The sequence below is a fragment of the Petromyzon marinus genome, chromosome 43, assembly GCF_048934315.1.
Source record: "Petromyzon marinus isolate PM22_M1 ecotype Great Lakes invasive population chromosome 43, UKy_Petmar_22M1.pri1.0, whole genome shotgun sequence".
NCBI lineage: Eukaryota > Metazoa > Chordata > Hyperoartia > Petromyzontiformes > Petromyzontidae > Petromyzon > Petromyzon marinus.
Window position 1 is genome coordinate 16368662 of NC_133709.1, and position 144179 is coordinate 16512840.

Genomic DNA, 144179 nt, shown 5'->3' on the forward strand with positions numbered 1-144179 from the left:
ACAGGGACTCCTCTACTTACGAGCGAGTTAGGTTCGAGAGGCCTGTCGATTCCCAACGCGTTGTACGGCGTGTACACTAAACACGGGGAATGGCTTTAAAAGTTGTAGAATCTCCTGCAGATGTAGATGCCACTACCGCCATCTATTGCGCAGCGGTTGAACTTACGACTCTCGGTCCAAACAGGCAACTGGACATGCGGACAGGTTTGTTCGTATCTCTAAAAGTTCGCAAGTCGAATGTTCGTAAGTAGAGGAGTCACCCGAATAGCTCAGTGCCGCCATACCTAGTAAAATAAAAAAATTGTAAAAACATTTTTTTTGTCGTGATTTACTTCCCCCTTTTCTATACTTTGTGTTTTTAGTCTATCGAGTGCTGTCGTAACATTCTGATCCCGTGCAACCCTACCTGGATATCTGTGGGGGCGAGGGGGAAAAGAGCTTCATAGCTCATCGGATTTCCATCAAACAAAGATTCTATTTCAATTCACGAGCAGCCCCCCTCGCCCCCCCCCTCCAGTGGGAGCCCCCATTCGCTTGGCCACCGTCTCACTTCGACGGTGGGGGGAGGGGGGCGAGGGGGGGGCGAGGGAGGAGGGAACGGAACTGCGTCCCCCGAGCGCGGGGTCACGCCGTTGGGGCGAGTTTTTGTGAAGAGAGAGAGAAAAAGAGAGAGAAAGAGAGAGCGAGAGAGAGAGCGACATGGAGTAGGAAGAGAGGGGGTAGAGAGAGAGGGGGCAGAGAGGGGGGTAGAGAGAGAGAGAAGGGGTAAGGAGAGCAGAGCGAGAAATATTTTGTTAAATCGTTCATTTAAAAAGGGGGGGGGGAGGGGGGGTTACATAAAGCAAAGCATAAAAAAATATTTTTTAAAACGAAATGATGACCGAAGAAAAGTGCCGACTACACCGAGCATCTTCTTGTTTCCTATGATCGTAAAAAAAGAGGAAGAGAGAGAGAGAGGAAGAGAGAGTGGCTGTCAATAATTTAGAATGTATACTTGTCTGGTTTTATGCATACTTGTCACATTTGATCTGTAAGGGTCAAACATTGAATAAGTGATGTTAGGACAAAGTGTGTGTGTTTGAAAGTAACCTGTACAGAGAACTCAGGTGAGACCCGTTGTTCTTGTGATACAGGTCAAACGGTATTTTTTGTGTTCCATGAAGCATCTGGAGCAACTCATTGTCTTTGAAATAGGTGGCACACTCGGATCATTCATCAGTTACAAGGTATACCACTTAAAAGTTACACGTATAGGAGGGGGTACATTCTCTACAACACGAATTATAGTTTTGTCTTACGTGTTGAGGCCACGTGATGTGTCGAAGGCTCTCTGCCAGCTCACAGGACAGACCCAAGTTGCCATGTGCTCAATAAGATGACTGACAGAGGCACCACTGCACCGACTTGGTGTGGCTGACGCTCCGCTCGTTGTCGTGAGCGTCGCTCATCCGCCCACCGTTGTTACTGGAGGGCGACTGCCTCCAACTGCCCAGCAGCAGCGTGCTTCACGAGCCTCCTCCACAGAGGCCGATCTTGACACCGCTGGTACCAGTCATCGACAAGTCCACTCAGCTCCACAACAGCATCAGTCCATACATCTTTAAGAGGGTTATCGAAATGCCATGCTACAGACAGATGGGCAGATATGAACGAACAGAGCTAATGCATTAACATCTCAACCTTGGTTGGAAAGCGTTAAAAAGGAATGTCTTCTTTGACCTGAACTGCATATTGTTTGATTTGAGTTAAGGACAATAAAAAAAACTAATACAAAAAAAGAGAGTGGAAGAGAGAGAGAGAGGAAGAGAGGGAGAGAGATGGTGAGAGGGAGAACGCGCTTCGTTTGAGCTCCCCGTTGTAACTTTATAAATCTAACATACCCTCTTCTAATTAATTTCTTTTCTTCTAATTTTTATTCATCAGGAGTAAGTATTCTGCCTTTTGCACACACAAGTAGTATTTTTTTCATTTTTCTTTACTGTTTTTTTAAGCTAAACAGTTTCAGGGTGAGGCCAAAGCCTGTTGAAACACGGTGGTGTTTCTTAGGCGATGGGCTCAATCCCAGAGTGAATTAAAGCATCGTTTTCATACTTTACAGGTATTTTTTATACTCTACTTATTTCGATTTAAAGCTTTCGTGACTGCAATGATTCATCTTCTTTGGTTCTTTCGGTAAAGTCACGTAGAATGAGAACGTGGCTCTTTCACTCCAGCGCTGTCCTACCAGACAGTCTCGCCCCTTCACCTGATGAAGGCCGCTTGTGTTGTGGCCGAAACGTCGTGAGAATATTATTGTGTTATTTTATTTTATCAATTTATTATTTTATTCTCATTCTACGTGACTTTACCGAAAGAACCAAAGAAGACTCTACTTATTGTTCCTTTATTCTTCTGCTTATGTTTTTAATCTCAGTTTACGAATCTCAAACTATTTGAGATTTGTTAAAACTTACATTTTGTGTGAGCCACGTGGAGGCATCCACACTGTAGCGCACAAATTTAAGGCCACAAAAGCAATTGTTTACTTTGAGGCTAAATCAATCTATTAGTTAATGATTCCCTAACACACTGCTTTTTTTGTTTGCCTCCACGAGTGTGCAAGGACTGTAAGTAATATTTATTTAACGATGAGTGAATGTATTTAATAAACACATTTATCCAAAAAATAGATGTTTGCAAAATACATTCATTTATTTAACACGCAAATGTATTATTAGATATCACTATCAATTTTTTTTCATTTACCGCTTCATAATTTATTCAATAAAAATAGTTTATTGAATAAATAAATATATCTCTTTCCTTTCTTTTTTCCTTTCATTATTTTCTTAAACGAGGATTCTTTATTCATCCTCAGTTTACATTCTCTCAAGGGGAGCTCTGTACAGAAGCGCAGCACCACAGTCAGGCAGAAATTGAAGGCAGCAGGAACAAAATGGCCACCTACGCAAAGGTCGCAGCTGCCAATCTGCCTGGAGTCACGAGGCCCCCCACTAGGGCCTCTGCTCCAAGGCCAGCCCCCCCCGAGCGCGCAGCGACCACTGCCTCTGCGCGAGAACGGCATCCGCCGCTACGCCTCGAGCTCCGTCACGATCGAGGCGTACGTCGAGGCCCTGGCCGCCATCGTCCCGCCAGCCACCATCACCCACGCCTCGAAGGTCAGCGGGAAAGCCGTCTTCTACCTGACGACGGAGAAGGTGGCCGATGCGGCCGTCGAGAAGGGGATGACCGTGGGGGGACTCCACGTCCAGCTGGAACCCGTCGCTTCGGTGGCGGCGCGAATAGTCGTTTCGAACGTGCCGCCCTACATCCCCGACAAGGCCATGTTGGAGCACGTGTCCAAGCTGGGCACCGTCGTGGTGCCAGCACGTGCCCTGGCACTGGGGTGCAGAAACCCTGCTCTGAATCACATTTTATCTTTCAAGAGGCAGGTGCACGTCCTGCTGACTCCCGGACAGCAGGAAGAGGGCTCGTTTGTCATTGTCAATGCAGGCATTGCCCATAGACTGTTTTATGCCAAAGATTCCATCAGATGCAATCTCCGAAGGGATTGCCCTAAACCGACGACGGCGAGGGTCGGAGAAAAGAGCGGGGGAGGAGGGAGGCAGAGCAAGGGGGGCAAAGCAGCAAGAGCCCCCATTGCAACAAGCCCCCCAACAGCCCACACCGGACCCACCAGCCACGCAGCCTCCTACACTTGAAGTCGTGGCCCCAACTTCGCCGCCTCAAGCGACAAATCGCAAGAGGAAGAATAGAGAAGGACCCGGATCTCAAGGGTCAGATTCAGAGGAGGAACCCCTCCCAGACCTCGAACAGGAAGAAGCGGTGAAACCCCCCACACCAGGGGAGGAAGCAGAACAGCTGCCAGACGCCGAAGACGCGGTTTTTGCCTTCCCGGACGCCACGCCGAGTGACGCGCGGGCGGCGAGGAAGAAACCCGCCAAGAGGAAGAAGCAGCGTGCGTCTGGGGAAGGGTTTCCGCAGCAGGAGACCGTGGACGATGTAGGCGACATCACCACGGAAATCGACCCGCCTACTGTTGTCATAGAGACTCACCCCCCACCAGCTATACAGGAAGCCCTTGACCAAGAGGAAGAAGTTGGCGGAGAGACACTCACCAAGGGCAAGGACGAAATGGATGGGATTGAGGAGGAAGGTCCCCGTCCCACTGCTGATCCAAAACCAGCGGAAGAGACACCGGGCCATCCACCCGAAGAGCCTGAGCAGGAGCCATCCCAGGCCATCCCTGACACTGGGGGAGAGGACGCCGCTGGGCCATGCGCCAGCCCAGCCGCTGCAGCTCTTCCAGCGGAGCCGGACGCCGAGGAAATCGATTAAGATCGGGACGACTGCTTCAGCATGGGGAGCGAGAGCAGCCAAGGGCCTACACTCCTTGACCCTCAGACTCCCCTGATCTCCTCGGAAAATCTCTGGAAATTCCTCGACGAGATCAACATGAGGAAGGACAGAGCGGACATTGCCTTGGCTCGATGGAAGGACAGCAAGGCAATAAAGGCCTCTGTGACTCAAGCAGAGAGACTCCTTGCCAAGCAGAGACTCGAGTCCCGGGGCAAGGAGAGGGCAAAGCTGAGATTTTTCCGCAAACAAATTACAAGGTGGGAGGCCACGGAGGAAAGGAACAAGCAATGCCTATGTACATCGGATCCCTGAATGTGAACGGGTGCAGGGAGGCAGTGCGGAGGTTTTCCGCAATGTCTCTTGCGAGGAAACACGCTGCCTCTGTCTTCTTCATTCAGGAGACGCATCTCACGGTCGAGGACGAGGATGACTGGAGGAAGGAGTGGGGACTCCTTCTACAGCCACCTTGACAACACCTCCTGTGGAGTCGCGACCCTGTTCGCTAAAGGGTTTCATCCCGAACTCATCACCCACACCGAAGTGGTGAAGGGAAGGCTGCTCGCGGTAACTGTCAGGGTGGGCGATGTCACCACACACCTGCTGAACGTGTACGCGCCGGTGACCGACAAGGAGAAGATCCCGTTTCTGCACCTCCTGGGGAGGCACCTGGCCGGGATCCCGGACGACGAGTGCGTGATTGTGGATGGCGACCACAACTGCACACTCGGCGCCCTGGATCGTTCGGGGGGGCAGCCGGGGGGAGTAGCGCCAAAGAAGGAAATGCAGGGACTCCTGGAGGACGCCGCCTTGGTGGATGTGTGGCGCATACATCACCCGGGCCAACGCCGGTTCACGTACACGAGGACGAGGCGCGATGGCTCAGTGACGCAGTCCAGGCTCGACAGATATTACATCTCTAAGAGCTTTGTGACGTGCGCCATAACGTCTGGCATCAGGGCGGCACCATTCACGGACCACAACCTCATCGTGCTCCGTGTCAGGCTGGAGAGGGCCCGTGAGGGCGCGTCCCACTGGCATTTTAACAACTCACTGCTGGAGGATGGCACCTTCTTAGAAATGTTCGAGGACTTCTGGGAAGAGTGGCGAAAAACCAAAACGCAGTTCGACTCTCTGGCCCATTGGTGGGATATGGGCAAAGTGCACACCAGGCTGTTGTGCCAACAATACACCTGGGGGAGCACCAGACTGAAGAACGCGGACATCACCGACATGGAAGCCCGAGTCCTCAATTTGGAGGGTCGCCTCGCCGAGGACAGCGACCCTGCTCTTCTCCAAGAATACGAGAATAGGGAGCATCTCAAAGGGCTACAGGAGGAGCAGACGAGGGGAGCGTTTGTGCGATCCCGGGTGAAGCTCATCACGGACCTCGACACGGGATCTCCGCTTTTCTACTCCCTCGGGAGGCAGAATGGGAGACGCAAATCCATGGAGTGCCCCTTTCATGGTGACGGTGTCCTGGTGCACGAACTCCAGCAGAAGTCGACCATCATCAGAGACTTCTACGGCAGCCTGTTCTCCCCTGAAGAAACATCGGAACTGGCCCAGGCGGAGGCATGGAGTGGTCTACCCACCCTGGGGGAAGACGGGAAAGAGCTGCTAGAGCAAAAGCTCACCAGGACTGACCTTGACGCAGCTGTAAGAGGACTGGCCCCAAATAAATCCCCAGGGTTAGACGGCCTAACAGGGGAGTTTTACGCCGCTTTTTGGCCATCCCTGTGGGAGGACTACAGAGAGGTGCTGGAGGAAGCCTCAGTCACTGGGGTGATGCCTCAGTCTTGGAGGAGGGCGGTGCTCACTCTGCTTCCCAAGAACGGAGACCTGAGGCACCTACAAAACTGGCGTCCGGTCTCCCTCCTGAACACAGACTACAAAATATTGACGAAGGCTCTCTCCCTGCGACTGAAAGGGGTGATTGCACAAGTCGTACACGGGGACCAGTCCTACACCATCCCCGGACGAACCATCCACGACGGCATCTTCCTGGTCAGGGACCTCATCGCGGTGTCCCAGAGGTTGGGCATCCCAATCGCGTTTCTGGCTCTTGACCAGGAAAAGGCTTTTGACAGAGTGGACCACAAGTACCTGCTGGGAACCCTCAAGACCTTGGGTTTTGGGGATGCCTTTGTCCGAACGATCCGCCTACTCTACACCAAGGCGGAGTGCATGATCAAGATCAACGGCGCCCTCACTGCCCCGGTCAAATTCAAGCGAGGAGTGAGACAGGGATGCCCATTGTCGGGCCAACTTTATGCCCTGGCATTAGAGCCTTTCCTGAATCTCATAAGGCGGAGACTCAGCGGCCTGGTGCTGAAGGAACCAAGCGTCAAGTTGGTCCTGACGGCATACGCCGACGACATCCTCCTCATCCTGCGCTCCCTGGCTGATGTCGCCCTGCTGCATGAGTGCCAGGAGGTATTTTCGAAAGCCTCCTCATCAAAAATGAACTGGCAAAAGTGCAGCGGCCTGCTGGTTGGAGCGTGGGACATGACCGAGTGTCCCGAGAAGGCAAAAGCCATCAAATGGAGCACAACATCGCTGCACCACCTGGGGGTGTTCCTCGGACCAGAGGAGGAACCACCGCAGAGGAACTGGGTCGAGCTGGAGGAGAAGGTGAAGGAGCGACTGGCCACCTGGAGTCGCCTGTGCAAGTTTCTCACCTTCAGGACAAAGACGTTGGTGGTGAACCAGCTGGTGACGTCCATGCTGTGGCACCGACTCTTCTCCCTGCACCCCCCCATGAGCCTCGTCAACGCACTTCAGAAGCGAGTCCTCGACTTCTTCTGGTCGGGTGGAGGACACCGGAGTCACGGCCGGGGGTCCTGGCCCTGCCACTGGACGAGGGCGGTCACGGGCTGGTGTGCGTGCGGAGTCAGCTGGCCACCTTCCGACTGCAGGCAGCGCAAAAGTTCCTGCACGCCGCCCCTGCACCGGCCTGGAGCGTCATGGCCTCCTTCCTCCTGAAACAGCTGGGGGGTCTGCAGTGCTCCAAGCAACTATTCTACATGGACCTGCAGGGCCTCCCACTGGGACAGCTGCCACCCTTCTACAGAAGCGTCCTGCAGACATGGAGCTCCCTCGCCGTCAGGAGGCTGAACCAACCGCGATCGGCCGAGGATCTGGTCTTCGAACCGATCCTCAGGAACCCACAGACAAAGCTGCCATCCACCACCACCACCCCTGGCATGGAGAGACGCCTCGCCAACGCGCGGCTCACCAGGATGGGAGATCTGGTGGAGCCTGAAACAGGGGGCCGGTGGCTCGGACCAGCAGATGTGGCCGCAAAGACAGGGCTACAGTCGCTCCGGGTGGCTGCCCGGATCCTGGCCGAAGCCAAGGGGGCCTTCTCAGCGGCAGCGGGGAGAACGCCCCCCATCGGCGTTGGGGATGTCGAGGCCCCTCTCGATCCCCCTCCACCGGAGCTCTCAGTCATGCCACTGCATCGCCAATGCCGACAAACGAAGGCAGATCACAACCTGTGCCGGCTAGAAGACCTACCGGAGGTGGCTTTCGCAAATGTAAAGAGGAAGGTGCTCTACTCCTACATGGTCCGGTTCCACCAACAGGACACCCTGAGGAGCCACAAGGACCATGCCTGGAGGAAAGCTCTGCCCTGCGTCTCTCCGGAGAGGCCTCGCTGGAGGCAACTCTACTCCAGCCCGACGTACAACCGCATCGGCGACCTCAGCTGGAGCATCGCCCACGGCACCGTCACCACCAACGTCTCCCCGGCGCGCTTCACCGACACGTCCCCGGAGTGCCGGTTCTGCGGTAAAGTGGAGACGGTGGCACACCAATACGTGGAGTGCAAGAGCCTGGACTCGCTGTTCAAGGTCCTGAGAAACATCCTCCTAAGGTTCAGCCTCCACTTCTCCCCGACGGTCCAAAATCTTCGAATACCCGGAGGGCGACGGACCCCAACATCTTCAGGGGCTGGTCAACGTGCTCTTCGGCTATGCCAAGCTCGCCATATACAGGCGAGGAAGGTGGCCCTGGAGGGAAAACGTCCGGCCAGCAGCCTGGGCATCTTCCGCGCTCTGGTCGGAGCCAGGGTGTGGCTGGAGTTCCGCCACGCGCGGCTGACCCACGCCGTGCCGGCCTTCAAGGAGCAGTGGGCGCTGGAGGAGGCCGTGTGCTCGGTGGCAGATGACGGAGAGCTCTGCATGCAGATCTAAGCTACCCGTCGGAGGCCGTTTAACTGTGGGAAGGGCTGCGTGCAGATGCAGCACTTGTCGTAGTTATAAAGAAAAAAGAGAGAGCGAGAGAGAGCCAAATGGAGTAGGAAGAGAGGGGGCAGAGAGAGGGGGGGGGCGGAGAGGGGGTAGAGAGAGAGGAGAGGCAGAGAGAGGGTAGAGAGAGAGGGGGGGCAGAGAGGGGGGTAGAGAGAGAGGGAAGGGGAAAGGGAATAAATAAATAAAACATTCAAGAAAGAAAGACAGAGGGGGAAGAGAGAGTGGGGGGAGGGGTAGAGAGAGAGAGGGAAGGGGTAAGAAGGAGGAGAGCAGAGCGTGATATCTTTTGTGAAATCCTTCATTTAAACAGGAGGGGGGGGGGTTTACATAAAGCAAAGCATTGAAAAAAACCGAAATGATGAACGAAGCAAAGTGCCGACTACGCCGAGCATCTTCTTGTTTCCTCTGATCGTAAAAAAAAAGAGAGGAAGAGAGAGAGTGGAAGAGAGAGAGGAAGAGAGCGAGGAAGAGAGAGAGGAAGAGAGAGTGGAAGAGAGAGAGTGGAAGAGAGAGAGTGGAAGAGAGAGAGGAAGAGAGAGAGAGATAGAGGAAGAGAGAGAGAGGAAGAGAGAGAGAGGAAGAGAGAGAGAGAGGAAGAGAGAGAGAGGAAGAGAGAGAGAGAGGAAGAGAGAGAGAGAGGAAGAGAGAGAGAGAGGAAGAGAGAGAGAGAGGAAGAGAGAGAGAGAGTGGAAGAGAGCGAGAGAGTGGAAGAGAGAGAGAGTGGAAGAGAGAGAGAGAGAGGAAGAGAGAGAGAGGAAGAGAGAGAGTGGAAGAGAGAGTGGAAGAGAGAGATAGAGGAAGAGAGAGAGTGTAAGAGAGAGAGAGAGTGGAAGAGAGAGTGAGGAAGAGAGAGAGACAGAGAAAGAGACAGAGAGGAAGAGAGAGACAGAGGAAAAGAGAGAGAGAGAAAGAGACAGAGAGGAAGAGAGAGAGAGAGAGGCCGTGTCAAGGAAGCTTCAGGAAGGTAAAAAATAAAACGACCAGTTCCGTCGGCTCCCGTCGGCACGGCGAGCCGGGCTTGTGCGACATCCACATGGGTTCGATCTCGACCCCTGACACATATTTGAAGTTTGCGGTGTCTGTCTCTCTCGCTCTCTCTCCCCGCGGTCGTGTGGATTTTTCTCCGGCAACTCCAGCTTTCCCCCCACCACATTTAGAATCAACGTGCATTCAGGGTATATGGCCGATATACATGTCCATGCGATGACAAGCCGCTTCGTCAAGCTCTCAGTTGTGGCCAGGGTCGCTTCTGAAAAAAGAGCCACACAGGCTCAGTGGGCCTTACCTGGTAAGATAAAAATAAGTTTAGTTTTTGCCGTTGTTTAGCACAGGCCGGCAGCTACCCACGGGTAAGCAAATAGCCGCTGCTTCCCGGCAGGAAAGCAACCATCGCCACTTACAACACTGAAGAATGCAGCAGCACCAGCAACCTCATCAGGTTGAGAGACACCAAGTGTTGTTTTTTTAGCGAAGGTTTAAAATAAGAAAAATACAAAAAACGTTAATCGTGGCCGGTCAAAGACTTTATCATCTGCAACGTACTGTGGAGAGCCGGTGGCTCAAGACCGAAGGAGCGCGAGGCCGTTAGAAACTCGCGGCAGCCCCCCAAGGCCGTTAGAAACTCGCGGCAGCCCCCCAAGGCCGTTAGAAACTCGCGGCAGCCCCCCCAGGCTGCGGGGATTTTGGCAGGAGGCCCCTTTGCGAGGTTCGATTTTTCCTTTCCCACGCGCACGATTAAAAACGCGCACGAGCGAACGGAATAAAAAGTAAAACGTCAACGGACAACGTAATAAAAAAAAAAACTTAATCTGAGAGCAAGAGAGAAACGAAGAAATACAAATCGTGAAGCGTGGTGCGGCGAGTAAGGGGCGGCGAAACGGGCGCCGACAAACGCGGGCAACAGCGGAGCCGCGGGTGGGTGACGTCGCCCTGGCCTGTGCGGCGGCCGCCGCTGCGGCACGAGAGTGCTTCCTGTGGCGCGACGATCAAGAGGTCACCTCCCCACGGCCCCGTGGCTCCCCTCCTGCCAGCCGCTGAGGACAACACGCACACGCACCACAGACGCACCACACACGCACCGCACACACACCACACACAGCGCCACACATGAACCACGCACGCACCACACACGCACGCACCACACACAGCGCCACACACACACAGCGCCACACACACACGCACCACGCACAGCGCCACGCACGCACCACACACAGCGCTACACACGCACCACACACACACGCACCACGCACAGCGCCACGCACGCACCACACACAGCGCTACACACAGCGCCACACACACACACGCACCACGCACACACCACACACACACCACACACACACCACACACACACACACCACACACACACCCCGCCGCCACCGCCAAACAGACATCACTAGTGAGCATCGGCAGCAGGTCGCCACACGCACGCACACGGCAGTCTGCCAGGTGCGTGTGTGTGGTGTACACGTGTTGTGTGGTGTACACGTGTTGTGTGTGGTGTACACGTGTTGTGTGTACACGTGTTGTGTGTGGTGTACACGTGTTGTGTACACGTGTTGTGTGTGGTGTACACGTGTTGTGTACACGTGTTGTGTGGTGTACACGTGTTGTGTGTGGTGTACACGTGTTGTGTGTGGTGTACACGTGTTGTGTGTGGTGTACACGTGTTGTGTTTGTGTACACGTGTTGTGTGTGGTGTACACGTGTCGTGTGTGGTGTACACGTGTCATGTGTGGTGTACACGTGTTGTGTGCGTGTACACGTGTTGTGTGTGGGTACACGTGTTGTGTGTGGTGTACACGTGTTGTGTCTGGTGTACACGTGTTGTGTCTGGTGTACACGTGTTGTGTGGTGTACACGTGTTGTGTGTGCGTGTACACATGTTGTGTGGTGTACACTTGTTGTGTGGTGTACACGTGTTGTGTGTGGTGTACACGTGTTGTGTGCGTGTACACGTGTTGTGTGTGGTGTACACGTGTTGTGTGTGTGGTGTACACGTGTTGTGTGGTGTACACGTGTTGTGTGTGGTGTACACGTTCTGTGTGTGGTGTACACATGTTGTGTGTGCGTGTACACGTGTTGTGTGCGTGTACACGTGTTGTGTGCGTGTACACGTGTTGTGTGCGTGTACACGTGTTGTGTGGTGTACACGTGTTGTGTGGTGTACACGTGTTGTGTGTGCGTGTACACGTGTTGTGTGCGTGTACACGTGTTGTGTGCGTGTACACGTGTGTGTGGTGTACACGTGTTGTGTGTGGTGTACACGTGTTGTGTGCGTGTACACGTGTTGTGTTTGTGTACACGTGTTGTGTGCGTGTACACGTGTTGTGGGCTGTACACGTGTCGTGTGCGTGTACACGTGTTGTGTGCGTGTACACGTGTGTGTGGTGTACACGTGTTGTGTGCGTGTACACGTGTTGTGTGCGTGTACACGTGTGTGTGGTGTACACGTGTTGTGTGCGTGTACACGTGTTGTGTGCGTGTACACGTGTTGTGTGCGTGGGGAGCGGTGGTGTAGCGGTTGGCGCGCTGCGCTATGAACCCGGCGACCCGAGTTGGATTCCCGCTCACGACCAACACACTCAGTGACGATTGCTGGGCCTCCCCTAGGTCGACTCAGCCTAAAATGAGTACCTGGTGCGGTGTGTAGTAAACATCGCCACTGGGGAGACAAAGGCGGCCGGGCGTGGTTCTGGCCACCCACCCCCTCGTGTGCCGTGCCAGCCTTCGTAGGGTGCTCGCTAACAGCACTTGCCCCAACAGTCTGTTCAGGCTATACTGGGGGATCTTTGTCTTTTCCTTTGTGCGTCCGTGCACTGTACCGCTCAAGCCCATAGCACCCAACATAATAAAACAAAGCAGACCCACAAACTTTAAATCGACGCGGTGGCTAGGAGATGTTAACGACCTCGCCTGGTATGCAGGTGGTCGTAGGCTCAATCCTGGCACCTGTATATTTGGAGTTTGCGTCTCTCTCTCTCTCTCCCCGTGGTCGGGTCCTCCCGATGTTTCCCTCCACATTGAGAATCAACGTCACGCGTTTAGAGAATTTGGCTGCCGCTATAAAATTCACCCGTGACAAGCCACTTCTCGCTGGGCAATCCTTCGTGATGGCCAAGTCGCTGACAAAAAATAAACTACACAGCTCAGTTGGGCCTCATCCCTCCCCCCACCCCCCCCGATAGGCTGACTTGGCAGGCACGGCTAAGATGCGCAGTGCACAACAAGAGGGCACCGTGAGGGTCGGGAGGCCGACGGACTGCGACGTCACCTGGGCAGGGAGGGGGGGGCACGGGGCAGCGGCCCTCAGGGGCGCTCCTCCTCCTCCTCCTCCTCGTCGTCGTCGTCGTCGTCGTCGTCCTCGATCGACACATCCGTCTCCTTGTGCACGACCACCTTGGTGACCGCCATGTCGGGGTGCTGCTCCTTGGCCTCGCGGATTGCCTGGGCGAGCGCCTGCTCAGAATAAACAACACACCACACACAGTCACACACACGCAGGTCGTCACACGCACACACGCAGGTCGTCACACGCAGGTCGTCACACACGCAGGTCGTCACACACACACGCAGGTCGTCACACGCACACACGCAGGTCGTCACACGCACACACGCAGGTCGTCACACACGCAGGTCGTCACACACACACGCAGGTCGTCACACACACACGCAGGTCGTCACACGCACAGACGCAGGTTGTCACACACACACATGCAGGTCGTCACACGCAGGTCGTCACACGCACACACGCAGGTCGTCACACGCACACACGCAGGTCGTCACACACGCAGGTCGTCACACGCACACACGCAGGTCGTCACACGCACACACGCAGGTCGTCACACACGCAGGTCATCACACACACACACACACAGGTCGTCACACGCAGGTCGTCACACGCAGGTCGTCACACATACACACGCAGGTCGTCACACGCAGGTCGTCACACGCAGGTCGTCACACGCAGGTCGTCACACGCAGGTCGTCACACATACACACGCAGGTCGTCACACACACACACGCAGGTCGTCACACACACGCAGGTCGTCACACGCAGGTCGTCACACGCAGGTCGTCACACACGCAGGTCGTCACACGCATACACAGGTTGTCACTCGCAGATTATCATACACTCAAAAAAATACAAAGATCCCCCGTATAGCCTTAACAGACTGTAGGGGCAAGTGCTGTTAGCGAGCATCTATGAAGGCCGGAACGGTACACGAGGGGGTGGGTGGCCAGCACCACGCCCGACCGCCTTTGTCTCCCCAGTGGCGATGTTTTCACACCGCACCAGGTACTCATTTGAGGCTGAGTCGACCTAGGGGAGGTGCAGGACCGGTGATGGCCAAGTCGCTGGTGTTGGCCATGAGTGGGAATCGAACCCGGGTCGCCGGCTTCATCGCTTAACCGCTACACCATCGCTCCCCACTGTCATACACACACAGGTCGTCACACGCACGCCATGGTAAAGAAACTACCTCGCCTGGAGGACGTGCGTTCGATCCCAACCCCTATTTGAAGTCTGCGTTGTCTCTCTCTCTCCCCCTGATCACGTAGATTTTTCTGCGGGTCCTCCAGTTTTTCCCTCCACATTCAGAATCAACATCGCACGTTTGGCCGCCGCTACAATTGCCCACACGACGATGATAAGCCACTTCACCGAGCTTTCATTTGTGATGGCGGCGTCGCTCAGTGGGGCCCTTACCTGGTAAAATAAAGAGTAATTCCTGCAGTCACAAAAGCTTCAAATCAAGCTAAAAAAATGTTGTTTAAACAAATAACTTTCCCGACTGTTAAATGGGCCGAGACACGGGGTGGGGTGGGGTGGTCAGCAAAGGGCTGGTCACAACAAGCCGACAGGGTGACGGATCGCTGCGGAGTAATGCAGGGTGTCTCAGGGATCAAGCCTCATCGCAGCTTCACTCACGAGGGGAGAAATCTTCCGCTCCAGAGCGCCACCGCCGCGAGATGAGAAAACCGAAGCCGCCAGTCGCAGTACCGATGCGTTCCTTTTGGTTCGTGCTTACTGTCACAGGCCCACCTTTATCGCCGCCGCTATTGTATTTGTGGTCAGCCAAGTCACGCCCGTGTATAGTGCGGGTCAAGTCTAGTGAGGCAGCAAACGATACCAAAACTTGAGGCGATTCAAAGAGGGTTGGCTTGTTTGACATTTTTTTTAAGACCGGCCACCCTGCTCGCTTTCACACCGCAGCGTACCTCCAGCACCACACGATGCGCTCACAATAGGCCGCAGGATGACCCCTTTATCCCGACACTCACACCTGAGCCTACGCGTTCCCGAACAACTCGCACACCCTCGAGGCACTTGTAAGCCTCGGATGGCGTTTTGCCACCCACTTGTGGGCGACATTCATAGGAAACCCGACTCCACATTCATAGGAAACCCGACTCCATCATGGACCGCCGCCGGCCTCACGACGTCGTCAGAGGTGGATGCGAGCCGGCGCCTGCGGCGGTGGCGTCGGAGGCAGCCGACCGTGGCTCCGCCGCCCGTTCCTGCTCCCCCCCCCGCCCCCCCCCCCCCCCACGGGTGTCCAAGCTGGAAGCTTGGAAATTTTCGAGAGCAGAGACGGCTGGGGTCTTCTTCCATTCACCCCCCGCTATTCTCCCTTGCCACTTATTTGAGCCACGCGACAACCGGTTGTCGTTGTTTTTGTAATCGCGATTGGGCTTGCGCACCCACGACAGCCTCGCCGGGTCTCGGAGACTCTTTTCTTCAGGAGGGTGGTCCCGCCAATTCTTCGCGGTAGAGGGGACGGGGGGGGGCGACGGTCGCCACGAGGAAATCCCGATTGGGCGATTTGCGAGGAAAATTCTTGAAACGTGGAGCAGCGTGACGCCGCCACCACCGCCACTCACTGCGATTTTTGTACTTCCGCAGTGTTCATGCGTACAGATGGGGACGGGTTAAAATCCGTCCCGTGTGTCCGCACAGAGGGCTTAACATTTCTAAATTTAGATGTCACGCAGTCTTCCATCACAGCACGACTTTCACGCATCCCCAGGCTCGGGGGACGAGGTCGCGAGCGGCCGACACGCAAGCCCAAATGTTGCAGCGCCGCCGGCTGCATCGGACGCGAACCCCTCCCTCGTCTGAAATTGGCGCCCGGCATTGGAACCGCGAACGAACGCCGCACGGCAGGCGCCGTGGTTACCACCCCCCGCCACCCCCGCTGCTGTTCAGGCACCGGGTACTCATTTGAGGCCGAGTCAACCCAGGGGAGGCCACGCGCGTGCACGCACCTGGTCATGGTCGATGTCGGTGTCGGCCATGATGACGATGCGCTTCTCGATGCGCGTCTCCGAGATGCCTCCCTTCACCGTCTACGAGGACGGTGAGAGACGCGGTCACACACAGAACCACCACACACACACAGAGCCACCACCACACACACACACACACGCCACCACCACACACACACACACACACGCCACCACCACACACACACACACAGAGCCACCACACACACACACACAGAGCCACCACACACACAGAGCCACCACACACACACACACAGAGCCACCACCACCACACACACACACAGAGCCACCACCACCACACACACACAGAACCACCACACACACGCACACAGAGCCACCACACACACACACACAGAGCCACCACACACACACGCCACCACCACACACACACACAGAGCCACCACCACCACCACACACACAGAGCCACCACCACACACACACACAGAGCCACCACCACCACACACACAGAGCCACCACACACACACAGAGCCACCACACACACAGAACCACCACACACACACACAGAGCCACCACCACACACACACACACAGAGCCACCACCACCACACACACAGAGCCACCACACACACACACAGAGCCACCACCACACACACACACAGAGCCACCACCACCACACACACAGAGCCACCACACACACACACAGCCACCACCACACACACACAGAGAGCCACCACACACACACACAGAGCCACCACCACACACACACACAGAGCCACCACACACACAGAACCACCACACACACACACACACGCCACCACCACACACACAAACACACACAGAGCCACCACACACACGCACACGCCACCACCACCACACAAACACACACAGAGCCACCACCACACACAGAACCACCACACACCCACACACAGACAGCCACCACACACACGCACACGCCACCACCACACACACACAGAGAGCCACCACATACATGCACAGAGAGCCACAACACACACACACACAGAGCCACCACACACACGCACACACCACCACCACCACACACACACAGAGAGCCACCACACACACACACAGAGAGCCACCACACACACACACAGAGAGCCACAACACACACACACACAGAGCCACCACACACACGCACACACCACCACCACCACACACACACAGAGAGCCACCACACACACACACAGAGAGCCACCACACACACACACAGAGAGCCACCACACACACACACAGAGAGCCACAACACACACACACACAGAGCCACCACACACACGCACACACCACCACCACCACACACACACAGAGAGCCACCACACACACACACAGAGAGCCACCACACACACACACAGAGAGCCACCACCACACACGCACAGAGAGCCACCACCACACACGCACACACCCACCACACACACGCACACACCACCACACACGCACAGAGAGCCACCACACACATGCACACACCACCACCACACACACACAGAGAGCCACCACACACATGCGCACGCAACCACCACACACACAGAGAGCCACCACCACACACACACAGAGCCACCACACACACGCACACGCCACCACCACCACACACACACGCACAGAGCCACCACACACACACAAGCCACCATGCACATGCGCGCCACCACATACACAGCACCACCACACACACGCACGCCACCGCACGTACGCGACCACACACACCCACCTCACCACACACACAGCACCACCACACACACGCACGCCACCACACACACACACAGTGCCACCACAACAACAGCCGCCATTCACCACGAAGTGTCGGTGATGTCACCACGGCGCTTGTGCTAGGCTTTGTGCACTGTAAGGCCAAGTGTCGAATGCCCGCTGGCAGCAGGTCAGGGGACAGACCCAGGTACCGTGGGTTGACTGAAGGAGATGCACCACCCCACAACCCCACCCGTTGTGGGGTCCGTGCGACGAGCAGGCCATTTGTGTGCCAGCGTCACGGTCCACAATTGGCAACTTTGAAAAAATATTACCCACAAATCACTTGCACACAGCACGAGCAATCATCGCCCCCCTACTGGCAGACTATCAGCCATTTGCAGGACAGGTGGCGAGCCGCGGGGGGGACAGCCATCACTGGGGGGGGGGGGGGTTGCCGCCCTACCTTGGTGATGTGCGTGGTGGTCGTGGTGGCAACGGACTCTGCCGAGAAGCCGGCCATCTCCGGCAAGACACTCGACTCGGACGCCTCGCCTCCGCGTCCCTCCTGGCGAGCAAACCGCAACGTCGGCGTCACCGTCACCGCCGCCGGTTGTCGGGCCGCGGCCGCGGCAGAGGCCGACGTTTCGCACGGCTCCGGCGGTTCGGAGCGACGCCGCCGTGACAACACGAGGCGGCGGCTAACGTCGTACAAGCCGCGGTCACGGGCCCCGCGGGCGCGGCAGGGTGGCGACGCTCAAGGCCGCGGGGACGACGGGTCAGGTGAGAAGCACTTTTAGATTTCACGCGGGGAGGCGGAGAGACGACGGAAACACGTGGGAGAGACCGCTGTCCCTTATCCGAGTGATATCCGCGCGTCTGATACCTGCGTGGCCGCGTAGGTGATGGTCTTGGTGTGCGTGTGCACGATGGGAACGTCCGTGGTGGAGAAGTCCGGCCTCCCCGTGTGCGACACCTCGCTGAAGCTCACGCTCTCCGTGGCGATCAGAGGCGGCTGTGTTCCACACACGCACACAGGTACACACGCACAGATACACACGCATGCACACACACATGCTCACGCACGCTCACACACACACGTGTGTGTGTGTGTGTGAGCGTGTGTTCGCGTGGCAGCATCACAGCGGTGATGCTCGCGCCTCCCAGCGGAAAGGGTTGGGGTTCGATTCCCGTCACAGGCGCCATTCTGTGTAGAGTCTGTACGTTCTCCTCCATGGCCTGTACGGGTTTACTCCGGGTTCTCCGGTTTCCTCCCAAACAAAGTAAAAAAAACTTAACATACAGGCATTCCTCCAATTACGAACTCCCAATTTCCGAATTTTCGCTTTTACGAAATTTGAGTTGCGCGCCAGAAACAAGAGACTTCTGGGTGGGTGTCCTGCATCGGCGTACTGTGACAACGTGTACTGTGACAGGGCATGCTGGGTCGGTGTACTGCTACAGGACATACTGTGACAGGGCGTGTTGCTACAGTACATACTGCTACAGGACATACTGTAATAGGGCGTGTTGCTACAGGACATACTGTGACAGGGCGTGTTGCTACAGGACATACTGTGACCGGACGTGTTGCTACAGGACATACTGTGACAGGGCGTACTGCTACAGGACATACTGTGACAGGATGTACTGCTACAGGACATACTGCTACAGGACATACTGTGACAGGGCGTGTTGCTACAGTACATACTGTAACAGGACATACTGTAACAGGACATACTGTAACAGGACATACTGTGACAGGGCGTACTGCTACAGGACATACCATGACAGGGTGTACTGCTACAGGACATACTGTGACAGGACGTACTGCTACAGGACATACTGTGACAGGGTGTACTGCTACAGGACATACTGCTACAGGACATACTGTAACAGGACATACTGCTACAGGACATACTGTAACAGGACGTACTGTGACAGGGTGTACTGTAACAGGACGCGTGCTCCATGGGTTCCAATCCATCGTGTTTTTGTTCGCCATCTCACTTCAAGCACCCTTCAATACGAGCAGCAAAGCGTGAATCAACATCGCCCGGCTATATTTACTCCAGAAAAGAAGTCTCGGCAAGCTATGGAGCCGGGGCGCCATGAAGAGGCATGAGAGAAATGAGCTCGCCTGGGCAGACGAGCGACATCAAGTGGGGGCACCGCGGTGGCTCAGAGATGTTGACGACTTCACTTGCTGTACAGAGAGTCGTGGCTTTGATCCCGAGCCAGATGCCTGCTGTATATTCGGAGTTTGCGTCTCTCTCTCTCTCTCCCTGTGGTCGTGTGGATTTTTCTCCGGTTCCTCCGATTGTTTCTCTCCACGTTTAGAATCAACATCACGCATACAGAGTATACATTCCCACATGATAAGCCACTTCTCCAATCGGGCTATCATTTGCGATAGCCAGGTCGCTCCTGAAAAAACAGCTATCTGTCGCTCAGTGAGGCCTTACCTGGTGTGTTAAAAAAAAACATCACATTGTTTAGTGTTTATCTTATTGCGCTACAGAAGAGTGGAGCGATAGCGCCCTGCAGCGGCCCGGTGTGGACACGGCTACACACCGCCATGCGTGCCTCTGCTGCCGCCTTGTGGCGCCGCGTGGTGACGCCGCGTGGTGACGCCGCGTGGTGACGTCGCGTGGTGACGCCGCGCGGTGACGTCGCGCGGTGACGTCGCGCGGTGACGTCGCGCGGTGACGTCCCATCAAACCTGTTGGTTTGCATTGGCCAAGCACCCACGTGCTGGGTAGATTGTTACGTCACAGACCCGAGGCAGCTTGAGGCTTTCATCCAGCAGTGGAATGACCATGGCCGTTTCATGATGACGGTGAAGATACAGGGCGACCTCGCAACTTTTTGACGTTCGTTTGGGGGACTTTCTGCTTCAAGGAGCCTGAACAGACCGTTGGGGCAAGTGCTGTTAGCGAGCAGCACCTATGAAGGCCGGCGCGGCACACGAGGGGGTGGGTGGCCAGCACCACGCCCACACCAGGTGCTCATTTGAGGCCGAGTCGACCTAGGGGAGGCCCAGGACCGGTTCAGATAATCGTCACCGGTGTTGGCCGTGAGCGGGAATCGAACCCGGGCCGCCGGGTTCGTGGTGCAGCGCAGCGCAGACCGCTGCGCCGCCGCTGACGCACACACGGACATACACGCGGCCCTCACCTCAAAACCGCGCTCCTCCTCCTCCTCCGACTCGCTCGTCTCCGACTCGGACGCGTCGGCCCCGTTGGATTTGGGCTTCCCCTCGTCGCCGTGAGCGCCGGCCTCCCCCTTCCTCAGCGCCACGGCCACCTTCATCATCTCCCTCTCCAGGAAGTCGACGTCCCCCGCGGCCCCCTTGGCCTCCTCCCCGGGTGCCCCGCCCGAAGCCTGGGCCTCGCCTGCGCCCGTCGCCTCGGCCCCGTCGCGGGGGACCGATTCGGGCGGGGCGGCCACGCGTCTGACGACCTCCTCCTCCGCCGCTGCTCTCTTCTCCGTCTTTGCTCTCTCCTCCTCCTCCTCCTCCTCGCCCCTCCTGCCGCCCGACGAGGGAGCCGTCTGGACGCCGGGCCCGGTGCGAGCGTCGCCGTCGCCGCCGGAGGAGTCGCCGTCCTTCTCGTCGGAGGAGCCCTTGAGCAGGTCGGGCTCGCCGGTGATCACCACCGTCTTGTAGACGACCCGCGACATCGACACCGAACTGCTGCTGCTCATCCGCTGCTGCTGCTGCGGCTGCTGCTGCGGCTGTGACTGTTGCTGCGGCTGCCGCTGAGGCAGCGCTGCCTCGGCCCTTGCCTCCGCCCGGGAGCCTTCCTCCTCCTTCTTCTCTATCCTCTGCGGGGGGACAAACGACCGAGGCGCAACGCGGGGAAAAAAGTGAGCGTCTGGGGGAAAAGTCCGAAGGCAGAGGTTGGTGGGCCGCAAAGAGAGATGGAGCCCGCCTGAAGCGCCAACGCACAAGGGTCCGACGAAACGCCCGCAAGCCGCAGCGTAACCAGCAGATGTTAACTACCTCGCCTGGTATACAGGTCGGGGGTTGAATCCCGACCCTGATGCCTGCTGTATATTTGGAGTTTGCGGTGTCTCTCTCTCTCCCCGTGGTCGCGTGGATTTTTCTTCGGTTTTCCCCCTCCACATTTAGAATCGACATCGCCACACATTTAGAGTAATTTGGCCGCTTATACATTTTCCGCGTGATGACGGTAATCCACTCCGTTGAGCTATCATTTGCAATGGCCAGGGTCGCTTCTGAAAAAGAGCGACGTAGCTCACGTGCGGCCTTACCTGGCTTAATTAGTTTCGGTGAGAGTGCCCTCCCCCCCTGTCACGCATGGGGGCTCAACGTGGGGCCTCCTGCGTTTCCATCCATTAGCCAAAAATACTCTGCAACTACTGCTGCTGCTTCTGCTGCGGCGGCTGCTGCAGCGGCTGCTGCTGCTGCGGCTGCTGCTGTGCCTGTCGAGCTGCGGCTGCTGCAGATACTGAGCCGCTGCTGCTGTGGTTGCCGCTGCTGCTGCTGCTGCTGCACAGGCGGCGTTCTGCTGCTCCGGTTGCCACGGGGAGCCACTCCGAGTGCCGCCGGCGCTGCGCCAAGTCGCCCCGATAGCTCCCAGAACGCGAGCCGTCTTGCAACCGTTTGTGTAAACGTTTTTTCAAGCACCTACGAACTACGTGGTGGAAGGAAGATGTTTTAAAAATGGTGCAGGGGCCAGATGGCATCCCCCATCGCCGGCAACGCAGCTTTACCTGGGGCCTGCCCACCATCAGATGGTCAGGGACTCCGAAAGTACAAAGACTGACCCGGAGTACTGGCCTATTTATGGTATCATGGCCTTCGACCAGGTCAATAAAGCTCCAAACACTCATGCAGACAAGACAAAGATGCCCCGTATAGCCTTAGCAAGTGCTTAGCAAGTGTGTTAGGCGAGCACCTATGAAGGCCGGCACGGCACACGAGGGGGTTGGTGGCCAGCACCATGCCTGGCCGCCAGATATTCGTTTGAGTCTGAGTCAACCTAGGGGAGGCCCAAGACCGGTTCAGACAATCGTCACTGGTGTCGACCGTGAGCGGGAATCAAACCCGGGCCGTCGGGTTCGTTAGCGCAGCGCGCTAACCGCTGCGCCACCGCTCCCCACTATCTCCACACAAGCCAAAGAGCCTTAACAGACCTTTGGGGCAAGTGCTGCACACAGACGCACAGACACAAAGACGCACAGCCGCATAGACACAGATGCACAAACACACACACAGGCACACACACAGGCATACACGTGACACACTCGTGCCGGATGACAGGTGACCGCTCAACGTCCCCCCCGCCCCCGTGGGTTTCGCGCGTTCGTATCGCCGGTCTCTCCGCTCGCTCGTCAGCCGGCGCGGTTATCGTCACGGCGCGGCTATCGTCACGGCGACGGCTATCGTCACGGCGACGCCATCGTCACGGCGACGCCATCGTCACGGCGACGCCATCGTCACGGAGACGCCATCGTCACGGCGACGCCATCGTCACGGCGACGGCATCGTCACGGCGACGGCTATCGTCACGGCGACGCCATCGTCACGGCGACGCCATCGTCACGGCGACGCCATCGTCACGGCGACGCTATCGTCACGGCGACGCCATCGTCACGGCGACGGCTATCGTCACGGCGACGCTATCGTCACGGCGACGGCTATCGTCACGGCGACGGCTATCGTCACGGCGACGGCTATCATCACGGCGACGCCATCGTCAGGGCGATGGCTATCGTCACGGCGAGGCCATCGTCACGGCGACGCTATCGTCACGGCGACGGCTATCGTCACGGCGACGCTATCGTCACGGCGACGGCTACCGTCACGGCGACGGCTACCGTCACGGCGACGGCTATCGTCACGGCGAGGCCATCGTCACGGCGACGGCTATCGTCACGGCGACGCTATCGTCACGGCCAGGCCATCGTCACGGCGAGGCCATCGTCACGGCGACGCTATCGTCACGGCGACGCCATCGTCACGGCGACGGCTATCGTCACGGCGAGGCCATCGTCACGGCGACGCTATCGTCACGGCCAGGCCATCGTCACGGCGACGGCTTTCGTCACGGCGACGGCTATCGTCACGGCGACGCCTATCGTCACGGCGACGGCCATCGTCACGGCGACGGCTTTCGTCACGGCGACGCCTATCGTCACGGCGACGCTATCGTCACGGCGACGCCTATCGTCACGGCGACGGCTATCGTCACGGCGACGCTATCGTCACGGCGACACTATTGTCACGGGGACGGCTATCGTCACGGCGACGCTATCGTCACGGCGACGCCTATCGTCACGGCGACGGCTATCGTCACGGCGACGGCTATCGTCACGGCGACGCTATCGTCATGGCGACGGCTATCGTCACGGCGACGCTATCGTCACGGCGACGCTATCGTCACGGCGACGGCTATCGTCACGGCGACGCTATCGTCATGGCGACGCCTATCGTCACGGCGACGGCTATCGTCACGGCGACGCTATCGTCACGACGACGCTATCGTCACGGCGACGGCTATCGTCACGGCGACGCTATCGTCACGGCGAGGCTATCGTCACGGCGACGGCTATCGTCACGGTGACGGCTATCGTCACGGCGACGGCTATCGTCACGGCGAGGCCATCGTCACGGCGACGGCTATCGTCACGGCGACGCTATCGTCACGGCGACGGCTATCGTCACGACGACGCTATCGTCACGGCGACGGCTACCGTCACGGCGACGGCTATCGTCACGGCGACGGCTATCGTCACGGCGAGGCCATCGTCACGGCGACGGCTATCGTCACGGCGACGCTATCGTCACGGCCAGGCCATCGTCACGGCGAGGCCATCGTCACGGCGACGCTATCGTCATGGCGACGCCATCGTCACGGCGACGGCTATCGTCACGGCGAGGCCATCGTCACGGCGACGCTATCGTCACGGCCAGGCCATCGTCACGGCGACGGCTTTCGTCACGGCGACGGCTATTGTCACGGCGACGCCTATCGTCACGGCGACAGCCATCGTCACGGCGACGGCTTTCGTCACGGCGACGCCTATCGTCACGGCGACGCTATCGTCACGGCGACGCCTATCGTCACGGCGACGCCTATCGTCACGGCGACGCTATCGTCACGGCGACGCGATCGTCACGGCGACGCTATCGTCACGGCGACGCCTATCGTCACGGCGACGGCTATCGTCACGGCGACGCTATCGTCACGGAGACGCTATCGTCACGGCGACGGCTATCGTCACGGCGAGGCTATCGTCACGGCGAGGCTATCGTCACGGCGACGGCTATCGTCACGGCGACGGCTATCGTCACGGCGAGGCTATCGTCACGGCGACGGCGGCACCTGCGAGATCTCTACGAGCAGCTCGTCCGCAAACTGGGCGGGGGGCTCCCGCGGGTGCGGGCCCACGGGCCGCGCCGCCCACGCCTCGTCGCCCGGCGCCACCGTGGCCACCTCGTGTGGATGGCGGCTGGGCGGACTCGAGGGCGCCGGCTCCTCGGGCAGCTGAGCCCAATCCTCCTCCTCCTCATCCTCATCATCCTCCTCATCATCATCCTTCAGGGTCACGGCAGCAACGGCGGTGGCGGCAGCCAGACAGGAGGTGGAGGAGGAGGGGCGCATGCGCCGGAGGTGATGGGACATCGTGATGGTACATCATTCATGATGGTACATCGTTCATAATGGTACATCATTCATGATGGTACATCGTGATGGTACATCATTCATAATGGTACATCGTGATGGTACATCATTCATGATGGTACATCATTCATGATGGTACATCGTGATGGTACATCATTCATGATGGTACATCATTCATGATGGTACATTATTCATGATGGTACATCGTTCATAATGGTACATCATTCGTGATGGTACATTGTGATGGTACATCGTGATGGTACATCATTCATGATGGGACACCGTGATGGTACATTGTGATGGTACATCATTCATGATGGTACATCATTCATGATGGTACATCATTCATAATGGTACATCATTCGTGATGGTACATCATTCATGATGGGACACCGTGATGGTACATTGTGATGGTACATCATTCATGATGGTACATCGTGATGGTACATCATTCATGATGGTACATCATGACGGTACATCATCCATGATGGTACATTGCGATGGTACACCAATGATAACGGTATACGCACGGCAAATAACACGGATGGTTCATCGTATCGTCACCATCGTTCGCAACGTACACCGGTTACGATGGTGGGTCGTGGTGGTACATCGGTGAGTCACGTAACGTCATTCAGGACGTAACACCGTTCAGATGTGACATCGTTCAGGAGGAGGGGGTGGTGTTGTGTTGTGTTGTCAAGGCAGAGGCAGGGTTAGGGTTGGCAGGGCAGAGGGTCGTGGGGGTTTTGGGGAGAGAGAGAGAGAAACACGGACGGGGGGTGGTGGGGATGGAGGCGGCGTTGGTTGGGTTTTGAGATGAATGAGCAAGCGGCTGTCACCAGGGGGCAATGGGGGTCAGTGGAGCCGAGCGACGATGCGAGGAACCGTGGACAGCGGCAGCGGGGGAGGAAGCGGGGGAGGCAGCGGCAGCGAGGAGAGAAGCAGACGTTAGAAGCAGGTTAGTAAGAAACAAACATTCAATGGGTTTGCAGTTAGGCGCAGGAGCAGAAGTGGCTTCATTAGCTCAAGCTCTTCCTATTCTCCACGAATCTGCAGTGCGTGGATGTGAACACATCTCGTGGTTATTGACAGGGATAGCCATCTTAGAGGAGGTGTCACTGTGTGGCGCGTGCGGTGCCTGCCCAAGCTGACGCTGGGGCTCACTGTTGTTGTTGCTGTGCTGTTGTTCCTGTTGTTGTTGTTGTTGCTGTTCGTGCTGGGCTCCGTTTTTATACGCTACCAGGTAAGGCCCCACTGAGCTACGTAGCGCTTTTTCAGAAGCCACCTGGCCCATCGCAAAGGAATAGCTCAGCGAAGTGGCTTATCGCGTGGAAATGTACAGCAGCGGCAAATACTCTTAAACGCGCGTTGATTCTAAATGTGGAGAGAAATCCACGCGACCGCGGGGAGAGACAACATGCAGACTCAGGATAAGGATCGAACCCACGACCTCCTGTATACCAGTGAAGTCGCAGCTAGATATGGAGGGCGTCGGCAGTCCTCGAAGATCGCACGCGTGCGGTGCGCGTGTAGCTAGCACGAAACGGAAGGCTGATTAATCCAGAAAAATCAGATCTTCTGCTCGTTGGCACTTAGGCTCGGGAGAAAAGTCCACGGGTCTCTATGTGAGGCTCTGTGCAAATCTACGGGTCTCTGTGTGAGTCTATAATGTCTCTGGGTGAGTCTGTGTGTGAATCTACGGGTCTCTGTGCAAGTCTATAATGTCTCTGGGTAAGTCTGTGTGCGAGTCTCCGGGTCTCTATGTGAGTCTGTGTGCAAATCTACGGGTCTCTGTGTGAGTCTATAATGTCTCTGGGTGAGTCTGTGTGTGAGTCTACGGGTCCCTGTGCGAGTCTCTGTGCGAGTCTATGGGTCTCTGTGTGATTCTATAATGTCTCTGTGCGAGCCTCTTTGTGAATCTACGGGTCTCTGTGCGAGTCTATAATGTCTCTGGGTTGAGTCTGTGTGCGAGTCTACGGGTCTCTATGTGAGTCTATAATGTCTCTGGGTTGAGTCTGTGTGCGAGTCTACGGGTCTCTGTGTGAGTCTATAATGTCTCTGTGCGAGCCTCTGTGTGAATCTACGGGTCTCTGTGCGAGGCACTGTGCAAATCTACGGGTCTCTGTGTGAGTCTATAATGTCTCTGGGTAAGTCTGTGTGTGAGTCTACGAGTCTCTATGCGAGCCTCTGTGTGTGAATCTACGGGTCTCTGTTCGAGGCACTGTGCAAGTCTACGGGTCTCTGTGTGAGTCTATAATGTATCTGGATGAGTCTGTGTGAGTCTACGGGTCTGTGTGAATCTACGGGTCTCTGTGTGAGTCTATAATGTCTCTGGGTAAGTCTGTGTGTGAATCTACAGGTCTCTGTGCGAGTCTACGGGTCTCTGTTTGAGTCTATAATGTCTCTGGGTTGAGTCTGTGTGTGAATCTACGGGTCTCTGTGCGAGCCTCTCTGTGTGAATCTACGGGTCTCTGTGCGAGCCTCTGTGTGTGAATCTACGGGTCTCTGTGCGAGGCACTGTGCAAGTCTACGGGTCTCTGTGTTTGTCTCTCTGCGTGCGAGGGAAGAGGATGCCTCTGCCAATCGGTGCTGGGGGCTGTGGTGGGGTGGGGGTGGGGGGTTCGGACCTCCGTGCCGGGCTGGCCGTGCCGGCGGACGGGCGACGGCTCCTGCAGGCGGATGTCCCAGCCGCCGGGCGGCGGCGCCGTCGCCGCGCCGGCCGCGCCGGCCGCGCCGGCCGCGCCGTCGGGCCGCGACTCCAGGAAGGAGCGCTTCAGTTCGCTGAGGCTCGCCTGGCGCTTGAGCAGCAGCTCGTCCGGCCGGCGCTCCAGCTCCTGCGGGAAGCGTCGCCCGACACCACCCCGACGGTCAGAGGGTGGCCGCGGTGACGCGCGCGCGTGTGGGTGTGTGTGTGCGTGTCGGCGTGTGTGTGCGTGTCGGTGTGTGTGTGTGTGTGTGTCGGTGTGTGTGTGTCGGTGTGTGTGCGTGTGTGTGTAAGTTTGTGTGTGTGTGTCGGTGTGTGTGTGTCGGTGTGTGTGTGTGTGTCGGTGTGTGTGTGTGTCGGTGTGTGTGTGTATGTGTGTGTGTCGGTGTGCGTGTCGGTGTGTGTGTGTGTCGGTGTGTGTGTGTATGTGTGTGTGTCGGTGTGTGTGTGTGTGTGTCGGTGTGTGTGTGTATGTGTGTGTGTCGGTGTGTGTGTGTGTGTGTGTCGGTGTGTGTGTATGTGTGTGTGTCGGTGTGTGTGTGTCGGTGTGTGCGGGTTAGTGTGTGCGCATGTCAGTGTGTCGGTGTGTGTGTGTGTGTCGGTGTGTGTGTGAATGTGTGTGTGTCGGTGTGTGTGTGTCGGTGTGTGTGTCGGTGTGTGTGTCGGTGTGTGTGTGTGTGCGTCGGTGTGTGTGTGTGTGTCGGTGTGTGTCGGTGTGTGTATGTCGGTGTGTGTGTGTGTCGGTGTGTGTATGTCGGTGTGTGTGTGTGTGTGTGCGCGTGCCAGTGCGTGCCAGTGTGTGCGTCAGTGTGCGTCTGTGTCAGTGTGCGTGTCGTTATTCACCAATAATGGCCAAGAGGAGTATTTGAGGCACTTTAAGTTTAAGCCTGGGAACCGCGTGAAGCCCAACACACAGCAACGCACAACAACAACAACCACCACCACCACAACAACTACAACAACCACAACAACCACAGCATCAACCATAACAACAACAACCACAGCATCAACCATAACAACCAAAACAACAACCATTACAACAACCACAGAAACAACCACAACAGCAACCACAACCACCACGCTGGGCCGCCCCGCGTCGCTCGGCAACCACGTGCTCCTTCAGGAACTGAAACAACCGGCGTAGACCGAGCGTTCCTGAAAGAGGCACGGGGAGCTAAAACGTCGGGGGGGTGGGGGGGGGGACCGTGCCCAAAACAATGCAGAGTGGTGTGCACGCACGCACGTGCCGGAGAAACCCCCCAAACGCGGGGGCCCGGGGCAATTCACAAAGTAGTTGGAGGGGTCGTGGAGTGGAGGGACGCGGCAGGCACCATACGAACCTCTAACATTAGCCTGCTATGCCTGATATAAATGTTTTCTCCGTCTGCTTTCTTAGGCCTTCTCTGTGAAAGGGGAGGGAACACACGGGGGAGGGAGGGAGGGGAGGAAGGGGAGGGAATGCAAATGATAAATACAAAAAAAAGCAAGGCAAAAATAACCGCGGCGCAAAACGGACACGGCACAGGGGGCGTCGACTGGAATGGGCAAACCAAGGCGATGGCGATGATGGCGATGATGGCGATGATGGCGATGATGGCGATGTGCTCTGTGTGCAGGGGCGGGGCGGGGGGGGGGCGGGCGCGTGGCGGTGAGCGTGGGGGGAGATGGCAGAGAGATCTAGAAGCACATTTTTTTTAGGCTCTAGAAACTATTTGAAACTACTTTTAATTAATATTGACGAGGTAAGGGCCCATTGAGCTGTGCAACTATTTTTCAGGAGCCTTGACCTGGCCGTCACAAATGATAGCCCAACGAAGTGGCTTATTATCATCATCATCATAATCGCGTGGAAATTTAGCAGCAGCAGCAGCCAAATATTCTGAACGTGTGACGTCGATTCGAAATGTGGAGGTGAAAAACCGGAGGACCCGTAGAAAAAATCCACGTGACCACGGGGAGAGAGAGAGAGAGACACCACAAACTCCAAATATACAGCAGCAGCAGGCGTCAGGGTCGGAATCAAACCCACGACCTCCTGTATAACAGGCGAGGCAGTCAACATCTCCTAGCCACCGTGGCATTCGAATGTGCAAGTGATGTTTTGTACAACGAAACACGGAGGCTTCGGACTCCCTCAAAATAAATAAATATCACCTCCCCACGATTGTCTCTCCAATTTTATGTTTTCATTGGCGCGATGACCCGTCAGCCACACGGCCTCCTGGGAGCTCGCCTCGTCAGCAGCGCTGGCTCAACGGCAAGCAGAACCCGGGGTTTCAACCTTCCGGGTCTCATCGGCGGGCTCGGTTTCTTCCTACAACGAATGCCGTGCGGTGATTTGTGGCGAGGGGGCGCTCCGCATTCAACGCTAAAAAATATATTTAGGTATTGCACGGAAGTGGGCGTGCGCTGCCCACCGCAGCGGCGTGGGTCAAGGCAAAGCATCGGCCAAACTCGGTTCTGCCTGCGGTCGGTGGCGGCGGCGGCGGCGTTGAAGGGGCTCCACCCTCACCTTCACCTCCTCCCCCTGTGCCTCCGAGCTCTGGCCGGAGGTTTCCTCTTTCTTGTCGTCGTCGCCGCCGGCACCGTCGCCGCCGTCGCCGCCGTCGCCGCCGCCGTCCGTCTTCTCGGCCGCGACGGCGGACGGGAAGGTGTCCCCGCCGGTCGCGGTTGTGGCGGTGACGGCGGTGACGGCGGTGACGGCGGCGACGGAGTTGACGGCGTGGCGCTCGCCCCCCACGGAGTTGCGGGGGTCAGCGGTGGGGGGCGGAGGCTCGTCGTCGAGACCCCACGAGGAGCCGTCCTGGCTGCCTCCGCCCGGCGCTGGCAACGACATCGGTGAGAGACAAAAACACAATCGCCGTTAAGGGATCGTGAAACACAATCAGTTTCTCCCACACGCCGGTTGTGTGTTGGAGCGGGCTTACTTCTCCAACAAGCATTGACATGTTTTGTTTAGGTGACAAACCTTCCTAGTTCGTGGGTGGTGGCGGGTTTCACGACACATTTACATATTTACACCGCCTAACCCAAAAACCTCGATTATGGATAACATTGGTCAAGAAAGCCTACTGCGTGTTCAGCAAACTACATTCTCACTTGCAAACTCTACTCGCGGAGCCTTCGACACTTCACGTGGCCTCACGGTGCACCTAGCCTGGCACGAGCGCTGTGGTGACGTCGCCGCCGCCGCCACTTCGCGGCGAATGGCGGCTGTAGTTCTTGTTGTTGTTGTTGTTGAGACGGCAAGCCGCTGGGAGCTATCGCGCACCTTTACATCATCACCGCGATTGACAAACTCATTTCTTGACAGCTGCGCTTGTTGTTGTTGTCGTGTTTAGTTTGTTGTCCCTTCCGCCGCACCTCCGGTTAGCCCGGTTAGCTACGTGCGGCGCGAAAGAAGTTCAACAAACATACACAGGCAAACATATACAAGGGGGGGGTCGAGGGTAGGAGAGCGGGGGGGAGGTGTCCGGCAAGGCCGCCTGCGATTGGCCAAAGTGTCCAGAGCGCCGGCCGGTGGACGCGGGGGTATCGCCCGCCCGCTCGTGCTGCATCACCTCCGTCGAGCGAGCTGGACACGGTGTAGCGCTTGCTGGCGGAGCGAGTGAAGTGGGGCGCGGGGCGGTCGATCTGCGAGCTGGCGGCGCGCGTCTGCGCCTGCGTGCGCCCCGAGTAGCGGAAGCGTGAGCCCAGCGTGAGGAAGCGGCCCTTGGGCGCCGGCTCCGGGGTCACCAGCCTGGCGGCGGCGGCGGCGACGGCGACGACGACACGCCAAACAATAACAACAACAACGATAAACAACAACAATAATAGCAACACACAGATCAATAATAGCAACACTGATCAAAAGCAACACTGATCAACATCAACACTGATCAACAACAACAACACACAGATCAATGACAACACCACACACACACACACACCGCTCACCAACAATACACCAATCATTAACGCCAACAACAACAACAACAGACCGATCAACAACAACAACAAGAAGCAGCTCCAGGATCAGCCAGGGCAGCAGCGACGAGGGCCCAGGTCACGGTGTCCCGGGGCCTGCCCTTCTCACTGCCCATCGGGAGGGAGAACGAGGAGGTGGAAGAGCAGGGAGGGCAGGGGACAGGAGGAGGGGGACGAGGGCGAGGAGGGGTGGTGGTGGTGGTGGTGGAGGAGGAGGAGCAGGGGAAGGAGGAGTTGCAGGAGGAGGAGGAGCATGGGGAGGAGGAGGGGCAGGAGGAGGTTATCTCCGTCTTGTCATCGTGCGGCTGCTGATGGAGACGTGGAGCAACAGCGGCGATGGTCTCACACTGAGGTGGTCGGGCCAGCAGACAACCGCGTCAAGGAGCAAGCGGAGTCGTGTGTCGTCGTCATCGTCGTCGTCGTCGTCACTGCGATGTCTCTCTCCTTCGTATTTGTGGCTCGGGGCGTAGGGCCTCCGTTCTGGATGGCCACAGTCGCACGCTACTACTGGAGGAGTTGAACATTTTCTATTTGTGCATCATCATCAACCGCTGCCACGGTTTGCGCGGTGGATGCGGTTTGGGTACGGATCGTGAGCAGCTTCGTGGAAGATCACACCCCCAAGGGGTCTTCTGCGCTGGGTCTTTGAGGAGGAGGTGGTGCCGCCGACGACGATGCCCCAGGTGAGTGGTGCAGGCCACCTCACAATCATTTCCGTTCGTTTATTACAGCCCCAGGTCAACCCGCTGCTGTGTGACGAAGGACTCCCCCCCCCCTTATGCCGTGGTCAGACATTGGCAGTTTTTTTTTAATCATAATTCACCACTCTGGTCAGTGTGGGGTGGGCAAAGAGGAGAGTCCGCCAGCTGTTCAGACGTCCAAGACCCCCCACCTCCCTCGCGTCTGGGTTCCGTGTCGGGGCGCCATCGTCTGTGTGTATATGCGAGTGTGTCTGTGTGCGCGCGTCTGTGTGTGCGCGTCTGCGTGTGTGCGAGTGTCTGTGTGCGTACGTCTGCATGCGTGTGCGTGCGTGCGTCTGTGTGTGCACGTCTGCGTGTTATCTGTGTGTGTGCGTGCATCTGCGTGCGTGAGTCTGCGTGTGTGCTTCTGCGTGCGTGCGTGCGTGCCTCACCGGAAGAAGGTGTGGTGCTCCACGCACACCTTCCAGAGGCGTTTGGCGGCGCGGTGGTTGGGCAGCTTGAAGCCGATGGTGCTCTCAAACTGGTCGAGCTGAACGAGCGTGAGCGGGAGAGAATCAGAATCTTTATTTAGACCGGAGGAATCCGATGAGCTATGAAGCTCTTTTTCAAAGATGTCTAGTAATCGTACAGAAAGAGAGAGGGAGGCAATCAGTCACACGTCTCCGTGCGTGTCTGTGCATCTCTGTGCGAGGATATGGGTCTCTATGTGAATCTGTGGGTCTCTGTGAGTCTATGGTCTTCATGTTTGTCTGTGGGTCTCTAGGCAAGTCTGTGGGTCTCGAGGTAAGTCTGTGGGTCTCTATGGATGTCTGTGGGTCTCTATGCGAGTCTATGGTTCTCTGAGTCTATGGGTCTCTAGGTAAGTCTGTGGGTCTCGAGGTAAGTCTGTGGGTCTCTATGGATGTCTGTGGGTCTCTATGCGAGTCTATGGCTCTCTATGTGAGTCTGCGGGTGCTCTATGAGTCTTTCCGTGAGTCTATGGGTCTCTATGTGAGTCTGTGGAAGAGAGGTAGGCAGTCGGTCATGGGCAGAGCAGAAAAAGGAGGTCTTCTACTCTATGCAATCCACCAACTCTGACTGCCTCCACGGTGCCGGGCTAAAGGCCGGGCTGGCCTACAGGCTGCAGGCCGGGCTACAGGCTAATTCATGGGAAACAGGTATGTCGAACTTCTTTCGCACACCGTACGTTGCCAACCGTGCTAATCGGAGGTGCGAATGAGTCGTTTGTACACGTGGACGGAAACCGGAGCGCCAAAGTGCGAGGTGGCAACGCTCTATCCCGCACGGCTGGAACAGATGGGGAGATCATACGTGTGTATGTATGTTGAACTTCTTTCGCACCGCGTAAGGAAGCCAACCGTGCGGTGGACAGAGACTGTGGCCGCCCGTGTGAAAGAGGGAGTTCCACGCTGTCCGTATAATACACACACCCTCACACCCCCACACACCCCCACACCGTCACACCGTCACACCGTCACACCCCCACACACCCCCACACCCCCACCGCTCCGCAGGGAACAAACATTTTTGATACAAGGGATGCCCAACCTCGGCGTCTGCTTTACGCAAAGAATTGAACAAGTGGCAAAGAAGACACACAACACGCATATCGGGACAAATAAGATTGTTCCAAAAAGTTATCTTTGTGTTTCAAGAAGGGTTGCCATTCCAAGGTGTTGCGTTAAATATCAGCTGATCGTGAAAAGCATTGCTGCCCGTCCAGTTACATGAATACAATTGTTTAGAAGTATTTTACTCATCCGTTTTCGTTAATTGCATAATCTTGCCAATTAATTAATTGATAACTACTCTTGCCTTCGGGACATGTTTCTTTATTGCCTTCGTATGAATATCGTTGCATGAATTTTTAAGGACTTTTTGTTCCTATCGCCGTGTATGCTCGCGTACTCTGAGGAATAATCGACTGTTACCCAGTTAACAAACGTGATCATTGAAGGTTAAATGTATGGATCAACGAGGGGAACATCTCCAGGAGTACTGTGTTGACAATTCCAAGCATAAGAATTCGCATATTAGAGTGTTAAGGTTTTGTTTAGAAATTAAAATTGCTTAACACAGAAGTGTTTGAGTGTTTCTTTCCTGAGTTCATGCGTAACTATCTTATTTATAAGAACTGTATCCTGCGTTGAGATTTGAATTTGGAGACCTGACATAAACCCACGAAGACATATTCAGTAAATGATAAACGAGAATTAATTGTATTAAACCGATCGATAATACGAACCTAGGAAACGAAGCCGAGCTTAATCTGGCGTACTTACAGCACACCTGCATAACTTCATACTATTAATTGCATGATCCCAATTGATAATACTACCCTCGTCAGCGAGGCAGGGCCTAATTATCATAACGGCACGCATTGGCATAATCAGATGCAATTACATAACTTAATACGATTACACCTCCATAACTAACATAATTTATGCGCATAATCACATAAATTAGCATAATTTTGGATAATTACGCATTTTTAAAATTTCATTTAATTTTTATTATTTTTATTTTAAAATTCAATACCCGGCATATACAACAGAGGTGCGGGGGAAGGATACTTATTTGGCTGTCCCACCTTCTCCTGGCAGAGCCAGGGAGCACGGCTCCTCCTGGACGCCCATGGCAAGGGGAGCATCACGACGTTCGTGCGGCGGTCCACCAACCCTCGCTGCCTACTGCTGCCGCTACTGCCGCTGCTACCGCCCGTTTCTGCTGCTGCCACTGCCGCCGCCGCCGCCGCCGCCGCGTCCACAGTACCGGAGCGGAGGCGCCGAGCGTGTGAGCGGCAGCGCAGCCACCGCCCGTCCCGCTCACCTCTCCCGGCCGGATCTTGATGTAGAAGTTGCTGCGCTTGTAGGAAATCTTGAGGATCTTGGGCCAGGGGAAGCGGTTGATGCGCAGTCGGTCCTTGTAGACGAGCAGGCCGCTCGAGCAGACGCCCAGCGTGATGTCCACCCCCTCCGAGTCCTGCGCGCGCGAGACAACCGCCCCCCCCACCGTCAACCCCCCCCCGTCCCAGTTACCCCAACGGCCACCCGCCCCCGCCCCACCGCGTGCGTTTCCACGCCGCGGTGCCACGGTTGTTGGGCTTCCTGAAAGCTTATGAACTCGAGCTTTCGTTTTGTGTTACCACAATAACCCCAACCGCTCCCTGGGGCCGGCGGCGTCAACGACCGCGCGGCGACTCGCAGGGCGGCTCCGTTGAGCTGGCGGTCTCGATGAGGCCGAGCAGCAGCTGAGAGACGTCGGGCACGCGACGGCGCGCCGCGTCGAGCGTCCGGGCGCTGCCCGTCCGCCGTTTACAGCCCAGCGGTGGCATTTCCACGTTCCTATGGCGCGGAGCGACGGCCCTGGCGGCGTTCGCTGCCGGTGCCGCGTGTTGCTCGGCGCAAGCCGAGTCTTAACTATTGACTCCTGGTAACGGTTTTTGGTTTTTACCTGGTAAGGCCCCACCGAGCTGCTATACAGCTCTTTTTCAGAAGCGCCCTGGCCAACACAAATTGATCGCTCAACAAAGACGCTCACCAAGTGTATCGCAGCAGCCAAAGACTCTAAACGGAAACCTCCACTACGCCCGGTAAACCTGGAGCTTAACTCGCAACATTTCCGATTGCGAGCCGCTCGCCCCGCCACCGAGTCCCCTGTCCGGATCGACGATCGTGACTCAAATTTCGATTTGAAGCTTTCGTGACTGCAAGGATTCATCTTCTTTGGCTCTTTCGGTAAAGTCATGTAAAATGAGAATAAATTAATAAATTAATAAAATAAGACAATTAAATTCTCATGACGTTTCGGCCACAACACAAGTGGCCTTCTTCAGGTGAAAGGAACAGACCTGTCGGGACGACAGAGCTTCAATGAACGCTGCTAAGATTCGTAGCGTCTTTTAAGCTGGGTGAGAGAAGTGAGGCACCTTGGCAAAGGAGTTTACATATCAAACAGGAGAATTTAGCATTGAAATAGCTGAGGGATTAGCTTGTGACTGGTCACAGAAATAGCCATGTTAAAGCCAAAGTTTACACATCAACAGAGGCACCTAGTACATGGACGCCAAAGGGGCTGCACTATCCAACTATCAAACAGTAAACCGATGTGAAAAAACTAAGTGTAAATTACATCAATATAATAAATGTCCTCAATATATTCTTCAATAAGCTGAGCTATTAACAGCAACTGGGGATCGTGACTCAATCTCACCTTACCGACAGTCGCGTAATCATCGCCTCCCCAAGTTGCCGCCACGGCGAATGTGAAATTGTACGCACGACGACCGTGGTTTTAGATGCGGTGGCCTAATCTTAGTGAGGGCGGAACAGGCGCGGGCGGTGTTCAGGAGGGCTTGTTGGGGTAGGCCTGGTGGTGGCTGGGGGGGGGGGGGGGGGCGGGCTGGGGAGGGGCGGCAGAGGAGTGTGGAGCTATCGCATTTGGGTAGACAAAGGCGGTGGCTGGGGGACTGTTGCTGGCGACGCAGATGACGAAGCGCCCACCACCTAAGTCGGTGGGCGTTACTCGCGCTCCAGAAGGCGTACGACTGCGTGTTCATCCCAACGAAGCCAGCCACAGGAGGGAACGGAGGAGAATTGCGGGGGGCAGAAGGAGGAGGAGACGGCGGCTCTGCCCGGCAGCAGGAAGCCAAAACAAACAACGGACGGTGGTGGCGGTGACTCGCCTTGGCCTGGTGCAGGTCCACGCCGTACATGGACAGCTTCTTGGCGTTCTCCAGGAAGTGGCGCTCAGCCTCGGCCGGGGTTTGTCCCCTGAGGTTCACAGACACGTGGGTGGGGTGGGTGGTTAGACGCGTGGGTGTGGTGGGTGGTTAGACGCGTGGGTGGGGTGGGTGGTTAGACGCGTGGGTGTGGTGGGTGGTTAGACGCGTGGGTGTGGTGGGTGGTTAGACACGTGGGTGGGGTGGGTGGTTAGACGCGTGGGTGGGGTGAATGGTTAGATGCGTGGGTGGGGTGGGTGGTTAGACACGTGGGTGGGGTGGGTGGTTAGACGCGTGGGTGGGGTGGGTGGTTAGACGCGTGGGTGTGGTGGGTGGTTAGACATGTGGGTGGGGTGGGTGGTTAGACGCGTGGGTGGGGTGGGTGGTTAGACGCGTGGGTGGGGTGGGTGGTTAGACGCGTGGGTGTGGTGGGTGGTTAGGCGCGTGGGTGGGGTGGGTGGTTAGACACGTGTGTGGGGTGGGTGGTTAGACGCGTGGGTGGGGTGGGTGGTTAGACGCGTGGGTGGGGTGGGTGGTTAGACGCGTGGGTGGGGTGGGCGGTTAGACGCGTGGGTGTGGTGGGCGGTTAGACGCGTGGGTGTGGTGGGTGGTTAGACGCGTGGGTGGGGTGGGTGGTTAGACGCGTGGGTGTGGTGGATGGTTAGACGCGTGGGTGTGGTGGGCGGTTAGACGCGTGGGTGTGGTGGGCGGTTAGACGCGTGGGTGTGGTGGATGGTTAGACGCGTGGGTGTGGTGGGTGGTTAGACGCGTGGGTGTGGTGGGCGGTTAGACGCATGGGTGTGGTGGATGGTTAGACGCGTGGGTGTGGTGGGCGGTTAGACGCGTGGGTGTGGTGGGTGGTTAGACGCGTGGGTGTGGTGGGTGGTTAGACACTGGGACCCACCGACTCTGTGAGTGCGGCGGGGCGGTGATGAGCCTGGCATGGCAAAGAGCGCAGCGCGGCGCACGAACCGGTGGGTCTTGTGCAGCTCGGCGATCTTCTCGAGCAGCTCGTGGGAGTGCGCCGGCGCGAAGCGGAAGCCCGAGGAGGCCACGTAGTCGGCGCCGTGCTCGTCGGCCTCGTGGTCGCCCAGCTCGGCCTGCAGCGCGTAGGAGCCCAGCAGAGCCAGCGTCACAAACGAGCACGGCAGCCGCCCCGACGACACGTCCTGACGCAGCTGCAGGCACGCGTAGTACCTGGGACGGGGTGGGGGTTGGATGAGAGGGAGAGGGGGAGTGGGGGGGGGCACAGGCGGTACAGGGCGGAGGGGAGGGAGAGGGGGAATAGAACGGCATCAGGAGAGAGTGCTCCAGTGAGACAAGGCCAGAGAGGTTAGAGGTAAAGGCGCAGCGCTACAATTTGTTGCTCGTGCCATTGCTATTACTTATGAACGCCCGCACCTACAAACGCCCGCACCTACAAACGCCCGCACCTACAAACCACCGCACCTACAAACCACCGCACCTACAAACGCCCGCACCTACAAACCACCGCACCTACAAACCACCGCACCTACAAACGCCCGCACCTACAAACCATCGCACCTACAAACCACCGCACCTACAAACCACCGCACCTACAAACCACCGCACCTACAAACCACCGCACCTACAAACCACCGCACCTACAAACCACCGCACCTACAAACCACCGCACCTACAAACCACCGCACCTACAAACCACTGCACCTACAAACCACCGCACCTACAAACCACTGCACCTACAAACCACCGCACCTACAAACCACCGCACCTACAAACCACCGCACCTACAAACCACCGCACCTATGAACGCCCGCACCTACAAACCACCGCACCTACAAACCACCGCACCTACAAACCACCGCACCTACAAACCACCGCACCTATGAACGCCCGCACCTACGAACGCCCGCACTTATGAACATCTGACTTATGAACATCTGACTTATGAACATCTGACTTATGAACATCTGACTTATGAACATCTGACTAATGAACATCTGACTTATGAACGTCCACACTTAGGAACGAACCGCCGTTGAGACATACTTACGAACTGATCCGCGGAACTATTTTGTTGCAATCCTACGCGAGATGTAATGGGTCCCAGCGTTCCCGCACGATGCACGACAGTGAATCGTTCTGACTCAAGTTAAGTGAAAATAAAACCGGTTTTTATTCTGTCGACGTTACTTCATTTTATATTTTATGTACTCTCCAGTATTTATGTATTATTGCATGCAAACGTACAATACTGCGTATTCATGAGTTTAACATTGCCGCCCTTTATCGTTGAACCGTAGGACATTTTTAAATACTGACCGAACGTGCAATTAGCGATTGGGAGTTCCGACATACGAACAACCCCGACTTACGAACGGCTCTCAGGAATGTAACCCGTTCCCCCAAGTCGAGCACTAGCCCCTGCATTCGAAATTTCGACGCAGTCCCCTCCACGTGAGCCCGGCTCGAGCCACGTGATCGTTAAGACCCGCGCACGCGCCGGCGATCTCAACGCTCGCGTGCGCCGTCCGCCACGCAAAGAAGCGGGTTGCACGTTCACCGCGAAAGTCACTGCCGCTGGCTGTCCGTGACTCCGGGCAAAACACGTTGGTCACACTGCGACGTGACGATGTCACACCGCGCGCCTTTTGAGCCACCGCGGCGCTGCCCGCGTGCCACCACCGTCGCCGCCGCCGGTCGCCTTACCTGGTGATGTCCTCCGTGAGCTGCGACGGGTCCGGCGGATAGAACTTCACGTTGAAGGAAAACGCCCACGGCCCGTCTGGCAGACACGAGGGGAGCGGAGGTGGCAGAAGTGGCAGTGGCGATGGTTAAAGCCGGCCAACGGCCAATCGCGCGGGCGCAGTGCGCCGTGCCGCGGAGCATTGTGGGTAAAAGCAAACATAAGCAGAACCCCCGTTCTGCGTCATAGACACAAATATTATATTCATCCACCGGTCTCATTAGACCAGTGTTGTCAACCAGCAGCAGCAGTATTTGCTGAAGGAAGCAGACACAGGACCGGTTCAGACGGAGTGCTCTTGCCAATAACATCCGGCAACCCAGCAGCCTGTTTCACGTGCAGCCCTGGCTCTGCCGATGAGGGCCAAGCCCAATTGCTTAATTAAGCTGTTTAATTGGCTTTTAGTTGTGTGTGCGTGTTCTCTCGTCTCTGAGTTGCCCAATCTGTCTCGTGGTGTACTACGAATTTTTGTTCCATTATTGTTGTTAATGACCACGGTGTTTGCGAATCAAATCCCATGGGCAAGCTGGCTCTGTGTGGGGCGGGGGGGTGGTGAATCTAAAAAGATATTCCTTCACCGGGCCCACCACATCCAGCAGACCTCTCACTCAGGGGACCCATAAAAAAATATTCAGTGAGAAATGAATCCCCGTTCATTTATGCATATATAACATCATGGTCAATCCACTGCTGGATGAAGGCCTTCCCAAAGCCACTGCCACCTCTTGACGAATATAAATCCATAAAGGTTTTGTGAGGGGATTACTTTTTGAAGAACACATTTCAACGAGCTAACACAACCACGGCCGGGCATGCGATTGGTGGGGGAATTATTTTCTCGGGTTAATTGCTAAGACTCTGACCGGTGGAAGGCGGCATGGTTGCAGAGAAAATACGTTCGTTTTGGGAACGTGGCTATGTATCATATGACGGTATTACCTCGTTATTATAATTAAATTACGGTATTTGCTCGCTATGAAAATTAGACTACGGCATTCTCCACGAACCATAATTAGATTACGGAATCCCCTCATTACTATAATTAGATTACGGCATTCTCTACGAACTTTAATTAGATTACGTCAATCCCTCGTTGTTATTATTATTATTAGATTACGGTATTGCCTCGTTATTGTAGTTAGCTTACATAATTCCCTCGTTCCAATCATTTGATTACGGTATTCCCTTGTTACTATAATTAGATTATGGCATTCCCTCATTATGTAATTAGCTTACGGTATTGCCTCATCATTAAAATTTTATTACGGCATTCCCTCTTTCTGAGACACAAATGGGGTGTACGGTGCTGCAGAGCATTATGGGTAAATATAATCCCGGCCACCACCCTCGCCTGTCTGCTGTACACAAAACCTAATGTGCATTGCTGCAGTGCACCACGGGTAAATATGTTTGAGTCCATCACACTCCCGGCTCTCCAGATGAACGTAACCACGCGGCGTGCAATTGCAGGAAGCAAACGCGCAGAATAATTGCCTACGTTCCCCGTTGGCGAGAGCGCCCCGTGGAATCTGCCTTCAATGTCGCCTGGATTTTGTGACGTAAACGCGTGAGGAATCCTTCGGGGTTGCATAACCCCAGGATGGGCGGGGGGTGTTGGCGCAGCGGTCGGCGGCGCTGCGCGATGAACGTGACCGACCCCGAGTCCGTTTACCTGGCGACCGCTAACATCAGTGGCGCGAGGGATAACGGAACCGGCCCTCGCCGCTCCACGGCCCAAACTGCCAGCCGCCGCCCATCTGCCCAACCCGCACTGACCAGCGTGGCGAAGTACGGTCAAACAACAACCCCACACGGTAGCGTGGCGGGCCGGCGGTCGGGGATACCTTTAATCCAGCAGCGGACGAACAAAGGGCAGGTGAGTTTAACACGTCGGGATCTCGTTGTCCAATGTTACCCACAAGAGGTTGCTTGGGTTCGATCGCGGAAATGGCTGGTTGTAGCTCTCCGACCCCGTGGCCGCTACTGTGAAAAAGAGCTTCGCAGCTCATCGGATTTCCTCTAGAGATGAACCAAGATTCTGATGCCCATGCTGCGCTGGTTTGTCCGCTTGCGTCTTTTGGGCAGGGGCCGCCGCTTTCCAGGGCGCGGCACCAAAACAGCGACGACGCCACTCGACGCGCCAGGTCGTCCCCCCGCAAGAGCTACAGTATCATCCGTGGCCTCCCCATCGCAGACGGACGGACGGACCGACGGACACAGGCAGACCGACAGAGGGTAGTGACGGGCGGGCGGCGCTAATGCCTTCGTGCTTTCAGCCTCGGTGGAAACCGTGAAAGTGTCTCCTGGGTTCCTGGCTGCCTGCTGCGTCCCGCCCCAGAAGGGGGTTCTGATCAACCTCCCACGGCTCGAGCGAGCGCCGAGGCGACACTTAATCTTCCGCTTACAGCCCTGCAGAGCCAGGAGGGGTAGGACAATCGCTGTTGATTTACCCACAAAGTGATGCTGAATGTTATCGACCCCAGAGGGATTATGGGGTTGAGCCAACTCAATAGCAGGGTGTGGACTCACGCGACCTTCCGATCACTCTGCCACCACGGTCACCATCGCTCCACCGCCCCCCACGCCCCACCGCCCCCCCCCCCACGCCCCATCGGTCACCCCCCATGCCCCACCCTACCGGCCCCCCACGTCCCACCAGCCCCCCACCAGCCGCCCAAGAGTGAGAATGTGGCAAAGCGAAACTTACTTCCGACTTGCTTTTTAATATCCTTGGCAGGATCCAACCAATTCTGCAAAGTAACAAAGGACAAGAGATGAAGATCCAACCCGTGGGGAGACAGGGCAAAAATCGCATTGCGGAAACACCACGCACAGCGGCACTTACCCACAAAGCGATGCTCATTTTATCGACCCAAGAGGGATTGTGGGCTGAGCAAACTCCATCTCGCCGCGGTGGCTGGGAGATGTTGTGTCTCCTTCGCCTGGTGTACAGGAGGTCGTGGATAGGATCCCAACCCTGACGCCTGTTATACGTTTGAGTTTGCATGTTCTCCCCGTGGTCACGTGGATTTTTCTGCAGTTCCTCCGGTTTGTTTCCTTCACATTTACAACCAACCACGCGTTTCTAGATTATTTGGCCGCAATACATTTCCACGCGATAAGCCACTTCGTTGGGCTATCATGTGTGGCCGGGTAACTTCAGAGGGCTTTACCTGGTAAATAACATTGGCGAGTTTTGTTTAAAATTCTAGTTACCTCCCCGCCCACACGCGTGGGTTTTCTGCGGGTACTACCGTTATGCACGAACAACAACTACTGCTGCTTCACTTGGGCCTCGGTAACAATGACAATGTTTGGTGCGAAGCCAACATGGTTTACGGAAGTTGAGCCACAGCCCAGAGTCAGGATATAATCATCGAGCAGCGCTTCGGGTGGCTAACACCCGGGTTCGAACCCAGGCTTGTCAGCCGTGCCGGCCCGGCACTCTGACCTCTGACCCACCGCGTGGCCTCCTCCTACTGTCCGTCCGGTGCCCGCCGAGCAGCACTGGCATCCGGTTTGTCGGACGAATGCGTTACAAGGCCGCACTCGTTACACACAAAGCGCTGAACACAAATGAACCACGGTACCTTGCCGATCTCGTCAAGGAGCATAAACCAACGTCACGCAAACTCCGGCCATCCTCGCAGCAGCAGAAGCGGCTTTTGGCTGAGCCATCGAACTAAGACGGTCAACCGCGGCGCGTGGCGCTTTCAGGTGCGCCTCTGCGGCCGTCTGGGACGCTGTTCCTTCCGATGCACTTTTAAATCATCATCGAGATTGTCAAACACATTTCTTTACAGCTGCTTTTGGTGTTTAGTTTGTTGACCTTCGCCCGCATCTACGATTAGCGCGGTTGGCCAAGTACGGTGGTGGTACGGAAGAAGTTCAACGTACACACGTACGTACTCCTCCTTCCCCGTGGCGGCGGTAACGAAGGGAGGCCGTGAATCGAGACGGCCGGCGATGCCCTCACCTTGTGGTCTTGGGCATCCTGGAAGGCCAGGCCGAAGTAGTCCTTCTCCAGGAGGTTGAGGTGGTCGCACACTTTGTCGAAGAGCACCTGCCCCTTGGAGTGCTTCTGCTCACGCCACAGCCAGATGCAAGGGCCCGGCAAGGGGGCAGCGCGCACGATCATGATCACGTGCATTCAAGATCGAAACGTCATCATGTCCGGAGCCGTTAAGCAATCCAACTTTCCAACATAACCACCTCGACCACCACCTTCACGACGTTGTGTTCCACCCTCTGCCAGACCCCACAGCTGCTGCACTGGAGACTCGCAGTGACCTCCAACATTTCCATGACAGTCTCATCCCATTTGTTCTTAAATTCACACACTGCGACTGACCCATAGACTCACACAGAGACCCATAGACTCACACAGAGACCCAAAGACTCACACAGAGACACAGACTCACACAAATACCCATAGACTAACACAAAGACCCATTGACTCACACAGAGACCCAGACTGACACAAATACCCATAGACTAACACAAATACCCATAGACTGACACAGAGACCCATAGACTCACACAAATACCCATAGACTAACACAAAGACACATTGACTCACACAGAGACACAGACTCACACAAATACCCATAGACTAACACAAAGACCCATTGACTCACACAGAGATCCAGACTCACACAGAGACCCGTAGACTGGCTACGGTCCAGGCAACATCACCACCACCACATCATCACCCCCACCACCACATCACCAAATCACCACCACCACACCATCACCACGTGCCTGACACTGGATACGGAAGAAGAAAAAGAGGAATGTTTTGAATGACTGCTTTCATTCTGGGAAGGATGCAGCTCAATGGCCCGAGGAGACGTGTCAGGGTTTGGTCAAAGTGGCACCAGTTATTGTGGAAGCGGATGTATGTATGTGCATGTTGAACTTCTTTTGCGTCGTACGTAGCCAACCGTGCCGAATCGGACGTGCAGGGGGAAGGACAACAAACTAAACACGAAAAGTAGTTACGAAAAAAAAACGAGTTTTCAATTTAGATCGTTAAGGACGTCGGGCTGACACGGCTCAAAACGAGTCCACAAACGTCTCCCAGCGCCAGTCGGCAACGTACGGGCCGACAGCAAATGAACATCGAGTAAAAATAAAACTACATTTTTATTTGACCAGGTAAGGCTGTGTTGCTCTTTTCCCACAAGCGACGTGGCCATCACAAATGATAGCTCAACGAAGTGGCTTATCGTTACGTGGAAATTCATAGCAACAGCCAAGTATTCCCAACGCGTCACGTTGATTCTAGATGGGGAGGGGGAAAACCAGAGGACCCGGAGAAAAATCCAAGCGACCACGGGGAGAGAGAGAGACACGCACGCTCCAAATATACAGCAGCAGGCGTCAGGGTTGGTATCGAACCCACGACCTCCTGTACACCAGGCGAGGTAGTTAACATCTCATAGCCACCGTGATGATGATGAGAGAGAGACACGCAAACTCCAAATATACAGCAGCAGGCGTCAGGGTCGTGATCGAACCCACGACCTCTTGCAGACCAGGCGAGGTAGTTAACATCTCCTAGCCACCGTGATGACGATGAGAGAGAGACACGCAAGCTCCAAATATACAGCAGCAGCAGGCGTCAGGGTCGGAATCGAACCCCACGACCTCCTGTACACCAGGCGAGGGAGTCAACATCTCCTAGCCGCTGCGGTGTCTGCAAGTAAAGACGGCGAGGTCGCGAGCCCCTCCCGTTCACGCGACGCACGTCCTCCCTCGATCTACAGCGCCAGTTATAAACGCGAGGCCGACGATTGTCGGTAGCGCCTGCTCATCACCGCCGGCGAGAGACGCAGCCGGCACGAACGACGGTGGCGGCAGCGCTGCGTATCAGACTAGCTCGCGTTCCATCACAACGCACTAGGCCAGCGCGTGCGAGCGGCAGTGTGCGTGCATGCGTGCGTGCATGCATGTCCGCGCGCGCGTGCGTGGGAAGCGGCAGTGTAGAGGTTAGCGCTGTGATGCGCTGCAAACCCGCGGACCTGATGTTCGATTTCCGCTGACAACCAACACCAGTGACGATTAATTGGCGCTGTAAAACAGATGATTGTCCGGCAAAAAAACAACCCCCTAACCCCCTTGGTGGTGCCGGACGATAACGCTGTGATGGATGGCAACAATGCCATGGAGGGAAGGCAAATTCCAAAATCGGCTATGGCGCTTGTAGGCCACCACAGTGGCCAAATGGAGGCTCTGGATGGGTGCGAGGGGCTGGTAACCCCTCCAAAATCAATTCAACTACCACTGAACTACGTGCAAAATACACGACGCTTGTGCCGGAGGGCACGGGGAGACCGGCGTCTATGATGTCTCCTGGCAAAATCCCATTTGGCGGAGCCAGGACACTGAATCCTTATAATCGGGGGTTCCTCCAGAAAACAGCAAAAAGCCACTGCGAGTGGCCACGTGGAATGTTCACATGCTCACAGAGGTGGAGAGGCTGCCACTCCTCTGACGGGAGCTGGACCGGTACCGCCTGGATCTCTGCGGTATTCACCATGAGGGGTGGACAGTCGGGGAAGGAGACTGCCAAACAACAGGGAGTGGCTATTTTTCTGAACAAAATGAAGGGGGCGTGGGAAAGTGGCGGTGAGGTGTGGGAAGCTGTCGGCCCCAGGCTACTTGGGGATAATCTTCCCATCAACCAGAGGCGAGGAGTCGTGGTGGTGGTGTGGTTGTTACTTATGCCCCCACTGAAGATGAACATCAGTGGAGGGATGCAGGCAAGGCCCATCAGTCAGATACCTTCTATGACCTGACACAGATGCAGTGGTCTGGACCACTGGACGGGTTCCAAAGGATTAGAAGAATGCCCTAGTGGTCCCCTTCTTTAAGAAGGGGGACCTAACAGACTGTAACAACTACAGGGACATCTCCCTCCTCAGTGTGTCGGGAAAAGTCCTAGCATGCTGAGGAGAGGCTTACGGAGCCCAAACGTGATTTCAGGCCAGGGTGGTCCTGCACAGATGCCATAGGAAATTCCAACAGGACCTACATCTCTGCTTTATTGACCTGGTCAATAAATATGATACCATCAATAGACCTGGGCTCTGGTCTATTCTTCATGTTTTCTAAGTCCTTGTCTCTCTGCTCACAATCATTAAGGACCTTCATGATGGTGGGCAGGCCCGGGTAAAACTACGTGGCCAGGAGTCGGAGCCATTCAATGTTCACCTTGGGGTGTGACAGGGATGTCCTCTGGCTTCAATGCCATCGGCCAGTCATCTCCAGTCAGTCAACCTATAGCATCTGGGTCTGTCCCGTGACCTCCTGCCAGCGGGGGTTCGACACTTCACGTGGCCTTAAAAGTGCACTTAGCCTGGCACAAGCACCGTGGTGACATCACCGCCACTTAGTTGTGAATGGCGGTTGTTGTTGTTGTGCCACATGAGTCCCGTTCACAACCAACACCAGTGACGATTAACTGGCACTGTAAATGAGATCGAATAATCGTCACGGGTGTTGGCTGTGAGTGGCAATCGAACCCTGGTCGCCAGGTTCGGAGCGCAGTGCGCCAACCGCTACACTCCCGCTCTCCACCACACACATACACACACACATACACACACATACATACACACATACACACATACACACACACGTACACACGTACACACACACACATACACACACGTACACACACACACATATACACAACAACAACCGCCATTCGCCACTAAGTGGCGGTGACGTCACCACGACGCTTGTGCCAGGACATGTGCACCTTGAGGCCACGTGGAGTGTCGAACGCCCGCTGGCAGGAGGTCACGGGGCAGACCCAGGTGCCACGGGTCGACTGACTGAGATGACTGGCTGATGCACCACCTGTGCCCCCTACTGTGTCAACCTGCTGTGCTTTAGCCACCCGGCGCTCCGCTCGTTGTTCTGAGCGTCGCTCCTCCGCCCTCCGTTGTTGTTGGAGGGCGACTACCTCCAACTGCCCAGTAGCATCCTTCACGAGCCTCCTCCACAGAGGCCGATCTTGACACCGCTGGTACCAGTCATCGACAAGTCCACTCAGCTCCACGTCCTCCTGTACCACATCACTCCATCTCTTCTCTCGCCCGTGTCGCGCCCTTTTAACCCCCTCTATCTGGCTGAACAAAAGCTGTTTCGGCATGCAGTGGCTGGGGATGCAGGCTACATGACCCAGCCAACGCAGCCTTGCCTGCCGGAGGAGCTCACCAATGGGACCCTGCCCAGATCTTTCAAGGGTTTGTGAGCTCCTCACACAATCCAGTCTGGTTAAACCCAGGATGGATCCTAGGCAGGCCAGCCTAAATGTTTCCAACCAGCGAAGATGTTCCATTAGGGGGGTCCACGTTTCGCAAGCGTAGAGAAGGGAGGGAATGACCGTGGCCGAGTAGACCTGAAGCTTAGTGCGGAGCGACAGACCAGGTAGCTCGACTGATTCGGAGTGAGACCTCTGCTGTTCAACTGGATCCGGTCATACACACACGTACACACATACACACACACATACACACACATACATACACACATACACACACACACATACACACACACATGCACACACCGCGGCGGCGGTGCAAGCAAGGGGAACGATTCGTGCCGGCGCTCGTTAGCAGGCGGTGCGCGCACCGCGGCACGCCCACTCACACCCCCCCTCCCCCCAACCCCCCCCCAACCCCCCCCCCACCCGCCGACATGGGGGCATGATGGGCAGCAGGTGGGCAAGACCTCCCCCGAGGCCCGGCCTAGCCGCGCTAATTGGGCCGTGCCAGATGCCGCTGCCGAGCGTGATCGAGTGGAGGATTTTTTGTTCAATCACAAACCACATGATCTCTTTCTTCCTTTCCACTGGCAAGCGGTTAACCCACCGAGCGTTCGCCTCCTGAGCCCGGGACGCGATTAAAGGCTTGCGCGGGACGTAACTTGGTGGCAACCATTCAATGACATCATCCAATTTAACAGGGAGTAGGCTCTCGCGACAATTCCTCACAGAGACGGGAAAGGATTCCACACAGGGAGGCAGAAAACGATCCCTCACAGATGTGCGATGGAGAGAGACGTGGGATGGAGAGAGACGTGGGACGGACACGTGGGATGGAGAGAGACGTGGGACGGAGAGAGACGTGGGACGGACACGTGGGATGGAGAGAGACGTGGGATGGAGAGAGACGTGGGACGGAGAGAGACGTAGGATGGAGAGAGACGTGGGACGGAGAGAGACGTGGGACGGAGAGAGACGTGGGACGGAGAGAGACATGGGACGGAGAGAGACGTGGGATGGAGAGAGACGTGGGATGGAGAGAGACGTGGGATGGAGAGAGACGTGGGATGGAGAGAGACGTGGGATGGAGAGAGACGTGGGATGGAGAGAGACGTGGGACGGACACGTGGGATGGAGAGAGACGTGGGATGGAGAGAGACGTGGGACGGACACGTGGGATGGAGAGAGACGTGGGATGGAGAGAGACGTGGGACGGAGAGAGACGTAGGATGGAGAGAGACGTGGGACGGAGAGAGACGTGGGACGGAGAGAGACGTGGGACGGAGAGAGACGTGGGACGGAGAGAGACGTGGGATGGAGTGAGACGTGGGTATGGAGAGAGACGTGGGTATGGAGAGAGACGTGGGATGGAGAGAGACGTGGGATGGAGAGAGACGTGGGATGGAGAGAGACGTGGGACGGAGAGAGACGTGGGATGGAGAGAGACGTGGGATGGAGAGAGACGTGGGATGGAGAGAGACGTGGGATGGAGAGAGACGTGGGACGGAGAGAGACGTGGGATGGAGAGAGACGTGGGACGGAGAGAGACGTGGGGACGGAGAGAGACGTGGGATGGAGAGAGACGTGGGACGGAGAGAGACGTGGGACGGAGAGAGACGTGGGATGGAGAGAGACGTGGGATGGAGAGAGACGTGGGATGGAGAGAGACGTGGGATGGAGAGAGACGTGGGATGGAGAGAGACGTGGGACGGAGAGAGACGTGGGACGGAGAGAGCCGTGGGATGGAGAGAGACGTGGGATGGAGAGAGACGTGGGATGGAGAGAGACATGGGGACGGAGAGAGACGTGGGACGGAGAGAGACGTGGGACAGAGAGAGACGTGGGACGGAGAGAGACGTTGGACGGATAGAGACGTGGGATGGAGAGAGACGTGGGATGGAGAGAGACGTGGGGACAAAGAGAGACGTGGAGACAGAGAGAGACGTGGGACAGAGAGAGACGTGGGATGGAGAGAGACGTGGGATGGAGAGAGACGTGGGACGGAGAGAGCCGTGGGATGGATAGAGACGTGGGACGGAGAGAGCCGTGGGATGGATAGAGACGTGGGATGGAGAGAGACGTGGGACGGAGAGAGCCGTGGGATGGAGAGAGACGTGGGATGGAGAGAGACGTGGGATGGAGAGAGACATGGGGACGGAGAGAGACGTGGGACGGAGAGAGACGTGGGACAGAGAGAGACATGGGACGGAGAGAGACGTGGGACGGATAGAGACGTGGGATGGAGAGAGACGTGGGATGGAGAGAGACGTGGGATGGAGAGAGACGTGGGATGGAGTGAGACGTGGGATGGAGAGAGACGTGGGATGGAGAGAGACATGGGGACGGAGAGAGACGTGGGACGGAGAGAGACGTGGGACAGAGAGAGACGTGGGACGGAGAGAGACGTGGGACGGATAGAGACGTGGGATGGAGAGAGACGTGGGATGGAGAGAGACGTGGGACGGAGAGAGACGTGGGGACGGAGAGAGACGTGGGATGGAGAGAGACGTGGGACAGAGAGAGACGTGGGACAGAGAGAGACATGGGACGGAGAGAGACATGGGATGGAGAGAGACGTGGGATGGAGAGAGACGTGGGACGGAGAGAGACGTGGGATGGAGAGAGACGTGGGACTGAGAGAGACGTGGGACGGAGAGAGACGTGGGACTGAGAGAGACGTGGGACTGAGAGAGACGTGGGACGGAGAGAGACGTGGGACTGAGAGAGACGTGGGACGGAGAGAGACGTGGGACGGAGAGAGACGTGGGACAGAGAGAGACGTGGGACTGAGAGAGACGTGGGATGGAGAGAGCCGTGGGATGGAGTGAGATGTGGGATGGAGTGAGACGTGGGTATGGAGAGACGTGGGTATGGAGAGAGACGTGGGATGGAGTGAGACGTGGGATGGAGTGAGACGTGGGTATGGAGAGACGTGGGTATGGAGAGAGACGTGGGACAGAGAGAGACGTGGGACGGAGAGAGACGTGGGACAGAGAGAGACATCGGACGGAGAGAGACGTGGGATTGAGAGAGCCGTGGGATGGAGAGAGACGTGGGATGGAGAGAGACGTGGGATGGAGAGAGACGTGGGACGGAGAGAGTCGTGGGATGGAGAGAGACGTGGGGATGGAGAGAGACGTGGGACGCAGAGAGACGCGGGACGGAGAGAGACGTGGGACAGAGAGAGTCGTGGGATGGAGAGAGACGTGGGGATGGAGAGAGACGTGGGATGGAGAGAGACGTGGGATGGAGAGAGACGTGGGATGGAGAGAGACATGGGGACGGAGAGAGACGTGGGACGGAGAGAGACGTGGGACAGAGAGAGACGTGGGATGGAGAGAGACGTGGGATGGATAGAGACGTGGGATGGAGAGAGACGTGGGACAGAGAGAGCCGTGGGATGGAGAGAGACGTGGGATGGAGAGAGACGTGGGACAGAGAGAGACGTGGGACGGAGAGAGCCGTGGGATGGATAGAGACGTGGGATGGAGAGAGACGTGGGACGGAGAGAGCCGTGGGATGGAGAGAGACGTGGGATGGAGAGAGACGTGGGATGGAGAGAGACATGGGGACGGAGAGAGACGTGGGACGGAGAGAGACGTGGGGACGGAGAGAGACGTGGGATGGAGAGAGACGTGGGATGGAGAGAGACGTGGGATGGAGAGAGACGTGGGATGGAGAGAGACGTGGGACGGAGAGAGACGTGGGACGGAGAGAGCCGTGGGATGGAGAGAGACGTGGGATGGAGAGAGACGTGGGATGGAGAGAGACGTGGGACGGAGAGAGACGTGGGATGGAGAGAGACGTGGGACGGAGAGAGACGTGAGACGGAGAGAGCCGTGGGATGGAGAGAGACGTGGGATGGAGAGAGACGTGGGATGGAGAGAGACGTGGGACAGAGAGAGACGTGGGACGGAGAGAGACGTGGGACGGAGAGAGCCGTGGGATGGAGAGAGACGTGGGATGGAGAGAGACGTGGGATGGCGAGAGACGTGGGACAGAGAGAGACGTGGGACAGAGAGAGACGTGGGACAGAGAGAGACGTGGGACGGAGAGAGACGTGGGACGGAGAGAGACGTGGGACGGAGAGAGACGTGGGACAGAGACGTGGGACAGAGAGAGAAGTGGGATGGAGAGAGATGTGGGACAGAGAGAGACGTAGGACGGAGAGAGACGTGGGACAGAGAAAGAAGTGGGATGGAGAGAGACGTGGGGACTGAGAGAGAAGTGGGATGGAGAGAGAGATATAAGTGGCGATGTGGGGGGGTGCTGGGGACGCGGGGCCTCACCTCCACCTCGCACTCGTACTGCGCGCCATCCAGCAGCGCCACTTTGCACGCCATCGCCGACGCGGCACCCTTGCCCTTCTTGCTCGCCCGGGCCTGGGCCTGGGCCTGGGCCTGGGCCGCTGCCGCGCCCGCGGGGGTCGACTCGCTCGCGTTGCCCTTCGCCGGCGCCTGCCCACAGAGTCCGCACGCGGAACAAAACACCACACACACTGCCGATGAGATGGTGTTTGCTGAAACCGGTCAAGGGTTTGGCTTGGACCGAATCGGGGTGCCACGGTGGAGAGATGTTGACGACCTCGCCTCGTACGCAGGATGTCGTGGGTTCGATCTGGACCCTGATGGAGTTATTAAAAACGTGCGTTGAGGGCGTTTGGCTGCGATAAATTTCCACACGATGAGCCACTTCGTTGAACTATCATTTGTGGCCAGGTCGCTTCGGACAAAAGAGCTGTGTAGCTCAGTGGGCCTTATCTGGTAAAATAAAAAATAGTCAATAGTTAGTAGTCAATGCTGCTGAACGGTATTCTCTTCCGGAAGGCCGTTTGGGGGCCAATGGGTGTCATACTCTTTGGTTCTATTGGGTAAAGTCACGTAGGTGAAAATAAAATAACAAAAAATCACGACGTTTCGGCCACAACACAAGCGGCCTTCATCAGGTGAAGGGACGAGACTGTCTGGAGGACAGCGCTGGAGTGAGAGAAGCCACGCACCCTACGGAGCCGAACCGCGCTAATCGGAGGTTCCGGGGGGGGGGGGGGGGGGGGGGCGAAGGACACAAACTAACCGCAGTTCTAAACAAAATTAGTTTGTCACAACTCTCAGTGGCTTCCTAATATCGGAAGGAAGAACGTTCCAGGCGGCCGCAGTAGCAGAGACAAAGACCGCCTGCGTAGTCACACAAACTGCTGAGGCAAGTGCTGCTAACGAGGGCATGACAAATGAGGGGGTGGGTAGCTAGCACCATGCCGGCCGCCTTTGTCTCCCCAATGATGATGTTGATCCCCCGTGTAGCCTTAACAGACTGTTGGGGCAAGTGCTGTTGGCGAGCACCTACGAAGGCCGGCACGGCACACCAAGGGGGTGGGTGGCCAGCACCACGGCATGCCACCTCCTGTCTACCCAGCGCTGACGTTTAAACACTGTCCCGCGCGGCACGATGTGTCCGACGTTTCGCTCTACGTGATGGGAGCTTCTTCAGGAAGCGGTACAACCTGAAGGCGTGCGGCGGAGCTTTTGTCGTGCGGCTGCTGATGGAGACGCTGAGCAACAGCGGCGACGGTCTCACACTGAGGTGGTCGAGCCAGCAGACAACCGCGTCAACGAGCAAGCGGAGTCGCGTGTCATCATCATCGTCGTCATCGTTGTCATCGTCGTCACTGCGATGTCTCTCTCCTTCGTACACAGTCGAAGGAGAGTTTCACATTTTCCATTTTTCTTCTTGGTTCTTTCGGTAAAGCCACGTCGAATGGAAATAAAATAATAAAAATAAAACATAATAAAATAAAAAACGTTTTATTTTTATAATTTTATTTCCATTCTACGTGGTGACTTTACCGAAAGAACCAAGAAGATGAATCCCTGCGGTCACGGAAGCTTTAAATCGAAATTTTCCATTTTGTGCATCATCAACATCATCATCAGGTATCGTGGTTTGTGCAGTGGACACAGTTCATGGTGGGCCGGGAGCAGCTTCGTGGAAGATCGAACCCCAGGGGATCTTCTGCCTTGGGTCTTTCACAACAAGGCGGCGTTTCTTGGGAGTTCTTTTCAACTTCATTCAGCTTTTCGGGGGGGGGGGGGGGTTGAACTCACACAACCGCGGGATGCCACACAGGGGTAACACAACCGGCACAACCCCCCCCCTCGTCAGGGGTAACCCTACCGGCTCCACCGCCACCCCCCTCCCCCGTCAGCGGCGCACGCGAGTTGCTTTGTCATCACATAAAGTGACTATCATAACGGAAACAACGAAAATATGTTCCAGCCATGCTCCACCAACCAATGCATGACCGCGGGTCTCCGAATCGGTCATGCTTCACCACGCGCTGGCGAGCGCGGCTCGGTGAAGGAGGGAGGTGCCCCAGGACCGGTTCCGATATCGCTCGCCACGCATCGTCAGCCACGGCCGGGAATCGTCCCAAACGATCCATCGCACGCAGCCGGTGCCCCTAAACTACGACCACTATTTATCCGACCGGCTAAGGCCCCACTGAGCTGCGAAGCTCAATTTCAGAAGCGACCTTGGCCATGACAAATGATAGCTCGGTGAAGTGGCTCATCATCGTCGCGTGGAAATTGAGAGCAGCAACCAAATACTCTGAACGCGTCACGTCGACTCTAAATGGGGAGGGAAAAACCGGAGGACCCGGAGAAAAATCCACGCGACCACGGGGAGAGAGAGACAAACTCAAAATATAGAGCAGGAGCCAGGGTCGGGATCGAACCCTAGAGGCAAAGTAGTTAACATCTTGCCACGGGGGAGGGTGGGGTCTAACCGTTCCCCTTCAGGCCCCCCTTTTCCCCGGGGGCGGGGAGGGGCGGCGGCCCTCTGCATCTCATTCGCGTGAACGGAGCGGCTCCGCGGTGCGCGGGTCGAGTGCCGCATCATCCGTCACGTGATCCCCCGCTCGGGCCAATCAGCTCGCGGCGTGACTCATGGGGAAGGGGGCGGGGCGGGGGGGGGGGTGGCCGCGAGAGCGTCGTCATGTAAATCCTGAGACTAAGTCGACCTAGGTCGACCTAGGTAGACTCAGTCTCAAATGTTTACTAGGTGAGACTACTGGCGAGACAAAGGCGGTCAGGCGTGGTGCTGGCCACCCACCGCCTCGTGTGCCATGCCCCGACCTTCATAGGTGCTGCTCGCTAACAGCGCTTGCTCCAACATTCTCTTAAGGCTACGCAGGGGGATCTTCGTCCATTGTTGCAATCTGCAGTGTGGTGGTGGCAGTGACGGTGGCTGAACACAGAGTGATGAATGGGACGGCGTGGTCAGCGTCTTGCTGGAGACCGGGGTCCCCTCAGCACGCGTGAAGTTCACGTGGCAACGGTAGCCGTGGCAACGGTTGCCGTGGCAACGGTGGCCGGGGCAACGGAGGTGTACCGCGGCCAGGGTTGTAACTATGGGGGGCTGGGGGGGGTACGTGGCAGCGTTATGCGACGCAGAGGGGGCCCAGTGGGTCGCAAGGGGGGGGGGGGCACCCCTGAATCAACAGATAAACAAAGTAACAAAAAAACATTCCAACAGTTGACCGTGAATACCCAAGAACAACGTGACAAATGTTACATTTCCCAAAAATACACACGGCGTAAAATATTAGTGCCGCTAACTCCGTATGAAAGCAAGACGCACGACAACTCAAGAGTGAGTATTGTACCTTTAAATCTTTTTAGCAACAGTGTCACTGGTTAAGACGGTCTTCCTCTAAACACACGGTGCGACTACAATAATGTTATTGTAGCCTCACATATTATTGTTATACGGGGAAAAAAAAACACCCGTATCTTATTTTAGTAAAAGCGAGTCGGGAGACGGTCGTGTCTTGAAGAGAGTCTTGGCGAGTTTGGATTGACACGAGGAAGAGCGCCCGGTGTGTCTGGCGAGTCGAACTGTGATGGCGGCGATGGCGGCGATGGCGGCGATGGTGGCGATGGTGGCGATGGTGGCGATGGTGGCGATGGTGGCGATGGCGGAGATGGCGGCGATGGTGGCGATGACGGCGATGGTGGCGATGGTAGTGATGGTGGTGTGGGGAGCGGTGGTGGCGATGGTGGCGATGGTGGCGATGGTGGTGATGGTGGTGTGGGGAGCGGTGGTGGCGATGGTGGCGATGGTGGCGATGGCGGTGATGGTGGCGATGGTGGCGATGGTGGCGATGGTAGTGATGGCGGTGTGGGGAGCGGTGGTGGCGATGGTGGCGGTGGTGGCGATGGTGGCGATGGTGGCGATGGTGGCGATGGTGGCGATGGTGGCGATGGTGGCGATGGTGGCGATGGTGGCGATGGTGGCGATGGTAGTGATGGTGGTGTGGGGAGCGGTGGTGGCGATGGCGGCGATGGCGGCGATGGCGGCGATGCCGGCGATGGTGGTGATGGCGGTGTGGGGAGCGGTGGTGGCGATGGCGGAGATAGCGGCGATGGTGGCGATGGCGGTGTGGGGAGCGGTGGTGGCGATGGTGGCGATGGCGGCGATGGCGGCGATGGTGGCGATAGTGGCGATGGTGGCGATGGTGGTGATCGTGGCGATGGTGGTGATGGTGGCGATGGTGGCGATGGTGGTGTGTGGGGAGTGGTGGTGTAGCGGTTCGTAGCGCTACGCTGCGCTACGTACCCAGCCGCCCGAGTTCGATTCCTGCTCACGGCCGCAACACCAGTGACAATTATCTGAACCGGTCCTGGGCTGTCCCTAGGTCGACTCAGCCTCAAATGAGTACCTGGTGCGGTGTGTAAACATCGCCACTGGGGAGACAAAGGCGGCCGGGCGTGGTGCTGGCCACCCACCGCCTCGTGTGCCATGCCCCGACCTTCATAGGTGCTGCTCGCTAACAGCGCTTGCTCCAACATTCTCTTAAGGCTACGCAGGGGGATCTTCGTCCATTGTTGCAATCTGCAGTGTGGTGGTGGCAGTGACGGTGGCTGAACACAGAGTGATGAATGGGACGGCGTGGTCAGCGTCTTGCTGGAGACCGGGGTCCCCTCAGCACGCGTGAAGTTCACGTGGCAACGGTAGCCGTGGCAACGGTTGCCGTGGCAACGGTGGCCGGGGCAACGGAGGTGTACCGCAGCCAGGGTTGTAACTATGGGGGGCTGGGGGGGGTACGTGGCAGCGTTATGCGACGCAGAGGGGGCCCAGTGGGTCGCAAGGGGGGGGGGCACCCCTGAATCAACAGATAAACAAAGTAACAAAAAAACATTCCAACAGTTGACCGTGAATACCCAAGAACAACGTGACAAATGTTATATTTCCCAAAAATACACACGGCGTAAAATATTAGTGCCGCTAACTGCGGATGAAGGCAAGACGCACGACAACTCAAGAGTGAGTATTGTACCTTTAAATCTTCTTAGCAACACTGTCACTGGTTAAGACGGTCTTCCTCTAAACACACGGTGCGACTACAATAATGTTATTGTAGCCTCACATATTATTGTTATACGGGGAAAAAAAAACACCCGTATCTTATTTTAGTAAAAGCGAGTCGGGAGACGGTCGTGTCTTGAAGAGAGTCTTGGCGAGTTTGGATTGACACGAGGAAGAGCGCCCGGTGTGTCTGGCGAGTCGAACTGTGATGGCGGCGATGGCGGAGATGGCGGAGATGGCGGCGATGGCGGTGTGGGGAGCGGTGGCGGCGATGGTGGCGATGGTGGCGATGGTGGCGATGGTGGCGATGGTGGTGTGGGGAGCGATGGCGGCGATGGCGGCGATGGCGGCGATGGCGGCGATGGCGGCGATGGCGGCGATGGCGGCGATGGTGGCGATGGTGGTGATGGTGGTGATGGTGGCGATGGTGGTGATGGTGGCGATGGTAGTGATGGTGGTGTGGGGAGCGGTGGTGGCGATGGCGGCGATGGCGGCGATGGTGGCGATGCCGGCGATGGTGGTGATGGTGGCGATGGTAGTGATGGTGGTGTGGGGAGCGGTGGTGGCGATAGTGGCGATGGTGGTGATGGTGGCGATGCCGGCGATGCCGGCGATGGTGGCGATGGCGGCGATGGTGGCGATGGTGGCGATGGTGGCGATGGTGGCGTTGGCGGCGATGGTGGCGATGGTGGTGATGGTGGCGATGGTGGCGATGGTGGTGATGGTGGCGATGGTGGCGATGGTGGCGACGGTGGCGATGGTGGTGATGGTGGTGATGGTGGCGATGGCGGCGATGGTGGCGATGGCGGCGATGGTGGCGATGGTGGCGACGGTGGTGATGGTGGTGATGGTGGCGATGGTGGTGATGGTGGTGATGGTGGCGATGGTGGCGATGGTGGCGATGGTGGTGATGGTGGTGATGGTAGTGATGGTGGTGTGGGGAGCGATGGTGGCGACGGTGGTGATGACGGCGATGGTGGCGACGGTGGCGATGGTGGTGATGGTGGCGATGGTGGCGATGGTGGTGATGGTGGTGATGGTGGCGATGGTGGCGATGGCGGCGATGGTGGCTATGGTGGCGATGGTGGCGACGGCGGCGATGGTGGCGATGGTGGCGATAGTGGCGATGGTGGTGATGGTGGCGATAGTGGCGATAGTGGCGATGGCGGTGATCGTGGCGATGGTGGTGATGGTGGCGATGGTGGCGATGGTGGTGATGGTGGTGTGTGGGGAGTGGTGGTGTAGCGGTTCGTAGCGCTACGCTGCGCTACGTACCCAGCCGCCCGAGTTCGATTCCTGCTCACGGCCGCAACACCAGTGACAATTATCTGAACCGGTCCTGGGCTGTCCCTAGGTCGACTCAGCCTCAAATGAGTACCTGGTGCGGTGTGTAAACATCGCCACTGGGGAGACAAAGGCGGCCGGGCGTGGTGCTGGCCACCCACCTCCTCGTGTGCCGTGCCGGCCTTCATAGGTGCTGCTCGCTAACAGCACGTGCCCCAACAGTCCGTTAAGGCTACACGGGGGATCTCTCTCCTTTGATGGCGATGATGGTGGTGGTCATGGTGGTGGTCTTGGTGGTGATGGTGGTGGTGGTGTTGAAATCACTTGCGCCCCTGAACGCAGCTCCACCGTCTTCGGCCTGAGCCGAGCCCGACCCGAACCAGGACTCGAACTCGCGACCTTCCGGCAGCGATCCGCTTCAAGAGGAACCGGGAATGGGGAACCTCGCCGCCACGTGTTCGGTTTCACTCCCTGTGCACGACGTCCGGCTGGGCGTTGGGCACGAGGAGGCCGATCACCCGACAGGGGCCCTCGGGGGCGGCGTTTTCGCAATCGGAATCCGCTCTCATCCCGGAGAAATCCGATGAGCTGTGAAGCTCTTCCTCACACGTGCCCAGTCGAGGGCCCCCTTCCCGAGCAGGAAAGGGAACTTATTTTTCGAGTGGAGGCACCTTTGCCCCGGCAGCGGCGTCAGCGAGCACTTGCAGGGCTGCGCCCGTACCTTCGTTGTGATTATATATATATATAAAAAAAAACCATCCTTCTCCCCGCGTGAGCGGGTGTCGAGCCGCGACTGAGACGACCGCGAAGCTGCGGTTCCCCCCCTGCACGTTGTGAGACTGAGACAACGCCCGCTTGGCGCGGCCACAGCCTTACCACGTCGCACCAAGTCCCCGTCAATCGCTCGTCCGCCAGCAACGGACGAGCGCCGAACGAAAGCCGAAAGCCGAAACGGCGTTTGGCGGAGTGCGGCCACGGCGATCGGCGGTGGCGCACGCTGTCCCGAGCCGCACGCTGCCCAACCGACCGGCGCGGTGAAGTACGGACGAACAAGCCCCCGTGACCGCCGGCACGGGCGTGGGGGGAGGGAGCGATCATCGGAAGGGGCCGTAAATCGTCGGCAATGGCGCCGCACGCGGCTCTCCAGGCACCGTCTCCGTGGCGTTGTCCGTCAAGGGCCGCCGTCTCGCATTCACGCGGCACTGCCGGGGGGGGCTCCTGAAACGCCGAGTTGATCTTTGAGGCAAGCCTAACAAAAATGGCTCCTCTTGTTACTTTGCTTGCCGACCGCCGGTGCGGACCTTCCTGAAGGCGAGGCGACGTGCAGAGTTGTTGCGCGTGCCAGGCAAGGGTGACGGGCGCGGGGGGGGCGGTGCGGGGGAGGGGGCGGCACGGCAACGCCCCCGTAGCGACGACGCTACGCCCGCGCGTCGAGAGTGTCCGCTCGCGTCGCTGGCGGGGGTCTCGAGCCCCAGCTGCTGCGGCGGCGTCTCGCCGGAGCGCTGCCGCCAACTCGGCGACGACGAGCTCCGGTGCCAAGAGGGCGACCGGCGCTGCGGGCCGAGGAGGAGACGACGTCACGCGTCGCGAACCCCGTGACCCCAGCCACCCCCGTGACCCCAGCCACCCCAGTGACCCCAGCCACCCCAGTGACCCCAGCCACCCCCGTGACCCCAGCCACCCCCGTGACCCCAGCCACCCCCACCACCCCAGTGACCCCAGCCACCCCCGCCATCCCAGTGACCTCCACCACCCCAGTGACCCCAGCCACCCCCACCACCGCAGTGACCCCAGCGACCACATTGACCCCCATCACCCCAGCGACCCCCGTGACCCCAGCCACCCCCACCACCCCAGTGACCCCAGCCACCCCCACCACCCCCACCACCCCAGTGACCCCAGCGACCTCCACCACCCCAGTGACCCCAGCGACCTCCACCACCCCAGTGACCCCAGCCACCCCCACCACCGCAGTGACCCCAGCGACCACATTGACCCCCATCACCCCAGCGACCTCCGTGACCCCAGTCACCCCCACGACCCCAACAACCCCCGCGACCCCCCGCGACCTCCGTGTCCCCCGTCACGCACACAGCGCGACACCGCCAACGCGGCTCTCGGCGTGACGCCGTCGCCACCGACAATTCTCACCGCCAACGAACCGACTGAACGCCTTCACCGGGGGCGGGCGGCGGCAAAGGCGCCGCCGCGTCAGAAATCGCCGCAGGGTCCACGCAAGCGTGGAATGGGTTCTCATTCTTGTTGTTGTTTTTTTAACGTCGCGGGCCGATCCAGGCTGGCACGGGGGTCCAGGCCGATGACGCGGGGTAGACAGGGAGAGGAAAATGGAAGCCACGGATGGCTGGGTCGCTGGGTGGCTGTGGGGGGTGGTGTGTGTGGCGGGCGGGGGGGGGCACCCGACTGTGAAATGTTGAAATCCAACTTCCGCAGTTGGATCCCCCCGCCGCCGCTGTGGCGAGTTCCCCGGCTTGTTGGCAAGGGCGAGGCTCGGGAGGGGGGGGGGGGGGCGGGTTTCTGTCGTCCAGAGAACGGGCGGTGGCACCGATGGCTCACGGCAACATGCGACCCGGGGGTTCGACTCCCGACTCCTGACTGGGAAGCCTCGCCGGGTCGACTCGGTGCGTTCTCTCTCCACGTGGTCTGCATGGGCTTCCTCCGTGTTTCTCTGGTTCCCTCCCAGAGCTAAACTAAACCTAACGATGTAACTGGTGGATGGCCAACGTACGTGCGTGTGTGTTATTAACATACAAAGAACCCCCCCCCCCCCCCGTGTAGCCTTAGAAGAACTGTAGGGGCAAGTGCTGTTAGCGAGCAGCACCTATGAAGGCCGGTAACGGTACACGAGGGGGTGGGTGGCCGTGACCACGCACAGTCACTGTTGTCTCCCCAGTGGCGATGTTTACACACCGCACCAGGTACTCATTTGAGGCCGAGTCGACCTAGGAGAGGCCGAGGACCGGTTCAGATAATCGTCACCTGCGTTGGCCGTGAGCGGGAATCGAATTTGTACAGCCGGGTTCGTAGCGCAGCGCTAACCACTACACTACCGCTCCCCATACGGTCAGCAGCAGCAACCACGCCACTAAGCGGCGGTGACATCACAGCGGCGCTCGTGCCAGGCTAGGTGCGCTTTAGGGCCACGCGAAGCGTCCGGCACAAACAGGCCCCCAGGACGGTAACGCCGCGGTGGACGTGACACGGAGGGAAGGCGACTTGCAAAATCGGCCATTCCCCCCCCATGGCGCACGTAGCCACCACGGCAGGCCAAATGGGGGCCCTTGACGGGTGCGAGGGGCTGGGAACCCCTCCACCTTCAATTTCATTACCACAAAAACACGCTAAGAATTTCTAGCTAACGTGCTCCCCAATACAAAGATCCCCCGTATAGCCTCAACAGACTGTTGGGGCAAGTGGTGTAGCACCTACGAAGGCCGGTAACGGCACACGAGGGGGTGGGTGGGCCAGCACCACGGCCGACCGCCTTTGTCTCCCCCCCAGTGCCGCTGTTTACACACCGCACCAGTTACTCATTTGAGGCTGAGTCGACCTAGGGGAGGCCCAGGACCGGGTCAGATAATCGTCACCGGTGTTGGCCGTGAGTGGGAATCGAACTCGGGCAGCCGGGTTCGTAGCGCAGCGTAGCGCTAACGCTCCCCACACGCACGCACACGCACGCACGCACTGAGCATGACCACGCCTGGATCGTGTTGAATACGAAGAGCCTTTTAAAATGAGTAGCGACTAAAAATAAGAAACACACACACCGTTTGTCAACGCTGCCCGGCGGAGCCTCGCGGAGCCACCGGACCTCGCGCGCCAACCGGCACGGCGATTCATTCCCTCCCCCGAGTAATTAAAAATATCATCGCACTTGTGCTGACCGCTGAGAACCTGCCCGAGCGTAAAATGGGGGGGAGATGCAATCATCCACACGGATGATTTACAGACTACTCTCGCCTGCCAGCGGGATTTTTTGTTATATTCACGCGAAGACTAGGAAGCACAGCCCTTACAACCCACGCATATGCTTGGTTTATCCTCCTCATATTATAATTAATGACGTGTCGTACCATATGTGCGTGTGTGTGTGTGTGCTGGGTGGTGCAGTGGGGAGCGGTGGTGTAGCGGTTAGCGCTACGCTGCGCTACGAATCCGGCGACCCGGATTCGATTCCCGCTCGCTGCCAACACCAGTCACTTATATCTGAACTGGTCCTGGGCCTCCGCTAGGTCGGCTCAGCCTCAAATGAGTACCTGATGTAAACATAAGCAATGGGGGAGACAAAGGCGGCCGGGCGCGATGCTGGCCACCCCTTCATGCTGGCCACCCCCTCCCCCCCCCCCCCCCCCGTGTGCCGTGCCGGCCTTCACAGGCGCTGCTACTCGCAAACGGCACTTGCCCCGACAGTCCGTTAAGGCTACGCGGGGGATCTTTGCCTTAGCGTGCGTTGTCTCTGCGCGCTGTCCGAGTTGTCCGCCTCTTGCCTGCTTGGCCGTGGAGGCGGTGCCACCGTCTGCCGCCGGCTGCCCCTCGGCCGCGGTGGAGGCCACCGGCCGCTCCGGCCGCTCCGGCCGCTCCTGCCGCTGCTCGTTGCTGGAGGCCGGCCTCACCTCGCCCGCCGTGGAGCCTCCCTCTGTGGCCATCGCACGCGGAGTCTGCGGAAGAGACGCGCGGAGCGGAACACGGATATAACGTTACACACGCACACACACACACAGAGTACAGCAACGCGGATAACATTACATGCGCACGCGTTCGCGAGCACCTAGGAACGCCGGTACGGCACACGAGGGGATAGGGGGCCAGCAGCACGGCCGATGTTTTTACACACCATGTAACAGTTTGAGGCCGAGTCGACCTAGGGCGAGGCTCAGGAGCGGTTCAGATAATCGTCACCATGTGCGAGCGGAAATCGAACTCGGGCCCCGCCGCTGGGTTCGTAGCGCAGCGTAGCGCTAACCGTCGTGCTCGCACGCGAGGAGCGCTGGGCCGTGTAAACGACCGCCGTGCCAACGGTGAGGGCGCCGGAACGGACGGCGTGGTACAGCATGTGCACGTCGGCAACCCCACGGGACACACGCTCAGGCGCGCGTAGCATCACCGCCACCACCGCCACCACCATCGCCACCACCATCACCATCACCACCGCCACCGCCACCACCATAGCCACCACCATCGCCACCGCCATCACCATCGCCACCACCCACCACCACCGCCACCACCATCATCACCATCACCACCACCACCGCCACCACCACCATCGCCACCACCATCGCCACCACCACCGCCACCACCATCGCCACCACCATCACCACCACCACCGCCACCACCGCCACCACCACCGCCACCGCCACCACCAACGCCACCACCATCACCATCGCCACCACCGCCACCATCACCGCCACCATCGCCACCACCATCGCCACCACCGCCACCATCACCGCCACCATCGCCACCACCATCGCCACCACCATCGCCACCGCCATCGCCACCGCCATCGCCACCGCCATCACCATCGCCACCACCACCACCATCACCACCACCCACCACCATCGCCACCACCATCGCCATCACCACCACCCACCACCATCGCCACCACCATCAAAATCACCACCGCCACCACCATCGCCACCACCATCACCACCACCACCATCGCCACCACCATCACCATCGCCACCACCCACCACCATCGCCACCACCATCACCACCACCCACCACCATCGCCACCACCATCAAAATCACCACCGCCACCACCATCGCCACCACCATCAAAATCACCATCACCACCACCATCGCCACCACCATTGCCATCACCACCACCACCATCGCCACCACCATCGCCACCGCCACCACCACCGCCACCACCATCGCCACCACCACCACCACCATCACCATCGCCACCACCATCGCCACCACCATCGCCACCACCATCACCACCGCCACCACCATCGCCACCACCCACCACCATCACCATCGCCACCACCATCACCACCACCCACCACCATCACCACCACCATCACCACCACCATCACCACCACCATCACCACACTCCAGGCGGCCTCACTTCTCTTGACATTTTTTGAAAGTCAAAGTGATTTCCTGCTCAACTTAGCGCCGAGGCACCGGTTGCCCATCGCCAGCTTACCCGCCCTGCAGAGCTAATGTTGGAAATTCCACATTCCTATGGCGGGGGGCAGGGGAGAGTCTACCCACAGAAAAAAAACCATTGGGCTCCGCCGCACGATGGCAATTCATTGTATCGACAATGAGAAAGAGGGACGATGGATCAACCACCCCCCCCCCAGCCTCCGCCCCTCACGCCCCGCAACGAGGATTTGACCTCGCGAGCGGCTCGCTCTCCCGGTGAGCCACCCCGACCGGTTAGGAGCGAGAGGAGCGTGGAGTGGAGATCGACGCGCAGATACACACATGGAGACCGCCGAGGAGGAGGAGGAGGCGGGGGGGTGGCTGGAGGAGGAACCCGTGAGCGACACGCTCCACTGCTCGTGGTAAGAGACGGCCCAAAGGTGCTTTCCCATCGCTAACCACTGCCGCCGGAGGTGATGCGGCTCGGATACAAATTAGCAGCCGCTCTTGAGGGGCGGGGACGGGGGAAAGGCGGCGTAGCGGTTAGCGCACCGCGCTACGAATCCGGAGAGACCCGCGGATTCAATTCCGGGCCACGGCTCAAATCGGCGGCGAGCCGTGGCCCGGTACCGAGAGGCAGCGACGAGCACGGTGAAGCACGGTGAAGCACGGTGAAGCACGGTGAAGCACGGTGAAGCACGGTGAAGCACGGTGAAAACAACCGCCATGACCCCCACAGGAGTGGAGAAGCTCTCATCCGGCAGCGGACTGACGAAGGCCTGTAAAACGTACGCGTGGAATGTCCCTACCAATTACCAAATGGCCGATGCTGTGGGATGAACGCTTTAAATTTCACGCCATTTACCCCCACCCTCCCCCCCCCCCCCTTTGTAACGGGCCCCATGGAATCCATCCGCGGACCTCGCGGGACTTACAGGGTACCCCGACCACACGTCCGGCTGATCCGTGAATGTCGGCGCGACCCCTCGACCACGCACGGGCGACCGCCACAAGTTGACCGGACAATTCCGGCGTCGCTCGCGAAAACCACGACGCAAGAAACGCGCGCCATGACGCGCGCGGCGTTCACCTTCACCCTCTCGCCGCTCTCGTCACCGGCAGCTCCGCTCGCCCGTCTGCGAACCCGCCCTCTTCTTGGGCCCCTGTGCCCGCCGAACGTTCGCAACAAAACAAAAAAACACCGCGAGCACAACTCCGCGGCCGGACGGACCCGAAGCGCGCGCGCGGGGCCTGACGTGCCCCGGCCACCCCGGCCGCCCCGGCCGCCCCGGCCGCCCCGGCCGCCCCGGCCGCCCCGGCCGCCCCGGCCACCCCGGCCGCCCCGGCCGCCCCGGCCACCCCGGCCACCCCGGCCACCCCGCCACGCGCGACCCCCCGCCGTCGAGTGCCGGAGTGAAAGGCGCGGGAACCACACGGTGGCGAGCGTTCCGCTCGGGAGCGCCTGCGCTCACCGCGATCTGGCGGACGCGAGACCAAGAGTCGGCCGCACGCGGACGGAGCCGGACGGAGCCGGACGGAGCCGGACGGAGCCGGACGGAGCCGGACGGCAAACCCGACCGCCGCGACGCGGGACAGATCCTCCCAGCGAGCGGCCTGGCGGACGGACGGACGGACGCTCCGGCGAGACTGCCGCTCTGCGCGCCGTGGAGTTTTGCCGTTTGTGGGTTCCGCTTCGTGCGGGGAGGGGGGGACGGGGGGGGAGCCCCTCCCCCGGTCCCGCATGAAAGGCGGCGCTGGTACTCGTGGCGACTGCCGCGGATTTTTGTTGTTGCTGTAAACTTCCTGCTGGTCGTATCGGCAGTGGCAGGCTGTGCGTGTGGTGTGACCAGCAAAGAGAGCGCCCACAAAAACACACAAAGATAAAGGTCCCCACGTGCAGCCTTGAAAAGACTGTTGGGACAAGTGAGGGTCAGCGAGCACCTATTAAGGCCGGCACGGCGGGCACGACAGGGGGTGCGTGGCCAGAACCACACCCAGCCGCCTTTGTCTCCCCAGTGGTGATGTATACACCGCACGAGGTACTAAATTGAGGCTGCGTAGGGCAGTGCACTTACTGCTACACTACCGCTCGAATACCAATACCCGTCAATTCGCCACTAAGTGACGTCACCACGGGGCCTGTGCGAGGCTAGGGGCCCTCTGAGGCCACGTGCAATGTCGAAGGCTCGCTGACAGGAGGAGGTCTCGGGACAGATCCAGCAGGTGCCATGGGTTGGTTGACTGAGATGACCGGCGATGCACCACCGGCTGTACCCCCTACTGTGCCAACTTGCTGCATTTTAGCCGCCCAGTGCTCCGCTCGTTGTTGTGAGCGTCGCTCCTCTGCCCTCCGTTGTCATTGCGCCTCCTCCACAGAGGTCGATCTTAACCCCGCTGGGACCAGTCGTCGGCAAGTCCACTCAGCTCCACATCTTCCTGTACCGCATCAGTCTATTATCTTCTTCGGTCCATGTCGCGCCCGTTTAGCCCCCTCTATCCGGCCAAACAGAAGCTGTTTGGGCATGCTGTGGCTGGGCTTCTGGGCGACATAACCCGGCCAATGCAGCTTTGCCTGCCGGGCAGCTGCTGGAGGAGCTCACCGATGGGACCGTGTCCAGATCTTTCAAGAATTTGTGAGCTCCTCACATAATCCAGCCTGCTGGTTAAACCCAGGATGGATCGTAGGCATGCCAGCCTGAATGTTTCTAACTGGCGCAGATGTTCCATTAGAGGGGTCCACGTTTCGCAAGCGTGGAGAAGGGAGAGCATGACTGTAGCCGAGAAGACCCGAAGCTTCCTGCAGAGCGACAGACCAGGTAGTTTCCACATAGCATTGCGCAGCTGATGAAAAGATAATGCCGCCCGGCTGATTCGTAGTGAGACCTCTGCTATCAGACCGGAGCTGGTCAAAAGCACACTGCCCAGGTAAGGGAAACTCTCCACTCTCTCTGTAACTGCTCCATCACCAATGGGGAGCTGAGGGGGTGGATTGTTTAGTGGCATAATGTACCAGGCAGGTGTTTAGTTTTGGTGGGGCTACCGCTCCTCATACACAAGCACATAGACAAACAAAGACAGAGATCCCCCCCCATATAGCCTTAACATACTGTTGGGGCAAGTGCTTTCAACTGTGGAGAATGCTCACACGATATCAACACCCGCCACTCCTCCCCTACGGTATCTGTCTCTCAACGTAACGAACAAACGTGCTCATTTACGGAGCTTGCCGCGACGAGAGAGAGAGGGTTGGCTCCGGGCCTTCCTCCAAACACGTCGGGAAAAAAAAACATCTTCATACGTATAGAACTGCAGAGCAACCGTTGCTGGCGCTGGCGGGCTCGCCCGCCTGGCCAGCCTCACCGCTCGCGGCCCTCTTCCCTTCCCGCTCGGCGGACGCCACGCGCATCGTTGGAATGTTCGGTCTGCGCCAATGAACGTAACCGTCGGCCTGCTCGTGGCCAAGGGTCGCGTTGGGGCCGTGCGGCCCCCCCCCCGAAGGCTTGTCGTGTAGAAAGCGCGGCCGCGTGTTTTATTATTTCTTTACCACCACCACGCAGAGGGAACAACGTGCGGGGGGTGGGGGGGGGAGGGCAGGGAGAGTTGTACGTACGCAGAGAGGCCGACTCCCGAATGGAAGACTCTTCTTCCTCGCCAACGGCTTTTTTCGTGCCGTTCAGTCTTTTTTTACTGTGGCTGGCAACGCAGGGTGCAAAAAGAAATTCAACGAACCTCCAAAGTCTGCAGCATCGCTTCTGACACCCCTGCGCTCCCGTTCCCATCCCTTCTTCGCTCTCGTTTCCCGTCCAACAGATCCTCGAATCTACTCGCCCTCCCCCCCCCTCCCCCCACCCACCCCCACTTCTCGTGTTGCTCTCACGAGGGCGACACGAGAGGCGGGGACGAGCGACGTGGCTCGGCGCGACAGATCCCGCTGCGGAAGGCGCGACGGGCAAACCGAGACGGGCCGGCCCGCACGCTGCCGGTGAACCGCGCACGACTCCCGGGGTCGCTAGCGGCTTCTGCGCGGCGCGAGGGCCAGCTTTGATGAAGCCGCCGCTTCTGCGTGATGCGGACTTCACGAGATGAGATCAAAGGGGGGGGGGGGGGGAGGGGAGGGGGAACGTCTGCGGGGTTTTTGTGCCGTGTTTGGCCGCCGCGATGATTTTCACGCCGCCGTCCGTGTGCCCGCCGGGTTTTTGCCGACTTTGCAGCAGTGGCTGCGCCGTGCCGATTGGGTCCCGATTAGGACGAAACCGGTCCAAGCTGCTTATCTCTGCAGCGCTGCTTTGATGGCGAGCCAAAATACACGTGGTCACGAGATGTTAACCACCTCGCCTGGTATGCAGGAGGTCGTGGGTTCGATCACGACCCTGACGCCTGCTGCTATATACTCGGAGTCTGCGTGTCTCTCTCTCTCATCATCACGGTGGCTATGAGATGTTGACTACCTCGCCTGGTCTACAGGAGGTCGTGGGTTCGATCACGACCCTGACGCCTGCTGCTGTATACTCGGAAGTGTGCGGTGTCTCTCTCTCTCTCTCTCTGTCCCCGCGGTCGCGTGGATTTTTCCCGGGGTGCTCCGGCTTTTCCCGCGACATTCAGGCACAACGGCACGCGTTCGGAGTATTTGGCTGCCACAAATGCCCACGCGGTGATGAGCCACCCGCTCGTGGCCAGGACGCTTCTGAAAAGGGAGCTGCGCAGCGGCTCAGCGGGGGGGGCCTTAACCTGGTAAAACACTAAGTTTAGGAAGAGGAGGAGGGGGGGGGATTGTGGAAGCGGACTCGCAATGCAGTCCTTCCCGGGACTGCTGGTGACGCGCGAACGCCGGGTGTCCGACACACCGCGAGCATTCGCCTCGCCCGCGCGGCGTGCCGCTCCAATCGGGCATCGAGGCGGCGCTCGTCTCCTGCGTGCAGCCCCGAGCCAGTGGTGGCGGCTCCTCATTCCTACGGCTGGGGGGCGAGCACATCCACCGGGTCAACCGCTGTCCACTCCCCCACAAGGCGCCACTAGTTTCACCGACCCCCGACCGGGATGCGCACTCACAACCCCGCCGAGACCTCGGTCCGGCTCCGTGCTCCCTCGCTGCTCGTTCCATCGCGTTCGCTCCGGAAGCCTGAACACGACACCGCCACGGCTCAAGCGCACCCCTCGGTGCTCAGGCAGCGGTGGGAGAGGCGGCGCTGTGGTTGGCGCGCTGCGACGAACTCGGCGACCCGAGTTCGGCCAAGCTCACAATCCATTTTTTATTTTACCAGATGAGACCTGGCCGCGAAAGGTAGCGCACCAACAAAGTGGCTCATCATCCACGTGGAGACGTATGGCAGCCAAGATACCCCGAACGCGTTGACGTTGCTTCGAAATGTGGAGGGGAAATGTGGAGGGGAAAAGAACGGAGAAAGATCCACGTGACCACGGGGAGAGAGAGAGAGAGACACGCAGACTCCAAAAATACAGCAGGCGTCAGGGTCGGGATCGAACCCACGAACCTCCTGTGTACCAGGCGAGGTAGTTAACATCTCCCAGGCACCGTGATGATGATGATGATGAGAGAGAGACACGCAGACTCCAAAAATACAGCAGGCGTCAGGGTCGGGATCGAACCCAAGACCTCCTATATACCCGGCGAGGTAGTTAACATCTCCTCGCCACAGAGAGACCGCAAGAGGCTCAGAGGTGCTCGCCGCGTGCCGCTGAACGCCGCTGCTGAATGCCACCCCGCACGGCTGTGCGTTTGAATCGACGCTGGCTGTGCAGAGCTTGCAAACAGCGCATCCCCAAACGCCCAAGCGCCGCTTCCAATGTGCCGGGATAGCGGTGGTAATAATAATACTCGTAATGATAGTCATAATTATTCTCTGTGCATGGTGATTTCTCGCAGGAGGGGGGGAGGGGGCAAAGGTCGCGATTGTTCCACTCACATCTGCGACACACGCGCCACTGCCAGGCCACCCACTCACCCAGCCACCCACTCACCCAGCCACCCACTCACCCAGCCACCAACTCACCCAGCCACCCACTCACCCAGCCACCCAGACACTCACTCACCCAGCCACCCACTCACCCAGCCACCCACTCACCCAGCCACCCACTCACCCAGCCACCCACTCACCCAGTCACCCACTCACCCAGCCACCCACTCACCCAGCCACCCACTCACCCAGCCACCCACTCACCCAGCCACCCACTCACCCAGCCACCCACTCACCCAGCCACCCAGACACTCACTCACCCAGACACTCACTCACCCAGCCACCCACTCACCCAGCCACCCACTCACCCAGCCACCCACTCACCCAGCCACCCACTCACCCAGCCACCCACTCACCCAGCCACCCACTCACCCAGCCACCCACTCACCCAGCCACCCACTCACCTAGACACCAACTCACCTAAACACCCACTCACCTAGACACCCACTCACCCACTCGCCTAGACACCCACTCACCCAGCCACCCACTCACCCACCTACCCACTCACCTAGACACCCACTCACCCACCCACCCACTTACCCAGCCACCCACTCACCCACCCACCCACTCACCCAGCCACCCACTCACCCAGCCACCCACTCACCCAGCCACCCACTCACCCACCCACCCACTCACCCAGCCACCCACTCACCCAGCCACCCACTCACCCAGCCACCCACTCACCCACCCACCCACTCACCCAGCCACCCACTCACCCAGCCACCCACTCACCCAGCCACCCACTCACCCAGCCACCCACTCACCCAGCCACCCACTCACCCAGCCACCCACTCACCCAGCCACCCAGACACTCACTCACCCAGACACTCACTCACCCAGCCACCCACTCACCCAGCCACCGACTGACCCAGCCACCCACTCACCCAGCCACCCACTCACCCAGCCACCCACTCACCCAGCCACCCACTCACCCAGCCACCCACTCACCCAGCCACCCACTCACCTAGACACCAACTCACCTAAACACCCACTCACCTAGACACCCACTCACCCACTCGCCTAGACACCCACTCACCCAGCCACCCACTCACCCACCTACCCACTCACCTAGACACCCACTCACCCACCCACCCACTTACCCAGCCACCCACTCACCCACCCACCCACTCACCCAGCCACCCACTCACCCAGCCACCCACTCACCCAGCCACCCACTCACCCACCCACCCACCCAGCCACCCACTCACCCAGCCACCCACTCACCCACCCACCCACTCACCCAGCCACCCACTCACCCAGCCACCCACTCACCCAGCCACCCACTCACCCACCCACCCACTCACCCAGCCACCCACTCACCCAGCCACCCACTCACCCACCCACGCACTCACCCACCCACCCACTCACCCAGCCACCCACTCACCCACCCACTCACTCACCCAGCCACCCACTCACCCAGCCACCCACTCACCCAGCCACCCACCCACTCACCCAGCCACCCACTCACCCAGCCACCCACTCACCCAGCCACCCACTCACCCAGCCACCCACTCACCCAGCCACCCACTCACCCAGCCACCCACTCACCCAGCCACCCACTCACCCAGCCACCCAGACACTCACTCACCCATACACTCACTCACCCAGCCACCCACTCACCCAGCCACCCACTCACCCAGCCACCCACTCACCCAGCCACCCACTCACCCAGCCACCCACTCACCCAGCCACCCAGACACTCACTCACCCAGACACTCACTCACCCAGCCACCCACTCACCCAGCCACCGACTGACCCAGCCACCCACTCACCCAGCCACCCACTCACCCAGCCACCCACTCACCCAGCCACCCACTCACCCAGCCACCCACTCACCTAGACACCAACTCACCTAAACACCCACTCACCTAGACACCCACTCACCCACTCGCCTAGACACCCACTCACCCAGCCACCCACTCACCCACCTACCCACTCACCTAGACACCCACTCACCCACCCACCCACTTACCCAGCCACCCACTCACCCACCCACCCACTCACCCAGCCACCCACTCACCCAGCCACCCACTCACCCAGCCACCCACTCACCCACCCACCCACTCACCCAGCCACCCACTCACCCAGCCACCCACTCACCCAGCCACCCACTCACCCACCCACCCACTCACCCAGCCACCCACTCACCCAGCCACCCACTCACCCAGCCACGCACTCACCCACCCACCCACTCACCCAGCCACCCACTCACCCACCCACTCACTCACCTAGCCACCCACTCACCCAGCCACCCACTCACCCAGCCACCCACCCACTCACCCAGCCACCCACTCACCCAGCCACCCACTCACCCAGCCACCCACTCACCCAGCCACCCACCCACCCACTCACCCACACACCCACTCACCCACCCACCCACTCACCCAGCCAGCCACCCACCCACTCACCCAGCCACCCACCCACCCACTCACCCAGCCACCCACTCACCCACTCACCCACCCACCCACCCACTCACCCAGCCACCCACTCACCCAGCCACCCACCCACCCACTTACCCAGCCACCCACTCACCCACCCACCCACTTACCCAGCCACCCACCCACTCACCCAGCCACCCACTCACCCAGCCACCCACTCACCCAGCCATCCACTCACCCAGCCACCCACCCACTCACCCAGCCACCCACCCACTCACCCAGCCACCCACCCACTCACCCAGCCACCCACCCACTCACCCAGCCACCCACCCACTCACCCAGCCACCCACCCACCCACTCACCCACCCACCAACCCACTCACCCAGCCACCCACTCACTCACCCAGCCACTCACCCAGCCACCCAGCCACCCACTCACCCAGCCACCCACTCACCCACCCACTCACCCAGCCACCCACTCACCTAGCCACCCACTCACCCAGCCACCCACTCACCCAGCCACCCACTCACCCAGCCACCCACCCACTCACCCAGCCACCCACTCACCCAGCCACCCAGCCACCCACTCACCCACACACCCACTCACCCACACACCCACTCACCCACCCACCAACTCACCCACCCATCCACTCACCCAGCCACCCACCCACTCACCCAGCCACCCACCCACTCACCCAGCCACCCACCCACTCACCCACCCACCCACCCACCCACCCACTCACCCACCCACCCACTCACCCACCCACCCACCCACCCACTCACCCAGCCACCCACTCACCCAGCCACCCACTCACCCACCCACCCACTTACCCAGCCACCCACTCACCCAGCCACCCACTCACCCAGCCACCCACCCACCCACTTACCCAGCCACCCACTCACCCACCCACCCACTTACCCAGCCACCCACCCACTCACCCAGCCACCCACTCACCTAGCCACCCACTCACCCAGCCACCCACTCACCCAGCCATCCACTCACCCAGCCACCCACCCACTCACCCAGCCACCCACCCACTCACCCAGCCACCCACTCACCCAGCCACCCACCCACTCACCCAGCCACCCACCCACTCACCCAGCCACCCACCCATTCACCCACCCACCCACCCACTCACCCAGCCACCCACTCACTCACCCAGCCACTCACCCAGCCACCCAGCCACCCACTCACCCAGCCACCCACTCACCCACTCACCCACCCACCCACTCACCCAGCCACCCACCCACCCAGCCACCCACCCACTCACCCACCCACCCACTCACCCACCCCCCACTCACCCACCCACCCACCCACTCACTCACCCACCCACCCACTCACCCACCCATCCACTCACCCACCCACTCACCCACTCACCCACCCACCCACTCACCCACACACCCACTCACCCACCCACCCACTCACCCAGCCACCCACATGGTGTTTGTCGCACATTCTCAATAGAGAGGAGCAGTGCACGGGCAGACAGGACCAAATAACAAAACGTGTCGGCAACGACGTCTGTCCCAGGGCTGGACGAAGAACCTCGCGACAAGCAAACGGAGTGACAGCGGTGGCGGGATTAGTGACATGGGGGGGGGGGGGGGCGAGCAGCAGCAGCAGTTACAACCGATGGAAAGTTACCACTGAAGGCCGAACGAAACACAAGTGCCTCGGGGGCCTACAAGAACCTTAAGTCCGGCCCTGCCGCCAGCGATGGGCTGTTGCAGCAGAGCGGACCTCCGGGATCCCCTCCGAGTTGGGACTCCGCTGCACAGAGTGAATGGGCAGCAGGGAGCAGCAGGGGGCAGCAGGGGGCAGCACTTCCCTTCACCCCGCCTGCCCCAGGGTGGAATTGCTCACCACCGCATGACAGTCGAAGAACCCGATGGTCGTGTTTATTCTCACAAGCTGGAATTTTGCCAAGTAGTGTAGAAATCAAATTTAATGAGGCTACGTTTTGATTTGTGCGTGGGTGTGTGTGTGCTGTCACCGAGGTGAGACCATCAACTGACTGCAATACGAGAGAACCCGGATCAATCTGTCTGTGCAAGGCTCTATGCGAGTCGATGGGTCTCTGCGTGAGTCTATGGGTCTCTATGCGAGTCTATGGGTCTCTGTGTGAGTCTATGGGTCTCTACGTGAGTTGATGGGTCTCTACGTGTTGTTGATGAGTCTCTACGTGAGTCGATGGGTCTCTATTCGAGTCGATGGGTCTCTATGTGAGTCGATGGGTCTCTACGTGAGTCTATGGGTCTCTGTGTGAGTCTATGGGTCTCTACGTGAGTTGATGAGTCTCTACGTGAGTCTATGGGTCTCTAAGTGAGTCGATGGGTCTCTATGCGAGTCTATGGGTCTCTACGTGAGTCGATGGGTCTCTATGCGAGTCTATGGGTCTCTGTGTGAGTCTGTGGGTCTCTGTGTGAGTCTATGGGTCTCTACGTGAGTTGATGGGTCTCTACGTGAGTCTGTGGGTCTCTACGCGAGTTGATGGGTCAATGAGAGTCGATGGGTCTCTACTCGAGTTGATGGGTCTCTAAGTGAGTTGATGGGTCTCTATGTGAGTCTATGTCTCTCTATGTGAGTCTATGGGTCTCTACATGAGTCGATGGGTCTCTACGTGAGTCGATGGGTCTCTATTCGAGTCGATGGGTCTCTATTCGAGTCGATGGGTCTCTACATGAGTCGATGGGTCTCTACGTGAGTCGATGGGTCTCTATGCGAGTCTGGGTCTCGGATGCGCGTCGATGGGTCTGTATGCGAGTCTATGGGTCTCGGATGCGCATCGATGGGTCTCTATGCGACCGTCACTGTTGACCTTTCTCCACGGCACGGTTCCGTGCAAGGACACGCGGTAGTTCTTAGTCGAATGCGGGGTTGAATCGCGGGTGGCCTCAACTCGATTCGGTGCCAGCGGTGCCAGAGGTAAAAGTGGTTCCGCGCAGTCAGCGCACGCCTCGAGCCAACCCAAGTTAATGATTACGCAGGTGAAACAAAACCGTTACTGCGAATGAGATTGTAATTATTATTATTTTTTCCTCTTTCTCTTCGGGTCACGCGGCGGACCCGCTCGCGGCTCGCCACGCGACCGACCTCTGCTTATTTGCACAACCTCCACCACCACCACAACCACCACCTCCCCTACCACCTCCACCACCTCCCCTACCACCTCCACCACCACCTCCACCACCACAACCTCCACCACCACCTCCCCTACCACCTCCACCACCACAACCTCCACCACCACCTCCCCTACCACCTCTGCCACCACAACCTCCACCACAACCTCCACCACAACCTCCACCACCACAACCTCCACCACCACCTCCGCCACAACAACCTCCACCACAACAACCTCCACCACCACCACCTCCACCACCACTACCGCCACATCCGCGGTGCCGCCGTTAGTCGTGGGCCACAGCCGCCTCGCATGAAACCGCGACGAGCGTACCGCGGAATTCGCTCGCTCGCGCGAGCAACTGCACCAATGGGCACCAAAGTTTTCTGATTCTCGAGGTGCAGTCTGTTCTCCGATAACGCCGCGTGGTTTTCACAACAGCGAATCGGATACAACGCGATGATGATGATGATCGCAATTTCGAGCGAACAGAACGTCGCAGCGCGAGCAGGGACAAGCGGCCGTACGGCTGCCCCGGCGTCGCATCATCATCGTCACGCAAGCCATTGGGATGCTGCTGGATTCTGCTTCGGGATGTTACCCACGACCTTCCGGTCTTTGCTCGACCAGCGGACGCATCCCGCTGGGTTGTGGCAGACCGTGCTTTACCCCCTACGTCATATATTATTTATGATAACGCAATTTTTCCATAACGCGGTGTTCTTCAGGGACGCAACAACTGCTACCACCGCGCGATACGAGAAACACGACCGCATCTGCTGCAAATCAGTGTCGGCACGAAAGGCTCCTCCGCCTGCCGTGACACGGGGAAACCTCCAGGCGACGCCGACGGTGGTGGCTGCCGTGATCGAGGGAGGAGTGTGCGAGCGTGCGTGGGGGCGTTCGTGCCGTTCTCAGAGCGCAACGGCTACCGCCCGGGAAACTAAAACTACCTTCATTTTATTTTGCCAGGCAAAGCCTCACTGACCAATACAGCAGCTCTTATCCCCGGAAGCGAGCCGGCCATCGCAAACCACAGCTCCACGAGGTGGCTTCTCACGTGGAAAATTTATCGCGGCCAAATACCGCCAACGGGTGACGCCGGCGCAAAACGTGGAGGGGATGGGGAGAAAAAAAAAAACCCCCCACGAAAATCGACGCGACCACGGGGAGGGAGTAACACCGCAAAGCCCCAAATATACAGCGGGCATCAGCAGGGTCGCGATCGAACCCACGGTCCCCTGCACACCAAACGACGGCAATAACACCTCGCGGCAGGGGGCGGCGGCGCCTCTGAACATCCCAACCGAGTAAAACGGCCCCCGGCGATTCACTTTAAGGCAGACGGGCGCTCCATATTTCCCCGGTGAACGCGCGCCGCGGTGTTAACCAGGGCGGCGAATGCACGACTGCCGTCATGGCGTATGGCCGAGTCGGGCAATGGGAGTTGGGGGGTTCTGAATGCCGCGAACGCTTTCCGGATCGTTTGCCGCTCGGCTCACGGCACGTTGCGGGGACAGACGGCACGGCGACACGTGGGGGGGGGGCGGGGGGGGGGTTGGCCTCTCGCTCGGGGGGGGGGGGGAACCACGGCGCCATGGAGAAAGCGCCGCCAACAACACTGTGGCGGCCAGAGGTTTGGTGGAGCCCGTTCCACCGGCCTAATCCATCGTGGCCGCCAAGCTAGCGGCAGATGCGTGAGTGCGTTAGCGTGAGTGTGTCAGTGTGAGTGTGTCAGTGTGAGTGTGTCAGTGTGAGTGCGTTAGCGTGAGTGTGTCAGTGTGAGTGTGTCAGTGTGAGTGCGTTAGCGTGAGTGTGTCAGTGTGAGTGTGTCAGTGTGAGTGTGTCAGTGTGAGTGCGTTAGCGTGAGTGTGTCAGTGTGAGTGTGTCAGTGTGAGTGCGTTAGCGTGAGTGTGTCAGTGTGAGTGTGTCAGTGTGAGTGTGTCAGTGTGAGTGCGTTAGCGTGAGTGTGTCAGTGTGAGTGTGTCAGTGTGAGTGCGTTAGCGTGAGTGTGTCAGTGTGAGTGTGTCAGTGTGAGTGCGTTAGCGTGAGTGTGTCAGTGTGAGTGTGTCAGTGTGAGTGCGTTAGCGTGTCAGTGTGAGTGTGTCAGTGTGAGTGCGTTAGCGTGAGTGTGTCAGTGTGAGTGTGTCAGTGTGAGTGCGTTAGCGTGAGTGTGTCAGTGTGAGTGTGTCAGTGTGAGTGCGTTAGCGTGAGTGTGTCAGTGTGAGTGTGTCAGTGTGAGTGTGTCAGTGTGAGTGCGTTAGCGTGAGTGTGTCAGTGTGAGTGCGTCAGCGTGTGTACGTTAGCGTGAGTGTGTCAGTGTGAGTGCGTCAGCGTGTGTGCGTCAGCGTGAGTGTGTCAGTGTGAGTGTGTCAGTGTGAGTGTGTCAGTGTGTCAGTGTGAGTGCGTTAGCGTGTGTGCATCACCGTGTGTACGTTAGTGTGAGTGTGTCAGTGTGAGTGCGTTAGCATGTGTGTGTCAGTGTGAGTGTGTCAGTGTGAGTGCGTTAGCGTGAGTGTGTCAGTGTGAGTGTGTCAGTGTGAGTGCGTTAGCGTGAGTGTGTCAGTGTGAGTGCGTTAGCGTGAGTGCGTTAGTGTGAGTGTGTCAGTGTGAGTGTGTCAGTGTGAGTGCGTCAGCGTGTGTACGTTAGCGTGAGTGCGTCAGTGTGAGTGTGTCAGCGTGTGTGTGTCAGCGTGTGTGTGTTAGCGTGTGTGTGTCAGCGTGTGTGTGTCAGCGTGTGTGCGCGCTGCTGCGCTACGAACCCGGCTAACCGAGCTCGATTCCCGCTCGCAATGAATAACAGTCGGCGAATATTTTAACCGGTCCCGGGCCTCCCTCCAGGTCGACTCAGCCTCAAATGAGTAGCTGGTGCGGTGTGTAAACATCGCCACTGGGGAGACAAAGGCGGGCGGGCGTGGTGCTGGACACCCACCCCCTCGTGTGCCGTGCCGGCCTTCATAGGTGCTCGCTAACAGCGCTTGCCCCAACAGTCTGTTAAGGCTGTACGGGGGATCTTTGTCTTTGTTTGTGTGTGCGTGCGCGTGTGTGTGTGTGTGTGTCCCTAAGCTGCTTTCAGAACAGAACAGTGAACATCTGCCCGTCGCCCTGGCCCGGAATTTCAATTTGGCAAACGCTTTGGCGATGAAGAGAGCAGCACCGGCGAGACCTCGGACGCCAACGTAGAAGACGAAGAAACCTCAACGGCCCCGACGAGTCGTGCCCAGCGCAACGGGCGACGTCGCGGTGGCTGGGAGATGTTGACCACCTCGCCTGGTATACAGGAGGGCGTAGCTTCGATCCCGGCCCCAACGCCTGCTGAATATTTGGAGCTTGCGGTGTCTCTCTCTCTCTCTCGCTCCACTGCGGTCGAGTGGATTTTTCTCCGGGTCCTCCGCTTTTTTTTCCCCTCCAAGTTCAGAATCGACGTCACGCTTTTTTTGAGGATGTGGCTACTGCTATAAATCTCCACGCGACGACGATGATGATGATGATGATAAGCCCACTTCGTTGAGCTATCATTTGTGATCGCCAGGTCGCTGCTGAAAAAAAGCTATATATATATAGCTCGGTGCGGGCCTTACCAGGTTAAAAAAAAAAAGCAGTTTATGGTTTTAGTTCGGCACGAGCAGCAGCAGCAGCAGCAGCAACCCCCGTGGGTTTATTTCTGTGCGTGTGCCGAGGGCGTGGGTATCCGACGGACAGGAAAGCCGCTTTCAACGTCTCGGCGCGACTTCCAAGAACGGAAACCGTCGCCGCGGGTCAGCCCAAAGGGCGTCGTGGTCCACGCTCGTAGAACGGGGGGGGGGGGGGGCGCTACCCGGCCCCGGCGTAAGGGGGGCCAGGGGCGGCCGGGCCGAGCCGCAGGAGGCACGGGAGGGGAGAGGCACGCGGAGCGAGGAGGCGGGGGCACGGCACTCCGTCTCAACGACTCGTCTCCCGCGGCGGACGCCATCTCTCAGGGCGCCGCTCCCGTCTCTTAATGTCGGCCCCCGGGGGGGGTGGGGGGGTGGGGTGGGGGGGTGGGGGGGGGGGTCCCGACCGAGATTTTTCTGCCGGGTTTCGCTTTGCGGAATCAACCCGGCGGCAGAGACGGTGGCGGGGGCAGTGGGGGGGGGAGCGGTGGCAGGAGAGACGGCGCTTCTCACCCCCCCCAGCGAGCGGGCCCTTTCCCCACAGCACGGGGGGGGGGGGGGGCAGCCGTGCCTGCCGTCTGTCATCGGGGCTCAGGAGGGTGGAGGGGGGCTATGTGATGAGCAGACACACACACACACACACAAGGGGGGGGAGGGGGCCCTCGTTCGGAGCGTTGACGAGTTGAGCGAGCATCCTGGAGACCACGCTTGGCCCGTCACTGCTGAGACTCGCCCCACTGAGTGACGGGTCACGTAGAGACCCGCAGACTCACAGAGAGGTACGCGGACTCGCTCAGTGACACGGCGACTCCCGCAGGGACCAGCAGACTCACAGGCACACGTAGAGTCGCAGAGACGCGTGGTGCGAGCGTAGTCCGATTGTGCGAACGTCCTTGGCTGTGGACAAGGACTCTCGCCACGGAACAATCCGCACGCGGCAGTAATTCACACCCGGCCAGGGCGGCCCTGCTGGATTGGGACGGTGAACACCAAAAATCACCGCGGCAGCGGTCGCCGTCGCTCCGTCCCGGGACAACCGCAGCAAGTTGAGCAGCGGAACGAGAGCGGGGGGGGGGGGGGAGAGGGGGGTGTATCGTTGAGCTGCACAAAACCACCACCACCACCCCCCCCCCCCACTCCGACCACTCACTCGCATCTCACTTCATCACCGGGGGGGGGTGAGGTGGCGGAGGGCGAGGGGAGACTTCATCTAATAGAGGCGGCGGCGGTGGCGGCAGCGGTGGCGTGGGCGCAAAAAAACAAAACTGAGCCGATCCTGTGAACCCTTGACCCCCGCGGAAGAGAATGGGGTCCATTCCATGGCCAATGAAGCGTGCAGCGTCACGTGAACTCATTCTCATCACGTGGCTCACCACCACCACCCTCCCACCCACCCATCCTGCCACTCACCCACCCACCCAGCCTGCAACCCACCTAGCCACCCACCCAGCCAGTCAGCGACCCACCCCTCCCACCCGCCAACCCACTCGCCCACCCAGCCATTCACTCAAACAGCAGCCCACTCGTGGATTACGTCCACGGCTCCGCCAACCGCGGTCGGATCGATCCGCTGCCTCGCTCACAAAGTTCCCTCTTCATTTTCTTTTGCCACCTGGCCGTACAAACTTAATCAAGCCACCCGACGACATCATCATCAGCAGCAGCAGAAGCAGCCATGGTCGTCGATCCACCGCTGGATGAAGGCTTCCCCAAGCCCGTCACCACCTACTTGCCATCGCTGACACGTTGAAGCTTGCTGCACCAGGCTCGCAGCTTCTCTTTCCACGAAAACCTCACGCTACGCAGGTCCCGGACGGCCGTGCCCTGCCACGCACCTCGACCGATCGGGGCAAAACGATCTTACCATCGGCGGAAGCGCCTAAAGACCGACATGACGTCTACAGCCCTTTGTCAAGCCACTGCTGGTTGAAGGCGTGCTAATGCTGTGTCGGTCAAGGGGGTTTTTTTGGCCGTACTTCACCACGCCGGTCAGTGTGGGTGGGTTGGTGAAGGGGGGGGGGGGGGAGGTGCGGGAGGGTCGCCCAAAACCTGGCCTTCATCCAGCAGTGGACGGATCATGGCCGATGACGGAAGCGTAGGCCGAACGCGGCCCGTTCGTCAAGGAGTGCAAAACAGCGCATCTGAAAGCGCCGCACGGTGCGGTGTCCGTCTTTGTTCGTTGGTCAGCCAAAAGCCGCTGCTGCGGCCGTCTGGAACGCTCTTCCATCCGATATCAACTAGATTGAAAAACTCCTTTCTTCAGAGCTCCTTTGTATTGTTCAGTTTGCCGTCCTTCCCCGCACCTCCGATTGGCGCCGTTGGCTACGTACGCTTGATACGTGCGGCGCGTCCGAGCCATCGCGAGCCATCGCGAGCGTGCGTGCGAGCGTGGGCGGCATCATGTAGAAAGGGAACCTTTGAACCGGGCTCTCTGAGCGAGCGTGCCGCAAGAGAGAGAGAACGCACCTCCGAGCCCACGCCAGGGGTCTCCAGAGACGCTGCCCGAGTGTGGGCACGAGAACCACTCCCCCCCCCCCACCACCACCACCACCACTGAGACAAGTCCCATCCTCCACGTCGCCCTGGAACGATCGGTGGACCCACAGCCTGCGCGCCATGCTGCGTGGAGGTTGTTATTTCGCCGCTGTGGGTTTTCTCCCAGACTCAGACGTAACTGGTATTGGCCAAAACATCCCAGTGCTGAGAAATTACCTGCAAATCACTCAAATGGGATCACACAGCAGCAATTAACGATTTAAAAAAACTTTTTTTTCCCAGGCAAGGCTCCACTGAGCTCCGTAGCCCTTCTTCAGAAGCGACCTGAGCTTTAATCCGGGACTCGCTCTGGCGATCAGAGATGATAGCTCAGCGAAGTGGCTTATCAGTCATGTGTAAAATGTACAGCAGCCAAAAATGTGGAGGGAAAAACCAGAGGGCCCGGGGAAAAATCCACGCGACCACAGGGAGAGAGAGACACCGCAGAATCCAAATATACAGCAGCAGGCATCAGGGTCGGGATCAAGATTGCGAGTGTCTATCGGTCTCGATGCGAGTCCGTGGTGTCTATGGGTCTCTATGGGAGTCCGTGGTGTCTATGGGTCTCTACGTGAGTCCGTGGTGTCTATGGGTCTCTATGCGAGTCCATGGTGTCTATGGGTCTCTACGCGAGTCCGTGGTGTCTATGGGAGTCCGTGGTGTCTATGGGAGTCCGTGGTGTCTATGGGAGTCCGTGGTCTCTATGGGAGTCCGTGGTGTCTATGGGTCTCTATGCGAGTCCGTGGTGTCTATGGGTCTCTATGGGAGTCCGTGGTGCCTATGGGTCTCTATGGGAGTCCGTGGTGTCATAGGTCTCTACGCAAGTTCGTGGTGTCTATGGGTCTCTACGTGAGTCCGTGGTGTCTATGGGTCTCTACGGGAGTCCGTGGTGTCTATGGGTCTCTATGGGAGTCCGTGGTGTCTATGGGTCTCTATGGGAGTCCGTGGTGTCTATGGGTCTCTATGGGAGTCCGTGGTGCCTATGGGTCTCTATGGGAGTCCGTGGTGTCTATGGGTCTCTACGCGAGTCCGTGGTGTCTATGGGTCTCTATGGGAGTCCGTGGTGTCTATGGGTCTCAACGTGAGTCCGTGGTGTCTATGGGTCTCTATGGGAGTCCGTGGTGTCTATGGGTCTCTACGCGAGTCCGTGGTGTCTATGGGTCTCTACGCGACTCCGTGGTGTCTATGGGTCTCTATGGGAGTCCGTGGTGTCTATGGGTCTCTACGTGAGTCCGTGGTGTCTATGGGGAGGTACAAACGGAGCCCATCCAGCGGAAATCAGATTCCATCGAAAACCCCGTTGCCCCAAACATCACCGCACGCACACAGTCATCAACTCGCTCCGTTGCTTTTCAAACATCGCGCGAGAGTGAGAGGGAGACAGAGTGAGAGGGAGACAGAGTGAGAGCGAGCGAGAGAGAGCGAGAGAGAGTGAGAGCGAGACAGAGTGAGAGCGAGCGAGAGAGAGTGAGAGCGAGTTTGAGCGAGCGAGCGAGAGAGAGAGCGACGGAGAAAGAGAGAATCGCATCGCCGGAAGGGGGCCAAAACAGCTTTGACAAATGCAGAAAAAAAACATCCGCGGCATTGTGCCCCCTCGCTCCAGTGTCGTGGGCAGAGCCCCCTTCAGTCGGAGAGAGGGCCCCAGGCATTATTCCCTCGTGAATGGACCACACAAACGAATGAATGGGTGGATGAAGAGCCGCTGCACTCTGAATCGGCGCGAAAGCCACCACGATCACAGAGCGAGTCCCGGATTAAAGCTCACTCCTAAGGGCACACGCAAGTTGAGTTGTTGTTGTTTGTTTGTTCTGGCTCGCGCTCGCTCTGGCTCTGGGCTCTCCGGGCAGAAAGCCCAAATGCGAGTTTGAATCGTGGGGGTCTGACAGACAGGAACAGCGAAGCGGGCCGGGTGGTTGGCCCAAGAGGGTGGAGTGCGGAATCCGGCACCGCCGGGACAACCGGGAATCCGCTCCGGGTTACAGCGGCTGCCCGCGAGTTAAATCGGCTTCGGTGAGCGTCTCAGCGCGGCCACCGCCGACCGCGCAAACCAAAGAGACGGAACAACCCTGACCCCGCTGACGTCACTTGAATTCGGTTGAATTCCCGCTCTGAGAAGTCCCGGGGTCCGGCTCGTCACGCTACGAACCCTCGCCGCCGCCCGTCGCAGGTGGCTTTGTAACGTCCACGACGACGGGCGGACGACGACGACGACGACGACGACGTGCCCTCTGCGCCGCGGCGCGGGAAAACAACGCCAAAGCAAAGAGCGGCGAAACGGACGGGGGCGGGGGGATTGGCGGCGGGGGGATTGGCGGAGCGACGCGTACAGTGCGCGCGCGTCTTGGCACCAGATGAAAACACGGGGCAGATTTACAACACGTGTCACAGCCCGGCGTGCGTGCATGCGTGCGTGAATACCACGCCGATGACCATAATGCGCCCCTGTTTTCCAGTCCCCTCATTGCATTGGTTCACCCACGATCCTACGGTCTACCCCGTTCTCATTGCACGACGTCAGCCTGCCACTCTCCCTCCCCGTTTCCTCTCCCACGCTCTCTCACCCCCTGGTCCCCTCAGGCCTCCCCCCCCCCCCCCCACTTCGCGACTCCTCCATCATCGACGGGGGTTGTTAAACGGTGACCGGTTGCAAAAAAAAAAAACGGTCACCGTTTTACAGAATCGGCGACCCGTTGCCGTCAGGCCGAGTGGAAGCGCCGCGCCGATTCCAGCGTTGATTTCAGCGAAGGAAGGCACCGCTAGGACCTGCCACGAGCGCCGGGAGATGTCATCCAGAGCGCGTCGCCCCTCGGTTTTCTGGATGGCGGCGCCAGCACGCAGGTTACCCGTAAACGCGGGGAAACCCGGTGTGGGTAGAGTCCCAATCGTTTGAACCATGCCCGGACGTGCGCTCCGGAGAGAGGAGAGAGAGAGAGAGCGAGCGCTGGCGGCCGCTGCTGTGTATGGGCGAGGACCGTACCGGACACGCGTCAGTGTGTGTGTGTGCGTAAAGACGCCCGCACGCATCAGTGTGTGTGTGTGTGAAGACGCCCGCACGCGAGAGTGTGCGTGTGTGTAAACACGAGCTCGCCGCAGGCCAACAGGCCGCAGGGGACCGACGCAATTAGCCGGGCGGACGAGCCCGGCACAAACGGCCGGCGGAGCCGCGGCCACGAGACGTAAACGCGGCCAAAGCGGCCTCTCCGAGGGACGCGTGGCAGCGGCGGCGAGTGGGGGGCGAGTGGGGGGCGAGTGGGGGGCGAGTGGGGGGCGAGTGGGGGGGCGAGTGGGGGGCGAGTGGGGGGGCGAGTGGGCGGCGAGTGGGGGGCGAGTGGGGGGCGAGTGGGGGGCGAATGGGCGGCGAGTGGGCGGCGAGTGGACGGCGAGTGGGGGGCGAGTGGGCGGCGAGTGGGGGGCGAGTGGGGGGCGAGTGGGGGGCGAGTGGGGGGGCGAGTGGGCGGCGAGTGGGGGGCGAGTGGGCGGCGAGTGGGGGGCGAGTGGGCGGCGAGTGGGGGGCGAGTGGGCGGCGAGTGGGGGGCGAGCGGTGCGCGCCGTACCGCTCGTGATCGCCCCTCGCCCAGCCGGCCCGGCACCGCCCTCGTGCCGATCGCGAGCGTGGAGCGCGTCGCCCGGTGACGCCACCACCGCCCTGGCGGCGGTGCACTGGCACGGCCAGCACGGCAGCTCAGCTCACTCCGTGTCACCCCCCCCCCACCCACTCACCGCGACGTTTCGGGGGAACAGGTCCTAAAGTTGTGCTCTGAAGAATAAAGCGTTCGCGAGCTATGGACAAGGCTCACTGCCTGAAACATCGCCCGTTACACCCACGGTGCGGCCGACGAACGTGTCGGGATTCTCTCCGGGGAATCTCCACGCGCCGCATCGCCGCCTCGTGACGATGCGTCGCGATCACCGCGCTCGCCAAAACCACCTGGGCACAGCAACGCCGCTGGATCGCGCGAAACCCACGAGTGGCTCGCCCCCTCCGCCTCTCCTTCACCTCCTCGCCCTGGAGGGCAGCGGTGCCTCGAACGCTCGCCCGGCGAACACGGAACCGCAAGCGTGGTCTGTCGCAGCGGCAGGGCGGTCACAACAACGCAGTGGCCGTCATCACCACCACCACCGCCACCATCACTACCGCCATCACGACAACCATCGCTACCAACGCCACCACCACCACCGCCACCGCCACCGCAACCCGGTACATGTGGAAAACCTCCCATGGCGGGGGGGGGGGGGGAGGTCCCAGAACATCTAAACCCACAAACACACAAATCCCTGCAGCGTATCTTCTAAATATCAATTCAAACCTATTCGAGTACCTCAACTCAAGGGAGGGGTGAGGAAGGGGGGGGGGGGTAACCCCCACAGCCGCCCCCCCCCCCCCTCCACTTGGATTAGCCACCGCTGGCGCTGCCGAGTGTATGTGCGCTCACACGCAAAAGACAAAGGTAGCCTGTGTGGCTCACACAGACTGTTGAGGCAAGTGCCGTTAGCGAGGACGTAACGAGGGCCAGGGCAGAACCACGCGCCCCAGTCGATTGTTTTACACGCCGCAACGATTTTTACATGGCACGTCTCTTCACGGTTCAGCGCTAGCCGCTGTGCCACTGAACCAGGGAGTTACGAACGAGTTGGGTTCCAGAGGTCTGTTCGTAAGTCGATTTGTTCGTAATTCCAACGTTACTCTCTGTCGATTCCATATACGTTGTACGGCGTGTACACTAAACACGGGGAATGGCTTTAAAAGTTGTATAATCTCCTGCGGATGTAGATGCCACTGGTTCTTGACGTTCTGCAGATGTAGATGCCACTGGTTCTTCATGTTCTGTAGATGTAGATGCCACTGGTTCTTCACGTTCTGTAGATGTAGATGCCGCTGGTTCTTCATGTTCTGTAGATGCCACTGGTTCTTCACGTTCTGCAGCTGTAGATGCCACTGGTTCTTCACGTTCTGTAGATGTAGACGCCACTGGTTCTTCACGTTCTGTAGATGTAGATGCCACTGGTTCTTCACGTTCTGTAGATGTAGATGCCGCTGGTTCTTCATGTTCTGTAGATGCCACTGGTTCTTCACGTTCTGCAGCTGTAGATGCCACTGGTTCTTCACGTTCTGTAGATGTAGACGCCACTGGTTCTTCACGTTCTGTAGATATAGATGCCACTGGTTCTTCATGTTCTGCAGCTGTAGATGCCACTGGTTCTGCGCTTGATTTGCGAGTTTTGAGAAATTCTGAATCCCGGTTTGGCCACCCCGCCGGGCCCCCCGCTGAGGTCACCTCAAGAGATTGCACAAGCAGTGCCTCTTGACCTCTGAATCAGAGTCGGCCGACCCCGGGTGACCCCGGGCGACCCCGGGCGACCGGCCCGGGCGACGGGCCCGGGCGACGGGCCCGGGCGAGACGTCGACGCGGGGGTAATGTGCGGAACGGCCGGTGGGTCCACGGGGCCCGGTGTCGCGTTACCGTGCCAGCAGCACGGGTGGGGGGGGGAGGGACAGCGGGGGGGGGGGGGGGGAGGACGGCGTGCCGCTGGATTTGCCGGCTGCGTCTGTCCGCGGCGCTCGCTCCGCTGATCCACCCTAAGGCGGCTTAATCCCACGACAAAAACATCGCAATCCCCTAATGAGTAGCGAGGGGGGAGGGGGGGGGGCGCGGGGATAGCCGACGAGCGGCGGCGGCTCTGCAGCCTGCCGGGGCGACGCCCGTAACCCCGGCGGGCTGCACGGCGGCAGTGGTGCACACTGGCAACGACCATACACATTATATACATATATACATTATACACATATATACACATATATACACTATACACCATATATACATTGTACATATATACATTATACATATATATACATTATACATTACACATATATACACTATACACATATACATTATACACATATACATTATACACATATACATATATACATTATACACATATACATTATGCACATATACATTATACACATATACATTAAGCACATATACATTATACATATATACATAGACATTATACATATATGCATTATACATTACACGTATACATTGTACATATACATTATACATTTATACACATATACATTATACACATACATTATACATATATACATTATACACATATACATATACATTGTACATATACATTATACATATTACATATACATTATGCATATACACATTATACATATATACATTACACATATATACATATTCATTACACATATACATTATACATATACATTATACATATTACATGTACATTAGACATTACACATATACATTATATATACATTACACATATTCATTGTACATATACATTATATACATTATACATATACATTATATATACATATGAAAATCCGACGTACCGTAAGTAGCCAACCGTGTTAATCGGAGGTGCGGTTGGGAGGGGGGAGGGGTCTGTCTCAGCCCATCATCCATCCCTCCCTCCGGGGTGGATAAAATGAGACGCACCTTTTGGGGAAGTCAACAGCCGTTGTCCAACGGAGCCCTTACTCGCCCCCCGCCATAAGAATGCGGAATCTCGGCCACCGGCTCCCCAGGGTCGTGAACGGTGTGTGGGCGGCCACTGCATCGGGGCGTGTGGGCGGCAATGCAATGCGTGGGCGGTGTTGCAGCAGGCGCACGCTGCGTGCCACACCACAAGGGACGCTCCTTAACCAGCGCCGTGCGCTTGTTCTTTAAAGAGCTCAAAGAAACGACGCCTCGCGTTCACACCGTACGGCGTTAGCGCTGCCCGGCTGGCGGCCGGTGGATGGCCAAGAACAGCGCCGACGTCGTTCGTGCGGGCCGTGGCCCGGTAATCAAACTCTGACCGTCGGGGGGCTGGGGGGGGGGGGGGCTCGAGGTGCAGTGCGCTAACCGCGGCGCCACCGCTCCCCAACACGACCCCGGTGACCCGGTCGATCCCTCTCGCTCCGCGCGGCACTTGTGGCACGCTGCGGCCTTCCGAGCGGCGAACAGATTTTGTTTTTTAAAGGACCCGAAATCTTACCCCCCACCCCCGCCGCTAATTAGGAGCGGCTTTCTCCTCCCCATCGATCGCCAACGACAACGCTCCGACTCGTCGCGGACCCAACGTGGTGGTGGGGGAGGAGGAGGGGGGGGGGTTAGGGGTCGCTGGACGCGCCCAACGAAGGCCCTTCATCATCTCGCGCTGGCACGGCCCGGCCGAGGCCAACGTGGGGCCCTCCCGGCACGGCTGGTTGCCACCGGTCGTTTGCCGCACCCGAGCCGTGACCCGAACCGTGCACCGCGCGGCGCTGTCGGGTGCGCTCACGCGGCCGTCTGGAACGCTCTTCACTCCGATGTTAGGAAGGCCGCTGGGAGCCGTGCGCCTTTAAATCATCATCATCGAGAATGACAAACTCATTTCTTTAAAACAGCTTGTTGTTGTTGTTGTTTCGTTTGTTGTCCTTCCTCTCCCCGCCCCTCCGATTAGCACGGTTGGCTCCATGCAGTACGCCGGCGTGGCAAGACGTCTCAATCTGGATCAGGGCCAAGCAGGGCCAGGGGTGATGGGGGGGGGCGATGCGCGCGACGTCAGTCGGCACGCCGCGAGGACACCGTCGTCACCTTCACGCATCTCGGTGGCGTCACCAAAGACAAAGATCCCCCGTATAGCCTCAACAGACTGGTTGGGGCAAGTGCTGTCAGCGAGCACCTTTGAAGGCCGGCACTGTGGCACACGAGAGGGTGGGTGGAAAGCACCACGCCCGCCCGCTTTTGTCTCCCCCAGTGGCGATGTTTACACAGCGCACCAGGTATTCATTTGAGGCTGAGTCGACCTAGGGGAGGCCCAGGACCGGTTCAAATAATCTTCACTGGTGTTGGCCGTGAGCGAGAATCGAACTCGGGGCCGCCGGGGTTCGTAGCGCAACACGCTACCCGCAACACTACCGCTCCCCGCTCCCCGCACACATGCGCGCAACCGGCTTCGGCGGTGAAAATTCTCAGTGGGAAACGTGATTTTTCGCAAAAACGGTGGTAAAAAAATTGGACCTGTGGGATCAACAAACGGTCGGGTGAAGTTGCGGACCACTCTAACTTCACCCACCCGCGCTGCGTAGGCCGACCGAGGCCGATGCGAAATTCGGCTGCGGCGAAATCGTCGCCATGGGGGGGGGGGGGGGGGGGGGACCGCGCTATCTGACTTTACAGTCGGGGGCCCTGTGGGGCTCTTTTCCACCTCGGCCATCCCGAATGCCCCAGTGTAAACAATTTGAAAACAAACTTGGCACGGCTCTGCCTTCAGCAACCACGACAAACGGCCGTCTGGCTGCTACTCCGCAGGCAGAAGCGTCACGGTGGCAAGGAGATGTTTAACCACCTCGCCCGGTACACAGCAGGTCGTGGGTTCCATCCCGACGCCTGCTGTATATTTGGAGTTTGCGTCTCTCTCGTTTATCATCATCACGTCGGCAAGATGTTAACTACCTCGCCTGGTATACAGCAGGTCGTGGTTCGATCCCGACGCCTGCTGTATATTTGGAGTTTGCGTCTCTCTCTCTTTTATCATCATCACGTCGGCAAGATGTTAACTACCTCGCCTGGTATACAGCAGGTCGTGGGTTCGATCCCGACCCCTGCCGCTTGTTGTATATTTGGACGTTGCGTCTCTCTCTCTCGCTCTCTCTCCCAGTGGCTGCTTGGATTTTTTCTCCGGGTCCTGCGGCTATTCCCTCCGCATTTAGAAACGCGCGTTTAGAGCATTCGGCTGCCGTAACTTTCCACGTGAACGGACGTTGTTCGGGTGAACGGACGTTGTTCGGGTTTGCCGAAATTTCGCGTCTGAACAAAATCGAATTTTCCGCGTTCGCGAAATTTCACTCCAGCCCCGCGCGCCGCGAGGTCATCGAACGAGGCTGCGACACCGATCCGCGCCGGCGTCACGGCAACGCCTCAACATCGCCTCGCCAGTCATTCCAAAGTGTACAGCGGAGCTTTTGCCGCGTTTCCCCCGAAATTTTTATTTTTTATTTTTGTTCCGCTTAATATTCTTCAATCGTTTTTAGACTTACGTCATTTATCATCATTTCTTTGTATTGTAAAAAAGTAAGCTAGGGGTGTAGTTTTAGGTTTTGAGCGGAGCTGGAATGACAGTCCAAAACACATCCCTAACTTTAAATAGTAACTTAATGGGAAAAGCCGTTTTCGATTTACAAAATTTCGCCTTTGCATGCGCTTTTTGAAAAAAACGCATCCCCTTTTCGTAAAATCGAGGGATGCCTGCACGTGCTACGCGTGGCACGACAGCTATGAGGATGAGCGGGGGGGAGGGGCGTCGTCTGCTTATTAATTTCAGCATCGTTTACCATCTCCGCAAAGACGTTGACGATAGTTTCGCATCAATATCCTCCGCTTGACGTTCATCGTCATCATCGTCATCATCATCGCGGCAACGTCCCCCCCCCACCCTCCGCCAGTCGTCCAACGTCCATCCGACGTCGTCACCGCCGTCATCGTCCGCGCCATTCTCCACGGCCCACAAAGCCGCGCAAACGGCCCAGGGGCCCAGGGGCCCAGGGGAGCGAATGCGCGAGCACAGCCGCCATCGCCCCTTCTCATGATAATTCAAGGGCCTCCTCCCATTCTCCCTCCACATTCTCCTCCCTTTCTCATGGCCACACTCTCGCAGCGCTCCCTCCTCCCCGCTCCTTCCCTCTGCAACCTCAATGAGTGGAATTCTCACCAACGGCTGGCCGAATAACACGCAACACAAAAGCCACACAAAAACCGTAAGAAGTAATTTCCCGCGGTCCCCAGTGGGCTCCAATATGCGCCCGAGGCATCGGTGCCAATCTCCTGTTTGCAGCCCTACTGAGCCTGTGGATAGAAATTCCACATTCCTATGGCCGCGGTGATGAGTCAATCCGGAGGACAAACACTGCCGACTCCCTCCCCAAAAAAAAACCGACTATTTATTTGACCTCGGCAGGAGGAAGGTTGGGCTGAGTCAACCGCAACCCGGCCGGGGCTTGAACTCGCGACCTCCCCCAAATTGGGAGCCACTCACTGTGCCACGGAGCCACCGCGTGACCACTGCCCTACGGGAAACGGAGGCAAGCTCCTTGGACCGTGTCGACGGGGCAATGGGACATGTGTGTCGTCACCTAATGAGTACCCGGAGACCAGCGCCGAATTGAGGCTCTAAGTTTCGTAGGCCTTCAAGTGATAACGCTCTACAGTTGGTACTGCCCAGCTAAAGATGATTACAAACAAACTTGTCTCCGATCATCCATAGGACAACAACGCTGCCTTTGTCTTCCCTTGCACTGCTACTACACCCTATTGAGAATGAGATTATGGAGATGTCATTTGTTAATTTTGCCAAGAAATATTCTCGAAAAGTTCATCTCCGGTGTTAATTTATCTCTCTCCTTATGAAAAAAACAAACGATTGATATGACTGCCTCTTTGTATATACTTTGTATATACACTGTGCCTATCCTTGCAATGTAAATATATTTATTCAAGAAGATATCTCGGTTAAAAAAAATTGCATGGTACAAACCAAAATAAAACATTGTCAAAATGTTTCTGTATGGTACAAACCAAAATAAAACATTGTCAAAATGTTTCTGTATGGTACAAACCAAAATAAAACATTGTCAAAATGTTTCTGTATGGTACAAACCAAAATAAAACATGGTCAAAATGTTTCTGTATGGTACAAACCAAAATAAAACATGGTCAAAATGTTTCTGTATGGTACAAACCAAAATAAAACATGGTCAAAATGTTTCTGTATGGTACAAACCAAAATAAAACATGGTCAAAATGTTTCTGTATGGTACAAACCAAAATAAAACATGGTCAAAATGTTTCTGTATGGTACAAACCAAAATAAAACATGGTCAAAATGTTTCTGTATGGTACAAACCAAAATAAAACATGGTCAAAATGTTTCTGTATGGTACAAACCAAAATAAAACATGGTCAAAATGTTTCTGTATGGTACAAACCAAAATAAAACATGGTCAAAATGTTTCTGTATGGTACAAACCAAAATAAAACATGGTCAAAATGTTTCTGTATGGTACAAACCAAAATAAAACATGGTCAAAATGTTTCTGTATGGTACAAACCAAAATAAAACATGGTCAAAATGTTTCTGTATGGTACAAACCAAAATAAAACATGGTCAAAATGTTTCTGTATGGTACAAACCAAAATAAAACATGGTCAAAATGTTTCTGTATGGTACAAACCAAAATAAAACATGGTCAAAATGTTTCTGTATGGTACAAACCAAAATAAAACATGGTCAAAATGTTTCTGTATGGTACAAACCAAAATAAAACATGGTCAAAATGTTTCTGTATGGTACAAACCAAAATAAAACATGGTCAAAATGTTTCTGTATGGTACAAACCAAAATAAAACATGGTCAAAATGTTTCTGTATGGTACAAACCAAAATAAAACATGGTCAAAATGTTTCTGTATGGTACAAACCAAAATAAAACATGGTCAAAATGTTTCTGTATGGTACAAACCAAAATAAAACATGGTCAAAATGTTTCTGTATGGTACAAACCAAAATAAAACATGGTCAAAATGTTTCTGTATGGTACAAACCAAAATAAAACATTGTCAAAATGTTTCTGTATGGTACAAACCAAAATAAAACATTGTCAAAATGTTTCTGTATGGTACAAACCAAAATAAAACATGGTCAAAATGTTTCTGTATGGTACAAACCAAAATAAAACATGGTCAAAATGTTTCTGTATGGTACAAACCAAAATAAAACATGGTCAAAATGTTTCTGTATGGTACAAACCAAAATAAAACATGGTCAAAATGTTTCTGTATGGTACAAACCAAAATAAAACATGGTCAAAATGTTTCTGTATGGTACAAACCAAAATAAAACATGGTCAAAATGTTTCTGTATGGTACAAACCAAAATAAAACATGGTCAAAATGTTTCTGTATGGTACAAACCAAAATAAAACATGGTCAAAATGTTTTTGTATGGTACAAACCAAAATAAAACATGGTCAAAATGTTTCTGTATGGTACAAACCAAAATAAAACATGGTCAAAATGTTTCTGTATGGTACAAACCAAAATAAAACATTGTCAAAATGTTTCTGTATGGTACAAACCAAAATAAAACATGGTCAAAATGTTTCTGTATGGTACAAACCAAAATAAAACATGGTCAAAATGTTTCTGTATGGTACAAACCAAAATAAAACATTGTCAAAATGTTTCTGTATGGTACAAACCAAAATAAAACATGGTCAAAATGTTTCTGTATGGTACAAACCAAAATAAAACATTGTCAAAATGTTTCTGTATGGTACAAACCAAAATAAAACATTGTCAAAATGTTTCTGCATCGGTCCTTTAGTTTCATTGGCCCTAGGCACACCGCCGACTGTTGCCTATTGGATAATACGGCCCTGCTGGGTGGGTGGGTGAGTGGGTGGGTGATTTGGTGAGTGAGTGGGTGGGTGATTTGGTGAGTGAGTGGGTGGGTGATTTGGTGAGTGAGTGGGTGATTTTGTGAGCGAGTGGGTTGGTGATTTGGTGAGTGTGTGGGTGAGTGGGTGGGTAGGTGAGTGGGTGATTTGGTGAGTGGGTAAGTGGGTGGGTAAGTGGGTGGGTGGGTGAGTGATTTGGTGAGTGAGTGTGTGATGGGGTGGGTGGGTGAGTGGGTGGGTGATTTGGTGAGTGAGTGGGTGGGTGAGTGGGTGGGTGAGTGGGTGGGTGAGTGATTTGGTGAGTGAGTGGGTGGGTGAGTGAGTGGGTGGGTGAGTGGGTGAGTGAGTGGGTGGGTGAGTGGGTGATTTGGTGGGTGAGTGGGTGGGTGAGTGGGTGAGTAGGTGGGTGAGTGGGTGGGTGAGTGGGTGGGTGAGTGGGTGGGTGAGTGGGTGGGTGATTTGGTGGGTGAGTGGGTGAGTAGGTGGGTGAGTGGGTGAGTGGGATGGTGGGTGAGTGAGTGGGTGGGTGGGTGAGTGGGTGAGTAGGTGGGTGAGTGGGTGGGTGAGTGGGTGGGTGAGTGGGTGGGTGATTTGGTGGGTGAGTGGGTGAGTAGGTGGGTGAGTGAGTGGGATGGTGGGTGAGTGGGTGGGTGGGTGGGTGAGTGAGTGGGTGGGATGGTGGGTGAGTGGGTGGGTGGGTAGGTGGGTGAGTAGGTGGGTGAGTGAGTGGGATGGTGGGTGAGTGGGTGAGCAGGCCCTAGGCACACCGCCTACTGCGGCCTATTGGGTAAAACGGCCCTGCCTGAGACGTGCGGTCACAGCGAGGCGCTTAAAGAAATCTACCGCATGGTCATCCGCCGTGCATCGCACCGACCATCGGCAGAGGTTGGAAACCGGAAGCGGTCCCGGGTGCCGCCCTTCGCCAACCCGCTATTGACCAGCGCGGTGAAGTACAGTCAAACGGTGAAGTACAGCCAAACGGTGAAGTACAGCCAAACGACCCCCGTGACCGACACTAGTGTGGCGGAGGCCTTCATCCGGCAGTGGAATGACACAAGGCTGTTACATCATCACAGCCGAACTAAAGCCATAGTTTATTCATCCGGGGGCACACGCCGACAAATAAGAAATCGCGCTTTGGACTTTGACCGATTGGTCTAAAATGGGCGGTAACTTTGTGGCCACTCCACTGCCCCTCCTGTGTGAAGGTTTCCCGGTTTTTGGGATTGTGGTCTGCGATGTTGAGACCTGTGAGTGTTGAATTTGTTCTGCGTTCCCACTGTCCTGCAGAGCGACATGAGTGTGAGTGAATATGAGTGTGTGAGTGAATGAGTGAGTGTGAGTGAATGAGTGAGTGAATATGAGAGTGAATGAATGAGTGTGTGAGTGAATGAGCGAGTGTATGTGTGCGTGAGTGAATGAGTGCGAGAGTGCGAGTGAATGAATGCGAGTGTATGAGTGAGTGTGTGTGAGTGCGAGCGAGTGAATGAGTGCGAGCGAGTATGAGTGAATGAGTCCGTGAATCAGCGAGTGTGTGTGTGTGTGAGTGCGAGCGAGTGAGAGTGTGTGAGAGTGTACGAGTGAATGAGCGAGTGTATGTGTGCGTGAGTGAATGAATGCGAGTGAATGAGTGTGTGTGAGTGCGAGCGAGTGACAGTGTGTGAGAGTGTACGAGTGAATGAGTGAGAGTGTACGAGTGAATGAGTGAGAGTGTACGAGTGAATGAGTAAGAGTGTACGAGTGAATGAGTGAGAGTGTACGAGTGAATGAGCGAGAGTATGTGTGCGTGAGTGCATGAATGCGAGTGAATGAGTGTGTGTGAGTGCGAGCGAGTGACAGTGTGTGAGAGTGTACGAGTGAATGAGTGAGAGTGTACGAGTGAATGAGTGAGAGTGTACGAGTGAATGAGTAAGAGTGTACGAGTGAATGAGTGAGAGTGTACGAGTGAATGAGTGAGAGTGTACGAGTGAATGAGTGAGAGTGTACGAGTGAATGAGTGAGAGTGTACGAGTGAGAGTGTGTGAGAGTGTGTGAGAGTGTACGAGTGAATGAGTGAGAGTGTACGAGTGAGTGAGAGTGTACGAGTGAATGAGTGAGAGTGTACGAGTGAATGAGTGAGAGTGTACGAGTGAATGAGTGAGCGTGTGCGAGTGAATGAGTGAGAGTGTACGAGTGAATGAGTGAGTGTACGAGTGAATGAGTGTGTGTGAGTGCGAGCGAGTGAGAGTGTGTGTGAGAGTGTACGAGTGAATGAGTGAGAGTGTACGAGTGAATGAGTGAGCGTGTGCGAGTGCACGTAAGCCAGTGGAGTTTGCGAGTTCTCTCCCAGTGTTCCCCGTGGGTTTGCTCCGGGCACTCAGATTTACCCCCACAGCTAAAAACTCACCCACACGGTGTAACCGGTATCGGCCGAAACAATCTCCCGATGCCGGAAGATCAGCAGCACATCACTCGGTTGGGATCACACAGCAGCACCAGCAGCACCATCGCCCCCCTCCCGTAAACCGAGTCTTCAAGACTCCGTGAGGCTTTCTTGGCTAAAGGTGCGTGAAGTAAGCGTATCACCAATGTTGCCTGTGACTGCCTCATCTCATGGAACTGCCATGAATGTTCCCCATGTAAATGCGGAATGCAACTCGGGGTCTCCCACATCTCAAAGCGACCCCCCGCCCCCCCCCCCCCCCCAGGGGTCCACAATTTGCATGGAGAGGGAGACGCGGTGGGGGAGACGCTGTGGGGGAGAGGGAGACGCGGTGGCGGGAGAGAGATGCAGGGAGGGAGACGCGGTGGGAGTTGAGTTGAGGCGCTGAACCGGGGGTACGGAGGGAGTTAACAGGGGTTGATGGTGCGGCGTTGTGGATGGAGGCGTGTGGAAACTGCGTCGGATGTTACACACACACGCGCGTTACAACAACAACAACGTTACCACGACGCTTGTGCCAGGCTATGTGCACCTTGAGGCCACGTGAAGTGTCGAACGCCCGCTGGCAGGAGGTTACGGGGCAGACCCACGTGCCACGGGTCGACTGACTGAGATGACTGAGATGACTGGCTGATGCACCACCTGTGCCCCCTACTGTGTCAACCTGCTGTGCTTTAGCCACTCGGCGCTCCGCTCGTTGTTGTGAGCATCGCTCCTCCGCCCTCCGTTGTTGTTGGAGGGCGACTGCATCCAACTGCCCAGTAGCGTCCTTCACGAGCCTCCTCCATGGAGGCCGATCTTGACACCGCTGGTACCAGTCATCGGCAAGTCCACTCAGCTCCACATCCTCCTGTACCACATCACTCCATCTCTTCTCCAGCGAGTGCCCCGCCCGTTTAGCCCCCTCGATCCGGCCGAACAAAAGCTGTTTGGGCATGCGGTGGCTGGGCATGCGGGCTACATGACCCAGCCTAAGCAGCCTTGCCTGCCGGAGGAGCTCACCGATGGGACTTTGCCCAGATCTTTCAAGGGTTTGTGAGCTCCTCACACAATCCAGGCTGGTTAAGATTAAACCCAGGATGGATCGTAGGCAGGCCAGCCTAAATGTTTCTAACCGGTGAAGATGCTCCATTAGGGGGGTCCATGTTTCGCAAGCGTAGAGAAGGGAGGGAATGACCGTGGCCGAGAAAACCTGAAGCTTCGTGCGGAGCGACAGACCAGGTAGCTTCCACACAGCGTTACGCAACCGATGAAAATATATTGCCGCTCGACTGATTCGGAGTGAGACCTCTGCTGTTAAACTGGAGCCAGTCATAAGCACACTGCCCAGGTATGGGAAACTCTCCACTCTCTCCACAACTGCCCCATCACCGATTGGGAGTTGTGGGGGTGGAGTGTCCGATGGTACAAAATACCCAGGCAGGTGCTTAGCTTTGGTGGGGCTGATGGTAAGGCCCCACCTCTTAGTGGCACAGTCCAGTTTCAGCAGCAGTGTCTACGCGCACACACACGCGTTACGCGCGCACACACACGCGTTGCGCACATACATTACACACACACATTATGCACACACACACACGCCAATCGCGCACACACACACACGCGTGCATGCTCGCGTCGAATTCACAATTTGTAAAACCACATGCACCCTAGATTATATAAAGTGTCGTGTGGAGTGCTTAACGATCCATTTGGGAAAAGAATCCTTCCTCTGTCACACGAACCCCAGCTCACCACCCCTACACCCAGCTCTAACACCACCCCTACACCCAACTCTAACACCACCCCTACACCCAACACTAACACCACCCCTACACCCAGCTCTAACAACACCCCTACACCCAACTCTAACACCACCCCTACACCCAGCACTAACACCACCCCTACACCCAACTCTAACACCACCCCTACACCCAGCTCTAACACCACCCCTACACCCAACTCTAACACCACCCCTACACCCAACACTAACACCACCCCTACACCCAGCTCTAACAACACCCCTACACCCAACTCTAACACCACCCCTACACCCAGCACTAACACCACCCCTACACCCAACTCTAACACCACCCCTACACCCAACTCTAACAACACCCCTACACCCAACTCGAACACCACCCCTACACCCAACTCTAACAACACCCCTACACCCAGCTCTAACACCACCCCTACACCCAGCTCTAACACCACCCCTACACCCAGCTCTAACACCACCCCTACACCCAACTGTAACACCACCCCTACACCCAACTCTAACACCACCCCTACAACCAACTCTAACACCACCCCTACACCCAACTCTAACACCACCCTTACACCCAACTCTAACACCACTACCGCAACAGCCAACACTACCACTACACTCAACTAACACTGCCCCTATACCTAACGCTAGCTAATCCTAACAACACCACCCCTACGCATAACCCTAACAACGCCACCCCTACCCCTAAAACTCTGACCCTAACCCACGAGGCCCAGGTGACACCCGGGCGCGGTGGAGGAGGAAGCATTTGACGGCACTCATCAAGGCCGTGTACACGCGGCTGTGGTTACGAGTGTGTGGTAGGATGCAAACGCAGCCTGTGAACCCCAACAGCAACCACCAACGCCGCGGCTTGAGAGCGTACTCACGATGACCTTCCCTCGCAATGTGCCACCGCTCTGCGGTTCATCCAGGTCGAGGCACAGCCCCTGCAAACAACTCGCCCGCGTCGCTGCTGGCGGAAGGGGTCTCCCCGCCAGGTGGAGCTTCAGAGGGGCACGGTTGGCTACGTACGGTAGTCGCTCACCCGCTCGCATAGTCACTCACCGGCTCGCATAGTCACTCACACAGTCACTGAGCCACTCACATAGTCACGGACCCGTACACTCGCCCACCCTCCGATTAGCGTGGCTGGCTACGAACGGTGCGAAATAAGTTCAACGATATTGTGCATACGCAGGGGATATTTGGGCTACTCGTGCATGCTGGCCAGACGTCCTGGAAGAGTTGGGAGTTAGCCACACCTCACCCCACTATACGCAACTTGCCCATCGGCCCCTCACACTGCGGTGAACCCATTCACGCCGCTGGACAGGCAGCAGGGGGAGCTTTGATTAACTTCACCAGAGATATTATTTATTTACGTGTCATCTCTCGGAGGTCGTGGGTTCTATCCGGACCCTGACGCCTGGTGTATATTTGGAGTTTGCATGCTCTCTCTCTCTCTCCCCGCAATCGCGTGGATTTGTGTGCAGGTCCTCTGGTTTTTCCCTGCACGCTTATAAAGTACGCGTTCAGAGTATTTGTCTGCTGTAAAATGTCCACGTGATGATAAGCCACTTCCCGTTGCGCTATCATTTGTGGCCAGGCCGCTTCTGGAAAAAAATATATATATGGCTCAGTGGGCATAACGTGGTGAAGTAAAATAAAAAGTTTAGAATCAGATAATTCATTTATTTTTAGCTGTTTGCTTACCGCTTTACTGTTTCTTGTTGCAACTTTCTGACCCCGTGTCGCGCTCCGAACTGGACATCCGTGAAAAAGCGTTGCATAGCTCATCGGATATCTCCAGATAAATCAGATTATGAAATTAATAAAAAAAATTGTGTTTTTATTTGACCAGGTAAGGCCCCGCTAAGCTACGTAAGCTCTTTTTCAGAATCGACCCAAGCCATCACAAATGATGGCCCAACGAAGCGGCTATTCACGTGGAAATCCAAAGCAGCCGAATACTCCGAACGCGCCTTTTGCAGATGCGACGGCAAAAATCCAGCGGACCCGGAGAAAAATCCACGCGATCACATCACGGGGAGAGAGAAAGAGAGAGACACGCAAACTTCAAATATAAGGCTGGCGTCAGGGTCCCGATATAACCTCTTTGCGTACGAGACAAGGGAGCGAACACCTGGGCACCGCGGAGCCCTGAAATTGTCTCAACCGCAAGTCCGGGCGCGTTACCCGCGGCGGCGGCGATGGCGGCGGCGTCACCGCCGTGCACGAACACCGCAGTCGGCGGCGGCGGCGGCCGCAGCATCGACCCGCCGGGTCTGGATGCCCCGGGGAACTCGTCAGCGATGCGTCGCGATCAGCGCGATTCAACTGGAAAGGCGCCGGAAGAGGGACAGGCACGGGAAGGCAGAACCCCGGTGGCCAGGCCAGGCCAAGCGGACTTCACCGTTCTGCTCAACATTTCCCCCGAAATAAATAACAAAAGACGGTAGAAGCGGGCTTCCTCCTAACGACGGTGAATGGTTTCACGAAACCGTCCGTTCGGTGATTTGGCCGTTAAGCGAGGATTGGAAATGCACGTTAAAGGCTTAATTCGGTCCGATAATCGAAAGTTACACCTTTTTCACCCCAAAAAACGTACTTTGTATTATTTAAACAATGCACATGAATACATAACGATACTTTCATTATATACACGTAATATTAAAATAAACGTGGTCAATCAATGCATTTATTAATATTTACTGCACCTAAAACAGCCCGTGGTAAGCAGGGGAATGGTCGGTAAGCGAATACATTGGGCTCTAAGGACTCTACCCTACTACTACATTACTATCCACTCTACACTACTATACACTCTACACTACACTACTATACACTCCACACTACTATACACTCTACACTACACTACTTCACTACTATACACTCTACACTACACTACAATACACTCTACACTACTATACACTCTACACTACTATACACTCTACACTACAATACACTCTACACTACACTACTATACACTCCACTACTACACTACTATACTACTATACACTCTACACTACTATACACTCTACCCTACACGACTATACACTCTACACTACACTACTACACTACTATCCACTCTACACTACAATACACTCTACACTACACTACTATACACTCCACTACTACACTACTATACTACTATACACTCTACACTACTATACACTCTACCCTACACGACTATACACTCTACACTACACTACTACACTACTATCCACTCTACACTACTATACACTCTACACTACACTACTATACACTCTACACTATACTCTACACTACACTACTATACACTCTACACTACACTACTATACACTACTCCACTATTATACACTCTACACTACTATACACTCTACACTACTATACACTCTACACTACACTACTATACACTCTACACTACTATACACTCTACACTACACTACTATACACTCTACACTACTATACACTCTACACTACACTACCATACACTCTACACTACTATACACTACACATTGGGCTCTATAGAGGCCCGTCATTAAGCGATTAGTCATTACAGGGATGGCCGTTAAGCGGGGGGGGGGAGCCCGGGGGGTAATCGCACAGCGTGGGGCCACCCCCAAAACATGGGGCCCGGGGCAGTCGCCCTGATTCGCCCCCTCTGATTGAACATACAATACATGCGTCTCTCTCTCCCTCTCTCACCGTGGAAATGTCACAAGTGCTGCTGTCACTCCACTGCTGGATGACGGAGGGTCCCTCCCCCCCCCCCCACACACCAGACCGCGCGGGTTCGTGGGGGTTATTTGACCACTTTGGACATTCCACATTCCCATGGCGGGAGGGGCGAATGTATTCCCGGGATAGCTGCTGCTGATTTCGCCACAAAGTGGTACAGTACTCGTTTTATCGACCCTCGTTCGGGAGGGATGATGGGCCCGATTTGAATTCCCGACCGTTCCGCTTGGGCCTGAAATCGGGCGGTGTCACGGGGTCCGGTTCACATGGCGGTCGTCAACCAGCAGTGGATCGATCATGGCTCCTGATGACGATAGTGGACGATGAGAGCGATGGGTGGCAGGACGCAAGCCACGGCGAGCGGTTACGAACACAGCACGCACCACACCATCACCACCACCATCATTAACCACCACCATCATCATCACTACTACAATCAGCACCACCACCACCACGACTACAATCAGCACCACCACCATTATCACCACCACCACCACGACTACAATCAGCACCACCACCATTATCACCAACATCACCACCACTACTACAATCAGCACCACCACCATTATCACCACCACGACTACAATCAGCACCACCATTATCACCAACATCACCACCACTACTACAATCAGCACCACCACCACCATTATCACCAACATCACCACCACTACCACAATCAGCACCACCACCACGACTACAATCAGCACCACCACCATTAGTATTATCACCACCACCACCACGACTACAATCAGCACCACCACCATTATTATCACCACCACCACTACTACAATCAGCACCACCACCATTATCACCACCACCATCACCACCACTACTACAATCAGCACCACCACCATTATTATCACCACCACCACTACTACGACAATCAGCACCACCACCATTATCACCACCACCATTATCACCAACATCACCACCACCACTACTACAATCGGCACCACCACCATCAACATCACCACTACTACAATCAGCACCACCATTATCACCAACATCACCACCACCACTACTACAATCAGCACCACCATCAACATCACCACCACCACGACTACAATCAGCACCACCACCAATTAGTATTATCACCACCACCACCACGACTACAATCAGCACCACCACCACCATTATTATCACCACCACCACTACTACAATCAGCACCACCACCATTATCACCACCACCATCACCACCACTACTACAATCAGCACCATCACCATTATTATCACCACCACCACTACGACAACCAGCACCACCACCATTATCACCACCACCACAACAACAATCAGCACCACCACCATTATCACCAACATCACCACCACCACTACTACAATCGGCACCACCACCATCAACATCACCACTACTACAATCAGCACCACCATTATCACCAACATCACCACCACCACTACTACAATCGGCACCACCACCATTATCACCACTACCACGAATACAATCAGCACCATCACCACCACCATCAACTACTACTACTACAATGAGCATCACCATCACATCACCATCATCAAAGGCAAACATCCCCCCCGTATAGCCTGAACAGACTATCGGGGCAAGTGCTGTTAGCGCGTAGCACCAATGAAGACCGGCACTGCACAATCACCACCACCACCATCATCATCTGCCATGATCGATCCACTGCTCGATGAGGCCTTCCTCCATCCCCTCTCCTCCTCCCACCACCACCACCAACCACGCCGTGATTTGTGAACGAACGCCGCCTAAATAAACAAAAACCACGGAGACCGGCCTGGGTCCACTGCTGCGCGCGCAGCCATCACGAGGGGCGACGTGGGGGTGGAGGAGGAGGTGGACGAGGTGGAGAGAGAGAGAGAGGCGGGAAGAGGGGAAGGAGCCACACACACACGAGGAGGGAGAGTGGGGGGGGGAGAGATTCAAGACGTGGGGAGAGAGAGCGGGAACGGAGCGACGACACTGAGAGTGGAGCGAGTGGAGAGAGGAGAGGGGAGAGAGAGTGGAGGGTGGAGAGAGAGGAGAGGGGAGCGAGTGGAGAGAGGAGAGGGGAGAGAGAGTGGAGGGTGGAGAGAGCAGAGAGAGGAGAGAGCGAGGGGAGAGTGGAGAGCGAGGAGGGATCAGAGAGAGGAGAGAGTGGAGGGTGGAGAGAGGGGAGCGAGGAGGGATCAGAGAGAGTGGAGCGAGTGGAGAGATGGGAGAGGGAGCAGAGAGTGGAGAGCGAGGAGGGATCAGAGAGAGGGGAGCGAGGAGAGAGTGGAGAGCGAGGAGGGATCAGAGAGAGAGGAGAGAGAGGAGAGCGAGGAGGGATCAGAGAGAGGAGAGAGAGGAGAGAGGGGGCAGTGTGGACACGCACAGGGGGAAGAGAGCGCCAGAGGCCAACGCCGCCTTCATTCGCCGACCCGAGCGTGGTGGTGGTGGGGAGGCACCGGGTCGGAGACCCTCGCTGGCTGCCTACCTGCTGCTGCTGCTGCCCAAGGCGGTGGTGGTGGTGGTGGCGGTGGTGGCGGCGGTCACAACAACAACCACAGCAGCAGCAGCTATGGTGGTGGTGGTGGAGACGATGATGCTGCTGCTGCTGCTGCTCGTGTGAGAGTGGCGGTGGTGGGGGCTGGAGCGAGGCGGGGGCCCTGGGCAGCGGCGCCCCCCAGTGGCTGCCGAGAGGCGCGCAGACGGCGCGCAAAGGCAAAGGCGCCCGGGTAGCCCAGCGCAGCCCGCCGGGGCAAGTGCCGGGGGGGGTGCCGGGGGGGGTGCCGGGGGGGGTGCCGGGGGGGGGTGCCGGGGGGGGGGTGCAGCTCCTCGCGAAGGCTGCGACGGCACGCGACGCGGTGGCCAGCACTACGCCCGGCCGCCTTTGTCTCCCCAGTGGCGAGGTTTACTACACCCCCATTTGAGGCTGAGTCGACCTAGGGGGGGAGGCCCAGCACCGGTTCAGATAGTCGTCACCGGTGTTGGCCGTGAGCGGGAATCGACCGCGGGTCGCCAGGTTCGTAGCGCAGCGTAGCGCTAACCGCTGCACCACCGCTCCCCTGCACTATATTCACACTCACACACGCACTCACACACACACTCTCACATTCACACACTCACACACATTCACACACTCTCACACACACACTGGCACACATTCACACTCACACACTCTCACACATTCACACTCACACACATTCACACACTCTCACACACACACTGGCACACATTCACACACACACTGGCACACATTCACACTCACACACTCTCACACATTAACACTCACACACTCTCACACACATTCACACACTCTCACACATTCACACTCACACACTCTCACACACATTCACACTCACACACATTCACACACTCTCACACACACTCACATATTCACACATTCACACTCACACACATATTCACACACTCTCACACACACACTCACATATTCACACACTCACATATTCACACACTGGCACACATTCACACACACACTGGCACACATTCACACTCACACACTCTCACACATTCACACTCACACACTCACACACATTCACACACACTCTCACACATTCACACACACATTCACACACTCTCACACACATTCACACACACTGGCACACACACACTCTCACACACATTCACACACACTCACTGTAGGGAACAGGGTGGGGGGGGAGACCACACAAACCCCACACAGATGCGCCCGAGTTGGGAATCAAGCCCAGGACCTTCCTGCTGTGGACCCTGCGGGCCATATAATTAGAGACCTTGAGACAAACACAAACAAGTCTCTCCCTCTCTCAACAGCGGCAGCTGTGTGGCTCCCACCGTGTCTCCGTGTCACTATGCCACCGTGCCACGTGCCACGTCCCAACGTGCCACCATGCCACGTCGCACCGTGTCACCATCCCACCATGCCACGTCCCACCGTGCCACATCCCACCGTGCCACGTCCCACGTCCCAACGTGCCACGATCCATCGTGCCACCGTGCCACGTCCCACCGTGCCACGTCCCACCGTGCCACCGTGCCACCATCCCACCGTGCCACGTCCCACGTCCCAACGTGCCACCATCCCACCACGCCACGAGGATGGGCAGTGAGTCAGTGCTGACGGCTCTCCGTGGCGGCCACGGAGAGCCGCGGCGGCAGCAGCAGCAGCCACTCCGGGTCGGGTCGCCGTGAATTCAGCCGAAGCGAATTGTCACCCCGCTGCACCAACGCGGGCAACATCAAGCACTGCGCTCAACAGCGGCGCTCCTCAATAAATGTACGTCTCTCTCGCGTTGTCGTGGCCGGGTCAACCTTCCCGGGTGAACCTTACAGGGTGAACCTCCCCGGGTGAACCTCACAAGGTGAACCTGACAAGGTGAACCTCACAGGGTTAACCTCACAGGGTTAACTTCCCCGGGTGAACCTCCCCGGATCAACCTCCCCGGGTGAACCTCCCCGGGTGAACCTCACAGGGTGAACCTCACAGGGTGAACCTCCCCGGGTGAACCTCACAGGGTGAACCTCCCCGGGTGAACCTCACAGGGTGTACCTCACAGGGTGAACCTCCCCGGGTGAACCTCACAGGGTGAACCTCGCAGGGTGAACCTCCCCGGGTGAACCTCCCCGGGTGAACCTCCCCAGGTGAACCTCCCCGGACACTCACGCCTCACCAGTGAGAGGGCTCCCGTTTTGTCGCCAGCTCCCGGATTTCCGTCCAATCCCCCCAATGGCCAACCCTCAATTCCCCCGCTTTGTTTCTCGGCCAGTCAACGAAAGTTGCTCTTCTTTCAGCGCGAGACCAAACGCAACTCCTCATCGGCGAGTTCGATAGACGAAGTAAAGAGGGAGAAGAAGAGCAATCATACTGGCTCGGACATCATCCGGGTCAACAAGGTCCGTGTCCCGCCCCCCATCGAGTAACCGCGGTTGGGTGAAATAATTTGCTACGGGAAAGCAGCAGCAGCTACGAGACTAAAACGATTTTTAAAAAATTATTACGAAAGCCCCACTGAGCTGCATAACTCTTTTTTCAGAAGCGACCAGGCCGCAAATGAGAGCCCAACGAAGTGGCTTGTCACGTGGAAAATGATATCAGCCAGGTACTCGAGATGCGCGATGTCGATTGTAAATGTGGAGTGAGCAACCAGGGGAGAGCGAGAAAAATCCACGGGACCACGGGGAGGGAGAGAGAGAGACGCAGCAGGCGTTCGGGTCGCGGTCAAACGCACGACCTCCTGCATACCACCATCAGACAAAGTCAGACCTATAGGGGCCCCTTTGTCCATGGATCGTGCTGATGATGATCCCCGCCACCACCGCAAGCGATCCGCCGCTCGACCAATCGTAAGTGTGCTGCTGCTGTGGGGTGGGCAGTGAGGATTGCGATGGGACGTGGGACGCTCGAACCAACAACGACTTCTAGATCGGGGGTGGGGAGGGAGGGAGGTGGGAGGTTTTAGCGTCCTAACCACGGCGGCAAGTGGCTGACATACGGTGCTCACCGCGCTCCACGAGAGCCGCGCCGTTCACGGTGCCGTGCCAGGAACCAAACTCTGCAACACGACCGGCCGAGCGAGCTGACCCGGGGGGGGAGGGGGGGGAGGGCCGTGCGTTGCGTCATTCGCCGGTGACTTTTTTTTTTAATGTCGGGGGCATTGGGCGACCGGGAACGCCGCCACGTGATGATGGCGACTGTGACGTCACGGCGAGACTGGAATGTCCCGCGACTGTGAGCGATGAAAGACGTGGGGGGGGTGAGGGGGGGATGTGGGGGGGGTTTTGGGGGTGGGGGGGTTGGGGGGATGTGGGGTGGGGGTGGGGGTATTTACACTCGCAGCAGTTTTTTTTTTACCCGGGCGGCCGCGGAGGGGTGTCGAACCGCGAACGCCACCACGCACACAAAGACAAAGATCCCCCGTGTAGCCTGTGACAGGCTGTTGGGGGGCGAGTGCTCCTGTGAAGGCCGGCACGGCACACCGGACGGTGGTTGACCAGCACCGCGCCCGGCCGCCTTTGTCCCCTAGGCACTCATCGGAGGCTGAGTCGACCTAGGCGAGGCCCAGGATATTCGTCACCGGTGCTGGTGGCCGTGAACGGGAATCGAACTGGGGTAGCCGGGTTCGTAGAGCAGCGCGCTAACCGCCACACCACCGCTCCCCACACTCACGTACACACACACAGACACACACGCAGACACACACACATCCACTGCGATGGGCGTCACGTGGCCTGCACTCATTCACAGCGCGCGTGCGGTCACGGCTGTCACGTGTGATGCGAACATTCACGAATCCGTGTGGCAGCATCGCGTGGGCAGCACGAGGGCAGCGTATCTACGTTCAACTTTTTTCGCACCGTACGTAGCCAACCGTGCTAATTGGATATGCGAGTACAGCACGTGGGCAGCACGTGGGCAGTGAGGGCAGCACGTGGGCAGTGTGAGGGCAGCACGTGGGCAGTGTGAGGGCAGTGTGAGGGCAGCGTGAGGGCAGCACGTGGGCAGTGTGAGGGCAGCACGTGGGCAGTGTGAGGGCAGCACGTGGGCAGTGTGAGGGCAGCACGTGGGCAGCACGTGGGCAGTGTGAGGGCAGCACGTGGGGAGTGTGAGGGCAGCACGTGGGCAGCACGTGGGCAGCACGTGGGTAGTGTGAGGGCAGCACGTGGGCAGCACGTGGGCAGCACGTGGGCAGCACGTGGGCAGTGTGAGGGCAGCACGTGGGCAGTGTGAGGGCAGCACGTGGGCAGCACGTGGGCAGTGTGAGGGCAGCACGTGGGCAGCACGAGGGCAGCACGTGGGCAGTGTGAGGGCAGCACGTGGGCAGCACGTGAGCAGCACGTGGGCAGCACGTGGGCAGTGTGAGGGCAGCACGTGGGCAGTGTGATGGCAGCACGTGGGCAGTGTGAGGGCAGTGTGAGGGCAATGTGAGGGCAGCACGTGGGCAGTGTGAGGGCAGCACGTGGGCAGCACGAGGGCAGCACGAGGGCAGCACGTGGGCAGTGAGGGCAGCACGTGGGCAGTGTGAGGGCAGCACGTGGGCAGTGAGGGCAGCACGTGGGCAGTGTGAGGGCAGCACGTGGGCAGTGTGAGGGCAGCACGTGGGCAGCACGTGGGCAGTGAGGGCAGCACGTGGGCAGTGTGAGGGCAGCGAGGACTCACCGAGCACAGGGGATGGGACGTCACAACGGGAGGGAGGCCGAGCAGAGCAATGCAGAAGACGGGCGACGGCGTGAGGACGACGACGAGGAGGACGACGAGGAGGAGGACGACGAGGAGAAGGAGGAGGAGAAGGAGGAGACACCGTGGAGAGCACAGAGAGAGGCGTTAGAGATGTCGCGACAATGTGCGAGCGCGCCGGGCTCGCAACACAGAGGATCGACTCCACGTCTCTTTAAAAAAAAACCTCCCCACCACCACCTCCCCACCCGCTTCACCCACTCGCCCCTCTCCCCACCACCCCTCCGGCACCTCCCGCCTCTGTCCGGCCGGCGACACGTGCGGTTACGTGGAGGGGCAGGTGCGGTGGGGTAGAGTGTGGGTAGCTCGCACTCCCTCCTGGATGTGTGGCCACGCGTGGAAGAGTCGGCGCAAGGTACCCCCCTTCCCCTCCCCCTCCCCTAGTGGAAGCCACATTGCTCCCCCAGCAGGGACGTGAGCGAACAATTGCAGGAGCTGCACCTTTACCTCTTATCTTTTTTTACAATAATGCAAAGGAACGTGAGCGCATTTGAAACCCCTTCAATCCTCGTGGCTTGGCTTAAGATGCGGGCCAGAAAGCAGTGGGCGGCGCCAGTGGCTGAGTGGGCGGCGCCAGTGGCTGGGTGGGCGGTGCCAGTGGCTGGGTGGGCGGCGCCAGTGGTTGGGTGGGCGGTGCCAGTGGCTGGGTGGGCGGCGCCAGTGGTTGGGTGGGCGGTGCCAGTGGCTGGGTGGGCGGCGCCAGTGGCTGGGTGGGCAGCGCCAGTGGCTGGGTGGGCGGTGCCAGTGGCTGGGTGGGCGGCGCCAGTGGCTGGGTGGGCGGCGCCAGTGGCTGGGTGGGCGGCGCCAGTGGTTGGGTGGGCGGTGCCAGTGGCTGGGTGGGCGGCGCCAGTGGCTGGGTGGGCGGCGCCAGTGGCTGGGTGGGCGGCGCTAGTGGCTGGGTGGGCGGTGCCAGCGGCTGAGTGGGCGGCGCTAGTGGCTGAGTGGGCGGCGTTCGTGGCTGAGTGGGCGGGGCTGTAGAGAATATGGGCGGGGCCTCTCAGACCTGGGACAGCTTCTTCACTGCCGTGTGAACAATACCCTAGTGCCTGCTGCACGCTCACCGCGGACTTAAATTAATATATAAAGTTTGTTTTATTTTACCAGAAGCGACCCTGGCCATCACAAATGATAGCTCAACTAAATGGCTTATTACTATCATCATCATGTAGAAATTCATAAAGGAGCCAAATACTCTCAACGCATGACGTTTATTCTAAATGCGGTGGGGGAAAATCCGGAGGATCCGGAGAAAAAATCCGCGCGACCACGGGGTTAGTGAGAGAGAGAGAGACACGCAAACTCGAAATATACAGCAGCAGCAGGTGTCAGGGTTGAGATCGAACCCACGACCTCCTGTATACCAGGCGAGGTAGTTAACATCTCCTTGCCACCGTGATGATGATGAGAGAGAGACACGCGAACTCCAAATATACAGCAGCAGCAGCAGCAGGCGTCAGGATTGAGATCGAACCCACGACCTCCTGTATACCAGGCGAGGTAGTTAACATCTCCTAGCCACCGTGATGATGATGAGAGAGAGACACGCAAACTCCAAATCTACAGCAGCAGCAGGCGTCAGAATCTGGATCGAACCCACGACCTCCTGTATACCAAGCGAGGTAGTTAACATCTCCTAGCCACCGTGATGATGATGAGAGAGAGACACGCAAACTCCAAATGTACAGCAGCAGCAGGCGTCAGGATTGAGATCGAACCCACGACCTCCTGTATACCAGGCGAGGTAGTTAACATCGCCTCGCCACCGTGATGATGATGAGAGAGAGACACGCAAACTCCAAATATACAGCAGCAGCAGGCGTCAGAATCTGGATCGAACCCACGACCTCCTGTATACCAGCCACCGTGATGATGATGAGAGAGAGACACGCAAACTCCAAATATACAGCAGCAGCAGGCGTCAGGATTGAGATCGAACCCACGACCTCCTGTATACCAAGCGAGGTAGTTAACATCTCCTAGCCACCGTGATGATGATGAGAGAGAGACACGCAAACTCCAAATATACAGCAGCAGCAGGCGTCAGGGTTGAGATCGAACCCACGACCTCCTGTATACCAGGCGAGGTAGTTAACATCTCCTAGCCACCGTGATGATGATGAGAGAGAGACACGCAAACTCCAAATATACAGCAGCAGCAGGCGTCAGGATTGAGATCGAACCCACGACCTCCTGTATACCAGGCGAGATAGTTAACATCTCATAGCCACCGTGATGATGATAAGAGAGAGAGACACGCAAACTCCAAATATACAGCAGCAGCAGGCGTCAGGATCTGGATCGAACCCACGACCTCCTGTATACCAGGCGAGGTAGTCAACATCTCCTAGCCACCGTGATGATGAGAGAGAGACACGCAAACTCCAAATATACAGCAGCAGCAGGCGTCAGGGTCGTGATCGAACCCACGACCTCCTGTATACCAGGCGAGGTAGTTAACATCGCCTCGCCACCGTGATGATGATGAGAGAGAGACACGCAAACTCCAAATATACAGCAGCAGCAGGCGTCAGGATTGAGATCGAACCCACGACCTCCTGTATACCAGGCGAGGTGGTCAACATCTCATAGCCACATTGGCGCCCCTGATTGGTTTCCGCACACACCACGCACGGACGTCGAGTCATGTGGAAGGCGCGCCTGTTGTATTGGTCCCTTGGCAGAAGAGAGAGAGAGAGAGGAGCAACACGTGTGGGGTTTCCTCCGTGTCATCCAGCAGCGGAGAGAGCACGCGGGAGAGAGGAGAGTTGGATTCGAGTGAGATTTAGCGGGTGGCGATGGTAAGAGTGGGACGGGGTGGGGGTGAAATAGAGAGAGTGATTGAGAGGGAGTGAGACACACTGAGAGAGTGCCAGTGTGAGTGACAGGAGGTAATGAGTGAGGGAGAGTGAGAGCAGAGTGAGATTGAGCAGGAAGGAATCACAGAGCGAGCGAGAAAGAGTGAGCAGAAGGCAGTAAAGCAAGAGAGTGAGTGAATGAAAGATTGAGAGGATAAAGGAGGGTGGGGGAGAGAGGGAGAGAGGTACAGACTGAGAGAGGGTGAGAGAGAGAGGGTGGAAGAGGGTGGCCTTGGTGAAATTGGAGTGTAAATCTTGGTCCCGAGCTGCCAACAGTGTGAGCTCGGCACTGCAGACTCACATCCACAGAGACTCACACCCACAGAGACTCACACCCACAGAGACTCACACCCACAGAGACTCACACCCACAGAGACTCACACCCACAGAGACTCACACCCACAGAGACTCACACCCACATAGACTCACATCCACAGAGACACACCCACAGAGACTCACACCCACAGAGACTCACGCACACAGAGACGCACACACCCACAGAGACTCACACCCACAGAGGCTCACACCCACAGATAATCACACCCACAGAGACTCAAACCCACAGAGACAGCCACAGAGACTCGCACACACACACACATACTCACAGCCACAGAGACTCAACCCCACGGAGATTCACACCCACAGAGACTCACACCCACAGAAACTCACACCCACAGAGACTCACACCCACAAAGCCTCACACCCACAGAGACTCACACCCACAGAGATTCACACCCACAAAGCCTCACACCCACAAAGCCTCTCACCCACAGAGACCCACAGAGACCCACATCCACAAAAACTCACACCCACAGATGCACACCCGCAGAGACTCACACACACAGAGACTCACACTCCGAGACTCACACCCACAGAGACTCACACCCACGGAGACTCACACACACACAGAAAATCACACTCACAGAGACACCCACAGAGACTCACACCCACAGAGACTCACACACACACAGAGACTCACACCCACAGAGACTCACACACGCAGAGATGCACACCCACAGAGACTCACACCCACAGAGACACCCACAGAGACTCACACACCCAGAGACTCACACCCACAGAGACTCGCATCCACAGAGACTCGCACCCACAGAAACTCACACCCACAGACACTCACACCCACAGAGACTCACACAGACACAGAGACTCACACCCACAGAGACTCACACACACACAGAGACTCACACCCACAAATACTCACACCCACAGAGACTCACACACATACAGAGACTCACACCCACAGAGACACACACCCACAGAGACACACACCAATAGACACGCACACCCACAGAGACTCACACACACACAAAGGTTCACACACACACAGAGGCTCACACCCACAGAGACACACACCCAGAGACTCACACCCACAGAGACTCACACACACACACGGAGACTCACACGCACAGAGACTCACACCCACAGAGACTCACACCCACAAATACTCACACACACAGAAAATCACACTCACAGAGACACCCACAGAGACTCACACCCACAGAGACTCACACACACACAGAGACTCACACCCACAGAGACTCACACACGCAGAGATGCACACCCACAGAGACTCACACCCACAGAGACACCCACAGAGACTCACACACCCAGAGACTCACACCCACAGAGACTCGCATCCACAGAGACTCGCACCCACAGAAACTCACACCCACAGACACTCACACCCACAGAGACTCACACAGACACAGAGACTCACACCCACAGAGACTCACACACACACAGAGACTCACACCCACAAATACTCACACCCACAGAGACTCACACACATACAGAGACTCACACCCACAGAGACACACACCCACAGAGACACACACCAATAGACACGCACACCCACAGAGACTCACACACACACAAAGGTTCACACACACACACACAGAGGCTCACACCCACAGAGACACACACCCAGAGACTCACACCCACAGAGACTCACACACATACACGGAGACTCACACGCACAGAGACTCACACCCACAGAGACTCACACCCACAGAGACTCACATCCACAGAGACTCACACACACACGGAGACTCACACCCACAGAGACTCACACCCACAGAGACTCACACACCCACAGAGACTCACACACCTACAGAGACTCACACCCACAGAGACTCACACCCACAGAGACTCACACACACACGGAGACTCACACCCACAGAGACTCACACCCACAGAGACTCACACCCACAGAGACTCACACACCCACAGAGACTCACACCCACAGAGACACACACCCACAGAGACTCACACCCACAGAGACTCACACACACACGGAGACTCACACCCACAGAGACTCACACCCACAGAGACTCACACCCACAGAGACTCACACACACACACGGAGACTCACACCCACAGAGACTCACACCCACAGAGACACACACCCACAGAGACTCACACACACACAGAGACTCACACCCACAGAGACTCACACACACACAGAGACTCACACCCACAAATACTCACACCCACAAATTCTCACACCCACAGAGACTCGCACCCACAGAAACTCACACCCACAGAGACTCACACACACACAGAGACTCACACCCACAGAGACTCACACACACACAGAGACTCACACCCACAAATACTCACACCCACAGAGACTCACACACATACAGAGACTCACACCCACAGAGACACACACCCACAGAGACACACACCAATAGAATCGCACACCCACAGAGACTCACACACAAACAAAGGTTCACACACACACACACAGAGGCTCACACCCACAGAGACACACACCCACAGAGACTCACACCCACAGAGACTCACACCCACAGAGACTCACATCCACAGAGACTCACACACACACGGAGACTCACACCCACAGAGACTCACACCCACAGAGACTCACACACCCACAGAGACTCACACACCTACAGAGACTCACACCCACAGAGACTCACACACACACGGAGACTCACACCCACAGAGACTCACACCCACAGAGACTCACACACCCACAGAGACTCACACCCACAGAGACACACACCCACAGAGACTCACACCCACAGAAACTCACACACACACGGAGACTCACACCCACAGAGACTCACACCCACAGAGACTCACACCCACAGAGACTCACACCCACAGAGACTCACACACACACACACGGAGACTCACACCCACAGAGACTCACACCCACAGAGACACACACCCACAGAGACTCACACACACACGGAGACTCACACCCACAGAGACACACACCCACAGAGATTCACACCCACAGAGACACACACCCAGAGACTCAGACCCACCGCCATCAACACCATCCCACACACCACCACCATACACCTCCCCAAAAACCATCACCACCAACACACAATCTGACAATCACACCATCCCACACACACCACCAACATCACACCATCCCAAATATACCATCACCACGACACCATCCCACACATCAACAACATTCCACCATCCCACACACCACCCCACCCCACATGATCCCACACACACCATCACGACCCCACACGATCCCACATACACCATCACCACCACACCACCACACCATCACCATCACCACCATCACCACAACACCATCACCACCACACCATCACCACCACACCATCAACACCATCACCACCACACCATCACCACCACACCATCACCACCACACCATCACCACCACACCATCACACCATCACCACCACACCACCACACCATCACCACCACACCATCACCACCACACCACCACACCATCACCACCACACCATCACCACCACACCATCTCCACCACACCATTACCACCACACCACCACACCATCACCATCACCACCATCACACCATCACCACCACACCATCAACACCATCACCACCACACCATCACCACCACACCATCACCACCACCCCATCACACCATCACCACCACACCACCACACCATCACCACCACACCATCACCACCACACCACCACACCATCACCACCACACCATCTCCACCACACCATCACCACCACACCATCACCACCACACCATCAACACCACACCACCACACCATCACCATCACATCATCACCACCACCACACCATCACCATCACACCATCACCACCATCACCACGATCACCACCACATCACCACACCATCACCACCACACCATCACCACCACACCATCACCACCACACCATCACCACCAAACCATCACACCATCACCACCACACCATCACCACCACACCATCAACACCATCACCACCATCACCACCACACCATCACCACCATCACCACCACAACATCACCACCACCACCATCACCACCACACCATCACCACCACACCACCACAACATCACCACCACACCATCACCACCACACCATCACACCGTCACCACCACACCATCACCACCATCACCACCACACCATCACCACCATCACCACCACACCATCACACCATCACCACTATCACCACCACACCATCACCACCATCACCACGATCACCACCACACCATCACCACCACACCATCACACCGTCACCACCACACCATCACACCATCACCACCACACCATCACCACCATCACCACCATCACCACCACACCATCAACACCATCACCACCACACCATCAACACCATCACCACCATCACCACCACACCATCACCACCACACCATCAACACCATCACCACCATCACCACCACACCATCACCACCACACCACCACACCACCACACCATCACCACCACACCATCACACGATCACCACAACACCATCACCACCATAACCATCACACCATAACCACCACACCATCACCACCACACCATCAACACCATCACCACCACACCATCACCACCATAACATCACACCATAACCACCACACCATCACCACCACACCATCACCACCACACCATGACACCATAACCACCACACCATCACACCATCACCACCACCACACCACCACACCATCACCATCACACCATAACCACCACACCATAACCACCACACCATCACCATCACACCATAACCACCATAACCACCACACCATCAACACCATCAACACCATCACCACCACACCATCACCATCACAACATAACCACCACACCATCACCACCATCACCATCACACCATAACCACCACACCATCACCACCACACCATCACCACCACACCATCACCACCACACCACCACACCATCACCACCACACCATCACCATCACACCATAACCACCACACCATCACCACCACACCATCAACACCATCAACACCATCACCACCACACCATCACCATCACACCATAACCACCACACCATCACCACCATCACCATCACACCATAACCACCACACCATCACCACCATCACCACCACACCACCACACCATTACCACCACACCATCACCACCACACCCCACATCACTAACACCACCACACCATCACCACCACCCCATCACCACCATCACCACCACATCATCACCACCACACCATCACCACCATCACCACCATAACCACCATACCCCACACCATCACCACAACACCACCACACCATCACCACCATCACCACCACACCCCACACCATCACCACTACACCACCACACCATCACCACCACACCATCACCACCACACCATCACCACCACACCCCACACCATCACCACCACACCATCAACACCACACCATCACGACCACACCCCACACGATCAACACCACACCACCACACCATCACCACCACACCATCACCACCACACCATCACCACCACACCATCAACACCACACCATCACACCATCACCACCACACCATCACCAACACACCATCACCAACATCACCCCACACGATCAACACCACACCACCACACCATCACCACCACACCATCACCACCACACCATCAACACCACACCATCACACCATCACCACCACACCATCACCAACACACCATCACCACCATCACCACCACACCATCACCACCACACCCCACACCCAGCATTGCTCACGCGCGCCCTGCAGGATCAATCCGCCGTGACGCGCCGCCCCAACTCCCACCTCGCCCGCGCGGGGCGCGACGTCTCTCATCGCGAACCGTACGCGACGCAGCCTCCTCACCCGAGCCTCAGCCTCCTCACCCGAGCCTCAGCCTCCTCACCAGAGCCTCAGCCTCCTCACCCGAGCCGCAGCCTCCTCACCCGAGCCGCAGACCCCAGCGAGCCGCAGCCTCCCTCACCACCCCCCCCAGCACCCTGCCGCGTGACCCCCGTGTCCACGGGGTCCCCTTCGGGACGAGGTCCCCGACGAGCACTCAGCAGCGAGGGGACTCCACGGCGCTTGCAGGAGGCGCGGTCCCCCACCCCTCGCTACCCCCTTGCTGCTCACGAACCCCGCACGGGGCGGGCGGTGTGGGGGGTATGAAGGGGGTATGAAGGGGGTAGTGGAGCGGGGTACACAGCACCCCTGCTGCTGCTGCTGCTTCCCTCGGCACCCCCCACCTCTTCCTCGAGCTAGCCCCAGCGGCCCCTACGCGGACCCCGTGACCCCCCGGGGTGTCTGCTGTGTGGGGTCCCCTCGATCGCTCCGGCGCGCAATGACGCAGCGGCGGCGGCGAGAAATCTCGGGGGTTCGGATCCCGATGCGGTCCGTCCTTGAACTTAGACTTCTGATTGGACGAGAGTCGCCCCCCATCGGCCACCCCCCCCCCTCTTTGTCTAAGCCACACCCCCCCCCTCCCACACTTGGCTGTGATTGGTTGGCGACGGGGCTCACAACGGGATGGCACCTGCCTCGCAGCTGAGCGTGTTAAGGTTTAAATCCCCGCACCGGAGTGTTTATTACGTTGTGTTGTTGTTGCTGCTGCTGCTGCTGCAGGGTTGCTGTGTTTACTTTGAGTGAGAGTGCATTGTGTGTTTGTGTGCAGAGCACCCTGAGAACGATTGTTTCAGCTGTCACGCGTCTCGCCAAAGCACAAACTCGACAACAGACGCCAACGAGCCGAGCAGTCAATTAGACTCGTCATCATCATCCTCGTCGTCATCATCATCATCCTCGTCATCCTCATCGTCATCATCATCCTCATCGTCATCATCATCCTCGTCATCATCATCCTCGTCGTCATCATCATCATCCTCGTCGTCATCATCCTCGTCATCCTCGTCATCATCATCATCCTCGTCGTCATCATCATCATCCTCGTCATCATCATCCTCATCGTCATCATCCTCGTCATCCTCATCGTCATCATCCTCGTCATCATCATCATCCTCGTCGTCATCATTATCATCCTCATCGTCATCATCCTCGTCATCATCATCATCCTCGTCGTCATCATTATCATCCTCATCGTCATCATCCTCGTCATCATCATCATCATCATCCTCGTTGTCATCATTATCATCCTCATCGTCATCATCCTCGTCGTCATCATCATCCTCGTCGTCATCATCCTCGTCATCATCCTCGTCGTCATCATCCTCGTCATCATCATCCTCGTCATCCTCGTCATCATCCTCGTCATCCTCGTCATCATCATCATCCCAACACTGCGTCTGTCACGCGTCACGCCAATGCACAACCTCCACAGCAGCAGCAGCGGCGGCGGCGATCGATGATTCGAGGGAGCGACGGATTCGGCGATTCTCCTCCTGTTTGCGCTGACAGTGCGTGCGTGCACGAGCACAGTTCACAACTACAACCGTGTGTCATGGGCGACGTTCCGGGCAATGATCCTCCTTCATGTGGCACGCAGCGGGCAGAGAGGGATATGAGCGGGAGCATTTCCGTGCCGTGCGTTCCCATCGTAATTGAAGAAACTCCCTTGGTCAATCCACTGCTAGATGGCGGCCTCCACTCCAAATATACAGCGACAGCAGGCGTCAGGGTCGTGATCGAACCCACGACCTCCTGTATACCAGGCGAGGTCGTCAACATCTCATAGCCACCGTGATGATGATGAGAGAGAGAGACACGCAAACTCAAAATATACAGCAGCAGGCGTCAGGGTCGGGCTCGAACCCACGACCTCCTGTATACCAGGCGAGGTAGTCAACATCTCATAGCTACCGTGATGATGATGAGAGAGAGACACGCAAACTCCAAATATACAACAGCAGCAGGCGTCAGGGTCGGGCTCGAACCCACGACCTCCTGTAGGCCAAGCGAGGTAGTCAACATCTCATAGCCACCGTGATGATGATGAGAGAGAGATACACGCAAACTCCAAATATACAGCAGCAGGCGTCAGGGTCGTGATCGAACACACGACCTCCTGTATACCAGGCGAGGTAGTTAACATCTCATAGCCACCGTGATGATGATGAGAGAGAGATACACGCAAACTCCAAATATACAGCAGCAGGCGTCAGGGTCGGGCTCGAACCCACGACCTCCTGTATACCAGGCGAGGTAGTTAACATCTCATAGCCACTGTGATGATGATGAGAGAGAGAGACACGCAACCTCCAAATATACAGCAGCAGCAGGCGTCAGAGTCGTGATCGAACCCACGACCTCCTGTATACCGGGCGAGGTAGTCAACATCTCATAGCCACCGTGGCGCCCTCATACTCCACCACGCTGGTCAACGCGGGTTGGTGTGGAGTGCGAGCGTGGGGAGAGCGGTGGTGGTTGGTGGGGGGAGGGGGGGAGGGGAGGGTGATTGGGTGGGCGGGTGGATGGTCAGCCAGGACCAGCAGCGGTTTGGACATCACTCGCCACTGATGTTTCGCCGTGGGCGGTAGGTGCACTGGAACAGTAGCAGGCGTGGTGGTGGCGGTGCGCTGTCAACTCGCACCATCGCGCTCACGCGCTGTCGCCGGGACAGCTGCGGGGGAGGCGCGTGGCTGGGAAGCAACCGGGGTGCCCGGAGAGAACCCCTCGCCCTGCGAGGGAGTAACACTCAATCCCCGACGACCGCCCATGCCCTGGCGTCCTGTGTTGGGGTGAGTGTGCCGGTACACGTTTGAATAGAAACCGGGGTGCCCGGAGAGAACCACCGCGCGTGCGAGGCGGGGTTTCCTCTCAATCCCCGTACAGATGGAGGCAGATGGAGACGAGCCCACACTCTCGCTGCAAAGGCGTGCGCCCCTTGTTCCACCACCCCACCCCACCCCGCTCGGCACGCGTGCGCCTCCCCGTGGCTACGGGCATCTCAGGGAGACTCCTGCCCAGTGTAAGTTGGCGCTGTTCGCGTTCTTGTGGCACGGCGGACTTGCGTTGCGCTCAACCGGTTTGGCTCTGTCGCGATCAACGGAGCAGCCCACATGGTGCGGGTGAAGTCGTCTGGGGGCCAATGAGACGCACGGGACGCCGAGCAGCCTGACCCTGCCGATGATGAGACCCGGAGAGGTTGAAACGAAACCGGTCCAGGGGTTTCCCTTGCTCAAACGGTTGCCGCTGGACAGCATTGGCGCGGGAAAGGCGGTGGGCCGATGAACCCGCGAGCTTCAACCATGCGTGGAAGACGAAGCGGGTGGCTGCCTGTAACCCAGCACTGTGCGAAGCAGCGAAGGTCGGTGGATCTCGCACAGTTAAACGAAAACTATATATACAGTTTTCTATTTCACGAGGATAAAAGCCCCAATGAGCTACGTAGCTCTTTTTCAGAAGCGACCTGGCCACGAATGATATATTAGCGAAGTGGCTCGTCATCATCACGTGGCAATTTTATATCGGCAGAGTAATAATCCCAACGCGTGATGCTGATTTTAAATGTGGAGGGGGAAACCAGAGGACCCGAAGGAAAATCCACGTGGCCACCACGTGGAGAAAGACACCGCGAACTCCAATATTATACAGGCAATCATGGTTGAGATCGAACCCACGCCCTCCTGTGTACCAGGCGAGGTAGTTAACATTTCGTCGCCATCACGGCGCCCAGTGGACTCGTCGCCATCTGCTTCCATCTGTACGGGGATAGAGCGTTGCTCCCTTTCTCGGTGCGATCGCGGTGGCTGAGAAGAAATCATCTCCCTCGCCTGGTACACAGGAGGTCGTGTGCTCGATCCCGAGCCCTGGCGGCTGGCTATCTGCTGGCTATTTGTAGTTTGCGTGTTGGAGTCGACATCTCGGACGCCCGGTGGAGGGGGGGGGGGGAGCTTCGGTGCCAGGCGCAGGTCGTGCACGCTGCACCGAACGACGCTTTCATGAGTCGCAGAGGCAGTGTTCAGAGCTGCGCACTCTTCGCTGTTGTGCTGCCGTGTGGCACACACCCCACTCTCACAGGTTGCGCCGCGTGCTGCCCGGCGTGTTGTCCGACGTTTCGCTGCGCGTGCTGGTAGAGCTTCTGCGAGAACCGAGTCGAGCCCTCCCGGGAGCTCGCGTGGCCGAATTCGCTTCTCGCGGCACGGGATGGGGGCAGGGCCGGATTCAGATCGTGTAGGGCCCCCCGGGGCTACAGCTACCGCCAGGCCCCCCGGTAATATTTTAAAAAGGAAAACAAAGCTGAAGGGAAAAAATAAAATTGTATTTGTCCAAGGCAAAATATAAATACAATTAAGCGCTCACACACGAGTAAACTGTTCACTTCGTCTCTGGAGGCCCTGCAGCTAGCGGAGGCTGCAGCCCCTAAAGCCCCCCCCCCGTGCCTTGATCGGGCCCTGGTGGCGGGGGCGGTGAGGGTGGTGTGGGGAGCGACGCGTCGGACACAATGGAGAGAGCCTGGCGATGTCTGCACCACGCGAGGTTTTTGGGTTGTCGATGCGCCAGGCACCTCGCCACAGCGGGGACCGGAGCGGTGGGTGGTTGGCGCACGTCGCCAGGTGGATGGACGGAAGCGGTGGAGAGAGAGAGGACGACTTAGAGAGAGAGAGGACGACTCACAGAGAGAGAGGACGACTCACACAGAGAGAGAGGACGACTTAGAGAGAGAGGACGACTTAGAGAGAGAGAGGACGACTTAGAGAGAGAGGACGACTCACAGAGAGAGAGGACGACTCACAGAGAGAGAGAGGACGACTTAGAGAGAGAGGACGACTTAGAGAGAGAGGACGACTTAGAGAGAGAGGACAACTTAGAGAGAGAGTGAGGACGACTTAGAGAGAGGACGACTTAGAGAGAGAGGACGACTTAGAGAGAGGACGACTTAGAGAGAGAGGACGACTTAGAGAGAGAGAGGACGACTTAGAGAGAGAGGACGACTCAGAGAGAGAGGACGACTTAGAGAGAGAGGACGACTTAGAGAGAGAGGACGACTTAGAGAGAGGACGACTTAGAGAGAGAGGACGACTTAGAGAGAGAGGACGACTTAGAGAGAGGACGACTCAGAGAGAGAGAGGACGACTAATCGTCGCAGCCGCTCGCTGGCTTCGGCACTGTCCCCGCTAGTACGTCGTCAGTTTTGTTTTTGTGTTGGTGGGGCGGTGGCGTCTGGCGGCTCGACAAAGACACCGATATGTGGGGGGCGACCTTGCTTCGTGTTACTTCATTTTTGTATTCGGCAAGGGATCCGTGTTGTTTTTAATGAGGGTCATCGGAGCAAATGCGCATTCATTTACGGAGACGATTAAAAAAAAAACATTATATTGGCCGTGTTGGCGACCTCGTGGTTCCTACACCCGCAGGCGCCCTGCAGGGAAACGCTTAGATCCACTTTGAGTTCCTCGAGCGGAGCGGGTCGCGAGATGGGAAGTTTGTTGGAACGATGACTTCAGTTGTGGGTTAAACTATAAACTTATTACCATGAACTGATTTTTGTTTTGTTATTTTACCAAGCAAGGACACACCGTGCTGCGGCCCTGGCTATCACAAATGATCGCTCAACGAAAAGTGGCTTATCATCATCGTCACCCATCACTTGGAAATGTACAGCAACAGCCGAATAACTCTAAATGCGGAGGGGCAGTGTCTGATTATCCTAGAAGCACAAGCAGCTACACGTGTTGTAGCTACTCCACATGTGGTAGCTACAACACGTGTAGTAGCTACAACACGTGGTAGCTACACGTGTAGTAGCTACTACACATGTGGTAGCTACAACACGTGTAGTAGCTAACACACGTGTTGTAGCTACAACACGTGTGGTAGCTACGGGCCCCGCACTTTCAAGGGCTCCGCGCTAAATGCTTTCCAGCTATCAATTCCGGTTCACTGAGTCTGCACTTGCTCTATTACTATAGTACTATACCGCCTTAAACTTTCATGAACCACTGAGTGTATAAGGTTAGCGATTAGTCGTATTATCTGGCTGTGTAGCAAATGAAAAAATACAATTACGTTACTATGCAAAATACAAATTTGTGTTTTCATTTATACTTTTTTTTAATTTAGGGCCCCTTCATAACATCACATGCTACAGGCCCCGCACGAGCTTCATCCGGCACTGTGGAGGTGGGGGGGAGACTGGAGTACCCGGTAAAAAACCCCACGCAAACTCCCAAAAAAATACAGCAGCAGCAGCAGGCGTCATGGTCGTGATCGAACCCACGACCTCCTGCAAGTCAGGCGAGGTAGTCAACATCTCATAGCCACCGTGTGATGATGATGATGAGAGAGAGACACGCAAACTCCCAAAAATATACAGCAGCAGCAGACGTCAGGGTCGTGATCGAACCCACGACCTCCTGCAAGCCAGGCGAGGTAGTCAACATCTCATAGCCACCGTGATGATGATGATGAGAGAGAGACACGCAAACTCCCAAAAATATACAGCAGCAGCAGGCGTCATGGTCGTGATCGAACCCACGACCTCCTGCAATCCAGGCGAGGTAGTCAACATCTCCTAGCCACCGTGATGATGATGATGAGAGAGAGAGACAACGCAAACTCCCAAAAATATCCAACAGCAGCAGGCGTCAGGGTCGTGATCGAACCCACGACCTCCTGCAAACCGGGCGAGGTAGTCAACATCTTCTCGCCACCGTGATGATAATGATGAGAGAGAGAGACACCGCAAACTCCCAAAAATATACAGCAGCATCAGGCGTCAGGGTCGTGATCGAATCCACGACCTCCTGCAAGCCAGGCGAGGTAGTCAACATCTCATAGCCACCGTGATGATGATTATGAGAGAGAGCCACACCGCAAACTCCCAAAAATATACAGCAGCAGCAGACGTCAGGGTCGTGATCGAACCCACGACCTCCTGCAAGCCTGGCGAGGTAGTCAACATCTCATAGCCACCGTGATGATGATGAGAGAGAGACACGCAAACTCCCAAAAATATACAGCAGCAGCAGACGTCAGGGTCGTGATCGAACCCACGACCTCCTGCAAGCCAGGCGAGGTAGTCAACTTCTAATAGCCACCGTGATGATGATGATGAGAGAGACACCGCAAACTCCCAAAAATATACAGCAGCAGCAGACGTCAGGGTCGTAATCGAACCCACGACCTCCTGCAAGCCAGGCGAGGTAGTCAACATCTCATAGCCACCGTGATGATGATGATGAGAGAGACACCGCAAACTCCCAAAAATATACAGCAGCAGCAGGCGTCAGGGTTGTGATCTAACCCACGACCTCCTAAAAGCCAGGCGAGGTAGTCAACATCTCATAGCCACCGTGATGATGATGAGAGAGACACCGCAAACTCCTAAAAATATACAGCAGCAGCAGGCGTCAGGGTTGTGATAGAACCCACGACCTCCTGCAGCCCAGGCGAGGTAGTCAACATCTCCTAGCCACCGTGTGATGATGATGAGAGAGAGAGAAACACCGCAAACTCCCAAAAATATACAGCAGCAGCAGACGTCAGGGTCGTGATCGAACCCACGACCTCCTGCAAGCCATGCGAGGTAGTCAACATCTCATAGCCACCGTGATGATGATGATGATGATGAGAGAGAGACACGCAAACTCCAAAAATATACAGCAGCATCAGGCGTCGGGGTCGTGATCGAACCCACGACCTCCTGCAAGCCACGCGAGGTAGTCAACATCTCATAGCCACCGTGATGATGATGATGAGCAAGAGAGACACGCAAACTCCCAAAAATATACAGCAGCATCAGGCGTCAGGGTCGTGATCGAACCCACGACCTCCTGCAAGCCAGGCGAGGTAGTCAACATCTCATAGCCACCGTGATGATGATGATGATGAGAGAGAGACACCGCAAACTCCCAAAACTATACAGCAGCATCAGGCGTCAGGGTCGTGATCGAACCCACGACCTCCTGCAAGCCAGGCGAGGTAGTCAACATCTCATAGCCACCGTGATGATGATGATGAGAGAGAGAGACACCGCAAACTCCCAAAAATATACAGCAGCATCAGGCGTCAGGGTCGTGATCGAACCCACGACCTCCTGCAAGCCAGGCGAGGTAGTCAACATCTCATAGCCACCGTGATGATGATGATGAGAGAGAGAGACACCGCAAACTCCCAAAAATATACAGCAGCATCAGGCGTCAGGGTCGTGATCGAACCCACGACCTCCTGCAAGCCAGGCGAGGCAGTCAACATCTTCTCGCCACTGCGGGTCGGCGGCGCGAGCCGCGACGCCGTCTCCGTCTTCCCAGCAGCTGCTCTGAGCAGGAGCGACTGCCGCAGGGGGGATGAGAGCGTGCAGAGACGGACGACGAGGAGACGGCGGAGTGAATGTCACCTCGTCCGTACCCCTCTCCCCCGCCCCACCCACCGCCTCCGATGATTTGCCGCAATGCAACTTGGGTGCTTTGTTTGACACGTCGTAGCAGCAGCAGGAGGAGGAGGCTTTCGTAACCGATGTCATCCACGATGCAGGTGCTTTTTTGGGTTAGATGGCGTAAATATATAAATGTGTCGTTAATCCCGCCACCACCCGACACAGCCAACTAGTCAGGTTTGTTCACGTTAACAGAACATGCCAATTCGTTACTCGTACAGCACACCGGTGTGTGAATGTTGCGGATGTACTCTCTGCACGAGTCATGAACTGGCCACGTTGTGTTTACGTCACGAACCTCGCCAATTGGCTGTGTCGGGTGGTGGCGGTTTTCACGACACATGTATATACATTTACGCAATCGAACCCAGAAGAAAATAACTCTATTTGGTGTTTCCGTTGGCACACTCTGAGCCGCCGTTCAGCACCTGCTCACTGGACGAGAGGCTGCCCCTTCTTCACTCTGCTGCTGCTGCTGCCCGAGTATGGAACTGCCTCCCTCGTTATGAGCAACTCGCCTTTAGCCCGTACAAGGACGGGTGTCGTGCAGCAAATGTGAAACTTGCAAGCGAAAAGCAGAGCGCGACTTGATATATTCATTGCATCCGTTCGTGTGCAATTTGTAAGGGCGCCGTGACACACAGACTTATTTCGTTTGTAAAGGTTTATAATCCCCTGTTCATCACGACGTCATTTTTACTTCGATGTCTCAACAACAGCGTTACGGAGATCACGTGACGTAAGGGTTCTTCTGCCTTTGTAGTGACGGTGAGATCACGTGACGTGAGGGTTCTGCCTTTGTAGTGAGGGTGAGATCACGTGACGTGAGGGTTCTTCTGCCTTTGTAGTGAGGGTGAGATCACGTGACGTGAGGGTTCTGCCTTTGTAGTGAGGGTGAGATCACGTGACGTGAGGGTTTTGCCTTTGTCGTGAGGGTGAGATCACGTGACGTGAGGGTTCTTCTGCCTTTGTAGTGAGGGTGAGATCACGTGACGTGAGGGTTCTGCCTTTGTAGTGACGGTGAGATCACGTGATGACGTGAGGGTTCTTCTGCCTTTGTAGTGAGGGTGAGACCACGTGACGTGAGGGTTCTTCTGCCTTTGTAGTGAGGGTGAGATCACGTGACGTGAGGGTTCTTCTGCCTTTGTAGTGAGGGTGAGATCACGTGACGTGAGGGTTCTTCTGCCTTTGTAGTGACGGTGAGATCACGTGACGTGAGGGTTCTACCTTTGTAGTGAGGCTGAGATCACGTGACGTGAGGGTTCTGCCTTTGTCGTGAGGGTGAGATCACGTGACGTGAGGGTTCTTCTGCCTTTGTAGTGAGGGTTGTGAGTTGACGCCGAGGAGGGGGGAGGAGGCGCCTCGCCCCCCCCCCGCCCCCATGTGGAGTGACGTTACCCGCTCATGATTATTAATGAGGGGCGGGTCCATGTCGAGGACGTAGGCTGTTCATGATTATTAATGAGGGGGGAGGGTGCTCCACGTGGAGTGACGTCACCTGCTCATGATTATTAATGAGGGGGGCTGGTCGACGTGGAGTGACGTCACGAGGGTTAAGGACATTCCTGCGTGATTATAGTAGTTATAAGTAATATTTTTTTAACTTTTTTTTTAAAACACGCCCTTTAATGAAATGTACCGTACTAGTAATGTCAGAACTCCACGACCCCAGGAAGTGGCCCAGAAGCTTGGCCACAACGTAACGGGGACCCGTGGGCAATTACAGCCAACGTCACTTGAGCGTAGACAATTATACCCAAGCCGAAACATTACATACATTAAAAAAAATGTTTTAAAATATGTTTTTATTTTTTATGATAGAATATAGTATTGTCATCAGTATGACATCAGTATAGCAAGTTTGCAGTCGATACCACATTGGGAAGTGTGTAAAATTTGAGTTACAAGATTTGATGATACAATGACAACAACAGAGTGAGTTAAATAAAAGCGTGTAATAATAAAGGTTTTTATACCCTCTCTGGCAACAATACAGGCGTTGTGTTAAGATGTTCAAACACCAAATATAGATGCGCTTTTGCAAGGAACTTATGGTGAACATGCAAACAAAACACGCTCTGATAATGGCATCTGGCATTGTCTTTGAAACTGATTGGCCTACTCTAGAGACAGACGCCTTCTGCATGGCCCAGTCTCACGACCACCAGTGTCAGACCAGAGAACAACAAAAGCCGAACAGTAGAAAGACAATGCCACAAGTATCGGAGCATTTATAGCCTGGGGTGAGCAGCTGTATTGTGGGACACTTTTTTTTTGCCAGTATCAAGGTATGAAAAATGAAGACATTCTCCTGCGGAGGGGGCTGGTAGGAACGTCGGGTTGCTCGGTCAATGGCCAGGGTCAACGGCGGCACCACGTGGTGTATTCCGCAAATATGCTCCGACTGTGAGGGCGGGCACAAGCCGGCGTGAGTAGGTTAAACGTTGAGTTTTACAAGGGCACCACGGGGTGACCAGCCCCTCCCCACCCAGCCCCACCCCTCCCAAAACCCCCTACCCAGCCCCACCCTCCCCACCCAGCCCCACTGCTACCACCCCCCACCCTCCCCACCCAGCCCCTCCCCACCCAGCCTCTCCCCACCCTCCCCACCCAGCCCCCCCTCCCCACCCAGCCCCTCCCTCCCCACCCAGCCCCTCCCCACCCTCCCCACCCAGCCCCCCCTCCCCACCCAGCCCCTCCCTCTCCACCCAGCCCCTCCCCACCCTCCCCTCTCCACCCAGCCCCACCCCTCCCATTTTTGGATGCACGACGGACGGACGGACACAATAATCCCCTGTGGGCTGGTGGTGTAACCAGGAGGTTCCTACACAGTATTATAAGTTTTACACTTTCTGGCAATACAACAGCTGTTCGAACAACAAACAGATATGTTTTGCCAGGAATCGAATCTGCGTTAACCACACGCAGTACTTGTGGTGAACATGGAAAACAAACATGCTCCGATTAAATAAAATAATACAAATAACGACGTTTCGATCGCATCGCAAGCAACCTTCATCAGGTGGAACAACCACAGCAAGAACAAAATAATGCGGGAAGTGAAGATTGCTTGTGTTGCGATCGAAACGTCGTGATTTATTTGATTTTATTTCTACCCACGTGACTTTACCGAATGAACCAAAGAGCATGGATTCCTGCAGTCACGAAAGCTTCAAATCAAGAATGCTCCGATAAAATGTGTGCATTGTATTTGAAACTAAATGGCCTGCAGCTGCCTCCCTCATGCGCTCATTGTCGGTGACTTCACCGACTCTGAGTCTTCAGGCCTTCGAATGCCGATCCGCACATCGCCCCAAATTCACCCCACGCCCTGCAGGCAGCGAGCCAATGAGAATGCCGAGAACGATGTACTAATAATGTCTGATATGGCTGGCGTTCCTCAATTACACCCAATGTGAAGCTGTGACGCTCTTTTTCACAATGTCCAGCCGGGGCCCACGGGGTCAAGACGTGACAACAACAAACACTACGACATCACGACAGGAGTACACAGTATAGGAGAGGTAAGCAGATCACTTAAACAAATATATATACAACTAAAACGAAACTATTTATTTGTTGTATCTTACCAGTTAAAGCCCCACTGGGTTGTTAAGCTTCTTTGTCAGGAGCGACCCGGCTATGCAAATGATAGCTCGCGTCCAGCAGGGCGCACGGGGTCACGAAGAGGCCACGCACCCGCCAGCACCGCGGTATTAACCAGGGTAGCCGGCCGGTTCCAACCGCGACTTCTCCGCAACAAAAGGCGGCCGCTGGGGCCGTGGGTGGCGACCGCGTGGTCCATGGGATCCGGGGTCGGAATGGAGCCTCGCTGAGCGTGGGATAATGGCTCCGTCTCCCTGTAGGATTCCTCCTCCTGCTCATCATCATCATCACCATCATCATAATCACCATCATCATCATAATCACCATCATTCTTCTCTCTCCCTCTCTACTCCCCACTCAGCATGCGCTGTCAGCAGCACGGGTAGGGAGGGGGGATAGGGGGGGATAGGGGGATGGGGGGGATGGGGGGATGGGGGGATGGGGGGATTGGGGGGGGATAGGAGGGAGGGGGGATAGGGGGGAGATAGGTGGGATGGAAGGGATAGGGGGGGATAGGGGGGGAGGGATAGGGTTGAGGGGGGATGGGGGATATAGGGGGGAGGGGGAGATAGGTGGGATGGGGGGGATAGGGGGGGATAGGGGGGAGGGATAGGGTTGAGGGGGGATGGGGGGGAGAGGTGCAGCCTCTTTGAAATGTCTCGCTCACGCCACTGCTGGTGGAAGGGCTTCCACGAGTGGTATTGGCCTACTCTTCCCTGCTGGTCTGACGTCTTGGAAGAGGTGGGAGCACCCGCAGTTGTTCCCAACACAGGTGACCTGCCGATCGACCTGTCATGTTTGTGTGTGTGTGTGGTACATCGGTCAGTCATCTCAGTCAGTCACCTCGGTCAGTCATCTCAGTCATTTCGGTCAGTCATCTCGGTCAGTCATCTCGGTCAGTCATCTCATTCAGTCATCTCAGTCAGTCATCTCAGTCAGTCAACGCGTGGCACCTGCGTTTGTCCCGTGACCTCCTGCCAGTGGGCGTTCGACACTTCAAGTGGCCTTCAAGTGCACCTAGCCTGGCACGAGCGCCGTGGTGGTGGATGACGGTTGTTGTTGTTGTGTTGGGGAGCGGTGGTGTAGCGGTTGGCTCGCTGCGCTACGAAGCCGTTCGGCTGAGTTCGATTCCCGCTAATGGTCAGTACCAGTGACGATTACCTGAACCGGTCCTGGGCCTCCCCTACGTCGACTCAGCCTCAAATCAGTACCTCGTGCAGTGGTTAAACATCGCCACTGGGGAGACAAAGGCGGCCGGGCGTGGTGCTGGCCCCACACACCGCCTCGTGTGCTGTGCCGGCCTTCGCAGGTGCTACTCGCTAACAGCACTTGCCCCAACAGTCTGCTAGGGCTACACGGGGGATCTTTGTTTTGTTTTGCGGTGGAGCAGTGGTTAGCGCTCACGGCCAGCGCGAGTCGCGATTATCTGAACCGGTCCTGGGCATTTTCTGTGTCCACTAGAGCCTTACAATGAATGCCTGAAGCAGTGCGTACACAACATCGCGCGAACTCCGGCCATCCGAGCAGAGAGGCAGCAGCAGCGGCGGCGGCTTTTGGCTGTGAGCCATCGAACAGAGACGGTGGTGGTGGTGGTGGTCAGCGCATCACCGCGCAACGCTTCCAGATGCGCTTCTGTGGCCGTCTGGAACGCTCTTCCTTCCGATATGCACGTTTAATTCATCATTATCTAGATTGACAGACTCATTTCTTTAGAACCGCTTTTAGTGGTTAGTTTGGTGTCCTTCACCCGCACCTTCGCTGAGCACAGTTGGCTACGTACGGTGCGAAAGAAGTTCAACATATTATACGTAGACTCACACAGAGACCCATAGACTCACACAGAGACTCATAGACTCACACAGAGAACCACAGACTCATACAGAGACCCATAAACTCACACAGAGACACATAGACTCACACAGAGACCCATAGACTCACACAGAGAACCACAGACTCACACAGAGACCCGTAAACTCACACAGACACCCATAGACTCACACAGAGAACCATAAACTCACAGAGACCCAGAGACTCACACAGAGACCCATACACTCACACAGAGACCCACAGACTCACTCAGAGAACCACAGACTCGCACAGAGACCCACAGACTCGCACAGAGACCCATAGACTCACACAGATACCCATAGAAACACAGAGACCCATAGACTCACACAGAGACCGATAGACTCATACAGAGACCCATAGACTCACACAGAGACCCACAGACTCATACAGAGACCCACAGACTCACACAGAGACCCACAGACTCACACAGAGACCCACAGACTCGCACAAAGACCCACAGACTCGCACAGGGACCCGCAGACTCACTCAGAGAACCACAGACTCACACAGAGACCCACAGACTCACACAGAGACCCACAGACTCACTAAGAGAACCATAGACTCACACAGAGACCCATAAACCCACACAGAGACCCACAGACTCGCACAGAGAACCACACTCACACAGAGACCCACAGGCTCGCACAGAGACCCACAGACTCACACAGAGCCCCACAGACTCACACAGAGACCCACAGACTCGCACAGAAACCCATAGACTCACACAGAGACCCATAAACTCACACAGAGACTCATAGACTCACACAGAGAACCACAGACTCACACAGAGACCCACAGTCTCACACAGAGAACCACAGACTCACACAGAGACCCGTAAACTCACACAGAGACCCATAGAATCACACAGAGACACACAGGCTCGCAGAGACCCATCTATTTGGAACTGATTTTTCTTGTTTCGTTTGTTCTTCCCCCGCACCTCCGATTCGTACGGTTGGCTTCGTACGGTGCGAAAGAAGTTCCAACATACGTCTCACGCTTACCAGCCCCCGGCTTTCTGTCGCTCGCGACAACAGAGTTCATCGCACTCCAGACTCGACGCGCCTCCGTCTCGCCCATCGCGCTCGTTCTGCGCGCGCCGTTAAACCGACGCTGTTTTTGAAAGTGCGGCCGATTAATTTGCCCATTCCCATCGCCATCGTCGTCGTCACCGTCAGCTCAGATGTAGTACCCAAAACTCTTTTCCTCGGCCGTGACCCCCCCCCACCACCACGCCCCATGCTGCTAGGCTGGCGCGACAGGGAGCGACAGGAAGGTTCCCGTCCCAGCCTCATCGACACTCCTCTCATCTCGAGTTCACCCACAACAGCAGCAACACCACCAGCAGGAACACCACCACCACCAGCAGCACCACCACCAGCAGCACCACCACCAGCAGCACCACCACCACCACCAGCACCACCACCACCAGCAACACCACCAGCAGCAACACCACCGCCAGCAGCAACACCACCAGCAACACCACCACCACCAGCAACACCACCAGCAGCAACACCACCACCACCAGCAGCAACACCACCAGCAGCAACACCACCACCAGCAACACCACCAGCAGCAACACCACCACCAGCAACACCACCAGCAGCAACACCACCACCAGCAACACCACCAGCAGCAACACCACCACCAGCAGCAGCAGCAGCAACAACAGCAGCAGCAGTAGCAACACCACCACCAGCAGCAGCAGCACCAGCAGCAGTAGCAGCAGCAGTAGCAACACCACCACCAACAGCAGCAACAACAGCAGCAGCAGCAGTAGCAACACCACCAGCAGCAGCAGCACCAGCAGCAGTAGCAGCAGTAGCAGCAGCAGTAGCAACACCACCACCAGCAGCAACACCACCACCAGCAGTAGCAGCAGCACCAGCAACACCAGCAGTAGCAGCAGCAGTAGCAACACCACCAGCAGCAGTAGCAGCAGTAGCAACACCACCAGCAGCACCAGCAGCAGTAGCAGCAGTAGCAACACCACCAGCAGCAGTAGCAGCAGCAGTAAGCAGCGGCAGTCGCGTAAATGCGAGGCGCCCTGAAATGCTTCCGTTTGGCAGGCTCGGCGTGGGCGCTACGGTTCCTATAGCTCCAGGCGATGGTCACGCAGCGAGGCGCTGCTGTGTATCAGAGACACCGGCTGCGGTACCTTCACAGTCGGGGGCGAAGTTTGCTATCTCATCGAGCCTAGGGGGCACCCCCAGTAGCAGCTATCCCTGTGTGGCAGCACAAGGCGATTATCACGCAGCGAGGCGCTGCTGTGGTGCCTTCACAATCGGGGGGGGGGGGGGGGGGGGGAGCGATGCCCACCGCTCTGTGAGTGATCCCGACCGGGTCGAGTGATTTGCAGGCTCCTGTGAAGTTGATTTTTGTTGTAGCTTAAATGGGGACCTTGACGCCGGCACACGGGGGTGGGGAGGGATGGGGGATGGAGGGATGGGGGGGATGGAGGGATGGGGGGGATGGAGAGAGATGGAGGGGGGGGATGTTCCTGCCTCTCGTTATTTTAATCCCCTGGGACTGCACTCTCTCAATCGCCATTCCCGTGGGAGGGGAGGCCAGGAGTACGTAGCAACCCTCCCGGACAACAAGTTTGGCTTTAGACGCCGCGGTGGCTATGAGATGTTAACTACCTCGCCTGGTGTACGGGAGGTCGTGGGTTCGATCCCGACCCTGACGCCTGCTGCTGTATATTCGGAGCTTGCGTGTCTCTCTCTCTCATCATCACGGTGGCTATGAGATGTTAACTACCTCGCCTGGTGTACGGGAGGTCGTGGGTTCGATCCCGACCCTGACGCCTGCTGCTGTATATTCGGAGCTTGCGTGTCTCTCTCTCTCTCCCCGTGGTCACGTGGATTTTTCGCTGAGATGGCATTTATGATAGCCAGGTCGCTTCTGAATAAGGGGCTACATATCTCAGTGGACCTTACTTGGTCACATTTAAATAAAATGGTTTACTTCTTGAATGGAAAACTGCTTGGTAAACCAGGCGTTATAGGCTCGGGGCTGCCTGTCAGTTGGCAGTATAGCAAGGGATTCTTGAATCCATCTGTGCGGAATGTTGATTGTCACCTCCCCCCGCTCCTATGAGTGGTGGGTTTTCTCCTGGGTATCCCGTCTCTCCCCTCCCACGCGAAGCTAGCCTCACGTCGTCAGAACGGACCAAACATCCTAATGGTGGAGCAAGACCCCGTTGCAAAAGTCCCCTTGAGACTCGGGGAGGCTTTCCAAGGTTGCATGCATTTCGATTTAAAGCTTTCGTGACTGCAATGATTCATCTTCTTTGGTTCTTTCGGTAAAGTCACGTAGAATGAGAATAAAATAATAAAATAAAATAACACAATAATATTCTCACGACGTTTCGGCCACAACACAAGCGGCCTTCATCAGGTGAAAGGACGAGACTATCTGGTAGGACAGCGCTGGAGTGAAAGAGCCACGTTCAGATCACGGCCTTTAAAGGCCTGGAGTGAAAGAGCCACGTTCAGATCACGGCCTTTAAAGGCCGTGCTTTTAAAGGCCGTGATCTGAACGTGGCTCTTTCACTCCAGCGCTGTCCTACCAGACAGTCTCGTCCCTTCACCTGATGAAGGCCGCTTGTGTTGTGGCCGAAACGTCGTGAGAATATTATTGTGTTATTTTATTTTATTATTTTATTCTCATTCTACGTGACTTTACCGAAAGAACCAAAGAAGTTGCATGCATTGTTGCTGTTGTTGATAATGTTGTTGATATTATTGTTAGTGTTGTTGATAATGTTGTTGATGTTATTGTTAGTGTTGCTATTATTGTTATTGTTGTTATTAGTGTTGTTATTGCAGAATGCACGTAGCACATTCGGGCGTTATTTTTGTTTTAGTTACGTGTGAATCGACTAAGCGAGTGGTTCTTCGCCTCTACTGTGAATAAATCCGTAGGGGTTGATGAAACAAAGTTGTTATAATAATAGTGGTTTCCCCCTTTTTTCTGGCAACAAAACTGAAACCTTTTTACCAGGATTCATGTCTGCATTAACCACAATACTTGCTGTCAAAATGCAAACAAAAAACATACTTTGATAATATATGTGGCATTGTCCTTGAAACTGATTGGTCCACACCAAGGGACGGCTTTCTTTTGAGCCTCGACCCAATTGGTGCTCGACTAGAGGACGCCAAAAGGCGTCACACAGCTCAAAAACAATGCACTATCAAAGTATCTATTATTACATTTTGGTACTGGCAAAGGAGGTCTAATGATGGTCTAATGATGTAGATGCTTACCCCGAGCCCTCATTACTTTGATAGTGCATTGTCTTTGAGCTGTGTGACGCCTTCTGGCGTCATCTGGTCGAGCACCAATTGGGTCGAGGCTCAAAAGAAAGCCGTCCCTTGGTGTGGACCAATCAGTTTCAAGGACAATGCATTACATATTATCATACTATGTTTTTTGTTTGCATTTTGACTGCAGGTATTGTGGTTAATGCAGACATGAATCCTTGTAAAAAGGTTTCAGTTTTGTTGCCAGAAAAAAAGTGGAAAAACCCCTATTATTATATTTTGGTACTGGCAAAGGAGGTCTAATAAAGTAAGTTGTTACTTGACGTTCCCCGTGCTCAATTTGTGTTTTCGATTATTTACCTTCTCAAATAATCCGGCCATGTCTCGCACCCCCAGAAGGGGTATCTCACAGCATCCCCCAGAAGAAGAACCATTGTACTGAGAGGCCAGCCAAGCCCATGAACGCCGTGTCGGTCATGCATGTGTATTTAACTTCTTTAGCCACGTCGTGCGGAATTGCCTGACCATACTTCACCACGCTGGTCAGTTACGAGTTTGGTAAAATCCACTCCATTGTATTTCACCCCCCCCCCCGTTAGAAGAATATTGAAGAGTCGCCTCCCGCAAGGCGAGTAGCAGCAGCACCAATGAACGACGGCCCGGTGGCACACGAGGGGGTAGGTGGCCAGCAACCACGATCCGGCCGCCTTTGTCTCCCCGAGTGGCGATGTTCAACGTCACACCGCCGACAGGTACCCATTTGAGGCTGAGTCGAACTGCGTGAGGCCCAGGACCGGTTCAGATAACCGAGATGACATCACCACAGAGCAGGGGAGGGGGGGGATTGGGCGCGCGTGGTGGCCCCATTAAGGCGGCGAGGAGGGGTAGGGTGGGGGGAGGGGTGGGGGAGGGTGGGGGGAGGGGAGGGCCCCCCCCCCGGGTGCCCCCCACCCCCCCTCCCCCGTTCGTCTCTATGAATGATTGATCAGGGCCCTGCAGTCCCATCACTAATTGAATCAGCAGTAAAATTGACCGAAGCAATTAATCACGCGTGATTACTGCACGCGCGCGCACGCACGCAGGCACGGGCACATACAAGACAAAGATCCGCCCCCTCCCGTGTAGCCTCAACAGACTGTTGGGGCAAGTGCTGTTAGCGAGCAGCACCTGTGAAGGCCGGCACGGCACGCGAGGAGGTGGGTGGCCAGCAACCACGCCCGGCCGCCTTTGTCTCTCCAGTAGCGCGAGGTTTACTCCACACCGGACCAGGTACTCATTTGAGGCTGAGTCGACCTAGGGGGAGGCCCAGGACCGGTCCAGATAATTGTCACCGGTGTTGGCCGTGAGCGGGAATGGAATAGCGCAGCGCCCTAACCACGACACTCACTCACGTACACTCACACACACAACAACCGCCATTCACCACTAAGTGGCGGTGACGTCACCACGACGCTTGTGCCAGGCTATGTGCACCCTGAGGCCACGTGAAGTGTCGAACGCCCGCTGGCAGGAGGTCACGGGGCAGACCCAGGTGCCACGGGTCGACTGACTGAGATGACTGAGATGACTGGCTGATGCACCACCTGTGCCCCCTACTGTGCCAACCCGCTGTGCTTCAGCCACCCGGCGCTCCGCTCGTTGTTGTGAGCGTCGCTCCTCCGCCCTCCGTTGTTGTTGGAGGGCGACTGCCTCCAACTGCCCAGTAGCATCCTTCACGAGCCTCCTCCACAGAGGCCGATCTTGACACCTCTGGTACCAGTCATCGGCAAGTCCACTCAGCTCCACGTCCTCCTGTACCACATCACTCCATCTCTTCTCTAGCCCGTGCCGCGCCCGTTTATCCCCCTCGATCCGGCCGAACAAAAGCTGTTTCGGCATGCGGTGGCTGGGCATGCGTGCTACATGACCCAGCCATCTCAGCCTTGCCCGCCGGAGGAGCTCACCGATGGGACCTTGCCTAGATCTTTCAAGGATTTGTGAGCTCCTCACACAATCCAGTCTGGTTAAAACCAGGATGGATCGTAGGCAGGCCAGCCTAAATGTTTCTAACCGGCGAAGATGTTCCATTAGGGGGGTCCACGTTTCGCAAGCGTAGAGAAGGGAGAGAATGACCGTGGTCGAGAAGACCTGAAGCTTAGTGCGGAGCGACAGACCAGATAGCTTCCACACAGCGTTACGCAACCGATGAAAAGATATTGCCGCTCGACTGATTCGGAGTGAGACCTCTGCTGTTAAACTGGAGCCGGTCATAAGCACACTGCCCAGGTATGGGAAACTCTCCACTCTCTCCACAACTGCCACATCACCGATTGGGAGTTGTGGGGGTGGAGTGTCCGATGGTACAAAATACCCAGGCAGGTGCTTAGCTTTGGTGGGGCTGATGGTAAGGCCCCATCTCTTAGTGGCACGCTCCAGTCTCAGCAGCAGCGTCTCCAACTCCTCCTCTGAATGAGCAGCTATTACCAAATCATCGGCATACATAACGTGTTTGAGCATGCACACACACATGCACACACACGAATGCACACACACACGCACACACGCACGCACACACGCACACACACGCACGCACACACGCATGCACACACGCACGCACACACACGCGCATGCACACACACGCATGCACACACACGCGCATGCACACGCACACACATGCACACACACACGCATGCACACACACACACATGCACACACACACACGCATGCACACCCAGTGCGTGTTCCAGGAGGTTGGATCGACGGCCCCCGGGTGAGAAGACTCCCCGAAGAATGTCTTCGGTTTTCTTTTCCTATTCGGCGGCTCCTCGAGTGAGCTTCCCCGGGCCTGGGACGAGGAGCGAAACGTCGGAAAGCGCGTGGGCGAGCTGCACAACAAATCAAGCACAGCCTCAACTTGATGTTAATTATTGTTTTTGTAAACAATTGTCCGTATTTGTGCGTGTGACCATGTGATGGGGGGGGGGGGGTGGGGGCGCTTCGGTGGGACACGTGTGCCAGACAGGCGCCACGTGTCAGCCGAACATGAAGTTGACTTAAGAGACAGAATATTTATTTATACTGGAGGAATCCGATGAGCTATTAAGCTCTTTTTTTTAAACAGGTGTCCAGTAGGGGCGGCTTAGAACGTTACAACAACAAACAGTGCCACAAAAAAAAAACACGACCGGAGTGCAATGCCTAGAAAAATGTCAGCATATCACTTTTAAAAAAAATATATACACGCGAATAAAACTAAACAGGCGTAGCCCCGCTGAGGTATATGAAGCGGCGTCCTCACAACTCACTCGTGTCTCCCCCGGGACCGTTTCACCCACAGAGGACGGCACGGAACCCTCGTCCCAATTAACGCGCCGTCCCAAGCATCTGCCATCCCAGAATGGTCCCGTCTCTTCACTTCCTTTAAAAAAAACAATAAAATCTTCCCCCTGATGCCTCGCGGAGATGGGCACAGGAGCTGTGGGGGGGCATGGGGATTGTGATGCGGCGCGCGTGAGTGTGGCGAGCGGTGGTGTAACAGTTAGCGCTGCGCCGCGCTACGAACCCGGCGATGCGGATTCGATTGCCACTCACGACCAACACCGCTCACGATTAACCGAACCGGTCCTGGGCCTCCCCTAGGTCGACTCAGCCTCAAATGTGTACCCGGTGCGATGTATAGACATCGCTTACGGCACTTGCCCCAACAGTCTGTCGAGGCTATACGGGGGATCTCTGTCTTTGTTTGGCCGCCAAAGGCAACGTAAACAATCATGTTGCGTTTGGGACAGCTCAGGGAACGGGTTGGTGGCCCTCCCCCCCTCCCTTCAACATTTTGACTCGAGGGCAGCTGAGTCGAAAGAAAGCTGTTGCTCGAAAGCTGAGCGTGATTGGGCGGAATTGGGGCACCCCAGCCGATTCCTCCACCGGCACCGGCGGTGAGAAGCGGGCCACCGAATGCACGGGAGACGCAAGCTGAAGATCGCACGGTCACTCACGGCGTTTAACATTTATTTAGAGCAGTGGCTCTTCTTCTTCTTAACCTGGGCAATGCCGGATTGTCCTGGGAGCAAAAGTAGCTACTACGCGTGTGCTAGCTACGGGCCCCGCACTTTCAAGGGCCCCGCGCTAAACGCTTTCAAGCTATCAATTCCGATTCAGTGATACTGCACTTGCTCTATTCCTATAGTACTATACCGCCTTCAACTTTTATGAACGACTGGGTGTTTAAGGTTAGCGATTGACCGTATTATCTGGCTGTGTAGCGCTTGAGAACATACAATTACTTTACTGTGTAAGTATAAAATTTGTATATATTTTATACTCTTTGGTCCTATTGGGTAAAGTCACGTAGGTGAAAATAAAATAACAAAACAATTAACAAAAAATCACGACGTTTCGGCCACAACACAAGCGGCCTTCATCAGGTGAAGGGACGAGACTGTCTGGAGGACAGCGCTGGAGTGGAAGAAGCCACGCTCAGATCACGACCTTTAAGCTGTGTGAGAAGAAAAACACCAAGCGCCTTGACAAAGGAATTAGCATATAATTTAGCATTGAAATGGCTCATTGAAATAGCTAAGTTACTACTATTTAGCTATTTCAATGAGCCATTTCAATGCTAAATTATATGCTAATTCCTTTGTCAAGGCGCTTGGTGTTTTTCTTCTCACACAGCTTAAAGGTCGTGATCTGAGCGTGGCTTCTCCCACTCCAGCGCTGTCCTCCTGACAGTCTCGTCCCTTCACCTGATGAAGGCCGCTTGTGTTGTGGCCGAAACGTCGTGTTTTTTTTTGTTAATTTTTTGTTTGTTATTTTATTTTCACCTACGTGACTTTACCCAATAGAACCAAAGAGTATGGATCCTAGCAGTCACGAAAGCTTTAAATCTAGAATATATTTTACATTTCGGGCCCCTTTATAACATCATCCTACAAGCCCCGCACTCGCTTCATTCGGCACTGTACCCATGGTGCATCACGCGAGGCGCACTTTCTGGGGGTGGCGATTTATGTCCGGATCTTTTTTTTTTAGAAGTTACACAATCGAAAACACAAATTAAGCACGGGGCACATAAGTTACGCAACTACTTTGTTTCATCAAACCCTCTGTAGTTATTAACCTTGTGTAAAAAAAGTAACAATCGAGAACCAAAGGGTTGCAAGGCTGCAGTAATGGTTGCGAACCGACGGGTTAGAGTCTGACATTGACTCTGCATTCCCCCCTCCCACCCCACCCCCCTCTCTAATCCCCAACACCCCCCCCCCACCTCCTTCCACCCCCCCCAAAAGTCTTTGTGTGCCCCCCACCCTCCCCATCATTTTAAACAAGGCCGCCGCTGCAGCGCTGCGGTGCCGCAAAGTGGCCTCGCATTGTAAAACTAAAAACATGTTTTAGTTTTATTGTACCAGGCAAGGCCCCACTGAGCTACGTAGCTCTGTTTGCAGAAGCGACCCCGGCTATCACAGATGATAGCTCAACGAAGTGGCTTATCATCATCGCGTGGACATTCACGGCAACAGACAAATACTCTAAACGCGTGATGTCTATTCTAAACGCGGAGGTGAAAAACACAGAGGACCCGGAGAAAAATCAACGCGACCACGCGGGGAGAGAGAGAGAGAGAAACAGGCAGACTCCAAATACACAGCAGCAGGCAGTGTCTGGGACGGTGTCGAACCCACGACCTCCTGCATACCAGGCGAGGTAGTCAACATTTCTTAGCCACCGTGATGATGATGATGATGAGAGATGCAAACTCCAAATACACAGCAGCAGGCAGTGTCTGGGACGGTGTCGAACCCACGACCTCCTGCATACCAGGCGAGGTAGTCAACATCTCTTAGCCACCGTGATGATGATGATGAGAGAGACGCAAATTCCAAATACACAGCAGCAGGCAGTGTCTGGGACGGTGTCGAACCCACGACCTCCTGCATACCAGGCGAGGTAGTCAACATCTCTTAGCCACCGTGATGATGATGATGAGAGAAACAGGCAGACTCCAAATATACAGCAGCAGGCAGTGTCTGGGACGGTGTCGAACCCACGACCTCCTGCGTACCAGGCGGGAGAGTCACCATCTCCTACACACTGCCACCCCAGCTGTGGCTGCTGTTGAGAGGCGGCGGCGGCGGAGGAGGAGGAGTACAGGGGAAGGGTGGCCCTGCGGCGCCGTGGCCACGCCGCTATGCGCGAGGTGGCTGACCCCGTGGTTCGGGCCGGCGAGCGGAGCGGCGGCGGCCGACGGAGGGGACTTCCTCGGTCCCTGAGAAACCCACAGCGACGCGTGGGCGCGGGTCTCCCTGTGGGGGGCCGAGCGGCCCTGGGATCACCGATGCAGCGTGGGATGAACAATTCCCAGAAAATTTAACCGCGGTTAATTGCGAATTAATTAAGACAGCCAGCCGCGCGTTTCAAGTTTCATGTTTTAGGTGTAGCCCTGTGAGCCATGTGGCTCTTGAGTCGGGTGCAACCGCAACAAACTAAATATGAACAGAGAACATCTTAAAGCGACGACGCGCAATAGAAACATCCTGGGATGAACCAGCGAATCTTCCAGAAAAAAAACCCCCCACCGTATTACAAGGCTGTGTGCAAAAATCCCGGTGTGATGCAAGTCAAACAATAACAACGATAAGACAATTTAGGTTCAAGTTATCAGGACAACTCCGCACTTCCGCAAGAAACATGGCTTAACCATATGTTTTCGAAATCATTAAAATAAAGCTATAAAAACAATGTAACAACAGTAATCATAGGAATTTTTATTCAAATTTAACAATAAACGATATACATAACACGTACGACCAAACTTGCAGCCATAGCTGGCAGCATGACACTCCCAGTGTATGATGTGTGAG

The 144179-nt window shown here is 56.6% G+C and overlaps 1 protein-coding gene across 6 annotated transcripts; it reads right to left on the minus strand.

Moving 5' to 3' along the window:
* Positions 1–10114: 10114 nt before the first annotated feature.
* LOC116957809 (protein 4.1-like) lies at positions 10115–105645 on the minus strand. 6 transcript variants are annotated; one of them, XM_076073855.1, is made up of 21 exons: positions 105489–105645; positions 63453–63623; positions 52587–52754; positions 43999–44103; positions 42730–42772; positions 39986–40061; positions 38267–38491; positions 37259–37346; positions 35404–35556; positions 33006–33103; positions 31468–31646; positions 30420–30730; positions 29248–29310; positions 27831–28037; positions 25012–25113; positions 20726–21373; positions 18435–18563; positions 18015–18116; positions 15876–15956; positions 12880–13064; positions 10115–10642 (listed from the first exon to the last, which is right to left on the minus strand). In XM_076073855.1, the coding sequence occupies exons 2-20, from the start codon at positions 63609–63611 to the stop codon at positions 12915–12917; spliced, it is 3087 nt and encodes a 1028-aa protein (XP_075929970.1). In that variant the 5' UTR covers positions 63612–63623; positions 105489–105645; the 3' UTR covers positions 10115–10642; positions 12880–12914. The 6 variants fall into 6 exon arrangements, with proteins under 6 accessions (XP_075929970.1, XP_075929968.1, XP_075929971.1 ...); XM_076073853.1 differs by lacking the exon at positions 105489–105645 and adding an exon at positions 66528–66722; XM_076073856.1 differs by lacking the exon at positions 105489–105645 and adding an exon at positions 66146–66254.
* Between the last annotated feature and the right edge of the window lie 38534 nt (positions 105646–144179).

Coding starts and splice junctions, on each gene's coding strand:
- LOC116957809 (XM_076073855.1), bottom strand. CDS start 63,611: ATGGCCACAGAGGGAGGCTCCACGGCGGGCGAGGTGAGGCCGGCCTCC. Junction 52,755..63,452: donor CCGCCTCCACGGCCAAGCAG/GCAAGAGGCGGA, acceptor CTCTGTGGGCAG/GCGCCGGCGAAGGGCAACGC. Junction 30,731..31,467: donor GTCCAGCTCGCTCGACGGAG/GTGATGCAGCAC, acceptor TGTCGTTGCCAG/CGCCGGGCGGAGGCAGCCAG.